The 129,344-nt window shown below is 41.7% G+C and overlaps 6 protein-coding genes across 6 annotated transcripts in view; 3 read left to right on the top strand and 3 right to left on the bottom strand.

The window, feature by feature from the left end:
* The window catches only part of LOC140935881 (zinc finger C3H1 domain-containing protein-like), a 33,891-nt gene extending 29,040 nt beyond the window's left edge, over positions 1-4,851 (top strand). Inside the window, exons 21-26 of the mRNA XM_073385457.1 lie at positions 243-534; positions 1,838-1,938; positions 2,473-2,574; positions 3,027-3,066; positions 3,288-3,350; positions 3,502-4,851. Of these exons, the coding sequence (XP_073241558.1) occupies positions 243-534; positions 1,838-1,938; positions 2,473-2,574; positions 3,027-3,066; positions 3,288-3,350; positions 3,502-3,621 (718 nt within the window). The 3' untranslated portion in view covers positions 3,622-4,851. The remainder of the gene's footprint in view (positions 1-242; positions 535-1,837; positions 1,939-2,472; positions 2,575-3,026; positions 3,067-3,287; positions 3,351-3,501) is intronic.
* A 5,017-nt stretch (positions 4,852-9,868) lies between these two features.
* Positions 9,869-12,934, top strand: LOC140935880 (QRFP-like peptide receptor). Its single transcript, XM_073385456.1, has one exon. It carries the CDS (start codon positions 11,158-11,160, stop codon positions 12,289-12,291), a length of 1,134 nt encoding a protein of 377 aa, XP_073241557.1. The 5' UTR covers positions 9,869-11,157; the 3' UTR covers positions 12,292-12,934.
* A 20,018-nt stretch (positions 12,935-32,952) lies between these two features.
* On the top strand, positions 32,953-54,539 carry LOC140935892 (actin-histidine N-methyltransferase-like). Its single transcript, XM_073385468.1, has 13 exons — positions 32,953-33,091; positions 34,721-34,816; positions 35,302-35,456; positions 44,150-44,222; positions 45,360-45,470; positions 47,379-47,459; positions 48,132-48,199; positions 49,158-49,216; positions 49,982-50,093; positions 51,335-51,576; positions 52,105-52,193; positions 52,911-53,077; positions 54,038-54,539. Exons 1-13 carry the CDS (start codon positions 32,971-32,973, stop codon positions 54,323-54,325), a joined length of 1,662 nt encoding a protein of 553 aa, XP_073241569.1. The 5' UTR covers positions 32,953-32,970; the 3' UTR covers positions 54,326-54,539.
* Positions 54,540-54,685: 146 nt separating this feature from the next.
* On the bottom strand, positions 54,686-63,351 carry LOC140935891 (uncharacterized). Its single transcript, XM_073385467.1, has 6 exons — positions 62,927-63,351; positions 60,596-61,057; positions 59,330-59,710; positions 58,533-58,955; positions 56,456-57,042; positions 54,686-55,576 (listed from the first exon to the last, which is right to left on the bottom strand). The coding sequence occupies exons 1-6, from the start codon at positions 63,256-63,258 to the stop codon at positions 55,248-55,250; spliced, it is 2,514 nt and encodes an 837-aa protein (XP_073241568.1). The 5' UTR covers positions 63,259-63,351; the 3' UTR covers positions 54,686-55,247.
* A 1,129-nt stretch (positions 63,352-64,480) lies between these two features.
* LOC140934195 (uncharacterized) lies at positions 64,481-91,070 on the bottom strand. The gene is made up of 18 exons (XM_073383865.1): positions 90,592-91,070; positions 88,075-88,593; positions 87,184-87,648; positions 85,516-85,974; positions 84,295-84,786; positions 82,620-83,159; positions 80,324-80,842; positions 79,139-79,618; positions 78,050-78,499; positions 76,778-77,422; positions 75,444-75,944; positions 74,167-74,715; positions 73,137-73,733; positions 71,946-72,503; positions 69,620-70,219; positions 67,398-67,931; positions 66,517-66,978; positions 64,481-64,958 (listed from the first exon to the last, which is right to left on the bottom strand). Exons 1-18 carry the CDS (start codon positions 90,900-90,902, stop codon positions 64,481-64,483), a joined length of 9,159 nt encoding a protein of 3,052 aa, XP_073239966.1. The 5' UTR covers positions 90,903-91,070.
* Positions 91,071-92,231: 1,161 nt separating this feature from the next.
* On the bottom strand, positions 92,232-125,189 carry LOC140934194 (uncharacterized). The gene is made up of 29 exons (XM_073383864.1): positions 124,692-125,189; positions 123,695-123,841; positions 122,511-122,993; positions 121,151-121,339; positions 120,390-120,875; positions 119,472-119,633; positions 118,526-119,026; positions 117,567-117,686; positions 116,609-116,921; positions 115,860-116,047; positions 113,712-113,882; positions 112,345-112,824; positions 110,800-111,129; positions 110,204-110,251; positions 109,438-109,941; positions 106,756-107,232; positions 105,321-105,437; positions 103,798-104,324; positions 102,756-102,863; positions 102,087-102,110; positions 100,658-100,690; positions 100,425-100,463; positions 99,729-99,732; positions 98,284-98,796; positions 97,027-97,056; positions 95,787-96,290; positions 94,532-94,766; positions 93,704-94,171; positions 92,232-92,748 (listed from the first exon to the last, which is right to left on the bottom strand). The coding sequence occupies exons 3-29, from the start codon at positions 122,545-122,547 to the stop codon at positions 92,232-92,234; spliced, it is 7,125 nt and encodes a 2,374-aa protein (XP_073239965.1). The 5' UTR covers positions 122,548-122,993; positions 123,695-123,841; positions 124,692-125,189.
* Between the last annotated feature and the right edge of the window lie 4,155 nt (positions 125,190-129,344).

The raw sequence follows: 129,344 nt of genomic DNA, 5'->3' as shown, positions 1-129,344 counted from the left end.
CCACTAAGCTCCTGAGTGTGGACCATCAAGCAAGAAGGGAGACCTAGACTTGGTCCTTGTCATTCTTCATTCATTTTCGTTTACTTGTTGTAAGTCAAACAGCTCTCAATGACAGCGGTTTCTTTCTTAAAGAGACTGGACGGTAGGTTTTTTTATTTTCCCAGATTGCTCCTGGGGTTATTGACACTTCTGGCCATTGCCATTCACAAATGTCCAAGCATGTTGTCTGATTTGTTTATTAGCTTGTTACTGGAGATTTCACCACCAACCTCATCTGAGTGGGACAATCTGACACCAGATGCAGCATTTGAGACAGCAGTGCACAGCCCTTTAGACAGACAAGATATCCAAATACTGTGGACAGAATATCTACTCTACCAGAGATCCAAAGTCCTGAAGAGAGACAAGTCATCATCAGTACCAAGACAATCCATGGATGAACTAGTAAACAGATGCTTGATGTCAGTGAGCACCAGTAGCTCTTTGCCTCATTCATCAAGTGCCGTATGGCAAGACTACAGGTTTCATAATCAGGTAAGCTATAACAAAATTGATTTAACAACTGCATCGATGAATAGAGGTTGGGTGCCTGTAGTATCCAGGGGCTACTACTCTTGGCAGCCAGCCCCTAGATTGAATAATGCCCCCATGGCTGGCACACCAGCCCAACACAGCCATGAGCCCTACTTAAAAGGAAACAAAACAGACACCCGTCATACTGAAAATATAATCAGTGGAGAAGAAATCCGCAACGGATCAACTTAGGTTTCTGGGAAACTACCCACCTACCCCTCCCCTAAGCCAACAGTTTGCCCTAAGTGGGAAGTAAGTGATAATGTTGACTTAGGGAAGGGGTGGGTGGTCAATTTCCCAGAAAGCTGAATTGATCCGGAACCACAAGTAGGGTACAAAAACTGGCTGACAGAAACCTTGTGGCAGGAACAACGCAGCTCGAAGGAAAACTCGTCACATCACTAAATCACGTGAAGGTTGTTGAGGACCACCAACCGACCGCGGACCATTGGCGCTTAAGACGCTCCTAGTTATTACCGGAAATCCTCCGTTAAGCCCTCCTTCTCCATTTCGTTACAGAAAATCACTATCTGTTATTAATGCGAGTCGTCACAGTTTCCAGTTTAATTTTTTATAAACTGGTTCAAGTTCCTAGGCTCGCTACATTAACAAAAGTCTTACTCACCCGGTTTGGTTTCTTATAACATACTGGGTCTTCAGACTTTGACATCTGTGCAGTGTCGCATATTCTCCTTCGCAGCTGCTCGGGCCGGAGTCACGCGATATTTTAGGAGCATTGCGTGACTCCGGGCCCAGCGGCTGTGAAGGAGAGTAAAGTGTCACATAATTTTGACACTGAAAACTGTTGATACTGTACTAAGGTTTAAAAACCCTTTGTTTTAGACCCTATCAGTGACCGTTATCTAATTCCTCCACCGTCCACATATTATATCAAGATAAATGTTTGGATCAAAAAACGTTATCCTGGTAATATCCTGGTGTGTTATAAGTGCCTGGAGGTAACATTCGTGGTGATTATAGGGTGCGTTAACCCTTCAAACGCTAACATCAAAATTCAAATTCTCATTTGTTATCTCTATACGTTTTCAATAAAAGTAGTGGGGAGAATTTGTTGAAGTATCAATTAGATTCATTTAGTGTGATCATGTTCTTAATTCTCATGACCACTCTGTTTCACAAAGCATTGATATTACAAGGAGAAATTTGATGCTGATCACTCTTGGGGCTTAAAGGGTTAAGGTGTGTGGCCTGCAGGGTTTACTTGGTTGTGATACTGTGTTTCATATGTCATTAATTCTTTCAGGTTATCAGCATCTCACTGAGCTGCAAATCCCAGTCTTCTTGGTCAACCTACTTCCAAAAATACTTGAGATTGTTCCCAGGGAACGTCAACTTAGCACTATGGTAAGTTTTTCAGTGTATACCGGGCTATCTCATAGTTGAGGAGACTGGTTATGAACGCTGAAGAACATCAAAGATGAAAACAACGGTGCTGGAGTTTATGTTTAGCCTTCACACAGTAGTTCTTTTGGCTCGTCACGCAATGCTCCACAACGTGAGGCAGAAACGCGTCACGAACCCCTAAGAACGTCCGCGCGGGAGGCTAGTTTATGTTTGGAGCTCCCCGACGGCGCAAAATCTTCTGCTTTTTGTTCATAAGTTGTGACTGTCAGTAAATTAATGTGACGTTTTTATTGGTTAACAAGATTAAAATGATAGGAATGCTACCTTCAAGTCCAGGAAAGCTAACAAGGACACATGACAAAGAAGTCAGATGGCTAACCATGGCTAGTCATGCATCTCAACTTTTCATTCAACTTGTTGACGCAACCATTATTTGCGGGGATGGTCTTAAAGCAGTGTTGTAGATAGTAGATTGTTGCACTCGATGTTGGCAAAACCATTTGATTTGGTATGTTGCTCAATTTACTTTTACAGGGCCTGCAAGCATGAAGTGGAGAAGAAAAATCTTGACCAAGCAAAGAGAATCAGTTCTTCATTTCTTTCAGAACATTTGCACTGTATTAGCATGTGGAAGGTGTACCATTCATATGCTTTATGCATTTTCCACAGACAACCTGTTTTAACAGTTCTTTTAAGATGGCTGTGTCACTAATTTTCACATTCCTATCTAAGGTTATAAAACGTTTTGGTAAGAAGAAACTTACAGCCGAGTTTTGTTTTAAATGACTACAAAAGTACAATGAGGCGATGCGCATCCTCAAAGTTTTTGACGCAAGCCTTTGAAGACTGTAGTTGATTGTCAAAATGTACTTGAAATCTATCTCTTCATAATTGAAGAAATGTTTGCACGTTTAAGTGTTAAGGACTCTCTCAAAAACTTTAGCAGAGTCTTAATCAGCCTGACATACTGGAGCGCCTTTCTGCTTTGTTTAAATAAGACCATTCTTATACTTTTTAGCTTTGAAAGCCCTGATTTGAATGACTGTCTTCCCTGTGTTGTGTGTTGTTTTCCTTTTTGTTCCTAACAGGGCTATTTCTGTTGAATTAAGGAGACATTGCATCAAGGAGGTAAAGATTTTTTTTTCATTTTTGCCGTGTCCATGTTCGTCAGGTTTAGGATGTGTGAAAATCTAGTCTTGAGAATAAAAAGTATTAACAGTCATTTAACAATAACTATCAGCCATTATTATTATTATTATTATTATTATTATTATTATTATTATTATTATTATTATTGTCATCATCATCATCATCATTGTATTAGTGGGTAAATCCTGTCTGTTTCCTAGGCCCGCAAGATGTATCAACAGGCCACTATGGTTTTACCACTTGGTGCAACGCTCTGGAAAGATGTAAAGTTCATCAACATTTATTTTTTATATCAGCTTTGCTCTTCCATCTTTTGCTGCTGTACCTTTGTTTTTCTGTTGAATTCTTTTGTCGTTCAAGTTTTTCCTTTCCTGTCCTGAACTTCAGGTTCATTGTCCTCTTTCATGTTCACAGTATTTGATGTTCGAGCTTGCCCAGAGTGGCGATGGCCCCGATGTCCAGGAGATTGTGGCGAAAGGTCGTGAAATAGGTGTTGATCTTGAGGAGTTCTTGAACACTCTTCTTGGTAAATGAGAGTGTTTGCATCGCTTGACAGTAAACGCTGCCAAACGGTTTACGGTAAACAAACGGACGGTTACAAAGAACTGAAATGGAAGGTGACTGAGTGCATGACATGTTACCTAACGCAGGTATATACTAACCTGCAAATTGACTACCACAATGCTTACAAAGGGACAGTTATTGTTTCTAATAGTACAGTATCTTACCAAAACTTCAGTAAGATACGATGGACTCTTTTTGTACAATACGCAGCAATCTTCAACAGGCATAAAGGAACACACTGTTGTAGGGAAATCATCTGTTTTAGGGACAACGTCCATTGTGCGACATTACCGGTTCAATGCACAAATCCCGTTGTAGTTATAAACTTCCGTCCACGTAACATGTCCCATGAAATTTTGCGTTCCGGAGTTAGGACGAAATGACTCCGATTTTCAACGAATCACATTCAGTGCAAACGAGGGGACGTGTTGTCCCCAAGTGTGCGCCGGTCTTTGTCGTTGTACGAAGGTGAAGAAGTTCGCGGTTTTGTTTCATTGATTACAACAAGACAATCTCTGTATTTAGGAAACTGGGAATTATTGTTCCAGTTTGTATAAATGTAGTTTTATTCAATTTTTTAGACAAAAAAATTTTTTCGACTATGTACATTTTTCTATACAGTATGTCAGTGAAATACTAAGACTCTATGCAGTCTTGTATGAAAAGTAATCTGAAAAATGGAAATGATTTGCTTATAAATCCAAAATTTGTACAGTTTTTGAGCGAACGAATGTCTTATTTTTGCAGTCGCTACAATTGTGTTTAATACGGTTAAATGTATTAAAGAAAATTAGGCTCAGATTGTTGTATATCTTCTGCAAATTATTATTTTTCAGACGTAGTTAGGTGTAAGATGATTTCAGTCTTTTGTTAGTTTAATGTAGTCTGTGTTTTTTCCTTTTATTGTGTTTTGATGTCGTTTTATTATTTTTTTTAACGTACATCTTCAAAGAGAGCTTTTCTTTATTTATTGTTATTTGTACAAGTATTTTGTGTTGTTGTTGTTGTTGTTGTTGTTGTTGTTGTAGAATAGCTGAGGTTAAGTTACGTGTGTGGAAAGCTGAGCTTTTATTTATATCATAGCTTCACCAAACCATCGAGGAATTCCGAGTCGAGCGTTTAGAAGGCTTTGTAGTTAGTCAGTTATTCTACGTAGAGGAGGCAGTCAGTTATTCAATCAATCTTCTAGTCAGTCAGTCCGTTTGTCAAAAAGTCAGTTGGCCTGTCTGTCAGTCACGCAGCCTGTTAGCCAGTCTGCCAGCAAGTCAGTCAGTCAGTCTGTCCAGTCAGCCGATCACTCAACCAGTCAGTCGTCCTTCAACAGATCAGTCAATTAGATCAGTCAATTCAGTCAGTCATTCTCTCTCAGTCCCCTTCCCCCCCTCCCCCCCCCCCCCCCGCAACCCCTGTAACCCCTTGTTGGTCGTGATGGACTCATCCACTTATGGGCGAGTAGCAATACTCTCTTAGGCTCATAAGCATCATTGTGTCCACGGGGTGGGTGTTGGTTGTTTGTTCTTTTGCTTATTTTCCCAGGTGTTGGCTTGAACAGATCAGGATAACGAATCAGATATATACAAGAAATAGCGTGTACACACAAGTGTCGCGCTATACTAAGATGGAAATTCTAAAAGAACAGTGATCTTATATGTTACGAGTCCTTTATATGGAGAAGGAAAGAAAGCAAGAACGTTTTAAGCCTTCTACGTAGCCTTTGGGTCGATATCAAACCTGAAGGATCACTGAAAGACCTCCTTGATCTGTGAGGCTGAACGAGATTGATTCAGACTCTGAATACTTGCCAATCGCATTCCAAGGGCACAGTAAAATGGCTTGTAAGTAGGACAGACGAATCTGCAGTGCCCGATAGCACTGAAAAAACTGGCTAGCTAATTAATCCATAACTATTTATTGTAATCTGTTGATAGAATAAGATTCAAGCTCAGTGGTCCAGACAGCCTTATTCAATAGTACGGCATAAAGACTATTCATTTTTGTAATGGCAAAAGCAAACTTATTGTAGACACATTCTTATTTCCAAAACAAATTTGAGCACTGGCTAATTCAGCGATGGTTCGTGGAATTCAAATTACGAGTTGTTTAGTGTTTGGCTGTTTTACAAGCAAATGGCAGAAGAGTCCAGTCTATTAGAGTAACTTGCGTTAGTCTCCATGCATTTCCGTTCTATTTTTTTTGTTTTCGTTTCTCTCACATTTGCTGTCCTTTTCCTTTTAAATAGTTCTCTCTTTGTCATAATTTCTTGATATATTGACGTATTAGATTCATCCTTCATCCATCCTGTTTTCTCCTGTCATACATTAAAAGATAAAAAATAATAATAATTAAACCAATCTTGACGTAGCCAAGATCCGTTTTTTCGTGCATTTTGTTGACTGAACGTTTTTCATTTTGAATTGTTTTGATTTTACCCCATTTTGTGTACGTGATTAATCTGGTTTTATGACAGCAACTTCAAGACGGGCCTACATAGAAAGAAATCAGTGGAGATGCTTTCCATTTGTACGTTTATACTCATTAAGGTGTACATAAGTTTTGCCATCTTGTTTCCTTCGAAAAAATCTGTTATTTATTAATTAAAAAGTACTTTTTAAAGTGGAGATATTGATTCTTTGTACTCTTCCTTTTTCATTTCGTGCACATGAGATATTGTTCGTCACAATTCACATTAGCATGCGACAAACACCTTTCAGTTGAATAAAGTAAGGTCAGAAGCTGTCGGATATGTTGTCATTAACGTCTTAGTCACAGGCGTCTTTTTGTCATTCCACCCAATTGTTTTCAATTTCGAATTTAGGTTTCATCCGCCATCCGTGCTCGTCATAGAATTTAATTATGATTCAACGGTACTCGAGTTTCAAGATCGTTTTTCAACTGTAGTCACTCAACTCATCTAAGATATTGTAATAAGGGGAAGTTTTTCTTGCATTGTTTTGATGTCAAATATGTTTTGAATGAATGTATATACAAGCATGTCATTTCTTGACCAAAACGTGCAGATTCCCACCTTTCGCTATTCTGGGTTAAGTCTTTTTCACCAAAACTTTTTCATTTAATACAATTCTACTCATTAAAATGTTCAAATTGCCCTTGCAAACATTTTATTTCAGACAAGAAGTCTTATTTTGAGGGCCCTGCACTTTAAGCGTGAAAGCGAGGCGGCTAAGGGCCATCAGATTTCCCGCAAACTTTCAAAAAATAAAATAGAGCTGCGAAAACAGGGACGATTTGTTATTTAGAGATTAGAAATTAACCCCAAAAGATATTCCTGGAGCGTTTGTAGTAAATTAACGTGCGTTGGAAAGTGGACCTTGGCGAAACTAACCTTCGGCAAAGATCCTTCGGAAATACGTGAAACGTCAAGTCTTTCCTGTTATCGGAACCGGCGATAATTACAAAGCGGAGTATATTTGCGACAACTTTTTTTTTTTCTTAGTTCTAGAGTGCGCTTTTGCCACTTTATACAATTAAATTGCGGTTTGGCACTTAGGCCTCGCTTTCATGCTTACGTCGTTAGTGTGTATTTGAAGCGCACGGGTTTTCTAATTACGAGAGGAAAAGAATCCTTGGCCCAGAATGACCATGACTTACATAAGCAGTTTTAAGTCTGTAGCAACTATTTTCTTATTGTAACGGCTAAGTTGTAAGTTGCGTTTTATTAATTAAAGGTTCCTTCGGGAGATAGGAAGGTTTGTTCGTGTGTTGCTTTACTATTGCTTAAGTTAATACAGGACTTCAATGACAGCCCCGTTTGAATCTCGCCTTTTAGTGACTTTAGTTATGCCTTAAAAGGTGTCTTTGTTTCGCGCAAATGGTGCCAAAATAACTTGCAGTGGAATGTGATTATCTGGGTGAGGGTGGTGAATAGGACAATTGTTGACAGTGAATGATGTTTCGACAACCTGTACAATAATCATTTCTATCATCATGACTGATGGTTGATCTTCCCACGGTTCATCGACATGTGCATCGAAACGCCATTCACTGTCAACAATTGTCTACTCAATAAAGAGATTTTGAGTCACGTTTACGGGAAACGGAAAAGGTGGACTTGTACCACGTGGCCAAATCTTCCCTCAGTTTTGTTGTCTTTTACTATGAATTGCTTCTGCAAAACGTTTGGTAGCTTCACGTTAGCTTCATCCACAAGTACTGTTTTGGACTGTTTTTATCTTCTCATTTTCTATTTTAAGAATTTCCCAACTTGAATCTGACGTTTGCCTTAAGCGCGACTCGAAATCTCTCCCGGCCGAATGAACGTTTTCCATCTACTTATGACATGAGTCCTGGGCTCAATTAACCGTAACTGCGTGTGGTCCCTCTTTTTTTCCTTAGGGATAGAGAAGCAAGCGAAATCCCTGGGAAAATGAGGGACGACACCCAAACATACGAACCTAGCAAGATACGCAGGCACGTGACCCATTTGACTAAGAAAAAACCCCTTCCCCCCCTCCTCCTTCCACCAAAAAAAAACTGTTCGCGTAACCATTGTTTCTTATTTTTTGTGGGTGTTACTGTCGTCCCTTAAAATACTGAAGACAATGCTTATGAAGCATTTTGGGGTAAACAAGGTGAATCATGGGTAGGGGCGTTTGTACTAAGTTCTTGTTTTTGCAAAAACTTTATGCAGTTATGACCCGCCAGTCATCGCGCTTTTTTGAAGTCGCACTCCGAGCAAACTGCGCAAACACCAGTTTTTGCTGACTTTATTTTATAGTCTAGCTTTTTTCCTGCTCATCATTCCAAATAAAAACCTACTTAAGATGTGTGTTCGGGTTGTAGAATCTCTCTCCTAGGTGGGCATATCTACAAGCAAAGATGGTTTAAAGACAGGCCCGGAAACTTTTCAGGTCCGAAGGCAAATTTTAAAATCCAAACCCGTTAAATAGTGGTTCCTAGCCCATAAACCAGTCAATTTTAGTTCGTGAACTGTCAGTTTCATATTATTATTTTCGAAATTATTGAAACTTTGATGTTGAATGCAAACACAACAAACACAAAGCCCGAAAAGTTCCCGGGACTTTAGAGAAGATGCCCTCCCTTGGGCCTAGTTGTTCATAGGCCGATTAGCGCTAACTCGAGGTTAAATTTTGATCCGAATTTCTTGTTCTTTCGTTTAAAAGCATTTTCTCAGAAATTTTCCCTATTCTTTTTAGAGTATTCGATCATCAAATTGTAGACAAAAAGAAATAAACTGAATTTGCCTTTTAAGCTGTCAAATCTTAATTTGAAATTTTTAATTCAGCGCTTTGTTGCTCGGGCGTAAAGCATTTTCAGCGAGAAGAACTGGGGCTCATTATTTCTGGAAATTACTTTGAGTTTAAAGAAAGAAAGAAACATGGTCGCTGTGTATTTTATAAATATTTTCCTGCGTTACCACAATAAAATTCTACCAAAGAGAACTGGGAAACTGCGAGGCAGCGTTAACAGGCTCGGTCACTCAGCAGTGAATGCCGGGGAATGGATATTGAACGAAAAAGCACCGATATTGAAAACCAGCACAGTTTCTTGAAGCGCGTAATAAGAGAGAGTTAATTGCAGGTTACTTTAAGGTAAAAACTCGATCTTCACAATAGCTCGTAATTAAATTCCGAATTAATAACTTTATGCAAAGTGGTAAAGTCAGACATTAAAACTACAAATAAATTACCTTGTTCATCAAAAGCTATTTTAATGTCTGCTCATGTCGTATTAGGAATTTAGAAATCAAACGCTTCAGGAGCCTATCACTTTCATTCACAAGTCGAGCTTCAAAAAATCGATACCCGTATAGTAAAACATGAGACGCCTCCGTGATTCGTGACGTCAATATTAAGCCTAAATAAACCCGTTCCGCAATCATCGTCACCGACTCAACTAACGTTTGCAAGTTTTTGTAAAGAAATGCTTATCTGAACTCAAATATCAAACCATTCCTCGTACAACATCATGGGTTTTTTGCAGGTGATATTAGGCGATAACAAGGGGAGGGAACATATCCGTAAATGCTTTTGGCTGACGAAAATGAATTATTGTTTTCTCAAGTTCCAACAACGTAAAACAATATTAAGAACACAAGGTTGTTTTGTGGTCAAGACATTTAATCTACGTACTTATCAACGGGTTTTAAGACAAATCACGGCTCAAAAGAGAATGTTTTCTAAGTCAATATTTTTTCTTGTTTCCGAGGTATTCCAAAACTCATAAAGTTTGTTTTTTGTGACTCTGTTGACTAAAGTGAACTCATTCGTCACAAGCAGATCAATAGAATACTATCCCGTTTCTCTTGGCGACTTCAAGAAAGAAACAATTCTAGCTGTAAATATGAAAAATCCATAGGTGCGAGTGGGGAGTTATGATATTGAACCTTTTTGGTGCTTTAATTGTGCCTTAATCTTTCCGATGTTGAAGATGCAAATTGAATTGCACTGAATTCTACCAAGAAGCTAAAACGGTCGCACGTACATTCGTTGTTCATTTTTCCTAGATACCGGAGGGATTTGTCAGATTAGTCAGTGATCGATCATCTTGTTTGGATTTGTGGAAGGATTTGTCAGCCGGATTGCCTCTGTCAAAGAATCCAAGAATTTGTCAGCTGACTTTTGTTGTCGCGCGTTGTGGTAATTTGAAAGATCGAGTAACCGGTGTTCTGACAGATGAAAAGATACTTTGCGCAGCGCATAAGAAAAGCAACAAAGATGAAATGTCTGTCTAGAGGCTAAAAGGTCGAAACGTGCAATTATTGTAATCGTGTTATGACGATACCATGCCGCCACGTATTTGAAACTGCTTGATAAACAGCCTTCTCGCGTCTGTCATTCAAGTGCTCAAGGAATTTTTATATCGCCGGAAAACTTTTAGTCTAGAATTTACCTTCTTCAGTCAAAAACAACTCGAGTGGTCTTTAAATTAAATTATTTGATCTAGTCACCTCAAAGATCTCGAACTTGACCATCACACACTAACATTTAGTGAGGGACACAAAAAGACTTTCAAGATCTCTTTGATCTGACCATTGGCTTGCGCAACAGATATATATACTTCAGTGGATTAAGTTTCTTAAATGTCTTTGTTGTTCCAGTTGGCTTTCCACAGAACGCTCAAGGAATTTGCTAATAGAGTGAACGGAAACCTGACGAAGTCAGCTTAATTATTGAAATGGAAATGAAGTTGGCTTGTCACACAGTATATGTGATCGATCGGCCCCTTTGACAATACCAATAATAACGTGCTGTCTCCGTGATCAGCTGCTAACTTGGATTGAAGCAGAGCTGGAGCCGAACTTCTAACCAGAGGGTACAGAAAAGTGAGCAAGCAGGACTGGAAAGCTCTTTGCAACTTTAATAATTGCCAAGAAAAGTTTACAGACTTCGATATTACGACGTCGTAATCCAGTTATCAACTACTTGCTAATTGAATTCAAAAAGCTTCGTTTTCATTCAACGAGTACTTAGCGCAAACTGAAGTTGAGGCTTGCGAGTCAGGCGAGTGTGGGAGTTCTCTCTCGGAATGGCCACAGACGTGAGTAACAATACGATAGCAAGCTCCAGTCCTGCACCGCAGTGTCCAGTTTTCTCCGAATCGTACACGGAGCAAGTTCTCAAGTGTCTTGCCTACTCAATCATAATGTTCTGTTCTCTCGTTGGAAATGTGCTTGTTATTTGCGTGGTTCTTCTATACAGGCATATGCGAACTGTTACAAATTACCTTATAGTCAATATGGCCGTAGCAGACTTACTCATCACGGCATTCAACATGCCTATATCCATTTCAGTGATTGCGGGCAGCCAAATCGAATGGTCTGAAAGCGTCGCTGCAGAAATGTTATGCAAGTTCATCTCCTTTAGCCAGTCTCTCTCCATTGCAAGCTCGGTGTTGAGCTTGACAGCGATCGCTGTTGACCGTTTTCTGGCGGTTATGTATCCTCTAAAACGCTACATCAGTTTCCATGCAGCCTATGTCCTCATTGTGGTCGTCTGGATTGTAGGGATTGCTGTCAACTCTCCGTTTCTTTACGCACAAAAAATTATCGTATCAGAAGAAGTTTCATCCTGCGAAGAAATTTGGACCCCAGTTTTCGGAGAAAATGCGGCTAAAGACTTCACCATTGTTTTATTTGTGTTGTTTTATGCAGTTCCACTTCTGACAATGTCTATTCTATACAGTTTTGTGGTTTACAAACTTTGGGTTAGAAAGGTGCCTGGGAATCAAACGACCGAGAACCAACTCCGCGCCGAAAAATCCAGAAAGAAAGTTCTCAAGATGCTACTAGTAGTGGTGACTCTTTTTGCTTTGTGCTGGCTCCCAGTGTATATTACCCAGTTTATTTGGTTTTTTGGGTCCGAGAGGTTCCCCTGTGGACCCCCGGCTGTTTTAGCATTTCTGGCCTTCTTCCTGGGTCATACAAACAGCGCTTTAAATCCCGCTATTTACGTGATATTCAACAGCAACTTTAGAAAGGGTTTTAGAGACGTTCTCCTTTGTCGCTGTCGTCGTAGGAATAGAGTTAATGTTGTCCCACAAAATTTGCCCGGTACGCATGGTACCGCCTTCGGTGCAGACAACACTTCCCTGAACACCTCGCCTATCGCTCTCTCTCGCTTTCGCGGGTCCTCGAGAACTTCAACGACCTTGAGAAGATAAAGCGCGAGCGATGCAGCCTCGCTTGCGAACAGCAAAACACATTTGCCGTGTACTCCCCGCAAAATTTTAATAGCAGGGAAAATAGAGCGTAAAAGATCCAAATGAAAAGCGGCGAGACTCGTGAAAGACATACTTACTAGACATAAGATAAATTCTTTGATCACAAAATGATATATCACTGCTGTTTTGCGAGTTTAATTGTATCAAAACTCGTGCTTTTTTTACAGTTGTTTTCTTTCAAACATACGTTTTAATGACAGCCGGAATTAAGTTACCGTTCGCGACAGTTAAATAATTAGCTGCTAGAGCAACACATGGATATAGTCAGAGAACCATTAGCACATATAACAAGCTTCAAAATGTGCCATATGAGCCAGCGAATACATACGGAGGCAGGAACGGTGTTGAAGGACATTTCATCAACTTCAAGCAAAAATCTCAGAAACTTGACAAAATACATTTTCAAAAAAATATGTTTATTTACCCCCTTCGCCATTGAAATAAAATTAATTCCTTTTAAATTTCCGTTTATACACACTGTAAGCCCTCAGGCAGTTTAGAATAGGGTTCAATTTTACTTTATCTTTTAAGTCTATAGACGGTAGGTAAGAAATACTGTTTAATTAAAGTACTTTGTAAGTAATGTTCATGCTTTCTTTCAATCTCTGATCGCTATCACTTTTTACGTTCAGAAGGGAAACCAAGGATGAAACTGATGTAGCATACGTTTGAAGTGCTACTTCGCGGTTTCTCAAAAAAGCATATTTATTTTGACATTCCCCCGGCAGCAAAAAGTTCGAGGTTTTTTAATTATTATCGACATTTATTCAGAGAATGATCGAGACCCTAAGGCAACTATTTCCCCGTAGAATTCAGCGCAAAATTGTTGCCATTTGAGTAAGATTACTCCCCAGTTTTCTGTCAGCACCATCAAACTTCTGTAATGAAATTCATACTTAGCTATTCATTTCATATCATGCTCTAAACGAAGTTGATAATATCTACAACCACAAAGGATCGTTACAAAAATCAAAATTAAAGGTATATTACTTTTCTCGAGTTAATAGTGAGAATGCTCACCGCAGATGAAGAACCGCAGAAACTGTTGTTTTACAGGGTATTAGCAGGACCCATGGACTCACGTTCTTCAAAACCACTGAAAAAATTTCGGTTTCGAACGGTGTTTCCTGAAGCGCGATAAACTGTAGCGGAGGCGTCGTTCTGTGACGATCCTAGCGGACCACCGACAAATGTTCCTATTTTATTTTAGCGATCGCCATGCAATGTTTGTTTGACTCGATATTTTGGCCCATGCGAAAAAATTGGCCAAGCGCATGTCTGAACGAACGGTCACCTATAGTGTTCCTGGTCATATGGTAACTAGGCCTAAACTGATTCGTTTATCATCCAGGCGAAGTATCCCTTCAGCTAAAAAAGCTAGTGGAGGGGGTCCCATGACGTCCGACAAGAGTTCTCCCCGCTGCCCGAGCTAAGCTACAATGAGCGGCTCGAACTACTGGATCTACCTCCGTTGGCTCACCGAAGAGACATCAGAGACCTTGTAACTTTTTACAATCTCAAGTGTGGTCATGACTATAATAACTGCTCGTTTGACTCCGGCCTATATTAAGTCCTGCTCTGATAAGAGACTAAGGCCATTCTAAAGTAATAAACTTAGATTAAGGTTAGTTAAAACTGAACTCTTCAAGGGAACGTTTTTTAATAGAATTCCTTATTTATGGAATAACTTACACGACAACCTTGGAACTGAAGACCTGAGCCTGTCATGCTTCAATAAACATTGCAGAGATTTTTATAAGAATAGGATAAGCGGCTTTGATCCTGATCGCCCACATGTAATTTGGGCATGAAACTATAGCAATTAACAATTTATATGATAAGGTTACTTTTTCTGACAATTTCTTTTTTTTTTTCTTAGTGAGGACTCATTGTCATTGCCGTTGTCATTGTCGTTGTCGTTACCGAGGTCATTGTAATCGTCATCATCATCATCATCATCATCATTATTATTATTATTATTATTATTATTATTGTTATTATTATTATTATCTCTATATTATCTCTACTTTTCACAGGTGCTAACTGTCCTGGAAACAAACAAAAAAATACCTTTAGCTTGGTCCCGTCCCGAGACCTTGGACTTCATGGACCTTTAATTCTCAAAATGGTGTCTTTTCGGAGAGTTCAGTGTAGAATTTTGCAAAGTTCTGACCCTCAGTTTTTGGAATTCCTATTTCCTTCCAACTGCGGTTTAAGTTGTTATGTATCACTCCTAGAGTCGTCATATACTACTTTTGTCTTCGCTCTCCAAAGGCTAGATATTTCCCCTTGCAAGGTCTTGATATTTTTCTTATTTTCCTTTTTTTTCTCTCTTTTATTTCAACGTTCGTCAGGTACCACAACGTCTGTGAGTTATTATTATGGCAGTAAAAACTTCTGAATGCCCTAGTGTGAAAAAATAGTCACACCGATTGCATGGCATAGCATAGCCTATGGGCCATATCTAAAATCTGGAAAACTCCTACAAATACGAGTTTCTTTACCTGCAGTATATATGGTTATGCTATACATTTGTCAAAAGATACCGAAAATGTCCGTTTAAAATTACCTAAAAGGTACTTTAAAAACAATAACATTTGTATTCCTTAGCAAGTACTTATTGTTATTATTATTATCATTATTATTCTTATTCTTAGTAGTAGCAGTAGTAGTAGTAGCAGTAGCAGTAGCAGTAGCAGTAGCAGTAGCAGTAGCAGTAGCAGTAGCAGTAGCAGTAGCAGTAGCAGTAGCAGTAGTAGTAGTAGTAGTAGTAGTAGTAGTAGTAGTAGTAGTAGTAGTAGTAGTAGTAGTAATAGTAGTAGCACTAGCACTAGCAGTAGCAGTAGCAGTAGCAGTAGCAGTGCCAGTAGCGGTAGCGGTGGCGGTGGCGGTAGCGGTAGCGGTAGTGGTAGTGGTAGTGGTAGTGGTAGTGGTAGTGGTAGTGGTAGTGGTAGTGGTAGTGGTAGTGGTAGTGGTAGTGGTAGTGGTAGTGGTAGTGGTAGTGGTAGTGGTAGTAGTAGTAGTAGTAGTAGTAGTAGTAGTAGTAGCAGTAGCAGTAGCAGTAGCAGTAGCAGTAGCGGCAGCGGTGGCGGTGGCGGTGGCGGTGGCGGTGGCGGTAGTGGTAGCGGTGGCGGTAGCGGTAGCGGTAGTAGTAGTAGTAGCAGTAGTAGTAGCAGTAGCAGTAGCAGTAGCAGTAGCAGTAGCAGTAGCGGCGGCGGTGGCGGCGGCGGTGGCGGTGGCGGTGGCGGTGGCGGTGGCGGTAGCGGTAGTAGTAGTAGTAGCAGCAGCAGCAGCAGCAATCCTTGGCTTGCTTGTTCAATCCTTGAAGCACCGGGTCCAACCACGGACCTTAAGTAGCAAAGAGTATTAATTATTTTTTTTGTCGTCATCATCATCATCATCATCATCACCACCATCATCGTTATCATCATCATTATCATTATTATTATTATTATTATTATTATTATTATTTTTATTGATAGGCTCCTGCATTACAAACGTTTTTTCATCCGGAAAACATGTGAAACTGGCGGGTACGCTGTTGATTTTAACCGGTTTGGTGAAAATAACTGTACAAACAAATGCACCCAGCTTTTTCCAGAGAATGTATAACTAATAGTTATCCTGTATCTTCACAGTGGCAAAAACTTTATTTTACTCAATGGGAGAACGGCTCTCTCCTTACTGCAAAGCGATTGTACTGAAAACGCGAGAAGCCGCACGTGATTTCGAAGAGTCCCTCCCACGTTGCTCGTTCCTCGCACGCCTAATCTGTTCCCTCGTGCCATATTTTCCCTTTTCTAACTCATTTCATGCAGGCTACTCCTGATGAACTCGCACGTTCGAGTGAGCACGTAGGTTGGAATTAAGATTGTAAACGCAGTGACACTGTAAGGAAGAGAGAAATATGAAGGGTGACGTCATCGGCGAGCCTCTAAGCCAGTTTTTCCTTGGTACACAATATTTTCCTTTTCGAGTACATGACAATCCAGAAGAACGATTGTGACGTGTGTAGGAAGCGTAACTCAGGTAAACAAAATACTTGAACTTAGGAAGCTGTAAGCTTGACCTTTGTAGCTCAATGCTTTCATTAAGCTTCTCGTCACCTGATTCTATCATAGCGTGCCGTCAACACAATTCACTTGGACCCGTTAATCACTTCTGTAAGAATTAATTTATTTGTGTAAACAAGATATCACGGGTGTGGGGTGACACGGCTTGCTGGGTCAGCACTGCCCTTGGCAGATCAGACATTTAGATTTAGAATGATCGGGTCATTTCTTGTCTCTGGCCAATTTAGTCCCCCGGAGGTACTCCCTTTAGGGCGCTCCTCACTCTTGTTTTGATGAGTCGCTTTTTATCAGAAGCCGAAAGGCTACTGAGTTTATAGAATAGAAGAGGTATATCTAAAATTGTTGTTCTTGTCAGTTGCTAAACTTGAAATATTTCGACTCTACCTTATAATACAATCAACTTTCCTATAAATGGACACCTCCATAATAGAGATTACCACCCCGCTCCCCCTCTCAAAAAAAAAAAAAGAAAAAAAACGAATAGACTGGGTACCTGCCACTCTCCCCCTCGAGTTCTTTCAATGACACCTATCTCAGCTGTATGGATACTGTATAGTGTAAGCAACCCTTTCACTCTTACTGCCTGCTGTTTACATGGACGGAGGAGAATCCTAGCACCTGGAAGATGTTAGTAGGCGGATCATCCTAGCGCCAAATGTTTCCTGTATTCAGTTTACATGCAGAGGGTTGCACTTGTGATTAGTGCTAGAGTCTTCCTAGCTGAGTGGCATGAAGATCCTAGAACTAGGGATAAACCAGACAAAAATGGCAGCGGGTCGTCCGGTGGATAACCACGGCACTAGAGCCGACAATTTGCGTTTGGCGCCACCAGTGGTAAAGAACTGCCATCTGCTACTGAAAGGTAGTTCATAAAACGCTAGTGAAGATAGCTGGTAAAGAATTAGCCTCATTAAAGAAGGGTTGTCCGCATTGCATATATGATGTTGTCGTCCACCTTCTTTAATTCAATTCCATCTCTACTTGTTATTCACACAGACTAAAATTTCTGCATGTAGACTCAACGAAATGTTGCGCCTTCTAGGATCCTCTTCCCTCCATGTTAACAGCCCCTTAGGACTCTTCCACACCAATCTCGTTCCCAGGGTTCTCTCCCACCCGTCCCTACGGAGCGACGGGTAGGAGAGGGAAACTAGGAAAGAGATTGCTTCCACACCTATCCGGACAGTTTTGAAAGCGGAGGATTTTTACTCCGTTTTCGAAAAAATACGCGTCCACACGTAGCGTATTCGAATCCTTCTCGCTCGTCAACACAAAAACGCAAAACGAATGGCGGGGAAACACGGTAGCATTCGTTACAATCGGAGCGCCTTATGACCTAGGGCTTTATCGTATTTCAAAACCTCCTTTTTCGTTTGTCCACACGAAAACGATATGCTGGCGATTTTAAAAAACCAAAATATCCCGAAAACGCTGTTTACGTGTAGACGGAAGGCTACAGTGGAGGGAAAAAATCTCTGTTTCCAAAAATATCCGTATTCGTGTGGAGGGGGGCTTATGAAGCCTCAGAAAAATCAGTCTGCAAAGCAGCTCATTCGTGTACCTTAAATGTCTTGTCTTTAACTGGAGATTTCTCGTGCAAGTATTGGGAACCGTAAATTTTCTATGATCTATTTTGTTGTTAGCTCGCTGCTGTCATTAAACATGTTAAAGTTCATTATGATTTGTGTGTCACATTATGTAAGGAAATCAAAGACAGTCTTGGATTCTGGATTCTACGCCGCGGATTCAAGATTCCAGGTATTGAATTTTCGATTCCTTGTCAGTGGAACTTGGATTTCGGATTTCAATCGTTAGCGGGATTCCGGATTTCTTGAGCTGAATTCCGGATTCCCAAGTCCAGGATTTCCAATTCTACAAAAACAAATACTACGGTTAAATTTGGATTCCACAAGCAAAATTTCCCAGGTTCCTGAATTTCACATTACCTTACATGGAGTGATGTGTACCTTAAATGTCTTGTCTTTACTTGGAGAATTTTCATGCCAGTATCACGCACTGAAAGGTTTAGAACATAAAATTTGGCTTAAGTTCACAAGTTTTTCGACAAAATTCATGTTGGAAGAGTTCTTGATGTGCTCTTTCGTGCGTTGAGGTTTTCTAAAGCGTCTTTAAATGCCCCGCCCTGACATCTTCATTCATGACATTTTTTAATTTTCTTCGCCATCTTGGCACCACCGGGACGTACGGAACGTTGCCATGGCAAATTATGTAATTTCACGAGTGAAATTTTAAATTAACGCTGAAATTTCGTCCTGCTGCGTAAGCTCCCTATTATCATTGTGACGATACGTGTTGGTCCCCGCTCACTGGGTTGTCATGGTTACCTCCTGTGCTGCCTTGCGGCTCCCTCCTTTTGACCAGGTACCTTCCCCAAACCCATCTGCTGGCGAGGGGTTTAATCAAGGACTAGCTACGTCATATTTGCTTCCTCTTAAAGATTTTTGCTAAAATTTTCAAGTTTGTCTTTCCCATCCCCACTTATATTCTCAACCATCCTTTATTATTATACTGCCTAAAAACTCTGTGCATGAATTTTTTTGTTTTCCTTGCAAGTCCGTTTGCAAGATTTCTTTTTTCAAATGAATTTATATACATATAAATAAAGTTATTATAAATTGTACTCACTACATGCCTTCTCATTGGCTAAGATCCTACAGTTAATGTTATTTGAAAATCAGCGCAACCTACAGATTAGTTAATTCTCTGCTAGCAGATAACTGACCTGTCTGCAGTTTGCGCGCAATGCATGATTTCCAAGAGCAATGTCAAACTATGTTGCGTGCGACGGTGTGCTGTTATTTTCTTCAAAACAATGTGTGATTAGTTTAGCTTTTTGTGATATCTGGAATAATCAAGGTCTCGGTAAGCGTTATCAGCCTTAACCTTCGGCTCTGTTGGTAACACCCCGACCTTTGATTATTCCGGATATCACAAAATCCCATTTAAAAGGTGTTCAATATATGTAGTTTATCCAACTCGTAAACATGACCATATTTGGAAATATGATTAAAACTTGCATGAGTGCATGCTTTACGATTGACCAGGTGTGTACTTAAACTTGACTTTGCCCATGCCTGGAGAGGAAAATCTACGAATGTCTACATTATGCCGAATAGCTTGTATGTCCACGTGAAAAGCTATCCGTTTATCCGTTATAGAAGGAACAAAAAGAACGGGAACAAGTCGTCCACACGGAGGAGTTGAAGGCTCGTACCCAGTCGCTATTTATGTGTTTTTGGGGTGAGAGAAGATTGCAGATTGGGGAGAAGGTTGAGGCGCGCGGGGACAAATAAATAGTGACTGGGTACTAGTCTGGGGCAGTTGGCGAAGAGGGTTTGGCGACTAAATCCCAATCCTCACTTCCGCTTATATTTACTTCCGTCTTTCTGGGTTCCAGTCCTCCCTCCTACTCTTTTATTTTCGCCACGGTTCGAATACCCGTTACCCGTTCACACTGCGACGAAGAGTTGCACAGAAACCAATCCGATATGATACGATTCACTTTCTAGATTGGTGTGATGAATTTGGAGAAAAGTTTCCTTTGCTGTTTCAAAGGCACATTCCTGAATGGGGAAAATTGGTTTTGAACGCTTTTTCTTTCACTAAGTCTTTTGGCTTGCCGGAGACCCATGACACGGTTGTGACGTCATCCAAAAATCACCGCCATATTGGCCACTACTTTGACACTTTTTGGAATAGAATTAAACGAGTTTTTGGTGCTTTTATGCTTCTCATGACATTTGACGAAACGATGTCAAATGATTTCTCCTGGAATATGTAAAAGGAAACCCCAGTTACCTAGGGAGAGAGTCTGATGAAAGATTAAAAAATGTCCTGGAATCAAAAATTTTCAGCGCCCTGGGAGAAGTGGTTTGTTAATCAAATATTGACTTTCCCAAGGTTCGAGGAGAAGATGTTTTAGGATGGTTGAGGCATCGGAGAGATCAGCAATCACATTAAACAGCTCGTTTTCCTCAGGTTTAATACAACATAAGTCATTACAAATCTGAAGGTTACACCAGAAACTAAACATTGTATCGCACAGCGCGCTGGGATCAAGTAGAAGCAGTTAGTTTCAACAAGCCTACTTAGTGACGTATAACGGATGGACCATTAGGAAAGCAGAGGGGATGGGTGGGATTTTTGGGAGGTCTATGAAGGTGTTCTCTCTACCCTTGGGGTGGAAATCTGTTTGTCCTGCTCGAACAGCTTTTTTGATCATGGTGCGAGGGGATATTTTTTTTCTTAATAATTTACTTGGGAGTTTTGTTTTTTTCTTTTGGCGTTTGCCTCCCCCCAACCTCCAATCTTTTTTTTCTAATGGTGACATCCCTTAATTAAAGCAGCTTCTTTAAATAACTGAGGGATGGCTAAAAAATAGGTCATATTCTCGATAGACTCATGATAGCTTGAAAGATTGCTGTGGTTTCCTAACGCCAAACCTCAGAACGTTGCTGTATATGTGTTTCTGGAACTGATCTATTCGATTAAAAGCCCAACTTTTACAACCTAGCACAATTACAACAGAACATCATTAAGTTATTGGAGCGCCCAAAATCTTAATCTAATCTGATCCACTGTTTGGATATTTAAGTTAACATCAATTATTGCTGTTAGATCGCTAACGCAATAGTACACGAAAGGTTATTAACGAGAACTGATCTGTTTCATTAAAAGCCTTACTTTTACAAGCACTACATTACAGAAAAACATTAAGTTATTGGGGCTTCCAAATCTGATCTGATCCACTGTTTGGATTTAAAGTTGACATGGATTTGAAGCTGTGGGCCATTAACGCAGTAATAAGGAACAAGATTAAGAGTTAACCCTAGTTTAGTGGCAGAACAAATAGTCTACGAGTGCAGAGATAGAGGCGGATTCAGCTCTACAAGGAAGTGGTGGTGAGAAAATAGAGAAGGAAAATAAATCTTGTTTTCGGTTGAAAATTAGATTTCGGGCTCTTCGTCCCGTTAGTGTAGCCGTGGCTGATTTAAAAACGCTTTTTTTAACGAGTATTAATTAGAGAGATTTAGAATTATGTTAACGGCAAAGCGTGGATTTGTACCACGTGACCAAGTGTTCCCTTTACTTCTCGTTTGCTGTTAATTAAATCTACAAAAAATTGTAAGTTAAAATTGATAAGTGTAGCCGTGGCTAATATAAAGCTCCACAGTATACAGTATTCCCTTTGATTTACAACGTTTTTTGGATGTTATTAATTAGAGAGATTTAGAGTTACGTTTACGGCAAACCATGGATTTGTACCACGTGACTAAGTGTTCCCTTTACTTCTCGAACTTTCTCGTTTGCTGTTTAATAAATCTACAAAAAATTGTGAGTTTCACGTTAGTTTTATCCATAAGAATTGCTTTGAGCTGTTTTCATTTTATCTGCATATTTTCTATTCTGAGAAATTCTCAACTTGAATCTGTAGACGTTTGCCTTTTGCTGTTAGCGTGACTATAAATCTCTCTATTTAATATCTTCTGACAAAAAATGGCTAAAACGAAAACACGCTTTTTTACCAAACGCCTCATTGAGGACAGCTATTAAATAACGCACTTCTTTCTTTGGGGAAATCCAGATATATATACATGCTGCTTCAGCAGTTGTGTTGACATCAAACTTTCAGCGCATCCCTTTAAAGAAAGTAACAATTAATACATTAATTAATCTTTCATTTCAAAACAAAATAAAGGTCAAAGCGTTAAATGTTAGGATGCCATGGATGATGATCATCTAACATGTTAGACATATTTGTTCGTTTTGAAGCTATGAACTTCTCTAGTGCTAGTCCTGTAGAAAACCGAAGGAAACTTATTCCCTATGTATATCTTTTATCCACACCTGACCTAAACTATTTAACAATTGAGAACATTAAGCAAGGCCTAGTGTTCAACTGATTTTTGAAATGTGCTGGTAGCCCGTTAGGAATATAGCATTTACTGAGTGAATCCATAATAATTTAACACTTACCACCCAACCCATCCTTACTTTGTACATATTTTTATTCTTTTTATTATCAAGTCTGTCATTTTCCTCCTATCTGAATTTGACAAGAATGGTTCTGGCTTTTCTTTTTAAGCCTTCTGTTACTAGAACAGCAAGAAAAAAAATCTCCACTTACGACTTGCTCAATGACTCTTTTTCCAATTCAATCTTAACGTCATCGCCTATCAGAACAAAAGGAGCCCAGTACTTTGGAGCAGAATAATCCTGGGAGTCTCGAAGACATTTCATGGCCCTCTGAAGAGCAACACTTGCACTTTCTCCACTTCCAAGTTGTTGGTAGAAAGATTTCATAAACATCATTGTGGCTTCGTCATCAATTGCCCAGAGTGATGCCAGCACGGAACGAGCACCAGCAAACAAGAAAGCACGTGCCATACCGACCACACCCTCAGAAGAGACCTCTCCTTGACCACTGTGGCAGCAACTTAGCACAACGAGTCTCGCTCTCAGCTTTACAGCTTGTATGTCAGACATTTTCATAATGCAGTCCTCCTCCGTAGGAGTGTCGGATTCCCGTCGGGGGTCTGGAGCCAAAACAATTTCTCCGGTTTCCGGCCTTCCGTGGGCTGCAATGTGAACCAAAGACACTGACTTGATTCTCTGAAGCACGGCTTCTTTGGTTGCGTCTTCACCTGTTAATGGTTTACTCTTTAGAATTTCTCCAATCATCTCCACTTCCTTTTTTGCCCACTCCAGCTGAACATAAATGGGCTGGCCACATTTATACGCAAGTTTCTTCAAACATGGATCTCCGACAAGAAGGGCTCCACTTTTACTGTGGTATTCACGTGGAGAATTTGTGATGAGTTTCAAACTTGTCAGTGAGGGAACGATACGGATCCTTAACGATTCTTTTAAGGCTGCCCAGGGAACTAAGCACAAAGCACCATCGGGGACTACAATTAGTTCGTTACCATCAAGCAAGTCTTCAATGTGACCAATAACTGCATCGTATAATGGCCGTAAAAAGTCGGCGGTCTCCTGTGATGATTCCGATGTTTGATCGTCGTCTCGAGTGCTTGAAGTTGAGTCATCACTCAGCTTATCCATTGACCGATTTTCGCACCTAATACCGACGCCAGCCCTAATGTTTTTCAAAACAGTGTCTAAAAGGAGAGTAAAGGAATCTTCGTGTTCATGTCCGATTTCTATTTCCGCTTGCCTAAAAATAGAGTTGCTCTCTTTTCCCAACACCCACATATTGATTGTTTTCTCTTGCAGGGCAAGAAAAACTGTTAAAACAGTTGTCTCCCTTGAAATATTTCTGACTTCTTCTTCAGATTCATTTGAACTGGGAGAAAGTGATGTAAGGCCATAAGTCACTTTTAAGGCATCGAGCAAAGCCTGTGCCCGTCCCCACTCAGCAGCGTATAAAGCCTCATCATTCCTTCGAAGCAGTATTAAAACGTGCCATAAATGAGAAAAGACACATTGATGTTTCGTACAGAAACTTACTTTCAATTGATCTTCCGAGATAGAATTGGCTCTAATAGTGTCATAGATGTTAACACAGCATCTAAAATGTTCTAAAGCCTCATTTAAAGAATGTGATGCCCAAAAGGAGTGACCCAGACCTGCATGTGCACAGGCTTCTGCTATCCTGTCACCGATTTCCTCGGCAATGCTCAGGTGTTGCTTGTAACACTCCATTGCTTCCTTCAAGTCGTTGAGATCTCTGTAACAACTTCCGAGGCTGCAATAGGCACTTCCTTGTCCATCCCTGTCACCGATTTTCTTGGCATTGCTCAGGCATTGCTTGTAGAACTCCATTGCTCGTGGCACGTCGCCGAGGGAATAATGAACGTCGCCGATGTTTAAATAGGCGTGTTCTTTTCCTTTTCTGTCACCGACTTCCTTGGCAATGCTCAGTTGTTTCTCGTGGCACTCCATTGCTCGTCTGAATTCATCAAGGCTGTGATAAGTAGCGCCGAGAGTGCCATAGGCGTTGCCTTCCCCTGCCCTGTTACCAACTTCCCTGGCAATGATGAGGTATTTATTAGTGTACTCTATTGCTCGTTGGTATTCGCCGAGAACTAAATAAATATTGCCGAGAATGCCATAGCCTTGCCCTTGCCGTGCCCTGTCACCAACTTCCTTGGCAATGATGAGGTATTTTGTATTGTACTCAATCGCTTTTTGGAATTCATTAAGGCTGAAATAAGCAAGACCGAGATTGGCATAGGCTTCTCCTTGCCCTGCCCTGTCACCAACTTCCTTGGCAAAGCTGAGGTATTTATTGTTGTACTCTATTACTCTTTGGAATTCATTAAGGCTGTCATAAGCAAGGCCGAGATTGGCATAGGCTTCGCCTTCACCTGCCCTGTCACCAACTTCCTTGGCAATGCTGAGGTGTTGATTGTGGTACTCTATTGCTTGTGGGAATTCTTCAAGGCTGTGATAAGCAAGGCCGAGATAGGCAGAGGCACATCCTTCACCTTCCCTGTCACCAACTTCCTTTGCAATGATGAGGTATTTATTTTTGTACTCTATTGCTCTTTGGAATTCATTAAGGCTGTCATAAGCAAGGCCGAGATTGGCATAGGCTCTGCCTTCACATGCCCTGTTACCAATTTCCTTGGAAATGCTGAGGTGTTGATTGTGGTACTCTATTGCTCTTTGGAATTCACTAAGGCTGTCATAAGCAAGGCCAAGATTGGCATAGGCTTTGCCTTGCCCTGCCCTGTCACCAACGTCCTTGGCAATGCTGAGGTATTTATTGTTGTACTCTATTACTCTTTGGAATTCTTCAAGGCTGTAATAAGCATGGCTGAGATTGGAATAGGCTTTGCCTTCACATTCCCTGTCACCAACTTCCTTGGCAATCCCTAGGTGTTGATTGTGGTACTCTATTGCTCTTTGGGAGTCACCGAGGGATTTGTAAGCACAGCCGAGATTGCCATAAGCACATCCTTCACCTGCCCTGTCACCAACTTCCTTGGCAATGCTGACGTCTTGATTGTCGTACTCTATTGCTCTCTGGAATTCTTCAAGGCTGTAATAAGCAAGGCCGAGTTTGGAATAGGCTTTGCGTTCACATGCCCTGTCACCAACTTCCTTGGCAATCCTGAGGTGTTGATTGTGGTACTCTATTGCTCTATGGGAGTCACCGAGGGATTGGTAAGCACAGCCGAGATTGCCATAGGCACATCCTGCTGATCCTGCTCTGTTCCCGACTTCCTCAACAATGCTCAGGTATTGCTCGAGGTATTCTATTGCTCGATGGAAGTCCTCGAGGAAGTAATAAGCTCTGCCTAGATTGTAGTAGGCTTCTGCTTTCTCTTCCGTGTTTTTATTGATTTGCGCTATTGTAAGACGCTTGTTTTGTTCAGCTATATCTTGTAGTATTTTTTCTGCCATTTCCAAGTTTTAGTCTTCAAAGAGGAACTGTTTCTTGGCAGTAAGGTCTCTTTGAGGAGCATCGAGGTGGAGAAAAAAAAAATTTTCATTAATACATTTGAAGTCTTAGAATTCACTGTATGTTCCCATTAGACAGATAAGACATGACAGAACTTTCCACTCCTTTCTCTCTAGATTTACTCCAACTGACGCTTCTCTGGAATTTTTTGACAATTTCTGAATATTGGTGTAATAAGATAATATTTCTGGACTCCCCGCGCACAATTACTTCGAAGTAAACATATAATTCCTGTCACAAACATCGCCGAGCTTGTATAGTATGTGCTACCCCCACACAGCAATGACATTACCAAGGCTCGTGCGCTGAATACGTTTCTAGATGGACTTGCAGAGTTAAGAGTCGATAAAGGTTTAATCAAGAACAAAAAGTTGCTAAGCGATTTAATAGAAAAAGAAAAAGGCTACGCTAAATGCAAACAATACTTCTGATAACGAGTGTGATAATAACTAGTAATAGTTGACACTACAGCTGCCCCCGTTCTGTATATTGTCGGTCAATAGTATTCTTCCTGGTTGTGTAGCTCTTTGAAATATACCGATATCATAATGAAGATTTTCACACATATTCCATACAATAGGTGAGATAAATACAGGAAACGGAAGGTACCATGCACAGTTTCAGCTCGATTAACACAGCTTTGATGAAAACATTCTCAGTTTCGAGAATAGTTTATTCTAAACCATAAGAAAAGATTTAATTAGAAGTTGAATTTTTCGCTATTTCTCTTTCGCTTTTTACATTCAGTTCATTTTATTTGCCGGAAAGTAAGCCTTAGAAATTAAAAGGACGTTTGATCGATTCACGCTCGCGCATTCTAGTCTTATTTGAAACTTCATAACGGAAGGACATCTTTGAGCAGGGAAAAAGTCAGCACAGAATTTGATTGACGGCGAATTTCTGTAATTGTCCATCAATCTGCTAGTTATCAGCTAGCCGTTGTTCACTCGTCTTGCTTGTTTGGGGCTGAGTCTTATTCCGGTCAAAGAGAGAAAGAGTGTCTGGCAAGGTTTTCAATATAAATCAAAGATTTGTGAACTCGTGTTTGGCAAACTCTCCAAGTGTTTATATATACACAGTTAAACGCACCTTATAACCTCATCTGCGTTTAACGAGAGTCTTTTGGTCCATAACTTTCAAGACAACTGCTCCACAGAATGTCACTGCGTAACGCAAAAGAGTATCGAAGAATGACTGCACAATAAATGTCACAAAATCTACTTGAGCGTCCTTTCGGGATTTTCTGTCTTTACGTCATCCTAACCATTTCGTACTTGCTGGCGCAAACAATAGAAACGTCATCATTACCTACCGATTCCTCGCGGCCCCTGTTCGAGCAAATCGAGATTTTTTCTAGTATACCGACTGTATATTTGAACTGAAAGTACTGTCCTTAACATACGCGCGAGTTACTAGGGTGCCTCCTCGGGATTTCGCCCTGCGGGGGCAATAAGAGTTCATTGGATATTTAAAATTAGGAGGGGAAGGATGAGAAGGAGGAGGAGGAGGAAGTGGCTTCTGAGAATGGTGTTGAAGTTGACTCCCAAGAGAGCTACACTGAAAACGACCACAATCAGGAAACAGAAAGTAGTAGCCTTGAAACGTCTACCACCTTTCACCCTGAAAATCCCTGTGAACTTTGTGACAATTCTAAAGTGTACGGAAATTGATCATGAAATGTCCTAACTGCTTTTAGCACGATTACGACAAGATTTGTCCGATATGATTGTGGAGAAATTACACACAAAAAAGTGAAGACGTTGGAAACCAATTTTTATCTTCCATCTAAAGAGGAGAACGAAGAAGAGGATTAATTTTTCATTCTTTCAAACCGCTGTGTATTTGACTCTTTTTGTCATTGGTTTTTAATAAAGTTATTAAAACGGTATCTCGTGTCTGGTTTTATTGTGAGCGTTTATTAGTCGCGTGTTTTAATTGATCCTTCTTACGTTTTTTATTGTTTTGTGTTTTTTAAATAATAAGTCAAAGTTCAAAAAATGAGTCCGCTGCCCGGCGACAATAAAATTACATGCAAATTTCAGAGAGACCACAAACTAGCAAACCACAACAAATTTTAAATTGTTTACCTTACATAGAGCAGAAATAAAAGCGATTTAATTTATAAATAATAATTTCCTGAAAACCTTTCTGCATGGCAGTACAGTTCACATAGTCCCAACGAACATTGAAAAATTTAAAAGGTAGCTGTTTGAGGAAAGATGTCTTGACTAGATAAGTTCGTGACCTCAATTTCTTATTAATCGATGCAAGACTTAGTTCCACAAATTTACGCACAAAGCAGGTCTTTCTTCGTTAGCTATTGCAATAACAATGAAAATTATTATAAATATGTGACGTCTACAACATGAGAGATCCACATTTAACACAAATTATCCTGAGTATTCGGCGTTGCTTGTGTGAGGAGGGGTAGGGTTGGGGGTTTGGAGGTGGGGGAAGGGTGGAAAGGAAGTGGAAGAGAGTAGCGGATAAGGGAGACAACGAAGGGAGAGAAACACAAATCGGTCAAAACGATATTCTAGTCGGACGCTTTTCTCGACATGGAATAAACATACTTTGCTTCGCGGTCACAAACCGGCCTAAACTTATTATTAATTATTTCTAAGTAAAAAAGAGAGGGAAAAAACCTTCAGCAGGAAATCAAAATAAACTTTGCACAAATATCTGTATAGAAAAATTCCAAATTAAAGGATATTATTTCTTACCTGAACGATTTGATATCTGTGAATTTCAACAGAGTTTTGAAGTGTTCTCCAGTGGTTGGATTTAAATGCAGAGGACTATCAAATATATAGGGTGGCCGATAGAAACAAAAAAAACCACAAGAAAACAACAAAAACAACAAACGTAGGAGAGAACAAACCCAAAATAGAAACACATAGGACAAAATTGGAAACCCAAAACAGAAAAACGCTACCAGAAAACAGAAACACAAAAACCAAACGGAAATAAGCATCCCAAAGCGGAAACACACATAAAAATACAAAATTAAACCGCAAAACTGAAACAGAATTTAAAAATACAAACCATAGCCACAAAAGACAAAAACAGAAACAAGTAAATAGCGTAAAACTATAGTTTCTCATGTGTCATCGTCTTTTTTTAAAACAGGCGTTTTTTAAGGAGAGCATGATCGCAGGCTATTATTATCTGAGAACATCAAACTGTAAATCAAAGCTGGCGTTAAAATACAGAGATTGACTCGACTGAACATCAGTTGCTCAAGATTTAATACGCCCGACATTAAAGAAGCGTATCTTAAGGGCTACCCTCCCAGCTCTAATAATGCAGCAGTTCAGAATAAACTGGGCCACGGGGCCTAATTGGCTATTCACGCGATGACTTGTTTTTGCTACTAAAGAAATTCATTTCATTTTTTCTTTCATATTTGAATTTGGTAATCCCACTGAGGTTTAAACAACAAAAGCCCTAACTTGCACAAGAAAGCAATACCCTGAAGGAATCTGGTATAGTAAAGTGACGCTATCGTGCAAACGACCCTTTTTAGAATCCTTCAGAGTTTGGCTTTCTCATGCATATTAAGGCTTCTGAATTTACCGAATTAAATGTGAAAGAAATGAAAAAATGAAATGATTCTGGTCATATTTGTAAATTGACACTATCGTGAAAAGCCCCGTCCACACAAACCCAGATATTTTTGAGTGTTGAAACCGCATTTATATACACCTTTCACATGAATCGGCATTCCGTTTGGTATTCCGTCCACGCGCGAAACCAGTGAATCCTCTCACCGAAACATTAGGCTGATTTATCAACAGAACGGGAACATCAGTTGACGACGGGAAAGCGCTCGGAAAGGACTGAACGCGACTTCCGGTGCTCAATTTGCTGCTGTGCCAATGGTCAAGCCAGCCAGCTGTTTGACTTGCGCGCGTCATCGTCAACTGACGTTGCCGTTCTATTGCTAAATCAGCCTACTATCTTTTTGAAACCGCTCTCCGGAGTGGTTTAAGGCCCCGTCTATACGAATCCAGGTAGAAAGTTATGCAGTAAAAATTAGTCTGGATTGGCGTGTGCTCGTGGCCTAAAACAGTTCAAGGTAGCTTTTGCTGAATCCAGTCTAGAATGTCCTTGTAAACCACGCTCGCAGTTTCTTCCACCTCATTCAAAAGTTCTTGGTGTCCATTTTCGTACATCTGCAAAGCTAGCCTGCGCGCAGACGAAATTAAACTCTGGTACTAATCAGAGTTTAGTTATCGTCTGCACGCAGGCTACTGCAAAGCAAGTTGTGTTAATAATGAAATAATAATAGGTCGATTTAGAAATGATAACGCGACAAAAAATCGACTAAAGTGGGAAAACAACAACAATAGTGGTCGCCATATCATTCTTTAGACTCCCGTTTGGAGACAAGAATATGATGTAGGATAAAAGCATTTCCTTTTTCGTGATCATTTTATAAATTCTCTGAACCTTTTCTCTTAAAAATATGTTGAAATTGTTACGAGAAAATTGATATTGGTCACTCTTGTGCCTAAAAGGGTTAACACAAATCACAACTGTTGTTGGGATAAGTTCATAATGATTAGAACATCCTCGGAGACCCAGGGGCAGCTAGTCGGGACGATAGAATCATCCCGACTACAATACTCGTCACAAATCGTTGAAACAGACACCGTTTCTCTTGAGTTTTCTGGAAAATTCTTTACCGTACTGATTTTTACTCCTCACACTTTTGTTCTCACTGAAATGTGCCCTCTCCCTCCCCAATGTTGAGCCACGCGTATTTTGAAGCACTGAGACCACTGTAATACCCAAATCAACATTGGGGAAGTTAAGTGTTTCAAGATTTTTGACGAGGATTGTAGCGGCCCCTGGGTCTCCGAGGATGCGCTTAGAACGAAGCGGCCAAAACTCCTACCCAACTTCGTTTACAGGTTCTCTCTACTTGTAGGAAAGAACCCTGGGAACCAGGTTGACTCCTACCCTCACCGTGAAGCCTTAGCCAAATCTAACCTGTTTCCCTAAGCCAATTTCCTAACACCCCAGCCAAATCCCAGATAGCCTGTGCTAGGCTCTTAGATAGTATAGTGGGGACGTATTAAACGAGCAAAGCGAAAATAAGACGCGCGCGACTTGGGAAAGGGAGCGATGGCGGTGGTGGCGGTGGCGGTGGCGGTGGCGGTGTCTCTCCCCAGCTCCCGCGCGTTTTTCTCATTTCTTTTTTCTTTCTGCTGAACGACTTTTCACCACTATCTCGGAGCCTGGAACAGGCTAAATCCCAGACAGAGTGGGATATCTGTGGTACAATAAACTTTATCCCAGTCTCTCTCCCCCATTGGAATATCAAGATGGCGGCTGTCAGCCGGCGAACAGCGGATTAGTTTGCCATAATATAAGCAAAGGTGGGATTTGGATTAATAGTTTTGTTAAACCTAAAGGTTTATGAAGAACATCAATGTTGGATCTACAGAGAGATCATAACTGCATGTGTCTCTCAGGCCATAAGCTACAATGATCCAGACCTTGTTACAGCTGTCAGCCCATTGCCGTTAGCTGAGATGGCGAGATTCATCTGAGTCACAATTTGTTGAGCTAACCGTCAGTGGAGGCAAACGTTGCAAGTACAGTGAAGAGGGGAAGGGTCTATAAGACAATCGCCCTCAAAAATGGGATTTCCTTACCCTGTGAGCAGAGTTTTCTCTCTTGCATGGCTTTCAGCGTTTACGAAGTCGTTCGCGTAGCTTGTCAGTGGCGTGGATGGTTTGTTTACGCCCCGTTTCTCCTGGGGCGTATAAAACAAACCAACTACGCGACTGGCAAGCCACGCGAACGACTTCATCAAGGGTAAAAGCCATCCAAGAGAGAAATCTCTGCTCACAGGGTAGGATTTTTATACCTGCCAACTTTTTTACATTTATAGGCGTGACCTTTTTTATCTTAAGAGTGCCAAGATTATTCGTAGGGTCCGAAGTTGTCCGAAGACGTTCCGAAGACGTTACGAAGAGTTCTGTCTAACACGAACACGGGAACACAAAGGAAATTGACTTCCCTACTAAAAAAAGAGAATTCGCAGAAAGTCGATCATCCACATGGACTTTTCTTTTCTCTCTTTGGTTCTGGTGTCTTTAAATAACTAATACATTTTTCAAAATGTGTCAGTTAATGCTGTAGTGGCTCAAACTTTTCCACCAGGCGTGACGAGTCGTAACACGGGCGTGAGTAGGCTTGAGATCCAAGTTTTCGATTCGCAGGCGTGACAATCACGCCTTAGGCGTGACACTTGGCAGGTATAGATTTTCTAGGAAATCTGGGGGCATTTTTTGTGTACTTGGGGGGTCCATCGTCTCTCCACCCCCCAGCTATTAAACGAGATTTGTCAGGAGAAGAGAAGAAAAATCAAATGGAAGTAGTTTTTTAAGTCGAAAGACTGATAATAAGAACTTATAGAGGGGATGGAGTGGAAACTTTCTCTAAATTACTGGACATGATATTTTTGGAGGGCAGATATAGTAACAATACTAGCCTTGGGAGGAGATGGGTAGTGTAGACGGTTTTTAGATCTGAGCCTTTGTATGGGAATTTCTGACCAAATTGAAGTTGTGACGATTGCATTGCCATTCCAATCAAGTTTTACATTAGTGATGTAATGACTAATGAATCTGCCAAAAGGTGTGCGGCACATTCAAAATTGTTGTTTTGCTCATTAAACCTGTTGCTTTTTTTATTTTCTCATTTCCATTGTTGTTGTGGTCATTGCACTGAACTTGCCAGTAGTGTTACCTTGGAAAACAATTCTTGATATGAGATTTTGCCTGAAAAACTGATGATTTGATGAAAAACCGACAATTTGATTAAAATGCACGGCAAAATCACTGTTTGCAGGTACCCATAATGAGGCTCAGTTCTCTAGAGGTTGACATCTCTGCTGCAGGCCAGCATTCTAACAACTGAACAAATGCTAATTATGCGAAAAAGAAATAATAGAAACTGTAAAAGAGTGAATCTATCTAATAAGAACAATAATGTTCTGGTCAAACCGGTAAGGTAATGTGATGTGATCACTGGTAACCATATTTGCTGTTACTTTGCAAAATGTAGGACTTTATTCAGTGTGATATGGGGAAGAAAAGTAAAAGAAGAGGGCAGCAGAGTTATGCTGGTCCATGCTGTTCTGAAGCTTGCGGTGATTGTGGTGTTGACAAGGATGTGCTTGTTGCTTGTCAGAAGATATTTGAATGTAAGTATGGATATTCCCAAAATACGGTAAAGTTCACATTTAACAGCCTTTTCCTATCGCTACTTTTGGAGGGTTGCTACTTTAATTTCAAGAGGTTGCTACTTTTGGGTAACTAAGATGTGTACCACACATGGGCCGTATGAAGTTACAGTAATAATAGCACAACAAAAAAAATTAATGTGAAAACATCCACAATTTTTATGTGGAGAAACTTACAGTATTTCATGTTATTGCTTTTAAAAAAAAATTCAAAAGAACTATTTGATTACGGTATGGGTATTCACAGATGAAACTTAACAAAGGAAGAGTTTTTGACAAAAAAAGTGTAATGTACTTTTAGAGTTACATAAAGGAATGTCAAAGATCATTATAACCATTAAAATATACCTCGAATCAGTTTGATAAACCTTGTATCGAATATATTATAATTTCTGTTATTTATAGCAAATAAATTATAAACATATAGGGAAATTACCTTTGAAGTCACTTCTTTAGGAGAGTTGTTCACCACTTTTGGCATTTGCTAACACCTGTGAAATTTTATCACTACTTTTGGAGGGTCACTACTTTCAGGAAGTTGTGACTTTTGGAACATTTACAGTAATTCAGATGTTCACATACTTTATGGGAGGGGATTCAAAATAGGCATGTGCTACACCCTTTTTATGGGAAACTGAAAATGCAAAATTTTGTGAATACGTTGACACCTTGTTTTTACAAGTTGCAGTTCAGGGTTGAAACCTCGTAAAATTATTTTGTTGCTAAGTTTCATCAATGGGCCTTTCAAGGTTTAAAGATCCCATGCTTTTAGTTACCTTTATTTTTAATCCTTTCACTCCCTGTGAGTGAATAAGAAGTCTTGTAAGGTTGTTCTAATGTTTGAATCTGTGGACAAAATACTGCAGTGTGACCATTCAAATGGAACCTCTCTGCCAGTATGTCACAAAGTTTTATCTTTTTGATGCAAAGAAGGTTGTGTCTGATAGCCCGGGCCTAGTGGATTTTGCTATCAGGCTAGTGATTTTTGTTCTTAACTTGCCCGGTGGGCGATTAAGTGCTGTTTTTGGGGGAAATTCAAATTACAGAAGGATTGTAATCAATCCTGCTAATCAAAAGGGGTTTTGGGTCTGGTTGAAATTACTTATGGGCTAGTACATGCTAGGTATAGCTTGCCCAAATGGCAGGCTGTAAAACTGACTTTCTTTGCACCCTGTCTTTTAAAATCTTTTTGCAAAGTGAAAGTTGGAAATTTTGTTGAATTATGACCTAAGTCATCAGGGCTTGAAAAAAAAAACCTCTAATTCCGGCTTTTCCTTTGGGCAAGCAGCTCTCAAATTCTTTAGTTGGAGGATGTCTTGCTTGGACCTTTGCTCATTGGACAAGTACATTGTAAGCTTTAAAAGTTACTTACCCCGCAAGAAAATCTACTTATCCTGGACCACCGAATGGGGCTTTTGTCAAGCCCATGGGAGTGAAATTTTAAGGACTAAGTAGCATGAAAGCCATACTCTATCCTGCAGCACGTTCCTGTATATGTATGGCTTAGATATAGGAGTATACCCTCCCTCCCCTCCTCACAGGATTTCAGATCATGTGTCCAATTTTTTTTAATTGTCATCTTTTTTTTAGTGGTGTCTTTAGATACCCCTGTGTTGCCAACCAAGCAGTGGGAAGAACATCTAAAGCTCCGCACATTAGTAGAAAAGATCAGAGAAAAACAAACTGGTATGATCAGTGTTGATGTTGTGCAATTTTGTTGCACTATTTTATAGTGATGTTTGGTGAAACTCATATACATTTGTATTAAGAGGATCCCATATTAAGTGGACAGCCTGTATTAAGTGTACGTAGTGTCAATGAGTCTTTAAAGTTTATTACCTCTGAAGTGAACATCTCAGAATTAAGTGAACACTAACAAGGGCTCTGCAGTTTTCACTGCTACATTATACTTTAGTATAAAAGGTTGTTTAAACAAACATGTGTCAAATGAGAAATTTTGAGACTCAACCTTTGTGCAAAAATGTTGTTTGGAAATCATAGACCATGTGGAAAAAATGTCTTGAACTACGGGACATCCAAAATCAACAACCTAGTTCCCAGGGTCGTCTTCTACTCATGCCCTACTTATCCCTGGAGCACTGGGGACAAGTTTTAGAGTAATGATTGTATTTACCAGGTTTATTAAGGATTCACTTTGTTTTGCATTTCAGATCTATCACTGTTTGGGGCATCTGATCATTCCAGGCAAGACAATATTGCTGGTTTTATCAAATGGTTTAATGAGAATGGTGGCAAGGCAGATTCAGTGGAAATTGGTCACTATGGACAACAAGGATTAGGCTTGAAGGCCATTGCTGATATTAAGGTACTATAAAGTATTTGCTGTACAATTAACTACGCTGAAGCACACATATCAACTCCATGGTATGGCCATTACCTTACACATGCACACAACCATATCACCCGGGCAGTGGCAGCCATGTCTCGCTCTTGTTGGAGCTCATCAGCATGGCATAACCGTCGGGTCAATGAACTGTTTTGCAGTTCTAAACCAACAGCTAACACTTGTTTACAGTGGAGCTGGCGCTTAAAGGAGTGCTTTGCACTCATTTTGGCAGTGAAGTGTCTTTGATATGCGGGTTTTATCCTCACTCATTGACTGGACTGCTATGCCATGCTGATGAGCCCCAGTAAAGGCGAAACAGCTGTCCATGGCTGCCACTGCACAGGTGATATGGTTGTGCACATGTGTAAGGTACTGGGCATACCGCGGAGTTGGTACGTGTGCCTCAGTGCATAATTTGGTTGTCACAATGTTTTTGACTGGCATACTGTCAAAAAATCCCTCAAATAACCGGATAAGGTATCAGGTTTTTAAAAGAATTTTTGCTCGGATGACTATGATGACTAGGATGACTGGGATAACTCTGGTGACTGGGGTGACAAGGGTGACTACATGTAGGATGACAAGGATGACTATGGTGATTAGGATGACTAGGATGACTGGAATGATTAGGCTGATTGTTACTATGATGACTGGGATTACTGGAACGATTGGGGTGACTGGGATGACTAGGGTCACCTGGATGACTAGGATGACCTGGATGACTGGCATGACTAGGGTGACTGGTATTGCTGGGATAATAGTTGACTGGGGTATCTAGGATGACAGGGATGACTGGAATGACAACAACAACAACAACAACAACATCCGCTTTATTTGCATGACTATAATTATTTAGTTACAGTGTTGCAAAAGCTTTAACATAAAGTTACAATTTATAACAATGGTAATGCAATGCAATGATTGCTACAATCAATCAAGTGTCATCAGCATGATTTGATAACAAATTTAGTACGTAAATCATTACATAATGAAATAAATTTCAACAAATGTGAATTTACGGAAAAATTCTGTTAATTCATCAATTTAATTATTAAATCTGTGTAAGATAGCTGATTAAAGTCGACAAGGAAGACTGGGATGACTAGGAAGACTGAAATGACTAAAATGACTGGAATAAATGGGATGACTAAGGTGACTGGAATGAATGGGATGTCTAAGGGACTTGGATGAATGGGATGACTAAGGTGACTGGAATGAATGGGATGTCTAAGGGAGTGGGATGACCAGGGTGACTTGGATGACTGTCATGACTAAGATGAGTAGGATGACTAAGGTATGGGTAACTGGGATGACTAGGGTAACTGGGATGACTAGGATGACCAAGGTGACTGAGATGACGAGGAAAGGTGGGTTGGCTGGGATAATTAGGATAAAGGAGTGGCTAGGATGACTAAGGTGACTGGTATGACTAGGGTTGGATGTAGGACCCCTGGTTGTGAGATCCCTTGGTTGAAAGACCCCTGGTTGTAAGAACCACTGGATGTAAAGCCCCTGGTTGTTAGAACCCCTGGTTGTAAGACCCCTGGATGTAAGACCCCTGGTTGTCAGAACCCCTGGATGTAAGACTCCTGGTTGTCAGAACCCCTGGTGGTAAGACCCCTGGTTGTAAGAACCCCTAATTCAAAGACCCCTCGATGTAAGACCCCTGGTTGTAAACTTTAGCAAATTAAAACCTCCTCTTGCTTGCAAAATATTTGAAACGATGATTTCCCCAATATTATCATATAATAGCGAAATTTGGGGTGTATATGTAAAACATGATTTTAAGGCTTGGGACAATACCCCAATTGAAAAAACCCACTTGAAATTTTGCAAGCGTTACCTAGAAATAAGCAATAAAGCTTCAAATGTTGCAAGTAGAAGTGAATTAGGACGGTTCCCATTAATTATTAATATTTATAAAAACATCCTTTATTACATATTGTATCTTCTGCGTAAAAACGAGGATACTATTGTTAAACAAGCCTTTCGTACTTCCCTAGAACTTCACTGTAATGGTAAAAATAGCTTTTACCATAATCTTATGAAAATATCTGAATATTATGACCTCCCTGATTTTGATCGTAATAATTTTAAGTGAAGCTAAGATCAAACACTATATAGATATAATAAAACAAAAATATGTTGCATATTGGCAACATACAATCCATCATTCTAAGAAACTACAATTTTACAGCTTATTTAAACATGATTATAAAATTTCAAGTTATCTACACTTAATTAGAAATTCTGCTAATAGGAAAGATTTAGTGAAAATTCGTATAAGTAACCACAAACTCATGATTGAAACTGGAAGATATAATCAAACTTCCCGCCACAATAGATTCTGGCCTATTTGTAACTCTGGTATAATTGAAGACGAATTTCATTTTCTCTTCCATTGTCCAAAATACTCAATCCCAAGGGAGAAATTCTACAATCAAATCCAACAAAATTTTGTTGACTTTAATCAGCTATCTTACACAGAATTAGTAATTAAATTGATGAATTCACAGAATTTTTCTGTAAATTCACATTTGATGAAATTTGTCTCATTATGTAATGATTTACATAATAATTTGTTATCAAATCATGCTGATGACACTTGATTGACTATAGTAATCATTGCATTGCATTATCATTGTTATGATTTGTTTGTTTGTTTGTTTGTCTTTGTTTTTTTTTAAGGTTAAAGCTTTTGCAATACTGTAACTACATAATTATAGTCATGCAAATAAAGCTTATGTTGTTGTTGTTGTTGTTGTTGTTGTTGGTTGTAAGATCCCCTGGTTGAAAGACTTCTGGTTGTAAGAACCCCTGGATGTAAGAACCCTCGTAAACAGGAAGTAACAGGGGTAACAGGGGTAATAGGGGTAACAAGGAATAACAAGGGGTAAAAGGGGGTAATAGGGGAAACAAAGAATAACAAGGGGTAAAAGGGGGTAACAGGGGTAACAAGGGGTAACAAGTTGTAACAAAGGTAAGAAGGGGTAACAGGGGCAACAAGGGAAATAAGGGATAACAGGGGTAAAAAGGGGAACAAGTGGTAACAGGGGTAACGAGGAGTAACAGGGGTAACAGGGGGTAACAAGAGGTAACAAGGGGTAACAAAGGGTAACAGCTGGAACAAAGGGTAACAGGGGTAACAAGGGTAACAAGGGGTAACAGGGGTAACAAGGGGTAACAGGGGTCAACAAGGGGTAAAAGGGGTAACAAGGGTAACAAGGGGTAACAGGGGTAACAAGGGGTAACAGGGGTAACAAGGGGTAACAGGGGTAACAAGGTAACAAGGGGTAACAGGGGTAACAAGGAGTAACAGGGGTATCAGAGGTAACAAGGGGTAACAGGGGTAACTAGGGTAACAAGGAGTAACAGGGATAACAAGGGGTAACAGGGGTAACAAGGGGCAACAGGGGGAACAAGAAGTAACAGGGGTAACAGGGGTAACAAGGGGTAGAAGGGGTAACAAGGGGTAACAGGGGTAACAAGGGGTAACAGGGGTAACAAGAACTACCTGGGGTAACAGGGGTAACAAGGGGTAACAGGGGTAAGAAGGGGTAACAGGAGTAACAAGAAGTAACAGGGGTAACAAGGGGTAACAGGGGTAACTAGGGGTAGAAGGGGTAACAGGGGTAACAAGGGGTAACATGGGTAACAAGGGGTAACAGGGGTAACAAGGGTAACAAGGGGTAACAGGGGTAACAAGAACTAACTGGGGTAACAGGGGTAACAAGGGGTAACAGGGGTAACAGAGGTAATAAGGGGTAAAAGGGGTAACAAGGGTAACAAGGGGTAACAGGGGTAACAGAGGTAACAAGGGGTAACAAGGGGTAACAAGGGTAACAAGGGGTAACAGGGGTAACATGGGGTAACAAAGGGTAACAGAAGTAACAGAGCTAACAAGGGGTAACAAGGGGTAACAAGGGTAACAAGGGTAACAAGGGGTAACAGGGGTAACAAGGGGTAACAAGGGTAACAAGGGGTAACAGGGGTAACAAGAAGTAACAGGGGTAACAGGGGTAACAGAGGTAATAAGGGGTAACAGGGGTAACAAGGGTAACAAGGGGTAACAAGGGGTAACAGAGGTAACAAGGGGTAACAGGGGTAACAAGGGTAACAAGGAGTAACAGGGGTAACAAGGGGTAACAGGGGTAACAAGGGTAACAAGGGGTAACAGGGGTAACAAAGGGGGAACAGGGGTAACAAGGGGTAACAGGGGTAACATGGGGTAACAGGGGTAATAAGGGGTAACAAGGGGTAACAGGGGTAACAAGGGTGACAAGGGGTAACAGGGGTCAACAAGGGGTAACAGGGGTAACAAGGGTAACAAGGGGTAATAAAGGGGTAACAGGGGTAAAAGAGGTAACAAGGGGTAACAGGGGTAACAAGGGTAAAAAGGGGTAATAGGAGTAACAAGGGTAACAAGGGGTAACTGGGGTATCAAGGGGTAACAAGAGGTAACGGGGGTAACAGGGGTAACAAGGGGTAACAGGGGCAACAAGGGTAACAAGGGGTAACAAGGGGTAACATGGGTAACAGAGGTAACAAGGGGTAACAGGGGTAACCAGGGTAACAAGGGGTAACAAGGGGTAACGGGGGTAACAAGGGGTAACAGCGGTAACAAGAAGTAACAGGGGTAACAGGGGTTACAAGGGGTAACAGGGGTAACATGGGGTAACAGGGGTAACAAAGGGTAGAAGGGGTAACAAGGGGTAACAGGGGTAACAAGGGTTAACAGGGGTAAAAAGGGTAACAAGGCGTAACAGGGGTAACAAGGGGAAACAGGGGTAACAAGAGGTAACAGGGGTAACAAGGGGTAACATGGGTAACAGAGGTAACAAGGGGTAACAAGAAGTAACAGGGGTAACAGGGGGTAACAGAGGTAACAAGGGGTAACAGGAGTAACAAGGTAACAAGGGGTAACAGGGATAACAAGAGGTAACAGAGGTTACAAGGGGTAACAGGGGTAAGAAGAGTAACAAGGGGTAACAGGGGAAGAAGGGGTAACAAGGGGTAACAGTGGTAACAAGGGGTAACATGGGGTAACAGGGGTAACAGGGGTAAGAAGGGGTAACAAGGGTAACAAGGGGTAACAGGGGTCAACAAGGGGTAACAGGGGTAACAAGGGTAACAAGGGGTAACAGGGGTAATAAAGGGGTAACAGGGGTAAAAGAGGTAACAAGGGGTAACAGGGGTAACAAGGGTAAAAAGGGGTAATAGGAGTAACAAGGGTAACAAGGGGTAACTGGGGTATCAAGGGGTAACAAGAGGTAACGGGGGTAACAGGGGTAACAAGGGGCAACAAGGGTAACAAGGGGTAACAAGGGGTAACAGGGGTAACAGAGGTAACAAGGGGTAACAGGGGTAACTAGGGTAACAAGGGGTAACAAGGGTAACAAGGGCTAACAAGGGTAACAAGGGGTAACGGGGGTAACAAGAAGTAACAGGGGTAACAGGGGTAACATGGGGTAACAGGGGTAACAAAGGGTAGTAGGGGTAACAAGGGGTAACAGGGGTAACAAGGGGTAACATGGGTAACAGAGGTAACAAGGGGTAACAGGGGTAACATGGAGTAACAGGGGTAATAAGGGGTAACAGGGGTAACAAGGGTAACAAGGGGTAACAGGGTAATAAAGGGGTAACAGGGGTAAAAGAGGTAACAAGGGGTAACAGGGGTAACAAGGGTAAAAAGGGGTAATAGGAGTAACAAGGGTAACAAGGGGTAACTGGGGTATCAAGGGGTAACAAGAGGTAACGGGGGTAACAGGGGTAACAAGGGGCAACAAGGGTAACAAGGGGTAAGAGGGGTAACAGAGGTAACAAGGGGTAACAGGGGTAACTAGGCTAACAAGGGGTAACAAGGGTAACAAGGGGTAACGGGGGTAACAAGGGGTAACAGGGGTAACAAGAAGTAACAGGGGTAACAGGGGTAACATGGGGTAACAGGGGTAACAAAGGGTAGTAGGGGTAACAAGGGGTAACATGGGTAACAGAGGTAACAAGGGGTAACAGGGGTAACAAGGGTAACAAGGCGTAACAGGGGTAACAAGGGGAAACAGGGGTAACAAGAGTTAACAGGGGTAACAGGGGTAACAAGGGGTAACAGGGGTAACAAGGGTAACAAGGCGTAACAGGGGTAACAAGGGGTAACAGGGGTAACAAGGGGTAACAAGAGTTAACAGGGGTAACAGGGGTAACAAGGGTAACAAGGGGTAACAGAGGTAACAAGGGGTAACAGCGGTAACAAGGGGGAACAGGGATAACAAGGGTAACAAGTGGTAACAGGGGTAACAAGGGGTAACGGGGGTAACAATGGGTAACAGGGGTAACAAGGGGTAACAGGGGTAACAAGAAGGAACAGGGGTAACAAGAGGTAACATGGGTAACAAGGGGTAGAAGGGGTAACAGGGTAACATGGGTAACAGAAGTAACAAGGGGTAACAAGGGTAACAAGGGGTAACAGGGGTAACAAGGGGTAACAGGGGTAACAAGAGGTAACAGGGGGAACAAGGGGTAACAAGAAGTAACAGGGGTAACAGGGGTAACAAGAGGTAACAGGGGTAACAAGGGGTAACAGGGGTAACGCGTGTAACAAGGGGTAGTAGGGGTAACAAGGGGTAGAAGGGGTAACAAGGGGTAACAGGGGTAACAAGGGGTAACATGGGTAACAGAGGTAACAAGGGGTAAGAGGGGTAACAAGGGTAACAAGGGGTAACAGGGGAAAAAAGGGTAACAAGGGGTAAAAGGGGTAACAAGGGGTAACAGCGGTAACAAGGGGTAACAGGGTAACAGGGGTAGCAAGAGGTAACAGGGGTAACAAGGGGTAACAAGGGCTAACCGGGGTAACAAGGGTAACAAGGGGTAACTGGGGTAACTAGAAGTAACAGGGGTAACAGGGGTAACATGGGGTAACAGGGGTAACAAAGGTAACAAGGGGTAACAGGGGTAACTAGGGTAACAAGGGGTAACAGGGGTAACTGGGGTAACATAAGGTAACAAGGGGAAACAAGGAGTATCATGGGTAACTAGGGGTAACACTGGTAACAAGGGGTAACAGGGGTAACAAGGGTAACAAGGGGTAAAAGGGGTAACTAGAAGTAACAGGGGTAACATGGGGTAACAGGGGTAACAAAGGTAACAAGGGGTAACAGGGGTAACAAGGGTAACAAGGGGTAACAGGGGTAACGAGAAGTAACAGGGGTAACAGGGGTAAGAAGGGGTAACAGGGGTAAGAAAGGTAACAAGGGGTAACAGGGGTAGCATGGGGTAACAAGGGGTAACAGGGGTAACAAGGGTAACAAGGGGTAAGAGGGGTAACAATGGGTAACAGGGGTAACAAGGGGTAAAAGGGTTAACATGGGTAACAAGGGGTAACAGGGGTAACAAGGGGTAACAAGAGGTAACAGGGGTAACAAGGGGTAACAGGGGTAACAAGGGTAACAAGGGGTAACAGGGGGTAACAAGGGGAAACAGGGGTAACATATGGGTAATTGAGGTAACAAGGGGTAACAGGGGTAACAAGGGGTAACAAGTGGTAACAGGGGTAACAAAGGGTAACAGGGGTAACAAGGGGTAACAGAGGGTAACAGGGGTAACAAGGGGAAACATTTGTAACAAGGGGTAACAGGGGTAACAAGGTGTTACAGGGGTAACAGGGTATTAGGGTTAACAAGGGGTAACAATTGTAACAAGAGATAACAGGGGTAATAGGGGTAACAGGGGGTGACAGGGGTAACAAAGGGTAACAGCGGTAACAAGGGATCGCAGGGGTAAGAAGGGGTAGCAGAGGGTAACAGGGATGATAAGGGTAACAAGGGGTAACAGGGGTAACGAGGGGCAAGAAGGGGTAACAGGGGTAAAGAGTGGTAACAGGGGGTAACAGAGGTAACATGGTGTAAAAAGGGTAACGTGGCATTAGGGTTAACAAGGGGGAAGAAGTTGGAAGAAGGGGTAACAGGGGCAACAGGGAGTAAGAGGACTGGCATGACTGGGTTAACTAGGGTAGCCAGGATGATGGGGATGACTGGGATAACTTGGGGGCTGGAATTACTAGGGTCCCTGAGATGATTGGGATGACTTGGGTGATTAGGCTTACTGGGATAACTGGTATGACTAGGACGACTGGGATTACTGGGATGACATGGATGACTGATGACTGGGATGTCAAGGGTGTCTGGAATGACTAGGATATTTTTTAACTGAGATGACTAGGTTGAGAATGCACCCAAAATTGATTGGTGGAAGGAGAAGGGGGCAGAAGGGTTTGGAAAATTGTGCATAGCATAGTTCTTGCTACTTTACTGTGCATGACAGCTGACCAGGTATTTCATTGGTTGAAACAAAGAAATACATTTATTGTCAGTTCTACAAAGCAGGAGGAAAAAGGCTAGAGGTGACTAGAAAAGTACATAGATAAAAAAAAATGTGAGTCAGAGTTTTCCATGAGCATTAAAATTGATGATGTCACAATGGGTGTGGTTTCACATACGTGCATAAAAAAAAGCTGTAAAACCCTGTTATTGCAGAAACCAGAAGCAGAGGTGTATAGAGGCCTTATGTGCCATGAGGCACAAAGAGGATAGGTGAAGGTGTGAAGGTGATGTGCTCAAAGTATATTTGTAACTGCATCATCTGCAGTAAAGTATTTTTCTGAATGGTTGCCTTACTTTCAGAGTGGAGAGCTTTTTGCCTCAATACCAAGAAAACTGATGATGTCAGCAGAGACAGCACGAAATTCAGAATTAGGTACGGTCATGTGGTGTAACACTTGTAGTCTAATTCGGACAGGGCACCAGGCCTCAGTCATTGAAAAGGTGGATAATACTATCCACTGGGTACATGTAAATCTCTATTCAGTGTATAATGCTATCTGTTTCCCTAATGCTTATACTAGGGGTTTTTTGAGTGGATGTTGCTATCCACTGGGGCCAGGGTAGATAGTAAGTAAGTAAGTAAGTAACTTTTATTAATGTGTGGTTTATCGGATGTGGTTTTGCTGCAGAAATGCCACACATCAGAACAGTAGTCAAAATGGGGGGCAATAAATGAATGGTAAATGTTTTTCCTTATATCAAGGGGTAGAATGTTTCTCAAACATTTCAATACTGCAAGCTGTTGGGATACCTTTCTTGTCGCATTGGCGATCTGTGTATCGAATTTCAGCTCGTTGTCAATAATGACACCAAAGAGAGTGAGGTCTTCACGAACTGATATCGTTGTGTTATCACAATGGAACTTTGGTTTCGGAGTTTGTAAGTCGCCCACGACCATCGCTTGATATTTTGAATGGTCCCATTGAAGAACAAAATCAAACTGTCAGTCAGTATTAACCCTTTTAATCCCCGATATCCAGATACAAATTCTCCAAACCGGTCTCTACACATTTTCATAAAGAATAAGTTATGAGAATTTGATAAAAGATCAGAGCATTTTCCCTAAGGTGATCAATTTCTTAACTCTCACAACCTTTCCTCTTGATTTTGTTTCGATATTGTTTGGAGAAAATTGATGTTTGTCACTCTTGGGGGCTTTTTCTCCACAAGCCAGAAAATTAGAATTTCACAATACAAACGTATTGACAAATGATTATTCTAAGTATGTTCGCCAATTACTCGTAACACAGGTATATCCTTCTTATAATCTTTAAAATAAATAATTGTAGTAAACTTGTTCAGGGGCTCTCTCCGTAAAGCCCAAAAGGATTTGCTGAGAGCTCCTGCTCAGGGATAACATTATGTTATATTACCCTGTAATTAGTATTTGAAAGGGCAAATAAAGATTGATTGATTGATTGATTGATTGATTGATTGATTGTTATTCAGTATTTTCGTGATTTAAAAAGGTTTATTAATTGTTGTTGTTTTATTTTCTATTCTGTTGCAGCCCCCCTTATTGAAAAAGACAATATTCTAAGAGTGATGCAGAATGCCTGTCTGGTTCTTCATGTTTATTGTGAAAAACTCAAGAAGAATTCCTTCTGGAAGCCTTATCTCGGTATCCTTTACACAGATTGAGAACGGACAAATGTCTTATGTTTTATATTATTGTTACATTGCAGTTTTACTGTAGTGAGCATAGAATCTATCATTTGGCTATCAGCTTTAATTGAGCAGAAAACAAAATGTGATAAATGATGTGTGGTTTGCATGTTGTTGTGATAAAATGGTTTCTCTTGGCATTACTTGTTAACATGTACAGAAATGCACTATCACAGCAATCAATACCCCTCTTATTACATCCCCAAATTATTTTAAGGCCATAAAAAGTCCAACTTATAATTATCGCTTTGGTTAAGTCTTAGGTGTGTTCAGTTGGCCACTTTGTAAATAAGAATATACCTGGAATTAACACCCGGGGGAGGGGTACTCCCTATGATGGCCTATACGGGGAGGCTCCGTCTGAAAGCGGTACCTTTTTCAGGCTTCAGGCGTTCGAAAGGGTAGGATTTCACTCGTTGAAGTATATGAGATGGTTCATTTCATTTCGGTCTGTAAAAAGGCACAAGAGGGCTATCAGATGTATTTTATGGTTGTGAAAAAGTCAAGAAAACGTTCTGGTTTTGTAATTTTTTCATGCTTGAAAGACAGCGCATTTACAGCATTTAAAAGGGATTGAAAGGTCTAAACAAGGTATGTGAAAGGGGTACCATTTTTCAGTAGAAGGTATACGAAAAGGGTACCTTTTCTGTCAAAAATTTAATATAAAAGGGTTTGGGGTCAGATCTTGGGGTGGAGCCTCCCTGTATAAAACTTTGTTGAGTACCCCCACTGGGAATTGACACTATTCTACGTGTGTATCCAAAGGAAAACCTACCTGTCCTAGGTGATCAGACGGGGCCTTTTTGAGGGTTGACTGGGGAAGCAATGGATGGCGCAGTGGTGAGAGTGCTCGCCTCCCACCAATGTGGCCTGGGTTCAAATCCCATCGTCGACGCCTTATGTGGGTTGAGTTTGTTGTTGGTTCTCTCCTTTGCACCGAGATGTTTTTCTCCGGGTACTCCGGGTTTCCCCTCTCCTCAAAAACCAACATTTCCAAATTCCAATTCGATCAGGAATAGGGTAGACGAAGAACCACTTTGTGGATGTGCTACCTCCAAATCATTATTATTTATTTATTATTATGTCGCAGTATGAAACTTTGGAATGCTGTCCACCTTATGAGTAGTATAGGGCGCATAGCGTAACCTACACCACTTGAGAAGCTATACTTAGAAGTAAAAAAAGGTGGATACGAAACCTAATACGATCCTAAAATACATAGTGATATGAATCTCTCTACTTAAAAAGCCAATTTAGTATATTATTAAATTCTGATACTCTGTAAAACCTTCGCTATCTCTACTTAAAGCTTATTTATAATAATATCAAACTCTAATGTTCTAAAAAATCTAAGTAAAAACGTCAGCAAGCTTGTGTTTCTAGATTTCTCGAGAGAAAACAAAAACCTAAAAACTGAAGTCCTTAGCGCCCTAACTAAGTATTTATCTTAAATGTTCTGGCAATGTTTAAAGTGTTTGAGATGACCGACTTCTGCATCCGCTCAAGTACGCTCCGTGCTCTCGCTCCAGTTAGCTTCCTCACCGACTTCTCTAGGTGTTTAGAGTAACCACCCAGTATGTCAATTATTACGTTGTACTGTTCAACCCTGTAACCATCGTATCTCTGCTTCAGCTCCCACATCATGGGCCCATACTTGAGTGTCTTTTCCTCATCTTTCTTAGCTCTACTCTCAATCCATGGGCAGCTCATTTCAATTGTGCAGACTTCTTTCTTATTTATTATTATTATTATTATTATTATTATTATTATTATTATTATTTTTGTTATTATTATTATCATTATAATGTATAAACTGTACTAGCTTTAATTTATTGTAACCTCCTTGATCAGGATTGTATTTTAGATATTCTTCCAACTTCATATTCAACCACATTGTACTTTAGTATTGATGAGATGCAGGACCTAAAAGGCTCCCCAGCATTTAGTAAGAAATTCAAATTCATGTGATATTATCTGTTCATATAGTACATAGTACATAGTACATAGTACATATCTTTGACGTCCACTGCACGACTGCGACGTGAAACCTCTTAATGCCTCGTTTTATGGAGGACGTGAACATACGAGGACGAATTTTCCTTCTCTTTTTGAACCTGGATAAAGTCCTTAAGAATTCAACTCCATGAAAAATCGCCTACATTAGACAAATAAGGCGGTCCAAGTAGACACGATAACGTTTGAAACGACGCAAATTCCTTTTTTTAGCGACGTTTTCACTGCCCTCGTCATCGTCGTTGCTTGTACTGACAACTTTGGCTGTAGCAACAAATTCATTCTTGTATACAGACCATTATTTTCAATTCTGCGAGTAGACGACTACAAGCCTGAATCTGACCAATACATGTAAACGGCGTCAGTCTATATAATACAGCTGTCAAATGCAGTGAAACCGATCAGATAAAACTGAGTCATTTCTCTGAGTGAATGCCCAAGCTGCAAACACTCCAGTTAACGTATATGGAACTTATTAGACTGAGCACAAGGTCATGTGACCTACAAAGTTGGGCCTGGGAGATAACAAAACAGGGCACCCAGCTGCTACGTTGTCCTCAACTGAACCTGGCATAGCAAATTCTCCTGCCATTGTATGTTTCAGGTGAGGCGCTGAAATTGTACAGAAATATTGCTCGTCAATATGCTTATCTCTATCAACGAATTCAGCAGGTTAGTGGTCTCAAGAATTTGTTTTTATCTCAAGCTTTTACAGTGTAACTTAAAATAGATAATAGATCCTTCCGCGTTTTTTTTTCCACTAGCGAGGAAGCAGTAAGTAGCAGTAAGCGAATATCCATCGACACTGTTGGAAAGGGGGCCTTAAATATATTTTTTACCAACTACTATAATTTGCAGTCTGTCCACTCTGAATTTATTTATTTATTTAATCCCTTTCACCATGGTTACAATGCTAGAATAAGACTAGGAAAAAAAACATAAAAACATTTGAACAAGTCACAAGAACGAGAGACGAAGGTACGGGACGCACAACAGAGCGAGGCTCCAATTTAAGTGTGCCCTTAAGAGAAATACACAAATACTAACTATGTAAACATTAAAACACTATAAGAAGTGTAATAATCCCATTTCCAAAAACGATAAGAACGAATCACTCGCGCAGCCGATAAAAAGTCTAAGTAGCAGCAGTTGCCATCTAGCACTAGCATCCTCAAAACCACGGATCAGAAATATCAGAGAAGCAATAGAGATTCGATACCAGACAACGAACGAGGTCATTCTATCACGTGATATTTTGTCATCATGTGTTACGTGACGAATTTCAGCGAACATAGACAGAAAAGGTTTCAAAAGCTTTTGTAGTCAAGATTTTCTATATCCTTATGAGTAACTAATGGATTGCAGCAGCGGATTAGCCCATGAAAGCAGCCTCTGCAGGGGACGTTTCGCGAAATGTCCTAGTGGCGGAGAGAAATTAGTCTGCTAAATAGCTGTTTTTAGGGTCGTCACGCAACGCTCCTCCTGTGGGGAGGAGTGTTGCGTGACGACACTAAAGAAGGCTGTGTAGCAGACTAAAGAGAAACGAGAGGCGCTTGTATTTTGCAGGCTAGAATAGGATCGGATGGCAATATTTTCACTGCTAATTACACCGTTGTTTCTTTGATTACAGTTTTCTCCAGAGACAGCAAAGCTTCCATTGAGAAACCATTTTACTTTTGACGACCATAGGCAAGTGATGTTTTAATAACAGCATTTCTGCAGCCTAAACAACGGGCACGTTTGTGATGTTCAAGTGTCCTAGGTTGAGCAATTAGCAAGACGTATGTGTTAATAACGCGAATGCGTTGTAAGGCATGGAAGTTCTTCTTCCTAATAACGAGGGTAACATATTAAAGTTTTCCTTTTCCCCCCAGTTTTTTCGGGTTTTTGTTAGTACTCAGACTACTGTCCAGGTAACTTGGTTGGAAGATTGCTCGTCTTCAGAGCGGAAGAATGACATACCGTTTTTTTTTCTTGAACGCGAGGACACACCTGTCCATGTTGAAAACGACTACAGTCAAACCTGTTTTGAGTGAGTTCACCTGTATTTAATAGTCAGCCACTAAAGATTGTTTTCACATGACATCATGGTGGCCGTATTGAAGTATAAATCAATGAAATCCTTGGGGAGCTGAACTCTTTTGAGTTTTCTTATGTAAAAAACTTTCTTTTGTTCCAAGAAATTTGTATAGCTGCTAACCACGTGACTGAAAACAATCTATTAAACGGTCACTTGCCAACATCCCGGAAATCATTTCCCTTAACTGCTGTTACACTGACCAGCGACCGTCGAGCTATCAAGCTTGCCGATTCCCGTTGAAGTTGAACATGATGCTGGGTTTTATTGCAAAACCGCAGCATAACTTGAACTACTTGCTTGGGGTGTCCTCAGTTTCAGTAGTAGTGACTGGGGTTAAAGTTATCGAATCTTCTTTCTCTTTTTGTACATCTCAGATGGGCAGTCTCAACTGTTATTACTCGTCAAAACAAGATTCCCAGCACCACAGGAGAACCAACACTGGCACTGATTCCAATGTGGGATATATGCAACCATAGCAACGGCACAGTAGGTGTACAGTGTATTCACAGTTGTGAACATCAGTCTTTTTTTCTGTGTGTCTAATCAAATGGTGACGAGTTAAATCAGGAAAAATCAAGAAATAGTTTCATGCGAGTTTTGTCAAATTATAAACTTCCACTAACTGCCACCTCTCTACAAGGGTCACTTTTTTTGTCCCCGTGGACAAATAATCGACATTGGCTCTTGTTTAAACCTCTCTACGATGGCCCCTATTTCAGTCCCCCAGGTGGCCGTTTTGGAGAGGTTTAACTGTTCTAGAATTTGACAAAACACAAGTGACGTTATTTCCTACTTTCACGCGTATACCATTTGGTTACCAATTAATATTACCGGTGACAAATTACTCTTACAATCGTACATTTTTCTCTTTTATTTTATCGAGAATTCCGAGACTTCCGAGCGTGCCGAATGTTCACAATTAATTTTCTCGGTTTTTGGACACAAATTTCGGAGGAAACAAATTAAGAAAAAAGGGAGTTTACTCTTGTACAAGCTACCAATAGGTAAAATTAAATTCAGATCAATAATATGAAGTTAAAGTTGTTATGAAAGAGGTATTATAGTGCAAAAGTCAAAATTTACCAGTTCACACATTCCATGGCTGCGATAGTGATTGACAGTAAAATTTAGTCAGTTTGAACTTATTTCAGTTTGCTCCAGATACTTGTAAATTTGAGTTAAAGTCAAGTTGTAGGTTAATTTAAAGGGGCCATGTCAAGACTGTCTTGTTGCCAACGAGCAGCTTCGCGAAGACGCGAGGCTGCGAGGCGGTAGCCTAAGAAAGCCGTGCGCAAAAGTTCCAAGGCAGAATGAATCTCGAAGCGATGCAACATAAGGCCGTGTAAGGTAATTTTTATGACGTAAAGCAGAACAGAGAATGCATTGTTTTCGAGCGAACACGTGCGCAAAAGTTCCAAGGTAGAGTGAATCTCGAAGCGATGTAACATACGGTAGTGTATAAGGTAACTTTTATGAGATGAGTGCGTTACATGACCGTAAATGACGGACGCATGACTAACCTTGAACAGCGCGCGCGTATAGGTAAAATCTTTGCTCATTGGCACGTGGGTGGTGACGCCACATCAGTATGGAATTTCTGCGCTCGTTTCTCAGACGTCATTTCGCGGGGAAGCCAGTGGCGGCGTCGCCAAATGTCGACTGTTTTCTCAGGCTAATAAATTTCTTGACTTTGTAACTAGTTTAAGTAACCGAACAATTTTCCTTAGATAACTACAGGTTATGTTGTGGCTGAAGACAGTTGTCAAAGCTTTTCCATGAAGGATTTCTCAGCTGGCGAACAAGTCTACATATTTTACGGCGAGCGATCAAATGCAGACCTGTTGGTTCATAATGGTTTTGTCTATGAGAGTAACAGTCATGACAGAGTCACCATACAGCTTGGAGTCAGCAAGAGTGATCCATTGTACTCTTTGAAGGAAACACTTTTAACTGCCCTAAGAATGACTGCGTAAGTTGTCATGTAGCTCAAAGTCGCTATGAAATCATTAGGCAGATTTAGAAAGACGACGTGACGAGATTGAAAACAAGTTCAACGTCCGCAGATCTATAAAGCAAAAAAAGCATAAGTTGAACCTCGTTTAACATTTACACGCGACCTTCCATGCATCGGCGCTGTTGTAAAATTTGCTTCCATGCGCACGTGAACAATATAGGCGAAAGTGAAATTCCACCGTTAGACGGTATTGCCAAGTCGATCCCGTTGTTCATGTAAAAGGAGGAAATTTGCAGCTGAATTCACTCTGAGGGGTTTTAATTAAATTTAAAGTCAACGGTTTTTTTTAAATCCCTCTGTAATAAGAGCTTTTGAAGTAATCTGTATTTAGCAGGGAAAGTAGCCTAGTTCTTTGAGCGAAGCAGCTGTCGCTTTTCGTCGTCCGTCGGTGTTTACTGGAAGCACTTCCCTCTTAATACCTTTGCTCAGTATTGTATTTACCAAGACACGAAAGTGTATTCAAAGTGATTTCTTTACTTGCAGTTCGTTTCATTCCTATACTGTTCTGTGTGACTGTGAGCCGTTTGGTCCCGAATTGGTCGCATTTCTTAGAGTCTTTTGTATGAAAGAAGGTGGGTCGTTTTTAGTTTAGTTGGAAACGGTTTTTTTATATGACTGCACAACAGCCCGTCCACGTAAAGAGGTGTGCCTGACCTGTTTACAAACTTAAAAATGGCGGCAATGGATGATAGCTTGGTTGTCACTATTAATCTACGTGCAAACGGACGCAACAACCCCCAACAATGTTGGTAGTTGTTGTTCCCTTTTGCACCTAGCTAAACGTTTGACCGGTTTGAAACTTTGCGCAACAACTCTCAACAACACGCAACAACAAGCAACCGGGTGTGCAAACGGACACAACATGTAACATTCAACAATGTTGCGTCCGTTTACTCGGGAATTTACAGCACATGAAAATAGGAGAGTGCAGACTGTGAGCAGACTCACTATTTGGGCCCATAGGCACAGGGGCGAGCAAAGCGAATAAAAAAGGTAAAGCAACAGTGCGTTCATTTTATCCCCCTCTCTCCATCAATGCTCTATTTAAAGGGTATTTAAAGCTAGTTCAATCTACAAAGAAAGGAGAGACGTCGAAACAAGAATGTGATGTCACCGGGGAATTCGGGACTTCGCAAACTGAAGGACACGCAGTAACCAGCTGTGCCACCCTGGCTTCTAAATCGCGAGGGAATTGCCTTCTCTTTCGCACTTGGAAGCCCAAATGGAGACCTTGCTAGCAGGCTAAAACGAGTGTAACGTTGTTTTGTTTCGTTTCATCAATTTTACAGATGAGTTAACAGGATGGCTTGAGAAGGCTAACGAAGCCAGCTGTGACTTGAGCAAGCTGTCAGATTTCCGGGCGTCCGTTTGCAAGGAGGAGACTGAGATCAAGTGTTGGCAATTTCTGGAGACTCGATTGTCTTTACTCTTGGGACAATATGGGACAACAGAACAGGTGAGTTAATTGTGTTAATCCATTATGCTGTAAAAGACCACGGGATACTTGACACGCAGCTCTGGCAAGAAAACAGCTTTCTACTCGCCACTTTAGAAACGAGAAGGGAACTGGAGCCGAAATGCGTCCCGCAATTGTTTCTGGGATCGTTTCTGGGGACGCGCTGGTCAGCTATTGGCCAATTTTTTTCCCAGTCCCTAGTAACAGTCCCAGAAGCCTTTGCGAGAGTCAACTCAGCCCAGTCTCCTTCTTGTTTCTAAAGTGGCGAATTGAGGAGGGTGTGAGGGGAAGAGTGAAAGCGCGATATGACGGGGGGGGGGGGGGGTAGGGGAGAAAGAAAAGGAGGGGAAGGAGGATTCCTCTTTACACCCAGGCTAAGGAATTCAAAACAATGATCCTACTGCTGAAAACAGTGAACCTGCAAGCTTCCTGAAGGGCGGATCGCGCAGTAAATGTGAAAATTCTTTTCTGTTTAGCGATAAATTCTGGACCAGCCCGTGATCAAATGAAGTATTCCATATGAAAGGAAATATTCTGTGAAAGTCTGTGGATACCAGATGAACGTTATATGCCACTCCTCGGCGATAATAGTGTGTCAATTCCAAAGCAGTTTCTATTACTTTTGAAAACCCTTCTGTTTTATGGATGTTGGGGGAGGGGGAGGGGGAACGAGGGCGGGGGAGTCCGGAGGACCCGACTTCCCCCCCCCCCCCTCCTGGGGCTCTCCCACTGTCCCTGATAATCTTGTTTAAGACAAGCTTTAAAGAGCTGCGAACTATATGACCTCTGAACTATTTCAGCTCCTTTCCCGTGCGTTTCTCTTCACTATCCATCGTTCTATTTTAAACAGAAAAGACCCTGTCCTCTTCGTTGAGGTCGTACAAAGCTAAACAAAAGCTGCTTTTTCTTGTTCCAAAGTAATGCCTGTTAATATGCTTGATTGTTTTGTTTGATCGTTAGGAGGACAGTGATTTACTGGCGAATGAGGAGCTTTCACATCACAAGAAACTATGCATTCAACTCAAGAGGGCTGAAAGACAGGTTCTACAAAATGCCCTGAAACGCGCCATTGAGCTGAAGAATAGTACAGAGTCTGAACTAGAAACTGGTCAATCCAACGATTTGAAAACTGACGAAACAAATTCATGTGCTGAGTTAAAAGATGCCAGCCCCCCAAACTCGAACGGAAACAGTGAAATAAATGAAACTTTAGCCGCTGTTAGTCAGCTCGAAATTCAAGGAGAATAACGGACGACGCCAAAACGACTGTCAACTTTACAGCATTTTTTATACAGTATTCGAGTCAGATGACACTAAATTTTTAGTTATCTACGTGTTAACAACATTTGATTTTCATATTAAGCTAAGACACCCGCCCGACATGATTGAATAAATAAATGAATGAGCCAATAAATAAGTACTTGGCTTTCTACTAATGTTATTTTATCGGTTAAAAGCCTTTTTTTTTTTAAGAACGGACTATTTTTGTATTTGGTAGTGGACTGGAACTAGTTTGCAGTCGAGGCTTATGCGGATTCGAATATTAGCCTGTTCTCGGCTTCCAGGTCACAGAGTCAATACAAATGGAAACAGTGTTACTTCAGCACGTTCCATAAAACCGCTGAAGAGGAAGTTACTCGCGGTTCTGTTATCAATTTTACGGAAGGTTCTCTCCTTTTTTTGCTCGCGCTTATGTTCTTGACGTCATTAAATGACATTGGGCGGGAAACTTGACCCCCTTGTTGCGTTCGTCAGGTTGGTAAGGAGAAGGACTGGGGACTAGGCTGCTGAGAACATTGAGAATTGCATGGAGTTTAGCGAGATCCCGGTGAATACAAAGAAAGACGTTACCGGAAATCACGAACATTTTTTTGTGTCATGCTTTTAATGGTTATTCAAGAGAACAGCTTACAAAAGTTAAATGAAGTTAGCATTGTTAGTAGGTTACGTTAAATATCGGCAGTTAAAACATGTAAGGCCAACCATATCAACACTATCAACAAGTAGTCGGACTTAATAACACTAAACATTTAATAACCTGTATACTTTTGTCCCCTCCCATCGCCTTCTGCCGCAAAAAAAAATGATTAAATAATATACGTTAGTGGGTTAGTGCAAATTAAAGCTGTTCTCCAGTGGTATTCCGTATTTTCATCTTCCGGTCACGTGTTCACAGATAGTCGTTAACATTAACCGTCGCCCCAGTCTCCTTACTCATCTCATTGGTTATCGACGATGGCGGTGATGCTTCCTGGTCAGCGGCTGTTGGCGGAGAATCGAACACTTGAGGTGTACCTGAGGTGTCCGTGAAAGAACTGGGATCAATAGAAGCTTCCTCGTTCTTGTCCGCCTGGTTTTCAGACGTTTGGGAGTTGGGATCGACGGTGGTTGGCGTGTTCTCGTCCGGTTGTTCAGAAGTTTTGAAGGAACCGGGGTCTGCTGAAGTTGGCACGTTCTTCTCATCTGTTTCCTGGTGGGCGTTCTGTACAACTGGTTGGTCTAAACAAACAAAAAGCCAAAAATGTACATAACCATAAATAAATAAGTCCAAATGATGATAGTCCTTATGCATGATTACGTCAGACAAGCAAAGTTCACCACCAAGCCTCGTTTTGAAGTTGTAATTCCGTGAAGATTTCCAAGGCAGCTGAGGCCTGTTTCAAATGTCGTGCTACTGCCGTTTTAAGCTGGCTCGACTTCAGCACGACTCTAACACGACTGTATCACGACTTGGTTTTAGAGGTCGAATTTAACTCAGTCGAATAAAATAGCTGTTGCGGAAACAAAACTAAAAAACAAAAAGCGTTTTAGTGAATTGTTAAAATGTATTCTAATGTATTTGTAATTTATGAATTGAGTTCGGCACGGCAGCAGCGCGACATTTGAAACCAAGTCGAGCTACTGCCGTGTGTAGCAAGGCAAAATTCGATCAATTTAGTTCGGCACGGCAGTAGCACGACGTTGGAAACGGGCCTTAGGTAAACTTAGATAAGGGCCATTACGTCCTAATCTGTAACCTCATTCAAAACGTTTAACACCCAGAAGTCCAAGAAATCTCAAACGAAACATTGACTCGTAGTAAATAACAACAAACGGCAAAATTCTAACTTTCTTTTAGCCAAAGAACTTGTAAATTGCTAAACTGAAGGATTTTCGCACAATTTCATGGAGACTAGAATCAAACTGTTAAAATCTGGCTCAACTGGAAAGCATTGCTGCGAAAACACTGTTTAACTAGGCTTTTTTCCTGTAAAAAGGTTACCATGGAAACAATCCTAGAGTCAAACACGCACCCTCAACAATTTGTAAATCATTTTTATAATTTTAAGTAACGAATGAGTCCATCCTTCGTAAATAATAATTAATACTAAAACTGACCTTTGATGCGCCTTAAGCGGAACCTGGATGTTTTCCTTCGAATTTTGCGCCAGCCATGTCTTCCTCGCATCCTCGCTCGTCCTCGACGCAGCCGGATTCTTCGGAGTCGTCCCCGTAACACAGCCCGCAGCTTGTTACAGCAGTTTCTCACGCGCCGCCAAATCTTTCCGTAGCGTATCTGCAAGGTGCCACCTCTGGAAGGCACATATCTCCAGCGACCTCTCAAGCGGACTCCAAATCGTCTACCTCGCAGTATGACCCTTCGTATCTTGCGCATATATCGGATGGTCCATCTACCGCGCCTTCTTTTGACATAATGCCATCCTCCTCCTAGCCTTAGTCGCAACTTCACTTGGCTCTTTCTTCGACCGAATTTGACCCATTTCTTTCGGTAGTAAAGCCTGGGTCGTCCTCTTAGGAAGCGGAGTACTCTACCTTTGCGTCTGTAATTTACCACGAGTCGTCCTTTTTTCGGGTAGATCCAGCGTGCTCTTCCGCGGATGATAATCTTCATACGACGGACTAAACGCCTTAGTCGTCGCCAACGTCCCTTTCGATAACGTACATACGTTCTTCCTCCTCGGATTCTGAGAAATAAGAAAAATAAATAAGTAAGACGTGGCTTTAAGGTTGGCAGAGTGTGGGAAAGCTGCATACTAGAAAGAAACACACGATAACCCTCGTCAAACTTTTCATTTGCAATAAACTATCGTAAACGCCCTTTTAAGGGCTCTCCCCACTAGCGCTCTAAATTTCTTTCATAGTACATTCTCCTTTAAGCCCTGCCTACCCCCAATCTTCGTCACCTTCTTGCAGAAGACAAAACAACAGAAATGACAGTGGTTTAAATTTCGACAGGTTAGAATCTTATCACACAGCCCAGCCTCCGCTATCGGCCACTGTCAAACAGCACCTGCTTCTACAAAAGGGACCCTAAATTTTGTAAGCAGGTTGTGTTTGATCGTCCGGGTGAACGTAGTCCTGAATAGGGCTGCTGTTGTTGACGGTGACTGACGTTTCGACAACCTGTGCGGTAGTCATCTTCAGAGTCAAACAGAGTTGTCTCACGTCAGTTGATGGTAACTTTGGTTATTGACCTGATTGGTCAATTAAGTCGCGATGTTATTGGTCGTCTGTCAGCTAGGCCGTGATGTTATTGGCTATGAAGACTCGTGATGTCATTGGTGTTTCTCGATCCGTCTACTGTCACAGTTAAACAGTCGTTTATTGTTAGTCAAATTGTCAGTTGTCCAGTCGTTCTCTTGTAGTTAGTTTTGCTTGATTCCATCAATAAGTCATTTCTACGTTGCCGGTAACTGTTGACTACGATTCAGTGGCGAAAACATGCCGACTGCTCTCACCACTAGAGCTTCAAATTATTACCATATCCTTGTCTCTTTTGAGGCCGACCTACCACAATCCCCTTCCTTTCCCACAGCACAGAAAAAAAAAAACAGAAATGACGTTTGAGACTGGGACGGTTTTTTGCCGAATATGGATCAGTTTTGGGTAACAAAGTGGGTCCCAGTTTCCCGCGCAACGTCGTCATAGCCAATTTAAAAAGTGATGACAGAGACCATTAGACTCGAGGACGAGGACCTCAGTTTTCGCTAAAATCCGTAGTAGAATGACGACGGCATCGAGTTTTCAAGCTAAAATGACGCCGGTTCACGCTCGCCCACTACTTAGTATTAAGAAAATCTCATTCTCGTAGCCGCCCTTGTCGCAGAATTTAAAGGTGTCTTACCTCCCTAAACTGGAATGTCCCATAATGCAATTCTACGCAACTCCGACCTAGTCTCACACTCTGCTTAAAAATGGCCGATTCATTTAAATCTTGCCTCGATTTCAGAAAGAAAAAATCGTGTCTTACTTTTTTGGAGTTGGTGAGTTTTTTTAATAACCTCTACCCTCTGCCAGGCCTGAAAGCTTAAAAAGAGCACAGGTGGTTGACTAGAACGTTCACGGCGGTTGATAATTGAGCGAATGCCCAAATCAGGAAACTTGTGGAATTTGTCTTGAGGTTTCCTGGTTTGCTTATGGCAAGTTTTTTTTCGTTATTGTCTTATAGCCTCACCTCAATCTATACTTCCTGCCCTTGACGCGGAACCAGAACCGTCTTCTTCGCCTGTACACTCGTCTGAACCTGTTACGGAATTTGATAGTCAGGCTGCCGTTTCGTCGCCCATATCGGCGGCGACGGCGGCGTCTTCGTCGTCCGAACCGTCTCCAGTACCGCCTTCGCCTCCTGCGTTTTCGCCTTCTCCTGATACGACGACCACGGCGCGTAGAAGGACGTCTCCACTTCCCTCGGTAAAGGAATCGAAGTCTGCCGTAGCTGAAGCGAAGTCTTGTTAGCTTTCTACGGTAGCGGAACCTCAGGGTTCTACCTACTCGTCTGACTCGGCGATACCGTCTCTTTACCCGAACGTTAAGCCTTCTTGATGGAACTCTGAACCACCTTCGTCTAAGGCGATAACGGATTAACCCCCTTCGGATTCTGTTTTAGAAAAAAGCAACTCGTGGTTAATGTTTGGACAAAATCTTAAAAGAGTTGTGTTTCCAAACTTATCGAAATGGCACAGGGCACTAATGACGTTAAAGTGACTTATTTGCAAACGTTAGTCGTATGTCAATTTTGTCATAGTCAGGAAAAACATGGCATTATAATGACCAAGACAAACAAAAGTGAGGAATTCGAAGAGCTAAATCCAAAAGGGCATCAGCGTTCTTTTTTTTTCTCTGTTGAACACGGATTTGTCAAAGTTCTTTTAAGGTTACAGAGGCCATTAGCTAAGTAATCATCTGATATAAACAGAAGGAAACCAAAGCAAGGATTTAAATCTGTCGTTGTCTCAAGAATGTTAATTGTACCTCAAGCTGCAACGTCTGCGTCCATAGCGGAAATAGAACGTCCCACGACTCTTGTAAACTGTCCTCCACCGTCTGGTAACATATACCCGCATTACACCGTACCTCCTTCGTCTTCTGAACCGTCTTCGTCGGCGCCTTCTAGTACGTCTGACAGGCTTTCGCCGTCTTACACGTACCCATCGCTTGCCTTTACGATAAGATACGGTTGTGCGAGTTATACGAATAACCTTGTATCTTCTACCGACGCGAATAACGGATCTTCTACCACGTCTTATGATTCTTCTCCATTTTCGTCCTACACGGGTGTAGAGGCGATATTTCTTGTTGGCAATGCGTCGCCAGGCTCTTCTGAAGCGGTAGTATAATTTTCCATATTTAAACCTATCGTGAGAAGCGGAAAAAAGAGAAAAACAAGCGACGAAATTAGAAAATTCAAGATATCAGATATTAATTGAAGATATTACTTACAGCATGTTCGATTGACTCTATTCCAGAATAAGAATAAATGGAAGAAACTCTGGAAATCACTTAATGTTTTGGCATTCATTGTATTGCAAAATCTAGGAATCTGCTTGAAATAAAATATTCCAATAAATGTAGCGTTCAAGTGGTCCAAAAATCAGTCACGCTAAAAGAGATTGGTCTTCAAAACTTTTGCGTATTCTTATTCTGGAATACAATCAATCCAACGCACATTTAGGTTTCTGGGAAACTGCCCACCTACCCCTCCCTGAGTCAACATTTACCCTAAGTGAGAGGTAACTGTTAAAGTTGGCTTAGAAGAAGGGTGGGTGGACAGTTTCCTAGAAACCTAAATTGATCCAGTTATTTTTCGGAGGGTCAGTATATTGCAACGGACAAGGAGACAGATGACAACAGCGTTAAGAGGCAGAATATTAAAGTAAGTCACTTCATGTAGATTTTTGACGGATCGATCAATCACGGGGTAAAAATTGTGTGATAGCTGTTGGGAAGCGTTTTTGGTAGTGTTCAAACTAGTCTAACTATTTGGCATTACGGATGTGGCAACGCATTCTAAAATAAAATGGGACCCACAACACTTGCAAAGGAAACTTGAAAACCTTGGACATAATGCCCAATGTAATGCCCGGGAAGAAATCTTTTGGGCTACACTTCAACGATAGAAAAATTCTGCAACTTGAGGGCCTTGACAGCTAGTAGTTTAACATGTTGCGTTTGCGTTTTATGCCGCTTTAAAACTTTTTCGAGATAACCAACAAAACCAAACCTCAGTTTTTTTATTACCTGATTATTCGTCGCCGACCTCCCAGGCGTAAAGTTAACCTTCTCTTCCACCGGTAGATTACCCTAGTCTTCTTGCCGTAATAAACTTTAAGCGGGCTTGTACTTCTCCTGTAACGCCTTGTTCGTCTTTGACGTCGCCGTTTTCGCCGTTGGAGCCGTCTAATCCTTCGCAGCTTTCGCCTGTAGCGGCGAAGCTTGCGTCTATGCCGACGGCGCCGACGTTGTCGTAGGCGGCGTCCTCTCCTTGGTCTGTATGAAAGACGCCTCCACTTCCGATTTCGACGGAAGAGGAACCGTCCGCGCCTTAACCTAATTCGACGGTATCTGTTGCCGAGACGAACGCTAGTACGGCCCTTGTATCTCCTTGTAGTTCGCCATCGTCTGAAGACTAAGACTTGGGGCAGACGGATAACCCGATTCCATTTTCGTCTGTAATAGAACAATACCCTACCAGAGCGATATCTGCAAGTCCAACACACACAAAAAGACACGCATTAAGCATCAGCGTTTTTAGTTGGTGAAACAAGCGACTCAGAAGAAACAATCCGAGAACTCCCAAGAGGAGTCGAAACGGATGAATTTAGGTTTCTGGTAAACTGCGCACCAGCCCCTCCCCTAAGCCAACATTAACACTTACTTCTCGTTTAGAGCAAAATGTTGGCATAGGGGAGGGGTAGGTGGGAAGTTTCCCAGAACCTTCTGGTTACTTGTCCAGATGTTCTACCGCTGAGGTACTGGAGACTTATGGGAGCAAAGGCCACTCAACTAGGTTCATGTAACAAACATCTTACATACTTCTAGGACTGGAATGTCAATATGTGCTTTATAAGCAATTTCCAAGATTGTAATCTTGGGTACATCTTCTTGATATTATCTGTAGGCAACATGCTGCACCATGCCAAAAATGCACGGGCACACTAGTTTACAAAAAACTGTCAACTGACCATCAGAGAGTAAAGTACAGGTCCCAGTTGTTCAGAAGGTGGATTGCGCTATCCACTGGATAAAGCACTATCCATTGGATAACGCAATTGGTTTCCCTAATACTTATCCCATGGATAGCGCTTTCCATCTTTTGAACAACCAGGGCCAGGTCCCAGTTGTTCAAAATGGTGGATAGCGCTATCCACCGGATAAATCTCTATCCACTGGATAGCGCATTTGGTTTCCCTAATATTTATTCACTGGATAGTGATTTATCTGGTTCCAGTTGCTCAAAAGTTGGATAGCGCTATCCACCGGATAAATCACTATCCAGCGAATAACGCAATCGTTTCCCGTAATACTTATCCGCTGGATAGTGATTTATCCGGTGGATAGCGCTATCCAGCTTTAGGGAAACAAATTGCACTATCCAATCCACCTATTGAACAAATGAGGCCAGGCTCCTTTCGTTCAAACGTTGGATAGCGCTATTCACCGGATAAATCACTATCCAGCGGATAAGCATTAGGGAAATCAATTGCGTTATCCACCGGATAGAGATTTATCCGGTGGATAGTGCTATCCACCTATTGAACAAATGAGGCCAGGCTCCTTTCGTTCAAACGTTGGATAGCGCTATTCACCGGATAAATCACTATCCAGCGGATAAGCATTAGGGAAATCAATTGCGTTATCCACCGGATAGAGATTTATCCGGTGGATAGTGCTATCCACCTATTGAACAAATGAGGCCAGGCTCCTTTCGTTCAAACGTTGGATAGCGCTATTCACCGGATAAATCACTATCCAGCGGATAAGCATTAGGGAAATCAATTGCGTTATCCATTGGATAGAGATCGATGGATAGCGTTATCCACTTTTCGAACAACTCGGCCCAGAAGTATAAAGTCAGCATCACTTAATGAAAACAAGCAGTTAACAGCTCAAGCGTCGCGATCAATAGGCGAATCGTTGATTACGTTTTTTCCTTCACTAGCAAATGCCTTTCATTGTCTGATCAAGCTATCAAAATAAAATCTCTGAATATCAAAAGAGAAGAACAATTTCAGTTACCTGTGAAAATTTGAGCAAGATATACGGAAAAAATTAGTTTTCGATCGCTGCTATTTCCTTTGCTATTGCCTGCAATGAGCTGAAAATTACACAAATTTTTCAAATTAACCAACTCTTTCAACTTTTGGATTTAATTTGTGCAGACGGTGACGCCTTCTGGGCTAACTCGAATGCTAATGAGCCGAAAAATGTACACCATGACGTCAGCAAAGATTGGCCTATAACAAAGTGACAATCCGTATCGTGAGAAGCTACCCTGAGCATAAGAATATTTTCGTCCTACTTTCCTGAACTCTTATTACACCAGAATTACAAGAGGGTATATTTTTTTACCTGACTAGTCTATAACCACGTTTGAAGCGAAGGAAGAGTCGCCTTCTTCGTCTATAGATATTTCTATAGCGTCTCCTGAAGTACACGCGCATGACGCAACCGCGTCTGCGACGTCCTCCTCGTCGTCTTCGGCGACGCCGTCGTCGTCTACGCCTCTTTCTTCGACGTAATCTTCTGCGTGTTCGTCTTCGTCTTCTCCTGCGGGTCGTCCTTCGGGACCTTGGTCTCACCCACGTTTTTCGGTAGAAAATTCTGAGTCTTCCGCCTATGAATCGGAACTGTCTCCTCTTCTTCCTAAACCGGATACGGGGCTTGCCACGATAGTAACGCATGGTTCTAAAGCGCCGTCCAAATCGGAATTGGACAGGCCGTCTCCTCAACCACCGGTAGCGCCTTCCAAACCGGATGCCAATCTTGCCTCGTGTGTACCTAAAAGAATGCGTTGAGACACAGTTGAGTAGCTGAGCACAATAGACGTAACCGCTTTGTGAGTGTTTCAAAGTATTACGCGGACTTTGACAACTGAAAATCGCAACTTTAGAAATATGGAATGATTTTAATTTCTTCGAAATGTTGAGACAGAAATATCCTGCCCCAGCGTTTCAAAGGAAAAGGGCGGCTCAAATGGGAGAAAGGAGCAGACGACATATCTCCGTCACTCCTGGTAATAAGAAACTGGATTAAGAGCCTCCTCGCACAAATTTGCCACCTTAATACCCAAAAATACAAGAACCAGTTTAGCCAAGCAAGATCAAGGAGGTTCATATATGTGTGTTAGAGGTAAATTATGATAAACAATTTAACAAAAGAAGTGTAACTTTGAGTTGTAAATTTAAGTGTAATAAGAACATACTGTACTAAACTATACATGTATAAAATTTTGTAATCAGTTAATAATATAATTGTGAATGAATAAAAAGTTCATTTACTTTTCTGGTAATCAACAATCCATAAGCTCCTTCATAAAAATTAAGAAGCCTGAGAAGCTCCACAGTAACGAAGGAAAAGAAAAGGAGAAAAAGAAAGAGCGAGGAGAAGGAAAGGAGGAGAAGAAAAAAAAAAAGCAATGGTTGCACTCTTAGTTTTATAATGGCTACTTTATTATTAGTATTAGAATGTTACACCTAGCTTACGGTTTGAGTGGAATCAAGTCTGGATGATAAAGATAGTTTTGCAAGTATCTAGAAACTATAATTAGTCATAAATGCGCTTAGTTGGCTTTCTAGAAACCGCTAAAAGCCGTTTAAATCATTTAGCACTACCGTAAAATTTCGAAAATAAGCCCCGAGGCTTATATTTTTCAAAGGCCCTTTATGAGGAGCTTATATTTGGAGGGGGTTATATTCGGAGGGGCTTATGTACGGAAGGAAATTTGCGTTTCACAAGGAATTGGGCTAGCCTTATTCTTGGAAGAAAATTTACCGTTTCTCTTTGTTTTACTTTGTATTTGAGGGCAATTTCCAATTATAAGCCCCCGGGGGGCTTATATTTGGAGGGGCAATTTAACGGCGGGTTTTTGCGTAACGAGTTTGGGGGGCTTATATTTCGAGGGGCTTATTTTCGGAATTTTACGGTATCTTTACTGACATACCTTATTCGTCTCCATCTTCGCTTGATTCGACATCTTAGATATCTTCCTCGTCGGTAAACGGAGATCCATTTTCTACCATACTTAAATCGAAGAATATTTAGTCGTCTTCGCCTACGCACGCGTCTTCGGTATCTTCGACGTCGCCGTCTAATTCGCCGCCTTCGTCTGCGACGCCTTCTTCGTCTCCATCTTCGTCGGCCTCGTCGCCCTCGCGGTTTTCTCCAGACAATTCTCCAGCCTTTACGGTATCGTACCCTGATGCGTCTTCCTATCCTAAAACGTCTGTAACGTCCTCTGCAACGCACCACAAGCCTGCCGCGACGTCTTCTGACGAACGTCCAGCGTTTGTAACCTATGCGAACTTTGAAACGCCTTGTGATTCGTCGTATTATGCGCTGCTTCCCATTGTACGTTATCCTGATGTTTCTGCCTCTTCGATATCTGTTTGAAATAATTAAAAAACCTTGAATCAGAACAACGGTTGCTTGAAGAAGTATAATCGTGTAACACACATTCAATAAATGTATTTTTCACCTAGAATCACTGGAAATGACCAAATCCTCCGAAAACTAGACTAGGCCCAGTTCAAACGACGAACGTTTTACGTACCGAACCTAATCCCTTCAATTAAGTACAGGAGAAGATCGACGTTTGAATCAATTAAGTCCGACATATCTAATTTGGGTTCGACCCATGAATTAATTTCGAGTGGCCCACATGGGAATTTCCACCATAGAGCCACTTGTACACCCTGGCTCAAGCCTTGCCATCACGTTGATTTTCTCCATACACATCTCTGTCCACCCATGCCTCAGGTTTTCAATGATTGGGAATTTTCGATGCTAATGAATTTTTTTCTGTTAACATTTCTCTTGCATGACTTTTTTCGTCAAAATGTCGTGTGCGAAGACTAAACAACTATTGAATGAGGTTTTTGTGGAATCCGGAATAATCAGGGTTGGGCTCGGCTGATAACACTTACCGAGACCTTAATTATTTAGGGCATCGCAAAAACCGAATCTAATAATTGCTTTATTAGACATTGTTTTGAAGAAAATAACGACAAACACACCATCGCAAGGAACCTGAATTCATATTGTTATTGGGAGTCATGCATTGGGCGCACAACCTACAGATTAGTCAATTATCTACTAGCAGATTACTAACTAATCTGTAAATTGCGCTGATTTCCAAAATCGGCTTTAGGCTCCTAGCCAATGAGAAGACAGATAATGAGTTTATCAAAGTATAATAATATGTAGTATTTTCTCTTGCATGTCCTCTTTAATGTCCTTTACCTCCCCAAAAAAATGTTTTAGTGGGCCGTCACCTTATTACTTGCCTTGCACTTATCTTCTGGATGACAATTTATCTGGTCGATTGCGCTGTCAGCTATATAAATGGGTACTACCGGTTGACTTACTACTCCGGATAACCCTGCGATAAACTAGCATCATTTCCCAAGGGAATATTGATTACTCCAGTCCCCAGCGCTTCTTGCTACTTAGCCTGCGTCGCAGAAGTACTCAAACCCCTGCAAGTAACGTCTGCAAAGTGACGCAGAGTTCCTTGTTCTGAACCCCCAACGGACTCAACGAATCACCGGAAGTGCGTTTCGAATTTTCCTTCATTATGACTGGCAAATCAACAATGGCTTTTTAATGGGCCAATCATGGCACGTACTCAAATCGTGGCCCCCATCGGGCACCCAGAACAAGGATCGCGGCGCTGGCTGCCAGAAGGACGTGACCAGAGGTTTAGTTTCGTTTTTGCTAGTGAAACGGATACGCTGTTGCTGTATGGACTATTGTGTCCCTAACAACTTTGAGTTTCATAACTGGCTTTTTCAGGAAAACGCTTATTACAGTATCAGTTTTGCATCTCGTGCTTTTACAGAAAAGCAAATAGCCGCAAAGAGATCTTTCAAAAATAAATTTAGTTTCATTAAAAAAATTGCTTTTGAAAATTAAACTTCTTAATTTCACGATATGCAACTTACCGGAACTTTATCCATCGTTTTTTGTAACGCATTCGATATCTACCGCGCCATCGGATGATCGACCTCCAACGTCTGCCGAATCTGAAGCGAAGGACGGCACGCCTACGTCGGCGTCTGTAACGACGTCTACGCCTACGTCGACGGCGACGCAAACGTGTTCGCCAGCGCCTTCTCCTACGTCGACCTCTTCTGCCATAACGTCTTCTTCGTCTTCGTCTTCGTCTCCTAGCAGGTCTTCTCTTTGGTTTCTTTCGCAGAGATGTGTAATGTGCGGGAATAAGAAGTCTAACGCGACCGCCGCGGATTTTAAGCTGTTTCCTCGTGCCTCTAACAACAAAAATCAGCCTTTTCCCGTATCTTTTCACGGTTTTCCGAGTACCGCGGTAAAGTACTTGAATTCGAGTTCCGCGCATCTTGTACCATTTTCGTTTGTAATGCATTCTGAAAACTCCACGGCGACAGCTGCAATATAAACAGAAGCGAGTTAAAACGCATCATTCACTCATTGTTGGCTTTGAACAGAAGCCTTAGTTACATGGGTTTACAAAGCAGTCTTGTCAAAAAAAAAAACACAACAAAACTACTCAAAACTTTCTACGGCTTTCAAAAGGTTGGCGATAACAAAACTCTCAATGCAAAAGAAAGATCGAAAAAGCTCTGTATGCTGCCATGTTGAGCAACATGTTAATGATTGAAAAACGACTAATAACCCAGCAAAATTTAGGAGAGACCCCAGTATCAGTGAGAGCTTATGAATAAAGCACACTTAAAACACGGTAAACCGTAACACTGCGACGCTAGTGTCCCGGTATTCTCAAAGACTGAATTCTAAGATAGGTGTAAATAGGTTAAAAATAACGTAAAAGTGATCGATACAGTACCTTATTACTCTGATCCTTTTTCGGTATCGCATGACCAATTGACGTCCTATTCGATACGTTCTCCTCCATTTCCTCCTGTAATTCAACCAAAGCGAGCTTGGGCGTTTCCGCCGCCTGCCAATTCTTCGTCTTCTAAACCGTCTTCTACGTCTTCGCTTTCTCCTACGTCTCTTCAGCCTTCTGTACCTTCTTCTTCGTCTTCTTCTTTGTCTTCTCCGTCGCCGTCTTTTCCTTCGCTTTTGCCTCCTCTTTTGGCGTCGCATCCTCCTTCGTCTTCGTCGCCGTCTTCTGCGCCATGAAACCTTTCGTCGTCGGCGTCGCACTTGGTACCAACGTCGATTTCTGTATATTCTCACCATTCCCTTTCTAAAGCGTAACAAGCGTGTTCTGCGGCCATACCGAAGGCGGAATTGTCTTCCTGTTACAGTCACTCTTCGCCATTTGCTTCCATATCTTACCCGAAGACGTCTGTTCGGTCTTCGAAGAGTTATCCATCTTCGTCCTCGCTTTATCCTAATTCTTCCAAACGAACACCTAAGAATGTAAAACAAAAGATGGCAAACAGCTTTTTCTACGGGTCTTGTTAAGAAACAGGGGCACCCAACGACAATTTTAGGAAGAATATCTGTTCGGAAGACGATTTGAGATCTAGAATTTTCGAAACATTTGTTGTAAAATTTCTTGCTTGCCTGCCTCTCCTAGGATTTTCGAACATCTAAAAAATGGTATAATTGCCTATTTTAACGAATTTTTACCCTAAAAAGGTCACCTAGAATTTTCGGGAGCCTTTTTTCTGGCTGAAGTTTTCGAAAAGGTAAGTTTTGATCCCTATAATTTTCGGATCACTAGACTTTCAGCTAGGAAGTCCGAACAGATGAAAAATTTTTAGGGGATAAAAATATGCCAATATCTACCGTTTAAATACTAAAACACGTTTAACAATGCTATGTTTAAGTGGTTTTGAACTATATTCTCGTTGGGTGCCCCTGAGGAAAGTAAGTACTGAAAAATGACTATGAATTGTCTTTTTTTTTGGAACTGTATAACGATATCGCAGTGAAAGGCTCAATTTATACAGCTTCGAAAAGAAACATATGCAATCCACATAATCATTATTTCATCTTCATTTTTCCTGAGTATATTACGAACTAGGTAGCTGCTATTTGGCTTCCTAGCTCAATTGGTTAGAGCGCTCACACCGGTACCTCAGAGGACATGGTTCGACCCTGCCGGGAAGCCTAAATTTTATCAAGCACTCTTTTCGCTTCTGCATAAGTTGTATCTTTAACCGTGATGATCTTCTCCACATTTAACTAACGAAAGTACTTTTCGACAAATTAGCCATACAGCCACAAAAGAAAAATAATTTGCTTAAAGCTGCAGCCTCTCATGTCTTGGATTAGAGTCAAGTATTCTGAAATGTTATAAATAAACACAGAAACTGTGTGGTTCATTTCGGTCAACAATTATAGTCTTTCTATTCTTGGGAGGCGCTGACCTTAGGGGCAGAAATAAAACTAAACAGTTGTCTTTTATTCAAATCAAACGACAGATGACCGTCTTTCATTAAACCCCGTGGAGGCGTGTGTGGCCGTGCGGTCTAAAATACCGGGGTCCAAGCATCGCCCTAGACAAAGAACTTTACTCCACTTTGTCTCAACTCATCCAGGTGTGTAAATGAGTACCGGTGACATACTGCTGGGCGGTAACCCTGCGATGGCCATCATCCTGTCCAGGCGCGGATCCACACCGGTTTCCATCGTTTTACGGAAATCGGTTAGATTTTTCATAATAAACATATTTTTAATAATTAATAGAACTTTTCAAGTTGAAATCTGGAAAATGGTCTGGACAAACGTTTTCTTTTCCAATTTCCGGGCATTAGATGCCCCCTCAATGAATCAGAAACCCGGGAAAGAGAACTTTAGGGAGTTGGAATCCAAAAAACTTCCCAGGGCTGCATGACCCCGGGCTCCACTAGAAGCTTGCTCCCTCGGCCCCTTGTTTAGGAACTTGGTCAGTATTTATTCTAGATTCGCGCCTGCTGTTCAAGGGGGAGTAGCAATATTCCTAGGCACTCTTCATGCTAAGGAAGAAGGGATAAGCTCCGGTGCGTTTGGGCCTTTAACTTGTTTGTACCCCTACCTTTTACTTTACCTTTAAACTAAAAGATGGCAAGTTCCTCTTTCAAACAAACAGGCCTTAACTATTGCTTACTTTACCTTATTATACGAGGTTTTCGTCTGATTCGAATTGTTAACCTATTGCGCCGTCTTGTAACAAGCCTCCACCTTCTTCCGTAATAGACACGCATAACGCTTCGACGCAGTCTTCTCTTTAGCCTTCGAGTTCGTCGCCTTGTCCTTCTCCTCCTCCTTCTCCTCCTCCTTCTTCTTCGTCGCCGTCGCCTGTTTCTTCTCCTTTTTCGCCTTAGTTTACGACGTCGCTTTCTTCGCCTGTAACGCAGCCGTCGGCTTCTTCGTTGCAAACGTCTTCGTTTTCGGTTTAATCTTCTTCTCCTCCTCCTTCGTCTTACTCCATATCTACGTCGTCGTCTTCTTCCTCTCTTTCTCAATCCAAACCGCCTTCTTCGTTTTCTCCTTCTTCGACGCGTTCGCCTTCTGTATCGCAGCCTAAATCGCCCTCGGCGGATGGACACCTTTCTGTAACCCCGCTTGTATCGTACCACTAATTTTCGCCTCCTGTAGACAACACGCCTCCAGACTCTCTTGCGTCCGAATCTCACTCGCAGACGGACTCGACGTGTCTTCAACCCGAACCATCTTCGCTTGCGTCTGATACTCCAGCGACCACGGCGACATCTTTAAATCAACAAATACATTATATAAGCAGCATGACTCACACTTTAAGGCGTTGTTCACGTTTTACCTGTATCAGGTATACAGTCGACTCTCTCTTAATGAACACTTCTATAAGACGGACACCTCTGTAAAACGTACACTTAGAGTTGGTCCCTGCCTTTCTTTACTCCCTTTATTTGACTCTCTTTAAGACGGACACTTCTCTAAGACAGACACTTAGTGCCGGTCCCAAAGGTGTCCGTCTTAGAGATAGTTGACTGTACTCCTTTTATCTGACTCTCTATAAGACGGACACCTCTCTAAGACGGACACTCAGTGCCAATCCAAAAGGTGTCGGTATTAGAGAGAGTTGCAGAATGTAGTGCGAGCAGCAATGGCCCAGAACTGAAACAAGCCGTTTACATACATCGAACTTCGTGCGGTTGGCCGAGAGGCGCGGCGCAGCTGCTCTCCGTTACAGAAATCGCGCCGAAATCACCGATTTTATGTGTGAACAGAGACCCAATCAGATATGGTTTTTGTGCCGTCACAAGATACGGTATAATGTGAACAAAGCCTTATACCATAACATAAGCCACAGCAATCGTTTCAGTATTCCAACTAAATCTAGCAAAAGCAGCCAGCACATTAAGGTGGAGAATGGTGTAACTATATTTAAAAATCTTTCCTATTTATATTGCGGATTGTTATTGTCCCTGAATATATTAAATTGCTGACAAATCCGGCAAAGATGCAAGCTCTCTCTTTGGCAGTATTTTTCCTCCTTGAATAGCCATAACCATTCTCTCCGTAGAAACCCGCATGGTTAGTGTCACATGACCACGTTTCTCTTTACCTATAGCTTACTGTTTATATAACGTACTATATCTGCAAAACAATTAGTAGTTTTCACTCCAGTTTCATTAATGAGAACAAGTTGCACAGTTTTTATCTGCTTATTTCCTATTTTTAGAAATCGTCAACTTAAATTGCCGTTAACTGGATATTATGTCTCTCAAGTAAATCACAAACTAAAAAGAGCGCTCAGTTTGTGATAGAAATTACTTACTGCATTGATAATTTACCAGCACTGAGTTGGGTTTGGTGGCTGCTCTTCTTACTGCACATGGCGTAGGTTGGAGCAGTAAGAAGCTAAAACTTCTCGTTCATTATCATTCATTCATAGGATTTGATAGAGCCCAAGAAAACGACTAATGTGGAATTTCGTGCATTTTAGCCGTCCTAGTTTAGAACGGCAATGTGTTATATTTACAGAAGCAGCAGTCGTTTCGCCTTTCCATTCTACAGCTAAGGTGCACTAAATATTGCCTGTAAAATACTCATTTGAGTTTACATCCCTTAGAAAAATAGAGACCTTTAGGTTCGAGGACGAGAACGACCACGAGTATGAGATTTAACTTAAAGTTTTTTCGCGTATTCTAAAATTTAGACACCGAAAGCTTGATTGTACTTTTTTCATTAGAAAAGATAGCACTGTTATCTATGTTGACGGAGTTTAAACCCTGTCTCGATCGCAAAATGATAAAACTTCTAACATTTGATATCTTGTTTTTGCTACCACGACATTCGCGCTAAAACTCGTAGTAGAATGACGACGGCTACCGAGTTTTGCCGCCAAAATGACCCTGGTTCACGCGCGCGCACTACTTAGTATTTAGGAAATCTCGTCCTCGTAGTCGTACTCGTCTTAGAATCTGATAGGAAACTACAGGACAACCACACTTACCTTATTCTTCTGACTCTCCTCCTGAAGCGGATATTAAGGTATCCTCTTCGTCTCAAAACTCTCCTGTATTTTCCTCTGTATTTGAATCTTAACCGATATCGAGTTATTCTACGGCGCTGCAATCGTCGCCTGCTTGTCCTTCTTCGTCGTCGATATCTTCTGCGTCTTTTGACTCGCCGCCATTTTCGCCTTCGTCTTCGCTTTCGTCTTCTCATCCTCCTTCTTGTTCTTCGTCGCCGTCGTTTTCTTCGCCTGCGTACTCTTCGTGCTCTCCTGCGTCGCCGCCTTCGTCTTCGCCTAATTCGTCTTCTTCTTCTCCTGCGATATCCGCGCTTTCGCCTCACAACTCGCTTCCAACTTCGCTTATATCTTAATCTAATTCTTCCTCGACTTATCCTTATTCTACATCTTCTCCTGCCATAACGCACACGGAATACCCGCTTGTACCGAACCACTTTCGTCCATCTGTTACCTACTCGAAGTAGAATTCTCATGTTGGGTTTTCGTAATGACACCCATCTTCTGCGACGTCGTACATAAACTCTGCCTCTTGTACACCTGCAGGAATAAGAAGACACTGTTACTTTTCTGCCACGTGCCCAGCCGCTTCATGGGATTTCTGCGGTAATCGCAGCTTAAGGGGTAACCTTCCTTTATGCCTTTACGTTTTTTAAGCTTTCCCATTATCCTTGCGCCTTGACTACCGCAGAAAATCTCAAAAGGCGCCTTGGTACAATGAGGGTCACTTTTACTACTGTTACTTTTTCAGTCCACTTCTCGACATTTATGTCCACAATTTTCTGATTTTTCGAAAACACCTCGGGCCCGGGTAATCTTGTGCCAGCAAAAATGGCGCCGACCATAACACCAGTTTGACTTCAACTACTTTGATCTTTTTTCGTAAACTTATAAAAATTTAGTAAATTAACAGCGTATTAGTGTATGTCAACACTGAGAGTAACAAACTTTGAAGTACTTTCCAAATTTCTTTCGTTTGACACGCGATAGATGGGTACAAAGTAAAAACGTCCCCAACTCTTCAAGAATAGCAGTATGATAAGGGGAGGGTTGCTTTGTAACTGTAAGAAATTGACTGAGAGAACTTTATGAATTTCTTTTTACTCCGTTGGTGTTCTTGTAACCGCCTATTTGATTATCCTACAAAGGTCGTACATTAGTCATCCTCCATACCTTATTCGCCGAGTCTTCTTATTAAACCGGAAGAACAATCTGCGACGCCATCGGAACACCCTCTTCCATACTCTTCTGTATTTGATTTTCATAACACTGTAACGTTGTCGCCGTCGTATTCGGCGCCTTCGTCTTCGTGTTCTGCGTCTTCTCCTTCGTCGTCGTCTTCTCCTTCTTCTCCTTCTTCGCCGTCTTCTTCTGACCTTTCGTCTTTTTCTCCTTACCCTTCTGTACCTTCTTCGTCTGCGAACTCGTTTTCGCCTTCTTCGTGCCCGTCTTATTCTTCTGTATCGTCTTCTACGACGCCTCCTCGAAATTCGCCTTCTTCGTAGGTAACGTCGTCCTACTCGTCGCCCTCTTCTGCGTCTCCCGCGCGACCTTCGTCGTCTGAGAGTTTTCCATTTATTCCTGTAGCGAACGGAAACTCGGCGGCGTATTCGCACTCTCAAACGACGTCGACCGTAACGGATAGTCAGTCCCCTTCGAGTATATCGCGTGCGTCTCCATTTGTACCTCATGTAGAGCTTAATTCTGTTCTTTTGTTGCACTGTTCTCCATTTTCCTCTACGTCTGACTAAGACACGACTTCTGTAAATCCTGGTGAATATTGAAAGTAGGACAACTTAAAACATTGAAATTGCGTATTGGGTCACGTGCAGTTCAAGCTCACCGAAGGCTATTTTCACACTATACCAGATTGCCTTTCGTGTGCGCTTTAGAGATCGGCGCGGTGCAGCTTCGCTATGTTACAGAAATCGCACCGAAATCACCGTTCATGCGTGTGAATAGACGCCCTGATTTCCGTGCCGACACAGGGATACCACTCTATTAGGGACACTGCCCTTCGACCCAAAGCTATCACACTCAACTCCCATATTACAAACAGCCCTGTAATGCAGATGCATTGATGTATGATTATGTATAACCGTTCATTAATTTGTAAATTGTTATAATTAGGCGTGTCTTTTTTGTAAGTGTTATTTACAACGAAGCACTTGTCAAAGGTAATTGGGAATAGTACTAGGTTTACCTTAAGCGAATGTTCTTTCTTCCATAACGGAACCTGAAAGCTCCTCTTCTAGTGCGGTACACCTTTCGCCATCGTAGCATGTAACGGAACTTCATCACACATCGGCGTCTCTTGCGACCTCTTCCTCTTCGTCTTCTACGAGGCGGGTAGCGCCTTCGTCTTCTCCTTCGTCGCCTCCTTCGCCGTCTCCGTCTACGCCTTCTCCTACGTATTCTCTTTTTCCTTCGTCTCCTTTTCGATCTTCTTCTTCGTCTCCGTCGTCTTCTCCTTCTTCTCTTTCGCCTTCGCAGGCGCCTCCTCCTTCGTCTTCGTCGTCGAGTTCGCCTGGGCATCCTCTTGCGCCCAAATCGTAACCATCTTGCTCTAAACCGTACCTTAACGCTTCCAGTCCTGTATATCCTGATGGTCCTGTTTTTGCCCTTGTAACGAAGACGATACCCGCGACGCGTCACACGAACTGTTCGCCACATGCGACGTAACTTAGTTTGCACCCGGCGTATGGTAATCCTCTGTCGCCCACGATACAGCATTATTCGACGTCGCATGACCCTAAAACAAGTACATATGTGTAAAAGCAAATCAATAAGTTTCCTAGTACAAACTAAAATATTGTATTTTTAACTCCGGATTGTACAGTTAAAAAATGTTCAAAGACAGAGTCTCACTTGGCATGCTTGGTGTTGTTTTTGGATGACGGTTGGAAATACCTTACCAATAACATATAACAACTCAGGAATAATAGACACTGAGCCTATTCCAAACATCTTTTAACTTCCTTTTTTTTAATGATAAGATTTGACATGAAGCTATTTATGTATCAGCTTTTAGAACAAAATTTGTAAATTATCTGACCTATACGTTGAATTAAGAGCTATACGCAATACAGGCAACGCACATTGGTAATGCACTTTCCACCCATTTTTAAGTGCAACCTAAATCCCTGTGGAAACGGATGCAACATTGTTGGCCAACAACTCCCAACATTTTTGGATGTTACATGTTGCGTTCGTTTGCACACCCTGTTGCATATTGTTCCGTGTTGTTGGGAGTTGTTGCACAAAGTTTGAAACCAGTCAAGCTTTTGGCGACGGGCAAACGGACGCAACAACTCCCAACATTGTTAGCCCAATAATGTTGGGAGTTGTTGAGTCCGTTTGCAAGTAGGTTAAAGAAACAATACACTATCAAAAGTGAGAGACAATCCATATCCATTGCAAATTGCGTTATGGACACGAACAGCGACACACAATCAATACATCAAATATTACATTCCCAACCTGACTCTGTAAGATCGTCTCCTGATGCGAACTGCAAGTCGCCTTCTCCTCCTTGTCACATAACGCCACCTCTTGTAATAAATACGTATCCTGCAACGGCGTCGTCGTCTTCTCCGTCGCCGTCTCCTCCTTCGCCTTCGTCGTCGTCTACGCCTTCTTCTTCGTCGTCGCCGTCTTCGCTGTTTGCGTTTGTATCTTCGCCTTCGTATTATCCTTCGTCTCCTCCGCTTTCTACGACGACGTCTAACACCTCTGCGTCTGTATCTTCGTCCCCGGCGTGAACGTCTTCTCAATCGTTTCCATCTTCGTTTCCCCCATTTGAGGTAAACTCTTCCGCGTCGTAATCTGAGCCGACAACGTCTTCCTCTAAACCGTATCTTCCATCGCCTACCACCTATCGTTCGCCATGATTTATTCACCCTGATCTTTAACCGCCTAATTCCACGAGGCACATTTCGCCAAGTTCTCCTCCTCCTCATATACACTCTACCTTTGCGGAATCTGTAGGTACAAAGATACAATAACTGTTTTATCTACTACCTTATGTAGATAAAGAAGAGCAAAGAGTCGAGCAAACTTGATCCCAGAAATCTAGGTGATGGGTACATATGCAATGGATAAATTTAATTCCATTTTTTTAAAAGCTTAATATAATTATACAGCTATTTCTGTTAACATTGTCTTATTTTAAGGTCTCAGTCCTACGCGAAAAGTCCGCAGTAAGATAATTCATACCTTGCCTTTACCTTAGCTTCTATAAGAATGATATAAAACATGACAATCCTATACTTTAGTGCGACAGAGGCTTTATGGCTGATTCTTATAAATTTCTATACAATTATCCACTTCCGTCAGGTTTTCCGGCCAGATTATCGAAAAAAAATTGGTAAAAAAGCTGAAAGATTGTTATGTGGGTTCATGGCGCATAACGCACGCTTTTCTTGCATTAATGACTTCTTTCAAACCGGCGTCCATTTTATGAATACTACAGAGTTATTTTAACTTAAACATTAACTTATATTGAAAAACACAATTCCATTTATTTCTGCGCAGATTTTTCTTAAATGTGATTGCGTATCCCAAGCACTGCAACTTGAAGAACATGTCACGCTTTGATACGCTGTAGGTGGTTAAACTCAATCGTATGTGATTAAAACGAAAGTGTGTATATAAAGCCCTGGAAAATTGGTGTGTGGATATCTTGCGACAAAAACTAGTGAGCGCTACTTTGCCGAGTGGTTCCTTACTTCTTCTTTGAAGGACGTTTTCTATCTAATTGACCCATTATTGATCTAAGTGTAGGCTAAGTGAAAGCTCAAACGGTCAATTAGTACCTTATTCGTCGTGCCTTTCTCTTGTACAAGAAAAGATATTTGCGGCGGCGTGATATCACTCTACACCAGCGGCCTCTAAAACGGAATCGTATGCGACTGCGCCGTTGTCGACGACGTATGCGCCTAATCTTGCGTCGGTACCGTCTCTGCCTTCGGAGTCTCCTTCTTCTCCTTCTTCTTCTTCGTCTGATTACTCTCCGTTTTCTTCTCAATCGTCGTCTTCTTGTTCGCTTTCTATATCGCCTTCCTCGTCTTAGCCGCTGTCTGGTCCTTGTCCTTCGTCTGCGCCTTCGCGTACGACGCCTTATGATCCTTCTCCGTTTTCTGCGCCGCCGTCGTCTTCGTCTTCGTTGCCTTTGTCTTCTTCTCCTTGTCCTACGGCGTCTTCGTCTTCTGCGCCGTCTTCTGATTCGTTTTACCCTTCTCCTTCTTCGCCCATATCTCCTTCTCACTGTCCTCCACCGACCATAACGTCTGACTTTAATTCTTCCGTAGCGCAGTCTTATTCTTCTAAACTTTCGGCCAATACGGACAAATGTTTGTCGTCTGCGGAAACTTACTCGGCGCCACGTCTTAGCATATAAGACGCGGACTCTTGCACCTCTCAAGACTCGCCTACCAACTCTGAATTTTCCGCGGATAAATCTGTTAAAAGAGAGTATAGCTGCATTAGGATGTGGGGAGGAGGACAGGGGGCGAGAGCCCGGAAATGACAGGACAGGAAATCCCGAATTTTATTCGTATTGAGAGGGACCCATGGGCTCCTGGTAAAAGTTTGTTAGCTTTGCATTATCTGAATCATGGCTACTGCAAAGGTAGTTTTGCCTCTAAAATCTTTTAGTGCTTGCAGGTACAGTAGAACCTCTATCACAAAAATCTTACCAGTCAGATCCCTATTATTTTAACCTCTCATAAAAGACCACCTCTTGTAAGCGGCCACAACCACTACTAAAAACACGGTATGATCTTTATGTTCGCTGTTTATAACACGCAATTTGGAATATCCGGAAAACTTTTAAGGACCACATGGAACTTCACATATCGTAACTTAAAAATTGTATGCAATAATTCTTTTAAAAAACGTAGATGTGTCCGAACCCCTATTCGGAAGAGGCCCTCTGTGGTTTGAACCTTAAAGGCGACCACTAAATCCTGGCATTTTGGGTGATTGCTTACCCGAGGTTTCATTGTACTTGATAATTATGCCACCTTTGCCTATGCTGTATTTGATAATCATGCTGGACAGTGAAAAGCACACACAAATATCAATACCTCAGTTTGACATTTCTTCGCTTGTATCGGAATCGAAGGTATTTTCCTTTTCGGTACAGTGATCTCCAACGCCGCCCCCACCTGATTCGCATAACGCATCGACGACGACGTCGTCTTCGTCTTCGCATAATACGCCTCAAACGCCGCCTTCGCCTCCTCTTTCTTCGCCGTCTCTGTCTTCGCCTCCTTCTTAATTTTCCTCGTCGACCTCTATATCGTCGCCGCTTTCGTCTAATAATTCTCCTCCATTGTCGCTTCAAACGATAACGCAATCTTCCCCCTCTGAACGACAATCTACGGTTTTTACCTTTGACGCGCAGGTAGATACGTTTCTTGAACAATCTTAATCGACACCATCTTCTCTTCACGTACACTCGAACGTTCCTTTGCGGTTTTCGTATAGGGAACCACTTCCTTAATCCCTTGATGGACAGTCTGCCTCTTCTGTATCTATTGATTGCAAAAGTGAAAAAAAAAGCACCGTCACATCTTTGGTTACTACTACTCTGAAAACCTGCATTTTTCAAACCATTAATTCTTACTACAACTAGTTTTTCTTTCTCCAGCAAACACTGCAACTGACTTGAAATAGATCATTTTACAGTTATGGGCTTAGTACCCTAGTCTGCGAGTGAATGTGAGGCTGAGCTTACCCTTGCTTTGATACAAACCACCTTCGTTTTGTTACGAAAATTATGCTTGATATACGCCCGATAGGGTATGGTTTTTGAGAGTCTTCACCTTAAATAGAGTATTATTTTCCCCCTTGTTAGCACTGTGTTCCCGATTTGATCCTTAGATAGGGTGCCGTTATATATATCAGCTAAAATTCAAGTGCGCAAATGCCCAGCTACAGGAGAAAAAGTTATCTATTAAAACTGGAATTTACCTTAGTGTATAAGGAAAGCGATTTAAGAAAGATTTGCGTGCACCCATTCAATTCTTACTATTCGTTTTTCCCTTGTATTGGGTCATATTTTAAGGTTTTGGGCCTTAAATAGGGCCAGGGTTGGCGGCACAGACCTATCCAAAAGTTATGGGAGTAACCCCCCCCCCCCCCCCCCCCCGCCTCACGGAAGGTGTATCTACCTAACGTATCGTCGTTTTCGCTTGTATTTGAAGACAAAGCGGTTTCCTCTACGGTACACCCATCTCCAGCGTCGTCTGTATCGAACACGCATCACACAGCGACGTCTTCGGTTTCTGCGTCTGCGCCGTATCACGCGCCTTCTTCTTATTCGTCTCCTCCTTCTTCTTGTTCTCCTTCTTCTTCGTTTTCGTCGGCGCCTTCGTCGGCGTCTTCGTCGCTGCCTCCTTCGTTTTCGCCGTAATCGTCCTCGCCTATAGCGTCGACTTCGAGTTCTCAATCTTCTTATCCTCCGGCCAGATTTTCGATAGAATCGACCACGTCGGATAACCAGCCGAGTTCGTCTTCGCTTGAAAATTATAGTTAGCCTACCACGATATTTACGCACGTTTCTCCACATACGACCAACTTTAACCTTTATTCTAGGACGGCGAATAATTCGTCTTCTTCTTCCGAAAATCCTTATTCCTCTTCTACCGCAACTGTAAAGAAAACAAAAGAAATGTAAAATGCCAATGACAAACGACAAAAGGAAAGACAGAAGTTTTTGCTGGCCAGCATTTCTACGTTTTTGTTTTTGTACATCCACCCTTCCATTTAAATGGAATCTGATCTGTGTACGTTTGAGTAACCACAGAATACGGAGAAATATTTTCGAAGAGCTACCAAATTGTGTGATCTTTGCGTTTTCCTTGTTTGGCTCTCAAGAGCGCTGTATGCATAAAAAGACTACAGCGGCTAGCTAAGCAGGAGCCTTGCCCAGGTTTTATCTCCATAATCTGTCTTCAACTCATACGAAAGCCGAATCCAACAATTACCAATTATTGGCGAAGGATATGTTTACTTGTCTAGAAGACAATTAGTGAAGAAAATTACTCATTTTTGGGAATTTTCACTCGTTTTCGACGGTTAGCGCTTCGGCTTTGAAGCTTCAGTAATAAGAATTAAGTCACACCATGCATTCTCCAGATAATTTGAATTCAAAATGTACGTATACGTTGATCCTGTTGGCTGAGATTACGTTAACCAAGTGTAGACAGATGCAACTCTCACAGGTACAGTATGCTTAATAAATGTCTTCTAAGATAACAGCCTTCCTCACACAGGGTTCATGGCACCCAGGGAGCAAAACTGATCCCTAAACAAATAACTGTAAAAAAAGACAATCGTTGTAATTATTTTCTCACCTGATTCTTATAAACCGCTTTCTCCCCCGGATGACGAGTCTGCGCCTGATGCGATACACTTTCCTCCATCTACGACGGTAACGGAATCGCATTACACATCGACGGCGTCTTCTTCTTCGTCGTCTTCGCCTTCTTCGTCTACGTCTTCTCCTTTGCCTTCTTCGTCGCCTTCTTCTCTTCTTACGGCGCCTCTGCCTCCTTCTTCGTCGCCGTCGTCTCCTTCTTCTGAGTCTCTTATACCTTCTTCGTAGCCTTCTTCTCCTTCGCCGTCGGTTAAGTCGCTTTCCGCGTCGGCGGCGTCCGGGTAGACTTCTCCAGCGTTTTCTCCAAAGCCACCTTATTCTTCCGCCTATGAGGCGCAGCGGTCGGTTTCGCTTTTGGTAGCGGATAGTAAGTTTTCCGTAGCGCGGTCTGAGCTTTCTCCAGCGACCTAGGACTTTGACGCTAACCTGCCTCTTTGTGTTACGAACGGTTTTGACTCGTCCCCCTACTCTGACACGTACCGTGCGTCTACCCAAGCTAAAATGAACAATGGAAATTGTCAGGAGAATCTGGAGAATCGAACATACCCTTACTTGGACAACCCCTTACCAGGACATACGACTCCTTTAAAGCGAAGATATGACTTCTGTGAGTCACACATGACTCAAAGGTGCTATACCTCTACAGGAAAAGGTACTGGAACTGGGCATACTCGTTTGTAAGAGTTTGTATAGGTAACATATAGTATGATTTGTACTGACATTTGGCATAAATGCCACGAGTGATATTTAAAATTGTTAGACGTAATTCGAGGGGTATTTATATCAAATATCACGTACAAATCATGCTATTATTTGTTTATCCTACTACCCGCAAAAGGTTTGTAATTTTCACATGCAGGTATTTCAAATTAAGCTGAAATACCACTGCTCTAAGCCGATCAAGTTGCAGAAATTTCTCATGTAGTAGTTTAAAAGACGGAATCCACCAGGAAATTGAGTAATTTTAATTTTCAGTGGACAAAAACCTTGTACCAGAATAATTTAAACAATATTGCATTCTTTTATACATATTTCAAGGGTTATAGGCCTTGTGGGACTATGCTAGGTTTGTATGGTTTATAGGAAGTATTATCGAGTGTTTGTAAATTTAGTAGTCATAATAATTAGTTGTTTAAGTATTGTAAATTAGTTGTTAAGTAATGTATTTCAGTTGTAAGTTTTCTGACTGTCTTTTTCTTTCTTTTGATTTAATAGTATTGTAATTATTTTAGTTAAAGCCTTCTTTTATTCATGTAAATTCTTCAAGTTTTTTTGCTGACCTTAGGCCATTTAAGCACCCGCCTTTCTTTATTCTCGTGTATTTTTCTGTAATAACACCAAAGAAAATTTCTTATGAAAGCCCGAGAAAATAAACGTCAAACTTCACAAAAAGACATCTTGGACATGAAATTTTCAAAATTTGACCTGTGTATTCACAATTCTTGCAAAACTTGACATTCACTTGCTCGGGCTCCCATAAGAAATTTTCTTTGGTGTTATTACGGATAACTAACTACATCTATAGCCCTTGAAAAATGTAAAAAAGAATGCAATATTCTTTAAATTGTTCTGGTACAAGGTTTTTGTCCACTGAAAATTAGACTTACTCAATTTCCTGGTGGATTCTGTCTTAAATTCTTTCTTAAACGATCATACCTTTACCATGAAGTTAATAGCCTTAGCAGAATGTCTAATAAAGTCAAATAGAATAATAGCGAGCGATTAACACCACACCCCTTTGCCGCATGCGATGCGCTTAGGAAAAGACTACGACCTTGTAGAGGGTATGATTTTCGCAATGCGATTTTTGTCCCACAAGACAACGGTTCACAGCACTTTCTTAAGAATCAACAAAGGACGCTTGGATATGCGTTTTACAGTTAAAAAATGCTTGGTTAAATAATTATGAAACCGCTTCACTATAGCAACAATACCTGATATTGATATCTAACATGCAGATTATATTCCAGCCCACAGAACCCCTTTTCTAGTAGCAAGGAAGCGCTTGAAGATAACTTTTTGGGTGCTTTAAAGAACTGTACCGTAGGCATGTCAACTGATTTTGTGAAAAGAATATTCGAAACTTGCTTTATAACCGTTGGGGCTTTTGGTACCCATGCTGAGGTACTGACACCCTGTTCCAGGCGTTCAGGTAGTAGAGTGCGGCGGTCAGTGGGGAGCGAGTTAAATTGTACACCGGGAAAACGGGGGTGGGGGGGGGAACTGAAAAAGCTTCGTGGGGGGAGGGGGTACCTTTAAGTTTAAAAACTTACTAGAAACGACCCCATGTCCGTTTACCAGCTCGGAATCGGAGAACTCGTCCTCTACGGTACACTCTACGCCACCTGTTTCTGTAACGGAAACGTATTCCGCAGCGTCGGCGCCTAACTCTCTTTCTCCTTCTTCTTCGACGTCGTCGCCTTCTTCGTCGTCGCCTTCGTCTTCTTCGCCGTCTCTTTATCGTTCTTCGTCTCATCCTGGTCCTTCTACGCCGATATCGTCTTCGCCGTCTTCTTCGAACTTTTCGCAGTTTTCTTCTTCTTCTCCTTCTTCGCCTTCGTCTTAATCGTATTCGTCGTCTTCTAGAGATTCTTCGCCTGATCTTTCGCCATCTCCTTCGGAGGAAGTACCTAAGCGATCCTCTTCTAATCATAACGCGCCTTGTTCGTCTCCTGTACCGCAATCCCCATGTTTTTCCATATCGTTTAAGTGTACGCCATACCTTGTACACCCGAACCTGGAATCGGCGTCTTGTTCGTCTTAGAGTACGGCGTCTTCTGTTGTAAGTCACTACTACTCTGCGCCCGTAGAATCTGTAAGAAAAAAACAGAAATAAAGAAGTCATTTAATTATAGGTTGAATTTTATATATGTTCTGAGGACTGTTTGTAACACATTAGTAGCAGCAGAAGCTCGCCACTTTAATCGCGCCAATCATTCTGGCCAAAACATGGCAATTTCCAGTGTCCCTCTTTACCAAAGCAACATGGAGAACCACAAAACTCTAAAGACAACCTTTTCTTTCAAGGCCGCGCTGTTAACTCCAACAGAATGTGCGAACGCGTTTCATTCAACTAATTTGTTGTTGTTTTTTCACGTTCCACCAACTACTACATGCGCTATGTAAACATCACCCACTCGCACAACCTTCTGATTCACTCTGGGGAAGCGGTAGCAATCCAAACGTCAGCTACTCTATTCCAGTGCTAGCTAGTGTACTTTAATAATTCATTTGATAAAACCAAATCGTTGTATTTCACTCCCCCAACGACGCAACACAACAGTTTCTGTACAAACTAACGCGTTGCATAGTTGTAATCGATCGAAATGTAATACGAATACATCCTGGATTATTCCGGCATACCATTTATCAAATTAGACTGATATGAGCAGAATGTTCAGAACATATTCAATTTATACCGGAAATGAAGAAGCAGGTCAATATGAGGAGTATTACTATTCCAGAATGCGGTCAATCGAACGCACCCTAAACCCTTTAACACAATTTACCGATTTACACGATCTCCCGTTCCTTATTATAAGCTTTTAACTGTGGGGTACCGCATGTAATCAAAATTGTAAAATTGTCACTTCTCAAATGCGGCGCTTATTTGATGGCCGCACTTATTTGAGTTGGACAATTTCACTGACATGCCCCGAGGGGAATATACAATAAACTTCATTCGTTCATTCATTATATCATGGCCGCAGCGCTCATAAAGGGGCGGAGCTTATTTGAGTAAATACGGTCCTTAATGTTATGACGGACTGCCGTTTTACGCAACACGGAACAACTAAACACACAATTTTTCAACTGGTCGAAAATTCGACTGGTGTGGTCTGAGCTAACCTTAGTAAGTGTAAGGTAGTGGTCATAGTATTTGTAATGTGGTTTCCTGATTTAATCATCAATCAATCGATCAATCGATAAAAAAAAAACTCCTCTAACCTAACTCGTCCGGATCCTCTTCTGCCGCGGAAAACAAGTTTCCGTCCTCTGCGAATAAGATTCCTCCACCGACGACGGAACTTAAACCGCATAACGCATCTTCGACGCCCTCGTCTTTGTCTTCTTCGTATCGCTCGTCTTTGTTTCCTTCTTCGTCTTCGCTGTACTCTTCTTCTTTTTCTCCTTCTTTGTCGTCGCCGGCGTCTCCTACGCCTTCTTCTCCTCCTCTTTCGGCGAGATCGTCTTCGGCGTCGTCTTCCTCTTTTGCCTGCATATCGTCTTCTTCTTATAACCTTTACAACTCTACCTACGCGGAACCTCGGCCGACCGCGATAGAAGCTCAAGGATCGTCTTTTTCGTCCGTAACGAAGCACAAACCGTCGACCGAACCGTCCAACCTTTCGCCATGTATTTTTAACTCGAACGTTGATTCGATAACTTCTGGTAATCCAGCGAACTCCGTACTGGATTCGGATTGTACCTCTGGTGATTCTGAAAAAAAAGACGTAGGGAAAATGATTAACCAAGCACCTTGCAGAATTGTGCCCTCTTCACCCAGTAACAAACCGAGATTTATTTTCAGAGAGTGGTGAGTTGATAACATTGAGAGTTTATGACGACGTCCATAGTGTAAACGTCACTAAAATATGGAATTCGCGTTCCTTTAACAATGATCACGATACTTTGTCTCGCCTGATGTTTCAAATAAAGGCGATTTTACGGAGGAAAAACTTAGGGAGCATACCCAAGCTCATTACGAGAGGAAAAACCTCGTTGCGTGTTCACGATGTTCATAAGACTTCACGTCTTAGTTGTGCAGAGGACGCCAAAAATGGACCAATAAGTGTGACGGACCTGCAGAGGTGCTATACAATGTGGACCAAAGAGCAAAGACGTTTTTGAGCGACGCTTGTCAACCGGAAAGGGGACATTTTGAAGTACTGGGTAATGGTTTTGCCCACATTTTTGCACAGATCTTCTCTTGAAGAGGAAATAAAACTACACTATACAAATTTGGTAGCTTCAAGGCATATTAAAAGAGAAAAGGCTTCACTCTCGGTTGACGTGCCTTGCTCAACTGAAAGCGCCCTGTGCTTTAGCTCCTTATTGTTGCTATGGCTTATCTTTGCCGATCACCGTCGTTTCAGAAAGTTCCCTTTTTACCTCTGGCGCGCATCGAAGACGTAAAAGATTAATTAATCGGTATTATCAATACGTTACCTGATACGTCGCACCGTTTTTCCAAAACGTATCCTTAGACCTCTTCGCCTTCTGAAGACAGGATACCATCTGCGTCCTCGGCGAATTCGTATCACACATCTTCGAAGTTGCCGTCTTTTCCTGTGCCTCAATCGACGTTTTCTCCTCTTATACCTTCGTAATCGTCTCCTTCGTCTTCTTCGCTTTCTTCTCCTTCTCCTCCTTCTTCGTCGCCTTACTATGACCCTTCTACTTATTCTTCGTCTGATTCGTTTCCATCTTAACCTTAGTTTGACATTCACCCGTCCTTTGTAGAGTCGGACTTTTCGGAAGCGACGACGGTATTTTAATAACCATTTTCTACCACGTTTTATGACTCTTCTCCAACGACGTCCAACGCGAATTCGGATACGGTATGTTGGTTTACGGTATTGTATCCACCTTCCACCCCATCGGACACGGAGAACGCCAAAGCGGTATCTAAAAAATGGTAAATTGAAATACAATGAAAGCACAAAAACGTAAATACGGGTATTGATGTTTTAATAAGTGACCTCCTTTGAGCAAAAGATTCTAACGCCTATTAGGCATAGTATATTCTAAAACGATGGTATATTGCATTATTTACTAATACGCAGGAAAAGCGACCTCAAATCCATCAAAACAAGGGCGCTTGTTTCTTGTTTTTACTAGTTCCGACAACTAAAAGAACCTAACGGAAACCTATACGACACGAAAGCTAGTTTTTGTATCTGCCGTGTTTGCTATAAGGCGTACATCTTTCCTTCAGCTCCGTTTACACGGCAGATGTTAGGTAGGTTAAGCATCGCGTTTACGTCAAACAGCAAACGCAAATTTGTACCGCTTCACCAAGTTTCCCCTTCACTTGTCCTTTGCTGTTCATTACATCTATACATAAATTAGTGGTTTAACGCAATTTTTTTGTCGATAAGAATTGTTTTCAGCTGTTTTAATCTGCTCATTTTCTATTTGAGAAATTCTCAACTTGAATCTGACGTTTGCCGTTTGCCGTATACGTGAAGTTTAAACTCTCTGTTAGAGAGATTAAGAGTCACGTTTACACAAAACGGCAGACGTGAATTTGTACCACGTGACCAAGTTTCCCCCTTATTTTCCGTTTACTCTTTATTGCTTCTACACAAAAATAAGTAGTTTTATTCCAGTTTTAACCATAGGAATCGTTCGGGACTGTTTTTATCTGATTATTTTCTACTCTGAGAAATTCTCAACTTGAATCTTAATCTCTCTATTATCGCGTTCCACCGCGAGAAGAGGTGGGATTTGCCGCAAGTCAAAAATGACCTCTAAACAGCCTCCTTTTCCCCAATGACTCCGCGGACGTAACCTGTTGCAAATAAGTCGAAGAAAATTCGCTCACGATATAAATTTGGTGCAAATTTGTTGCAATTTACGCAAGATACCGTGAGTACTCCGGGGAGTTTATTGTAATACTCGTGTTCAATTTTCTAAAACATTACAACCTCAAAGCCGAAAAATTCATTTTAGAAATTAAAAACGAAGAAGAACTCGTTACGAATGAATGGTGGCCGTATTTATAATTTCAAATTTGGATCTTACGCCAGGAAAAGCATTCGTTGTCTTTCTTTGATGCACTATTGTTTAATTTTTGAAACGTACGTGCCAAAAATTACAGTAATCCTCTAATACCTCAGAGTCTTTAGTTTCCTCCTATAACTGAACACGAGTCTCTTACGTCTCCTGAACACTGGTCGCCACTTTCGTCGGAATCGGAAACGTAACACGCAGCGACGTCTCCTTCTACGGCGTCTTCTCTGTCGCCGTCGTCTTCGTCGTCGTCTTCGTCGTCGTCTTCGTCGACGTCTTCTTAACTTTCTTTTGTATCTTCTTCTCTTTCGTCTGATTCTCTTCCTCAGTCGCCTCCTTCTTCTACGTCTTCCTCCATACCTGATTTTCCTCCAGCGGCCTCTAATGCGCCATCTGATTTTTCTCCTTCCTATTATAAGCCTTCGGTTGACACCTCTGTATCTTACACGCAGGCTTTTGCCCACACGTTTGACGTATCTATAAATTCTTCCCTTGACACGTATTCGAATCCTTCTTGTTATTTTGCGCACGTATTTTCGTCCAATTCTCACTCCTCGTCGGAAGTACCTGGACAGAAACAAAGGCATCATAAAACCTGTCGCTCATTAATAACAACTAAGGCCTCCCGAGAGTGAAGTGTTCCTGCAAAAGGTAGCCTGCAACACGGGCGTTGTTTTTTTCGCGTTTTTAGGCAAGTGAAAGAAAGCGCGAAGCACGCGAGGAGCGCCAGACACGCGCGAAGAAGGAAGGAGAACAAAGACTAAAATTCTTTTTTTCTGCACCTTCCCCTGTCGTGCATATCTGGTCCTCTTTGCTCACCTAAAAAACACGAAAAATAACGCCTTTTCTGAAGGCTAGGTAAAGGAAAAAACTAAGCGATGTTAAAAAGAACGGGGATATCCATCTATAAAATGACATAATTCTACGTTGCCACGCAAAGTTCTCCTATATACAGGAGTTTTGTTCCTATTTTAAATAAAAAAAGGTGCAAACCTAAATCCTCGCCATCGGCCCTTAAATTTTATTTTAAGTCCACGACGCGTTCTGTAAACCTTTCTCCACACACGGCGATACCGGAACCGTAACACGCAAACTCCACGCCGTCTTCTACGTCGTCGTCGTCTTCTTTTACGTCGCCTTCGCCGCCTCCTCCTTAGCCTTCGTCGTCGTCTTCTTCTCACTCTCCTCCTCTTTCGTCGTCTCCGCTTACGGATTCTTCTTCTCCTTCGTTTTCTAAGTACTCGTCTTAAACGTCTCCTATACTTTCGCGATCGCCTTCGCCTTCCGTACACAAGAGATTTCCACCTCCTTCTTTTGTATACCCGCACTCCTCTTCGCCCTATTTTAATGGGTCGTCTTCTGCGGCCTTTTCTGACATAGTACAGCTTTCTTCTATACACCTTTACCCCACACCAGCGACGGCCTACTAGTACACGAAGTCGCCTTTTTACTCCAGTCAATCGAGCCCATCGACGCCCTGGTTTCCTAATAAAGAGTCGTCTTCTTGTGTATCTAAATGGGGAAAACAATGTAAGTAAAGTGGAAATCACTTTATAGCCGTAAGTAATATTTTAAAAGGAAAACCACTTAACATAATGTGACTGCGTGACGCGGTAGTCATGTCAGCCCACAATTGACCTGCTCACTACTGAGTTCTCAGCAGCTCAGTGGTTGGAGCATCCGACTAGTGTACGGAAGGTCGTGGGTTCAATTCCTTCCTAATTAGCCAAAGTCACAACTCAAAAAACTTTTAAATTTCACTTTGTAAAATATTGAAAAACAAATAGTTCCTGGTGATAGGTCTGTCGAAGAGGTTGTATTTGAATGGTCACACGATAGAATTTTGTCCCCAAACTCAAAAGTTACAGCCTTCCTGATAGGGAAGGTTCTAACCCAGAGATGATCCCCGGTGTTGCTTCAGTCATTCTCCATGGCTCCCCACAAGGAGGGTTTTTTTTAAGGCTCCTTTTTACTACAGACGGAGGTAGAGTAGGGGTCGTGAGAACGCCTATGAAACAGTGAAAACTATTACTCGGAGTCATAGTAATCGACGGAATCGGAGGGGCAAGAATCATAACGTGTCATTGTTTACGATGGCGTCGGTTACTATTTAAAAGGGACATCCAACGACGCAAAGACAACGGGAACGTCGCTTAAAAAGTCAATTTGCGCTGTTTTAGTCTTTATCGCGGTTTTTCCTACCCACTTACTTTGTCAAATGTAGGTGAACCAAACTGGAGTTGAATTCCAATGGAACATATCCAAGTTTGAAAAGAGAACTAAGATTTCGCTGTTGCTTGTTTACGTTACCCATAAAACGCGAAATTGAGCATTTACGCGTCGTATGTAGTCGTGCAAAAGCGGCAGAGAAATGTTACAAAAAAAGCGTGATGCACGTGCAAAGTTGTTGTTTTGCTTATAAAACCTATTGTTATTTTGACGTTCTCGTTGCCATCGTGTCGTTGGATCTTAAATTCCCTAATGAAAACCAGATTGTCGGAGTTGCAAGCAGAAGAGGACGAATATCAGCCAATCACAAAGCCCGTTTTCCCACGTCTTGATTGGTCTGGTACTTCCGCTTTTGCTTGCAATGAGCTACGTCAGTCTACTTTTGACCTGGAGTCGTAAGCGTAATCAGACTTCTCTTTCACTACATCATTAAGCACCGAGAATACGACTGCAATTCCGACTTTGTCGCTAGTATAAACCAGCTTAAAGTCGGCCTCATTTATGGTTTCTCGTTTAGTTAGAATAGACTCTGTTTATGCAATTAGAAAGTATTACAAAAGTCAGTACCATTAACAGATATCACTTGTTCATACAAAGGTAATTTGTATAAACCTTGAGAGCAACAGGTTTCAAACCGTTTTTGGACAAAAAATTCAAGGACTTTTAAAGGACACATTTCCCATTTTTCAAGGACTCTATTCAGTGCAAAAACATGAGCACTTTTATCCCAAAAGTCTTTCTGCGTTTGCTCCTTTCCCTTTGCAGTTCTCCTTAAACTACAAAGTTAGCTTTGTAATTCAACGACTTTTCAGCACCGACTGCAATTTTCAAGGACTTTCAAGGCCTTGAATTTTTTTTAAAAGTTCAAGGACTTTCAAGGTGTGTGCGAAGCCTAGAGCTAAACAATTTGAGTTGTCAACATCTACGCCAATATAACATATAATTCGCACGAATAAAAAGGTCCTGCTTTACTCTTACAACCACAACTTTCTTCCAAAACAAAAGAAGATTTCATTCATATAGACCTCTAAGCAGAATTTCTCATTCCGGATACCATATGGGGAATGGGTACAAGACGTTGGCGCTATGATTTCTGGGATCATTTAGTCGGACAAGTGCTACTTATGATGATTAATGGTTGCACTCAGCACCATCGACCAATCATATAATCAGAAATCTCTGCACTCAAAGTTTATACTCATTCTCCCTGGAGTTTTTGAAGGGGGAAATTCAACAGCATTCAGATAAGCGCGGCTTGTCTTTCACCCAAAGTAAACGTACCTTAACCGTACGTTCTTTCGCCGTAAACGGAACACCAGGCGTCTTCTCCTTTGATACACCTTTCTCCACCGGCTACCATAACGGACACGCAGCACGCACCGACCACGACGTCTTCGTCTTCGCCTCCTGCGACGTGCCTTTCTTCTTAGTCTCCTCCGCCTACGTCGCCGTCGCCTAATCTTGCGCCTTTTTCGTCTTCTCAATCTCCTTCTTCGTTTTCTCTTTCTTCTTCTCCTCAACTTACGCCTTCTGTTTCTTCTACCATATCTACGCCGTCTTATCACCTTCTTCCAAGATCGCTTATATCGCATACGTATACCCCTCCGTGAGATTCTAAGTAGCCTCAACTTTCGTCTGTATTTGATTCTCCATTTTCCAAGATACAGCTTTGGTCTTCTAAACCTTAAGCCAACTCTCACTTTCAGGCGTCTGCCAGCTGGTCGATAGCGCCCACGTCCAATCTTAACCCGTCCTTTGCGCAAGCTAGAAACACGTAAAATTGCATGGATTAGAAAATTACACAGGCTGTAACTGTTGTTTTCCACACCCTTTTCCTTTCTTTAACCCTCCTGCTTTGTATAAAAATAGACCTCTCATAGCACTGCGGTGAAAACACAAAACACAGTTCAATGTTTAACGCACCACGCTAATTCATGGCATTAAGTTGAGAAATCAAAATGAATTTTAATTTATTTCTGTATAAAACGTTCCGCCATTACCTGACTAGATTCCCTCTTAGTCAAGTTGTAATGATGAAAGCGATGTTACTTATACAGGAAGTAGACTTGAAGTGCGGAAAAGCAGTTAATCTCGTACCTATATACGTACGATGTAGGACCAAATTTTAATTTTAGACTAATATAGTTATTAAAAAAGCTTTGTCTTGCACTGAGATCCTCTTTTTTGCATCCATTTATCCCTCCTGGAAACGTGCCAGCAACCTATTCCAAACCATATCTCTCGCAGAGTAGAAACCAAAAGTTTAAATCCACAATTTAATCTTAAATATAAAGGAAAAATAGACAAACAAACAAACAAGCAAAGTTCCTCTTGCAAGAAAAAGTAATCTACCTAAATGGATTCTTTTGTTTGATACTTTCCAAAATTCAGACCGAAAAATCCAGCAAAATGGTGCGGTTACACATACCGGCCAAGGTAAAAGGCATTTCCTACCGTAGAAAAGCCGCGGTATAAATTTAACGTGAATTTAGTTTACCGTGGTAATACATAAATTAATTTTCGAGGTAAATAAGGCACTCTTACGGCTTCATTCGAGTTACTGCGGTAATAATCACTGTCGATCATGGCAGGATTTCATGTTATGTTGGAAATTCAGGTGTGATTTGAGGAATATTTCATTTGGTGTTTTATTCCTGAAGGTATACACCGTTCTTTACATCTAGGCCTTAGATTTCCATTTCCATTTCACTTAACGTGAAAATTGTCCATGTCAACATCGATCTTTCCGGGAAAAGCCGCAAGAAACCCCCTAAATTAAACAATAAATAATCACGGTAAAAGTGCCTCTTACAACTGCACGTAATTTCGGCACAAGGCGGTAATTTCGGATTTTCTTTGGATCGCAATGTACCTGTAAGTTACAAAAAACATTAAGAAGGAAAAGAAAGTTACTTTTATGACTACCTGAATCGCTTCAATTTCCTTCCTATTTTGATCCTAAAACCACCAGGTCTGCGATAGACTCTTCTCCAAACGCGGCGATATTGGTAACGCATCACGCAGCGACGCCTCCTTCGTTTCACTCTCCTCATTCGTTTCCTTCGCCTTCTTCTTCTGCGTAGCCGACGCCGTCTTCTTCTCCTCCGCCGTCTTTGCCTGCGTCTACGCCTTTTTCGTCTCCGCCTCCGCCTTCTCAATACCCTTCTAGTATTTCTTCGTCGCCTTCTTCTCCTTCCCCTTCGTCGGGTAATTCTTCTCCACCGTCGTCTTCCTCTTCGTCCGTACCGGATGCGCACAGTTCCTCTTCTGGTAATTTTTATCCTCCTATATCGCCGTCCTCGTCGCACGCACAACCTTCCGCGCCTAACTCTTGCCTTTCTCCACTTAATTCCAACTCTAAACTTCAACCTGTTTCGTATTCCACGGATTCGGCGCCAGCCACGACGACGTTTTATATACAACAAGCGTCTACGGTATCTATGAACGCCAAAAAGATACAAACATAGTGCACTAAGCTTTACTCCGCCAAGCCAAAAAATGAAATATATTGTCGGTGAGACAAACTGAAATTATTTAAGCAATATCGTGGGATAGTTGGTTATGCTCCGTCGGTCGTAAGACTTGTCTTATTTCAAGGAACTTCTTCGTGAGAAGTAATATATTAATTAAAAGAACCTTTTGATCCCCCACTACCCTGGGGAGCAAATCGGGACTAGACAAGCGAAATCGTCGCAGAGAACGTTTAGACTTCGATCACGTGGGGCGCTCATATCCGAATCCTCTTAAGGAAAGTACAGGAGACTCACATCCAGTAAATGATAATAATAATAATAATTGAATACAGATAGCTTGCTTCATGTTTTGTCTTTTGCAGCAATTTTGAAATACGCGGTCAGCTGGTCCGAGGTCTGAAAGCGAGCAATACTGGGAAGCCGCTCGAGTTTCAGTTAGCGATTGGATCCTCCGAGAATTCTCGGACTTTCAGACTGTCTCAGACCCCTAAGAAATTCTCACTTCCAGACCTATCTCATATATTTCCAGCTGACAGTATATTTCAAAATGACCAAGGAAAAATGTTTGTTACTATAGGATGCGAGATCTCTTTTATACTTTGCTAACCACGATCCTGCCAAAACGAAAAGAACAGAACGTATACCGAAGTGAACTTTTGACATTTACAAGATCTAAGCCATCGATCCAACAGAAAAAAATAGTGTAATGAAACAAAATAGAATAAAATTAAGACGGCGAAGTATTTTTGCGGGGTTCAAAAACTGAATATCACAAAACCTTGAGCAGTTTCTTTTTAGTTAATAGAAAAATTGTTCAGATAAAATCTCAATAATATTCTGATATCGAATTTACTGAAATATGTCCCCTTAGCGTCAATGAAAACTTGGCTAAAGGAATCATTTTTGGTGAAAATTCTTACGTTATTCTTGTCAAACGTTTCCCCCGACGGAAAAAGAGCTTTCCTCTTCTTCTGATTACTCTTCTCCATCTTCGTCTATAGCGGAAACGTATTCCGCAACAACGTCGCGTCCTTCGTCGCCTTCGTCGTCGTCGCCGTTGTCGTCTTCTCCTCCTCCTTCGTCTTCGTCTCCTTCGTCGACGCCTTCGTTTTCTTCGTCTTCGCCTCCTGCGTCTGCGTCGGCGTTTGGTTCTTCTATACCCCCTGCGTTTCCTTCGTCGGCGAATCGTCATCCATTTCCGTTTGTATCTGAGCATAACACTGACTCTTCCCAGTTTGACTGTTCTGTATTTTTTCAAATATCGTATTTTGGTTACCCGACGGATGAATCGCAGGCGTCTCCATCTTTTCGCATAGAAGACCTTGATTTTCCTTTTGATGCTAAACCATCGCCCTCTTCTACCAACTCTAGCTCTGCCATTTCGATATCTGCAACGGAGAAATTTTTAAATTTTAAGCGATAAATATAGCTGAAGCCGAATTTTTGGAGATGGATTTTTCCCTTAAGAAACACTAACAGCCAAGTCACGTCAGGAGAAAACAATTTGGCGCTTGAAGGTCAAATTATGTCAATAGCACACCGTCATAACAGGAGATAGAAAGTCCTGATTTGAGATCTGCCTGAACGCTGGGAGCCAATTGCTCTCTATCTGAGGTCAATATATTCACATGTTTAATTAGGAACATGATCTGTTTATGACTCTGTGTATTGATTTGAGGGGTTTTCAAGCGCCAGGCAGTCGTACCATTTTTGTTCGCGCGTAGGCACCACCGACAATCTTTACTTACCTCAATACTTTCCATCTACGCCCGCAAAGGACTCTCATTGTTCCTTTCCTTCTAAGGGCAGGTCTCCACGCCCCACGGGCAAAGACACGTATCACAGAACGTCTCAAGGCCCTTCGTTTTCGCCTTAGCCTTCGCCTGCGTCGTCTATGCCGTCTTCGCCTCCTCTTTCGCCGTCTACGCCTTCTTTGACGTTGCCTTCGAACAATTCGCCTTCTCCTTCGCCTTCGACGGCGTCCTGGAAAAGAAACACCATCTATGAACAGTCCAACAAAGTTTATTTGCTAAATAGATGTTGCCAGTGACTGTTGTTTGAGTGCGATAATTCAGGTTTTATGTTAGGTTTAACCCTTTTAAAAGATGGCGACCAAAGTAAACTTAAAATCTATTTAAAGAAAATGGCACAGGGTTCAATATTACATTGTAATCATAAAAGGCTAAGCATGGAACTCGGTAAAAAAATAAATGGCACACTCACAGTACCTCAGTGGTAAGAGCGCATAATTGAGACTACGAATCACAATCACGGCAAACAGCAAAGATCAATTTGTACCACGTGACGAATTTTTCCCTTTACCTGTTGTTTATATTTCCACAAAACTGAGTAAGTTTCATATCAGTTCATCTAAAATAACTAATTTTTGTGATTTTTATTTGCTTATTACCATAATTTCAGAAATGGTCAACTTGATTCTGAGGTTTGCCATTTGCCATAAACGTAATTCTAAATCTCTCTATTTTCTTTGTCAAACTGATGTGAAGACCAGTTAATCTTTCTCAAGAAAAATTCATATCAAGATACAATCGTTCAAGCCTTTACATCATTAAAAACTGCTAAGCGGCCTACCGTAAATCTTCTATTACGCCTCCGGGGGCTGATTCATTTCAAGCAAGTTTGATGAGGTAGCTTTTGCGGGAGGGTTGGTATTTAATTTAGCAAAGATGATGGTATCAATTCTTCATAAAAACTAGAACGCAAAAGGGAAAAGCTCAGGCACATGCAGGTGGAGGTAATGTAGCCGAAGATCAAAAACAAATCTGAACTCCGAGAACTTGGATAAATCATACCGGATTAGTCCACGTAACGCGTTTAAGTCGTAACTGATTAATACAGTATATCATAAGAATAAAGGGGGAAGATCTTAAAATAGATGGGGAACTTATTAGAGTGAGCGGGGGGGGGGGCTTAATAGAGGATTTACGGTATTTCAGGTTCGTCACAGAGTGATACACAGAGAAAAAAAATACCACCTCGTACCTCTTCGACGCCTTATGAATCGAAGTCTTCTTCCCCGATACAATTTTCCGCGAAAACGAACAAAGCCAAGTCTTCCTTTTCTCTTTACCGTAAGTTTTCGTCCCTTGTATTTTGCGAACCATGTAAACTTGCGCCTAAGAACTCGATATCGCCGACCGAATTTTACGAAATATCGCCTTCCACGGACCATCACTGGTCTGTAACGTCTGTGGAGACGAATTTGTAGCGTGCTGGGTTTTCGAGGAAGGCGAATTAAACGCCTTTTGTTACGCACATACCACCGACGACCTTTCCTTAAGATACCTCGCCACGTGCCTATCTTCACCTTCCACCTATTTCGGCGGAATTTTAAGCGACGCCAACGGCCAAGGCACTTAATCCTCATTCGTCGCCCGATTTTTCGATAAATCCGCGTTCGTCCGCCAATTCTCACACGGAATACAGGCCTTCCTCGTCTTAGTTTGAGAAGTTTACGCTTGAACAGCAATCTTGGTCGTCTTCGTCCTGATAAATGGTAATATTCAAAAGAAGTCAAATTGTCTAAAGGGCGTTCCTCTGAAATTACACTAAATAATATGACAAAACGACTCGATTAGCACCGCAACAGTAAACATCATTTTCTTCTCCATCATAAAATTGACCGAGAATTCAACGAAAAAAGCGTACATTTGTGCAATACAAGTCCTGCTTGTTTTAGAAAAGGACACCTTTTTTAAAGTGGTTCTTAGCTGTCCTTGCATACATTCAAGTCGTCTTACGCCTCCTCTCATTGCAGGTTAACACCTCGTCAGACCCGCAATATTGCTTGTAGAAACTAGGATGCTTTGTTGATGGGGGGAAGGGGGTAGGGGGATATTATGCGGGTTGTTGTCAGAAGCTATATCAGCTATATATGATCGTTGCCTCTCATTACAGTTCATCTGGCAAAGAGGGGTAATTGCTTCCGTCTAGTTGAGCTCCTTAACCACTTCACTCCTAAAGGTGGCCAACAGAAAAATTCACCAAAAAACTCTGTTTTGTAAAATCCTAAAAAAAAATAATAGCAGTACGAAAAGGTTCTGCCTAAGTGGTTTCATTTTAATGGTAACACCATAGGATTTCATCTTAATTATTCAAAGTTAGTAGGTGAGTGAAGGGATAATTAGACTACCAACTGCGGGACTCTTCGAGACCAATAGCCTTTGTTTCGATGGAAAATAAAGTTTCTCATATATATCTTGCAAACTGAAAAAGGACTTACTTCGTCTCCTAGCGTAGGTTCTTCTACGGACTGCAAACAATAATAATAAACTCCACTTAGTTATCAAAATCGCAGATAATATAATATAAAACCAACATGTGTTATACAAATAATAATTATAATAGGTGAAAAAGAAATTGCCACATCTGGGCCTGTTTCTGACTCCACAATGCAAATATCAATAACCATGATCCCTCAAATAGAAGCGAGCAAATGTTCTGACCCGAATGCAAGTTCGAGGTATTTGCTTCTGACATACCAGAGACTTCTTTAAACGTAGACTTGATATAGAAAAAAATCTTGCAAATCGGCCATTGCACGTGCACTTCGTGCAAAGAACAAATGGTAAAGTGAAAGTCAGATTTACTTGAAGCTTAGCCTGAGAAAACAGCCGACATTTGGCTACGCTACCACTGGTTTTCCCGCCAAATGACGTCTGAGAAAAGAGCGCAGAAATTCCATACTGATGACGCGTCACTACCCAGAGCAGGGTGGTGCTTCTGATTGGTTGAATCAAATTTCCTACGCGGTACGACCAATCAGAAGCACTACCCAAATCTGGGTAGTGACGTGTCATCAGTATGGAATTTCTACGCTCGTTTCTCAGACGTCATTTGGCGGGAAAACTAGTGGTAGCGTCGCCAAATGTCGGCTGTTTTCTCAGGCTACTTGAAGCTCGACCAAAACGGTAATTTGAGGATATTATGGTATTTTTTCGCAGAGGCCTATTAAGCTCAGGATGGCAAATCCAGTGGACGGACCTGGGTGACCCCAGTCCAGCACCCACATTATCTTCAATCCAAATTGAAGCCCCAAAGCCAAGAAAAATTATTTTCGAGGCCGGGCGCACCATCGTATCTTAGGGTCTGGATGACTGCCCCCCGCCCCACTCACTTAAAAAGAGAGAGATTTAGCAACCACGACGGCAACAGCAATGAGAACGTCAAAAAAGCGACAGGTTTAACTGTGCACCTGCAGCAACCTTTCTTGTACATTTCGTTGCCGTCACTGTACGACCACGACGTGAAATTAACCTCAAGCGACGTTTTATTGAGGACATAAACACAAGACGACAAATTTTTTTCTCCCTCTTGACCTGGGAACGTCACCTACATTTGAGACTTTACACGAGGCGGAATAATCGCGACAGGTTTGGAAAAGAAGCGAAGTCTTTATAATAATGACGTTTTCGCTGCTTTCGCCGTCGTTGTTGCTCCCAAATAATCTGAATCCGCCACCGTAAGAGAGTGCACTTACATCTAATTCGCCTTCGTCTTCGGAAGCGTCTTCTTCGACTGATCAAAACACCCTTCACTTTGAACTTGTAGTACCTCCTTCGACCAATTCGCTTTGATCGTCTTATAAAGATGCGCCTTCCTTTGAATTTAAAGAATCGACGGCGGTAGAACCTAAACTTTACAGTACGACGCTTGAACCGCATAGAATAGAAACGTCCGCGTCGGGTGACAGTCCTGTATGTACGTCCGACACGGAACTGGAACTTCCTGGTAATAATCCATCCTTTTCCATACCTCACTCGCCATGACCTTCCGCGCCTTATGACGCGACAAGTTCGTCTACCAACGCGTATTCTCCAACGGCGTCCGAAGCGCTTGGGACGGTACCATCTTCTTCGGAAGAAGATTTTTACCCTGGATGTTATTCTACCAAAGCGGAAGGTGCGACGTCCTATTCTGAATTTAATGCCACGGCGCCCGCGTCGTATTGGCCGGATACGCCTCCTGTAGAGAATCTTTGGTCTTCGGTTACCTAAAAGGAAATTCGAAAAAATCTAAGGTATTTTCATTTACTTGGCTTATCGTCGTTTAAGGGGTTATGTCACGAGGATACTGTTGTATTAGGTCAATTCTAAGTCACTACTTTATACCCTTTCACTGTCAAGAGTGGTCAAAGTCAACCATCATTCATTCTGGCAGTGAAAGGCTTATTACTTTTCCCCATACACAAACTACTCCTCCTGTAGAGTTATGAGACGATATCAAACAAACCTCATTAGCGAGTACTGGCCATAATAATTTTTTGGTGATTTTTGGTGCAAGCATAACATTAAAAAACTCCATGTGCATCCTTGCCATTCATTGCAACAGACGACAGGAACAGTTAAAATGCCGAAATATAGTCTAAAGTAACAAAACTGGGGTATGATTTTTGGAATTTAATTGATGCGAACAAAGCCTCAGCCAAGGATAGAAAATCGCGTGACGAAGCCTCTTTTTAAAAAAACTAAAGCTCCATTGACAATTTCTTGACCTTTTCAGCAGAGAGAGAATAGTGATTGTATTAAAGGTGGCAAGTTTTCAAGAGCCTTGATAAAATTAGCAAGAGATCACGATCATGAGATTATGAGCCTGAGACAACAGAAAGGGAGGTTGCTGATTGACTAGTCAATCTTGTTTACTCTCGTCGTACTGGTTTTTAGGAGCGCGAGCATCAGTTTATTGATAAACCGATGGTCATAACCGAGCCTGCTGTACCAGGCGCACGGCTATAAGGCCTGGGTTTGAGACTATATCCTAGCAACATGCCGAACATGCTCAAAAAAGGCCTTACTCAATTCACGCAGAGTCTTTCTCGAGTACGCCAAAATCAAGCAAGCAAATGAAAGGATCTGCTGGCAAGGTGACCCGATCATAGCATCAGTGATGAGATTTCTACCTTTTTTAGTTTTACAGGTTTATTACCTTCCTTCCAAGTAATAAAAATTGTTCAAAATCACTACATGTTAATGTGAATTGTATTTACCAATAAATTTGCAGATGACTTTTTGTGCTTTGACCCCTACATATCGCTTCCACTTGCTGAGAAAAGGTTCCAATGAAATAATACGGTAGCTAATTACAAGGGCCTCTTCACATGAGCCCTGTTGACCGGGATTGCCCCGTTACCGGGACCAATTTAAGCTTGGGTTCATATGAGAAATTTCAGCCCGGTTCCCGAGATGAAAAAAGGTCGGAACGAGTTCTGGCGCGAAATTCGTGAAACAAAGCAACTAGGGCGAAACACAAAGTTATAACTTTTGCACCTATCGTAGCTTTGGCAACTCATATAGCTGTATCACTGCGGTTAAATGGGATGCTTATGATGTGGAAAATACAGTGGGCAAAGCAACACGATGCCATCTGGGCCGTCGAATTCTTGCCGCTTTCATCCCGGTAACCGGGGTGAAGTGTTCATATGGCAAAATTTTCTGGCCCGCTTAACGAGATCCCGGTTTTTCTCGGGGACCGAGCCAGCCCGCCCTCTCATATGAACTCATCAAACATTTTACAAAAGATTTAAAGGCAAGGCGAAATCTCTGAAACCGGGCCAGCCCGGTCAATCCGGCTCATGTGAAGAGGCCCTAAGAAATGAAGTAACGAAGTAAAGGAATAACTTACGCCCCCGTCGTCGCCTTCGACGTCTTCTTCGTCTACGGCCTGAGAATAAGAACAGAAATTTAAAAAATGGATGTGGAATGGATGATGGCAAAAAATGGGAATGAGGCGGAAAAGGAAGGAGTGAATCAGTCGTGCATCCATGGAGATTAAATGTCAGAGGCATTGGACTTCCTTTAGAAAAGAGTAGTCGGATATTAAGCCCGTTCTAAATATTGCAAGAAGATAATACTTACGCCTTCCCCTACGTCCTCTTCGGCCGTATCGTCCTACCATTAAAAAAACAAGCATTTGTTACTTTTTTTATGACTAAACGTTTTCTAACTTTTTCATTCAATGAAATAAACCGCTTCCTTCCTCTTGAAGGCTAGGAAACAAACATTGCCTCAAAGGGCGAACAAAAAATAATTGTAACAGTTAATGCGTATCAATAATTCGTTTCGCAAATTAGTAGTACAACTGCACTTTGAGAATTTCTTCAGGGTGGCTCAAGAGCTTTTACAGGCGCAGTGATGACAAACTTTGTTTTATGATTTTTTTCTGATGAAACCGGCAGCTATCATCCAGTAATAATATGAAAATATTCAATTTCACTTGCATATTGATTAAAATATTTTGCAAAATTAAAGCTCTTCAAGAAACTTGCTTTAAGCTCCTTCTCGGGAAAAATGCTGTTATTTTTGGCGGAAAAAATATAGCATTTCATTGTCCTCTCTTAGGGTTAAGTTACATTAATTCCCCGCAAATTATCGATGAAATCTCTTAGGTTTTGTTTTCTTTTTAAAAAATTTAAATTGAACCATCTGTTGATGTTCATCTGTATCCTTCAGTTAATTTCGGCACAGATTTTTGCTTTAGCTTTTTCAAGAGATTATTAATTTTGCCTCGTTTCCGGGACGGGACATTTGTTCTTTTTTGTTAAGCCCCACTGTGGGATGTTTGGAAGGATCTTATTGGTCCGACAAATGGCCCGAAAAATGTCCGAGTAGGGAGGATGGGTAAGATCAGAGTTGACTGAGCTTTTATGACGTCACAAAACAAGCCAACAATCATCGGATTAATTGGGCTTTCTAGGTAACTAACCACCTACCCCTCCCCTAAGTCACAATTTTGCCCTAAGTGAGAAGTAAGTGTTAAGTGCTGACTTCAGGGAAGGGATAGGTGGTTAGCTACTCACAAACCTCAGTTAAATCATCATTATCAACTCACGTCTCCAGAGGATCCTTCTTGCTTTACCATAGCGACCTTTTCTGAAGATCTTCGCACCTCTTCTACCTATCAGCTTGACTTTAACGCGTTTTCCACGGACACGTATGCTGCAGCGAATTCGGCGTCTCACGCGCCTCCAACGTTTTCCTTTCCTCAAGTACCACATCTTTTTTCGTCTCCTGACCCGTAGGAGCCGTTTTCGGAGTCTTAAAACCAGCCTGACACGTTTGATACGCTTCCACGTTCGTCGCCTTCGGTAAGACCAATAGCGTCCACGCCGTCTTAGCCTGCGCCATCTTCTTCTCATACGGACGCGCCAGCGTCTTCCCCAGCGTTTGATCCTCCTGTAGCGCTTACCGATCCTAATCCTAAGTCTTCTCCTAAATTTACGGATAGGTCTTTTTCTGCGAAGTCCAAAGAAGTACCTTCTTCTTATTTTCACGATTCGTTTTTTACCTCGATACCTGATACATCGTCTACCTGTATAAGTCAAAAGACACTTTTTAACTACAGTAATTCGCAGTTCTTCCCCTTTTCTTTTCGTTTACATAAAGAACTTAAAATTTTTAACAATCTTCACATCAAATGTTGCAAATTTATAGTTTTTTCTCTTGCCTTTCAAAAATGCAAAGTAAGGACTAAAACTGCGATGTATTCATTACCTAAGTCCAGCAGCAAACTTTCTTAAAATTACAGTTGCTGGCTTTTTTGCTTAGCGTCTTAAACAAGATTTTTTACTTAGTTCTAAGGGAAATGTAGCTAATTTAGATGCCATTTCCGGCACTCTTGCTCGAGTCAAAAAGGTAAATGCTGTTTAAATATTGGGAATAACAGTTTGTCATAATTCTAAAACTTTGCAAACATTAAGGTGGCATCTTTATATATCCAGGTACCACGAGGGTCCTTCCTGCGTCAAAATGGTGCCGCGAAGACACCTTTTTGGCTGAACAACATGCGGGACCTTCGTTAATTCCCTTTTGGTGACTCAGATCAGCAGTATTACTGGAATAACAGAAAGCTAACAAATAATTACTTATGATGTAAAGGTTAACTGAAAAGTATCCTTGGACGATTGGACAAGCCTAAGAATAGTTTCGTTATTGCGGTATTGGTGAGAAAACTTACGCCTTCGCGTTCTTCCTCTGCCTCTTCTCCTACGTCGCTTTCGTCTTCTTCTTCGCCTTCGCCTTCGTCTCCTCCTCCGTCTTCTTCTTCGTCTCCTACCTCGCCGGCCTTGCAGAATTTCAGGAGAAAATAGCATTAATTTCCGTTTCATTTTCTTAATTTTTGCTCTGACTTAAGGAATTTTCTATACTAAATGTCTTCACCAGAGCAGGTGAAAAACCTTTTTGGTAACATATAACGATGTTATCTCGAGAGGACTGTGAATTTTGTCAGTGGAAGAACAGTAGGGTGAAACGCCGTGATTCACATGAGCCTAATATGATACTAATGAGCAAGAACAATAGCTTTAGCTAATGAAGTAAGGCGTTTGACCTGGGCGTTACAGGAGACGTCATGCCTGTCCATACTCTGTAGTTTATTGCCAGTTAGCCAATTAATTGCCAATTACTTGGAAACAGCCGTCAATGAGCATGGGTGCGTCTTGAATCTTGTTGTCTACGTTTGTAATGCGACGACTTTTCACCTAACACTCGCCGAAGGAAAATTAGATAAAAATAAGGCAAAACGAAAAAACGATCAGGATTTTAAATTAGTTTGCCGAATTAAGCAGGCTTCCAAACGTTGGTACAAGCATCAAGGTGTATCCACCCACTGTTGCCACACCGGCAGTCACGACAGTTGAGACTGTCTTTCTTTTCCTCGTTCTATTTTTCGATGCATCCATATAAGGTATATTTTCAACGTCAAACAAAAAAAGGAGAAGATATCTTAATCATTCTAGCACTCGAGTCGTCGCCGCTACAACCTTAAACTTAAAACAAACAGCCAAGACAACGCAGATCACTCTGTTTCTTGCAACAAGTTTCATGGTACTGAATTTTATCACTCTTTAAACCAAACAAGTTCTACCATTTTGTAACGAAAGTTCCCTCAGACTATCCACTACTATGCAAATAATTTTGAATGTATTGAATGCAGATGATCATTACGTATGAAAAAATTTCTCTTTCTAGAACTAAGTGTTACGGCTTGTTCTACAAACAAATTGTTCGTTACTACCTCGCACGCGACGCCTTCCGTAGCGCGCGCGCCTCCCTCCTAGCCATCGTCTCTTCCATCTAAGTTGGAATTTTCCTCTTCTTCTCCTCACTGCAAGTCTTCGTCCTTTAAATCGCATAAAATAACGTCTTCGTCGATTTACCCGAACCCATTTTCTCCTGATCCGAATGTAACGACTCCTACCACGACGTTTAATATACCTCCACTTTCGACGGAATCGCACTTGGTATTTGGATTTTCCACGGAAAATGAGATATCTTTTACCGCGGTAAATGACCCGGTATCTTCTGCCGTATCGTCTTATGCGGAGCCATGAGCGACCGTATTTCAAATATCGAACGCCACGCCGGCGAACAATGATTCTCCAGCCTCTCATAAAGTATACCCTTGACTTCTTTCCTCTTCGTTTGATGACGTAACGACGTCTACCGTATCGCACAGTCCATCGTCTTCTGCCTTTTCTCACGCGTCGTCGTCTACCGCGGAAAACGATTCTTCGACCACCCCATCCTGAGCGAGAAAGAAGGTGTGAGTGAAACAGTGAATGTTGTAGTTTAGGGTACGTTTACACTATACCGGTAGCTCTTTGTGGTGCCACCAAAAGCTATCTGCTATAGTGTGAACAGCTATCGGATATGTGACTATCTGCTTTAGAGATCGGCGGGGCGCTCCGCTACAACCGTTTTTGTGTGTGAACAGAAACCCTATCGGGTAAAGGGCGACGCAAAAGCTATTTAATTACGACCTTTGATACAGACAAGTTTAATATATGCGACAGCTTACGAACTACTACGTTGATCTGTGATTTGCAAGACTTACACTTGTGCCAATTAAAGATAAATTGCAAATTTAAGACAGTTTCAATTCTCGTTGGAATGTGCGATAAGATTATCTGATGCGAAAATTTTCATTGCTTGGCTTTAACATTTCCTGCGCGCGCGTGAAATCACTGGGTTATTGGCATTGCTGCATACAAAAGACATCGTTTTTCTGTGGCGCTTTCACGTGCTGGGTTTTGTATTATGACCAGTCTAAGTGCCCCACTTCACTTAACCGTATCAGGTTCTTTTGAGGGGGATGCACATCTTTTGTTTCTGCGTACAACACTGCGCATCAAGCAAAGTGTACCTGATGGAACACAAGCAAAAGCGTTTAGTATTCACGGCTTACGACAATGCAAAAAGCCGGCTTGACGATGGTACAGTCAAGAAAATCCAACGACAAAAATAAAGGTAACTTAATAGTTTTGGTGGACAAAATCATTGAAAAATAATTGCTTGAAAAAGCCTCTGTCCCATTCATGGAAAGCTTCAAAAACCAGTCTAAAAAGTAAAGCCTGGCATCGTGCGACACCTTTTATCAAGAGTATTCCTCACCAGGGGCTAATGAATCGAAAAAAGAGTATTTTGAATAAGACACCTGTCTGCTTTTCATTGCCTTTGAAATGCGCACAATTCGTTCTAAAAAGTTCATCAACTATCCGCCAAGCAAGGACACCTTACGTACTTCGCTTTTTTTGCCGACGCCTTCTTCGACGACGTCGGCGACTTCTTCGTCGCCTACGGCGTCTTCGCCGCCTTCGACGTCGTCTTCTTTTCCTCAAGCGCCAACCTCTTCTTCTTCCTAAACGGAGAGAAAAGAATAAAGAGATGTTTCTCCAATCAAACTGGAATTGAGATTCAGAAATGCTATCTCCTAAGTGAGAAGATAAAGAATTCGACCGTAAGAAGTAAGCCGTGTAATGAAAATCCGTTGTAGAGGTTCTTAGGATGATTAAATTATATATTCGCTGTGATGTAATTATGCGGAAGTGACATAATCGATTTCTTTTGACAAGTTAACAAAGCATTTTAACGCATACGTTAAGATAATTAGATTTTGCGAACTAACAAGTAATAAGAACAAAGTAAGAACAGTTCTGTTATCAGCTATTAACATGGAAGCAACAATATCCAGGGGAACAAACGCAAAAGTTTAGAACCACAGTGCTGTAAATGCCGATATCAATAACCACAAAGAGAAAAACTCCAGCACATAAAGAAGGACCATGGGACTGGTAAAACATGTTTCTTGGGAAAAATTGATCAGAGTAGATTCAATCCATCAACCCTCACTGGGATGAAACCTTATTCATACCACCGGGGTTTTTATTTCATGGTTATTAACATCGGGTTGTGTGTGTCTCCTTTTAAGTTACCGAAGCCTTGAACACTGACCACATAATATTAGTACAGGTAATAGCACGATTTGCAGTGATATTTCAAAATTGTTATACGTAATTTCACGAGCCGTTTGGCGAGTGAAATTTGGGACAATTTTGAAATATCACGAGTGGTATTTATGCCAAATATCACGCACAAATCATGCTATTATTTTTTTCATACTACTACGTATTTCAAATTAAGCTGAAATAGCACTGCTCTAAGCCAATCAAATTGCAGAAATTTCTCATGCAGTAGTATAAATAGGTAAAATAGGATCGTTCAGGTGAGTGTTGTGTTGATGACAGTGACTGAAGTTTTCTTTTCTTTTTTTTTTTTTTTTTTTTTAATTTTTATTGTTTTTACAAACATAATGCTGACTTACTTACATAGTGCTTACTTAGTTACATAAAGCTTTAATACCTACTTACATATAACTTGCTAAGTTAAATACTACTTACTTACATAATATTTCAGGATAATGCTTTGCACAAGTGTGCGGTAGTTATCTTCAGCGTCAAAGTAAATGGTATCACGTTCGTTGATAGTATTTAATTTATTTTGACTCTGAAGATGACTTCTCCACAGGTTGTCAAAACGTCAGTCACTGTCAATAACAGTCCTATTCAGGACTACGATCACCCGGACGATCATACTCCACGTACTTATGAAATGACTCCTGGGTTCAAACCTTTTACTACTACTACATAATGCAATAGATAATATTCTTATCAACTTACTCTTAAAACGGATCTTCCTTAGTTTACCATAGCGGCCCTTCCTAAAGATCCTCACGCCTCGCTTACCAGCCAGCTTCACTCTCACCCGTCTACCACGGACCCGTATGCTGCAACGAACGCGGCGTCTCACACGAATCCATTTCTTGCGTCGCCGTAAGAGCCATGTCCTACCTCGCCTCTTGACCCGTGCGTATCTCTTTCCGTATCGTAATGCCAGCCTGACACGTCGGATACGCTTCCATTTTCGTCTCCTTCTAAGATACCATTTGCGGCCAAATCTTCTAAGCCCGCACCATCTTCTGCGGATACGCACTCTCCAGCGTTTCCTCGTGCCCCTGATTCGCCTGTATTTGCGCTTGAGGTAAATCCTCAACTTTCTCCTAAATCTACGAATGCGTTTCTTTCGTCGTCCGAAGAAGTACTTTCTTCTCACTGTAACGCGACGTCTTCTTCCTCCATACCTCACATATCGTCGGCCTGTAAAAGCCAAAAAAATGTTTTAAGGCTAAAATGATCTATTAGTGCGTAACAACAGAATGAAAACATGGGTATCTCTCTAGAACTCATCGATCTTAATCTGATGTATTAATTTTTTTGTGGTGAAAGAGCACAAAATCCTTTTTGACAATGAAAACTTTAAACGGAGAATAAACAAAACTTCAGTCTCAAGCGATTAGCTCATTATAACGACACTCGCAAGGTATTCATGTATTAATTTTACACGATTACTCCTTTTGATAAGGCCAAAGAAAACATATCCAAATGCAATGGCATCTAAGCAGCAATGCCTTCATCAAATTGTCTAATAGACCTTTCCACGGCTTTTGAAACTTTTGTTATGGCCAAGTTAGGGAAAATCCGTCGAAACCACTGGAAAGTGCACCTTGAAATGAATTAATTTGCCAAGTTTCAAAGTGATACCTCTTAAGCGAGCGAAGACGTAGCTCCGTTAAGTTTTCAAAATTTATAGACGTTTGTGTGTGTGTGTGGGGGGGGGGGGGGGAGGGGTTCAGTAAAACGTCTGTAAAATTTCGCAACTTTGAGGAGTCATATCCTCGTTAGTTTTCAACAAATCACTTTCAAACTTGGCAGTTTTACTAATTTAAGGGCGCTCTTTTCATTGAAGTCGATGGATTTTTCGTAAGTTGTCCATGTCAAAAGTTGAAAAACCGTGGAAAGCTCTGTTTGCGCACGATATGAATGCGGATGAGTGTGTTCAGAGGTATTCCCTGACTGGCTGCTACCTTTAAAAAGTAGTTTACGGTATACGTTGACTACGATGTCCACTTACGTCGGCTAAGCCCTCGCCTTCTTCGTCGTCGCATCTTACGCCCTGAAATAAACAACTTAATATTATTCTTCTTCCTAAACGGTTTATGCCATGTGTGAAGTTGACTACAATATCGACATTGTACCGACCGGCCGGAAAATATCAGAAATTGCAATAAGTTTGGATTGGAAGAGAAGACTCGGAACGCAGATGGAGTAAATGCTCACAAAATCATAGAATAATACAGCGTTTTCACTCACGTGGCCTCATGCTGTGTAAATGTAAATGTAAATATCATATTATCCACTCCCCTCAGAGCCTTTCAGGGATAATTTACAACACTGGTTGGGGGACTTTGCCAGACTGCTTAAGTTGCAGTTTACAAGTAATGAAGAAATGAGTAATGATGCCCCCATACATGAGTGTGAAAGTGAGATAAACCACTACACCGGGCACTACGTGCCCTACTCTTTACGAAGAGTGTGTGGGCGCTTTAACGTCCTACAGATTTTTTATTACATGTGCAAGGGCTTGTGAGACAGGGCCTACGGTTTATCGTCCTTATCCGAGACGACTAGAAAGTCAAACCGTTTGTAGATGTTATTACAAAGGCAGCACTTTGTCCTCAGTTATTTAAAGACCCTGAGTGTTGGTCTGGCCGGGGTTTGAACCTACGGCCTCCCGCCAAAATGACGCTGGTTCACGCGCGCGCACTACTTAGTATTGAGAAAATCTCGTCCTCCTTGTCGTCTAGAATCTAAAGAACTCTATTGTTTCGTTTTGGAACACCGATATAGCAGTTGTGCAAATTATCAGGTGAATGGCTTAAGCCCTCATGGCACAAGCAAATGAGTCGAGATACATACATCTACGTCTCCTCCTTCGCCGCCTTCGCCTTCTTCTGCGGCGTCGCCTGGCTCGTCTTCGTCTTCTCTTTCGACGTCTCCTCCTGCTTCTTCTCGCTAGAGTAAAAAGTGAGTGGAAAACTTTGTTTAAAAATACAGAATATTCTAAAATTGATTAAGGGCTCTTTGGAGTAATAACTTTGCGTTGTTAGATTGTTGCGCATAAGTCACCAGTGATGTCAAAAAATAGTCGCGAGTAAAAATTGTGAGGCAAAATGTCCTTTATCTGAAAGGGCTGGGAATGAGGTGCAGTATCGATAACCTTAGACTTCAATTCGTCACTTTAGAAACGAGAAGAGGACTGGAGCAGAAATTCGAACCGTAATTGCTTCTGGGATAGTTCCTTACACACGCAGTTCAGCTATTGGCCAATTTCTCTGACTAAAGGCAGAACAACAAAATAAGCACCGGATCGTGTTTTCGCTTGACGCTGCGCTGTCTTTGCTAGATCTGCCTACTATCCAATCGTAGTTACAAACTCCTGATTAAAATATCAGTCATACTTACAGGTTCGCCGTGGTCTCCTGGTGAGTATTCTCCTCCTCCTACACCACCTTCCATGATACCTAACTGAAGCTGCTCTACCTCTTCTCTTCACACGCAGACGTCGACCATGGTATCTTATATGATATGTACGTCGACGAACAACAGGCTTCCATTTGCGTCCGAGCATCATGTACAGCCGTCTTCTCATCATCATCATGCGCGCCCACGTACGTCTGAACAGTATCATAAGCATTTTAGCTTTCCGCTGAAGCCGCATCAGCCTTCGGCGATAATTTAGATACCAGCGACCTCGGCGCCTCACAATAGGTTTCCACCTCCTGCCCATTAAAATGTACCATTTTCCGCGTTGTTTCTTACATCGTCGCCATCTTTTCTGGAAGTAGATTTTTACACGTCGTCCGGTTCTTCGTAGTCTGTACCGTTTTGTACCAATTTTCACGGACCATTTTCTACCTCCACGTTTCAAGCGCCTGTAACGCCCTCGGAAGTACACTCTACGGCGACCTGTTTGCGAGTACGATAAGTAAGAATCTCTATATATAAGGAGTAGCGAACGTATAAAAGCAGGATAAAACATAGTATATAAAGGTGTGGTTAAATACAAATTCCTTGTGATCTGTCAGGTTAATGACCTTTCAAGATTTCAAACATGTCCCATGTAAACATATAAGCCATTTAAAAACAAATGAAAAAGAAGAAAATTGTAAATTGTCATGATAAGTGTGAACTGCACGGTTCAGTAACAAGAAATCAATAAACCACTTACGCTTTCTTCGACGGCCATATCTTCTTCGCCTTCGCCTTACACGTCGAGCTACAGTTTTGGAAAAAATCATAATCATTAAAGAGAAAGAGGAATGCCTTTATGGTGAAGGTTATTTGTTGTCCTTCTTAAAGATCCAGAATTATAAACTAGACACTCAACGTATCAGTCCCTAAAAAGGACTTGATATGGATTTATTTTTGAAGACCTTCGATTCTCATTTAACTGTGGCAAAAAATATTCTTGATTATAAAAGGACGCGCTAGCATATGCGGAAGGAACAAAGGCGAGTAGCCTGTACACAGATGTTGTTTTCTTTTTCTTTTCGAAAATCGAGGGGCACGAGAGCGAAGAAAGCGTGGAGCGCGAGAATGAGGGCACCCCCTTGCGCTAGGGGTCAATAAATTTCCGGCGATTTTTATTTTCCTACGCGCGCCCGACGATCGTTAAAGAGAAAATAGAGCCGGTCTGCGAATGGGCTAAAAGGTGAGATAAAAGCTTGTATTCGTGGTGCTTAGTTGTGAAATAAAAAGATTGATCTAATAACGGAAGAAATTGTTGCGATCAATACTACGTCATGAATAAGGTACACTACGTACTTCTTCGTCTCCTTAACCCGTATCTTCTTCTTCTTCGTCTTCTCCTTCGTCGTCCACGATATCGTCTTCTCCCCCGTGGTCTTCGTCTTTTACCGCGGCGTCTTCTTAATCTCCACCGTCCTCTTCGTCGTCGGCGGCGTCGTCCTTTTCTTCTTAATCTATACTTTCTTCGCCGTCTTCTTCGTAACCCAAACCTTCTTCGCCTTCTTCTTCCTCTCAAACCGTACCTTCTTCGAAGTCTTCTCCTCCTTCCTCTCCTCAACCTATAACGTCTTCTTCGGCCTCTGCCTTTCCTGCCCAATCGTCGCCTTCTTCTTCTCCTTCTCCTAGCTGTCATTTGAACAAAAAATTCAATAAATCGAAACGACAACGATAAGGTGCAGTTTTTCCACTTTGTAATTCCTCCCCTAACTAAACACTGCTACAAATGAGAAGTCAGTGTTAAAGTTGGTTCAGGGAAGGAGAGTATCCCAGAATCTGGTACTCATCCGTGTTTTTAATCGGAATAACATGACACGCAAAGAACAGATAAAATTCAAGGTAATGCTCAAAAGTCGTAAAACAAATTCAGCAAGCAGCTGTCTTTTCTTTACACCTTTCACTCCCAAAGTGAATTATGGAGTCTCAAAAGGTGGTTTTAACTTTTGATTGTGTGGATAAAATTCGCTGGTGCACAGGACCATTCAAATAAAATCTCTTTGGCATTACTTCCACATGGTACCATTTGTTTTTCAGGATTTTTTCAAAAACTATTTAATTTTTTGACATCGGCCACTTTTGAGAGTAGAATACCCTGCGAGCAGAAGTTTCGTTCTGGTATTGCTTTTAGCATTCGTAAAGTCGTTGGCGTGAATTGTCAGTCGCGTAGACGGTTAGTTTTCACGTAAACAAACCAACTATTCGACTAACAGCGATGCGAACGACTTTGTAAAAGCTAAAAGCCACGCCGGAAAGAAACCTCTGCTCGCATGGTAGAGTAAACGGGTTAATCAAAGCGAAATTGAAGACTGTTGAGGACTAACAAGTTACTGATAAAAGGATCATTTACTTTTGCTGCTAATCAGAGACTGATGGGTATACAGGTATAGTCAACGACTGTAAATAATGAATCCTCCAATATCTGAAGCATATAAACATTTTTATAGTGCTTATCAATGGAGTGCCCCAAAAATGAAATAACTGTCCCTCTTCCTAAAAACACGCCATTTAGGAGAGCAAGGTCGGGTGTCGTAGCGGTGGGAACAATCGCCTCCCACCAATGTGGCCCGGGTTCAAATCCCGGCGCTGAAGCCACCTGTGGATTGAGCCTGTGAGTTGAGTTTGTTGTTGGTTCTTTCTTTTGCTCCGAGAGGCTTTTTTCGGGTACTCCAGGCTTGCCTTCTCATCAGAAAACACCACTTCCAAATACCAATTCGACCAAGAATGGTAGACGAAGAAACGCTCTGTGATGTTTTACCTCTAAATCGTTATTTTGTTTTATTTATTCTATACCAAAAGTTGTCAATTTACTACCGCTACTGACCGCGCGATTTGACCACGCCTTACCTTTTCTCGCTCTTCCGTACCGCCCGCGATACCGCACTCGATAACGTCCTCGTATTCTTTTCACCCTCAATTTTTTGCCGCGGTAAGTAATGCTATACCGCACAGGTCTCCTTATTAGGCGCCATCGTCGTTTGAACTGCATGTAATAACGTCTTCCAGTACACTTAACAGGCCTCCATTTCCTTAGCAAACGGATTCTGAATGTGCGCGAGTTTCTTGGAAGGCGGACGTATCTGTTGTTTCTTCGTATTGTCCACCAACCTCGTCTCATGTAGATTCGCTGCCATGTCACAATATTTATGTACCAGATTCCACGCATTAATTTAACCCATCGCCATCTTCCAAATGCTTTCAGTTGTGTCCTTCTGCCACTTCGGCGGATTCTGTACTTGATTCCCTTAACTTTTATGTTCCATCGACGCCTCCATTTTCTCAAAATGCGTAGACGTCGCTTGAAGTAGATCTTACGTCGCCTCCAGACTAAAAAGAAAGCAAAAAAAAGCTCGAAATGACAAAATATATAGTTTGTTTCAACAACAAGCTACAAACCTAATAAGATAGGCTACAGACGATCAGCCTTATGGCCAGAAACGCACATTAAATTTATCTGGAATTGAAACAATACTTGATGTGAGTGAGCTTGTCGAATTATTAGTGGGAGTAGGGACCTTCGATCCGAAAACGGCGAAGCCAATGAAAACGTCGCAGAAAAATAGACTTTGCATCATTTCAAACGTTTTCGCAATTATTGCAAGTCAGTTACTAAAGAGATGGGACCACTTTGGAATTAAGACAGAGATGGTAAAGTCTATCGGCTTGGCCTTCCCGTACTCAAGAAAACCTAAAATTTAGTCACTTCACGTCGTAGATATACAATGACGTCAAAGAAATTTACAAGAAGCTTGTTGTATAAACATAACATTTTTTTGCTTCCTAAAGGTTTTGTGCTTTCATGGTTCATACAGAATATATATATATATATATATATATATTTTTTTTTTTTTTTTTGGGGGGGGGGTGGGGGGACTCAAGGACTTTTCAACGACTACTCAAGGACTAAAATAATTATTTCAAGGACTTCCTTTCCCTGTAATTTGATATAGAATGACATGAAGTAACGACCTTTCAGCCGTCCTGTTGCGAAAACTCACTAATGTCCCTAACTGTTTCTGTACGCAAAACGGCTACCTCCAGTAGACGGCTATCTGAGGTACGCGGAAATGCATATACAAACTCTTGAGCCAACACTTGTTTTAAAAAGGCACTTTCTGGTCCCAGGGGTGTTCGCTTACAAGTTCGGTTACAGGAAATGACAACAAGTGACTCGTGATCACTCCCCATAACAATGTATATGCAATCGTCATTACCTCCTCGACGTCTTTTTCGGAAGACTCGTCTTCGCCTTCGCCTCCTACGTCGTCGTCTTCGTCTTCGATTCCTTCTTCGTCGTCTACGTACTCTGCGTCTACGCCTTCGTCTTCTTCGTCTTCGTCGCCTCCTTCGAATTATTCGTTTGTACCAGCGAGGTCGTCGTGAGACTGCAAGTGCAAAATCAATTGAAGTAAGGCAGCCTGTTAACCTCCAGTCAGAAAGTCCTAAATCAGTCCTATAAGCTCTTACTCTCTTTCATGAATAGTCTACTCGTAAGGGAAATGCGAGAGACACTACGGTTCTGTAAAATGTTTTTGGTGTATACTGGCAATATGCCTCCTTTATTTTTGAGACGTCGCAGTGAACCTTTTTTTTGCAAAATCTGTTGAACTGAAACAACCTATTAATGAAGTCAAGATGGCTTCCAAAACCGTGACAAGGTCTATTGAAATACGTGATAATGTTATTAGTCAAGTCTATTCGACTAGATGTCACGGTTTCGAATTGGACTGTAAACTTAACTGAATATTCATGTTACCTAGCTGATAAAGTCATTCACGAGAAAATGATACTTTTTACCTAACACAGTCAGAGCTGATTTTTATTTTAAAACCGTTTTGCCTCCTGCTATCTACGCTTGAGTCCTGTTGGGTTTTCAAAAGAAAAAGCTTCTTTAAGGAGCTAGATAAGATTCATGTACGTGCTGCAAAGATCTGTACCTTCGAAAGATTGGTACACTCCCAGCTACAAGGTGCTAGATCATACGAATTAGTTCTCGATAAATAATCTGTACGATCCAAAGTTATTACTATTAGCCCATAAATGGTCTTACCAAACTGCGCACGAAACTATCCAATATTTTTTTTCAAAAGTACGACTGCAGTTACAGTATAAGAAGAAAGCTTATAAGTTTTAGACACCTTTTCCCAATTAAAGACAGAGCTACTTCGCGCAAGTTCATTGTGAAGTTCTTTGGAGAGTCAGAACTTTTTATTCCCTTTAACGAAGACGCCTTTTGTTAACATCGACAAGCAGTCTCGGTCCCTCTGCCCCGCTTATTTTGGTGTGAGAAATCTATGGACATTAACGTGACTGGGGGAGTAATCAACAAATATTTCGCATACAGGGAGGCACCGCCCCGATGTTCAACCCCTTACCCTTTTATATACCATTTTTGACAAAACATGGTACCCATTTCGTACACCTTCTATAGACAAATGGTACCGCTTCCACATACCTTGTCTACAACTTTGCATCGCTTTTAACTGCTGCAAATGCATTGTCTTTTAAGTAGGAATCAGTCACAGAAATAGAACGTTTTCTCGACTTTTTAAAGCCATAAAATTCATCTGTTAGCCCTAATGGGCCCTTTTACAGACCAAAATGACAGATTTCCCTACCCTATTATATACTCCAACTAGTGAAATCCCTACCCTTACATGAACCTGAAGACTGAAAAAGATACTCCTTTCGGGCGGAGCCTTCCGTATAACCCATTATAGGGAGTACCTCTGGGGATTAGAGACCTCACAAAATACTCATTTGTACCCACCGCCGGGGGATTGAGAAGCTGGCGTTTCGAGTGCTACCATGAGAAAACAGCGCACAGCCGACACTTCCGGACGCCACCACTTGATTCGCCACGAAATGACTTTCACACTGATAACGTGTCACTACCCAGATGTGGTCAGTGCTTCTGATTGGTCGCGCTGCGAGTAAAGTTTGCTTTGACCAATCAGAGGCACCACCCATATCTGAGTAGTGATACGTCATCAGTATGGAATTTCTAGGCTTTTTGCTGCGCTCGATGTCATTTCGCGATGAAAAGAGTGGTGGTTCGCGAAATGTCAGCTGTTTTCTCAGGCTATTCGAGCGCTCGCTCTTCAACAGAGCGAATCAGGGAACTGTGGATTCTGTGTGGTTTATATACTGGATGTTATGCTATTGGTGGAAACGTGGTACTGCGAATGAAAACCGTTCGCTGATTCAGTGGGGATTAAGAGGGCCAATTTGCAAGAAGTAAAATGCTCGAGTAGACACTGTTATCACACATCGACCAAATATGAATGATAAATTGAAGGCCCTCTAGCCGAGGTTTCTCCTCATTTGTACGTGACGTCAGGGGACAATATACTCGTGCTTACCCTTTCTTCGTGTTCTTTTAACTCTTCTCGCTTTCTTCCAAGTGCGTCCTATTCTTATTCGGTAGCTTCCTCGCCTTCCTCGTCTAACTCGGAATTTACGGCGACCCACTTTTATGTATCGCCTTCGTTTTCTCCTTATTCTCCTCCATTTTCGTCCTACGCGCATGCTCCATCTTCGTCCACGACATCTACACAATAAGACAGCAATTTTAAGTTGTGATTAACTGGCCAATCGTAATTAAGGCAGTAGGTGGACGATTCAGTACGGAATTCAATATGCCTCAACTATGACGAGGCAACGAGGAGGACAAGTTTGTTGTGCCCTCTTTAATTTGCCTTAATACACCGGGAATATTCTTAAAACTTGTTTTGCAATATAAGTGCTAAAGTGTAACTTACTAGGAATAGGAATAAATATGTCTGGAAATATTTTTGTTGCCGCAACTGTTGCACTCAGAAGAAGTAAGTGTTAATTTTGTGGCTAATATTAGTCACGTGGTACTCAATGTCAAACGCTGATTAGCTATTCGTTCAAGTGAACCCCTTAACTTCTAACGACTACTGCTGAAAAGTAAACGTTGCAAGATACATTCACTTCAGGTGGTGTATTACTAGGCACCGTGTCATGTAGGATGTCAAGAAACAGCGCGCCAACATAGCGAGAAACGTTGCAAGAAACATTCTTTACTGTAAAAAGGAGTAAAATAAAACGGTGCTCATGTTATAACCAAATATTAAACCTTTCTTACCTGACAATTCTTTTGCGGCCTTTGAACCGGTAGGTAAATCTCCATCGTAAGCGCACTGTTCTTTTTCGCCACCTAATGTAACGGCGGCCGCCGCGCCTAAACACTCGCACATTCCTTCGTCCAACGCGCACAATCCATCTTCTGCCGCGCCGGTAGATGCGTCTTGTCCTTCCCAATACTTTGATTGTGAGCTTACGTTTAAATCGCCGCAAACTAATTCTTCGTCTCTTGTATCGGCAGACATATCGACGACGAGTAATCACGCGACGATAGCGACGACGGAAGCGGATACGGGTTCCTTTCCTTCTACGTCCTGAAACAAGGTGAAAAAAAAAACATAACAACCGAGCATTAACTGAGACTTCTTACTATCGGGAATCTACTATTTTTGGATGCATAAAAATAGCATAATCTTTGGTCCTAGCGACGACCATTTATTCATTAATTTTCATTTCATTCTAGCAGTTCACATACATTATTCCTCAGGTATTTATTCTCATGCGATGTAATGGAATTCACACGTGATCCAACCCAACATGTAAGTCGTTAAGTGGTCAAGCCGAGTTGGCTAGAGTGCCCATCAGCAGCTAGCGTGAGGGTCACGAATTTGGATTCCGTCCAAAAATTTATCTATTCAGGATTAATTGTGTTTAGTTTTAATTAACCAACATAAGGCGAGGACCGTTCTCCATACTCGCCGATACATAAAATAGAAGTAAATACTTCTTGACCTTCTCAACGTTCACACGGACGGATGTAACTTGCAAGCTACCTTTCGATGGAAAATGCACCCTAGGTAGAGTAAGTCTAAAACCAACAATTATCTATTCCAAACAACAGGAAGGTTGCAGTTTTGTTAGATGGAAAAACATTGCCAAAGATCTCCTAACACTTGTGACAGTGTTAGTTTATAGCAAGCCATTGCATTCAAAATAGTAATGTCGTTTAGATGACGTACTTCTGTATCTCCTTCGTTTCCTTCTGATTATTCGTCTCCTCCTCCTTCTTCGTCGTCTTCTTCGTTTTCTTCTTCGTCTTCGCCTTCGCCTTCGTCTTCGTAACTTGTATCGTCGACCACCTAAAAACAACCAACCAATAAACAGTGCAAATCGTTGAAACATGTGGGTTAAACAAGTGACTTATGCGAATTTATTGAACGTAGAAACTAAATAGTTATGAAACATATCTTGCTTTCTTTTTCTGCTATATGTAGCATTCTTCTACTATCAAAAAAATCTAACAAAGCTGTGGTGAGCCTTATTTAAAGGGCCTGTTGCAGTCTTTGCCACCAAAAATCCTCTTATATAATTTTCCTGAGAACAATTTTTCTGCTTATTTAGTTTTGTATTCTTGTGAAGAAGGAAGAGATGAGGGGGGGGGGGGGGGGGGTGCAAAACGACTCAGAAAGAAATACGCTTTTTTGAGTGATATCATAGGTACTTAAGCTCAGAATGTGACCAAAAGGAATTGCGTCAGTGGTTCACCCTTAGTACAGACGTTGTGTAAAAGGCGTTTTTGATAAATTGCGTTGTCTTTCCTGTGCCATGTCTTCTTCATTGATCATTATACTGCTTGTTTAACAGGTCGGCGCAAGCTGGCTACTAAAAGTTAGTTAAGGGATTAAAGTCGATCAGAAAAGCGAAAAATCTTGAACGAGTAATAAGGAAGATTAAAAACTCGCTAGATCACCCTAAACCACCCTTCTATACGACGTACAAGGGAGATGAACCACGAATGTTTACTGAGACATCCTTAATTAATTTTCGTACTAATAATTCCTTTTCAAACTCTTGCAATTACCTTGCCGGGAAAAATGCCATGGCGCTTTATAATAAGGACGACACTTATCACATCAAAACAAGGCTTATATTCTGAGCTTAGAGTAGCGGTTAGAAGATTTCAAAATTCGTGACTTACGTCTGCGGCGTCTTCGCCGTCGCTTTCTAACTCGCAGTCTTCGCCAACGTTTATTCCTTCTCATCATATACCTGCCGCGCCGTTTAATGACTGAGTATCTTCTACGACCTAACTTTATGTAGCGGGTCCTTCGTCTCCTGATCGACCTCCATTTACCTCTGGTTTTAATTCTCCATCTTCCCCTACGACATATCACAGACCGACGACGACTCTTGAATCTTATCGTGAACCTCCACTTTAGATAGATATTCTTCCTTCCGCGTCTGATATAGCGCCTGCTACCGCGTCTGCGCACGCGGTATTGTCGTCTTCCAAAACGTATAAACCATTTTCCGCGCTTTCGTAGGACAGGACGAGGTCTTCTATTGACCTTGATTGAACATCGGCCTCTGGTTAAGCCTCGGATTTGATATTTTCGCTTTCCCAATCTTACGACAAAACGTCGGCGCAACCTGATTCGCCGGAATTTACCTCTGAAACGAGCCCTCACACCACGTCTTACTGCAAAATAAGAATAATGATAAAAAAGAATTGGAATGTTAGTGCAGAAAACACGGTGCTTTTAGGAACGGCCAGGGTTGTGAGATCTGAGGGACGTAAAATTTCAAGACCCAAATACAACCCTCCACAAACATAGTCCCACGGGTGCAGCGCTCTTGCGCTTTCAGGTCAAGAATTAGGGAGCTTAGGCAAAGAGAACGTCTTTAGAACTTAACTTCACAAAAATTGACCAACGTTTGACAAGTTGAACGACATAGAAAAAGGGCAATGAATTTTGAAACAGCGTGAATTCACTTTTAAGAGACGTTTTTGCCACCGAAATCGCCGTCGTCGTTACTTAAGCTCCCATTAGTTCACTCTGCACTGGATAGCTTTCATAATTTCCTATAAACCACACCACATTAACCTTTCGTCCCCATTAAGACGTCATTTTTACCGTATTTACCTCGTCGTCGCTTCCTTCGTCTATATCGACGTCGTCGTATTCTTCTTCTTCTCCTTCTCCTCCTGCGTCGTCGGCGTTTTCTTCGTCTTTTTCTCTTTAATCTCCTTCGCCGTCTTCTTCGGCGTCTGCGCCGTCTTTTGCGGTATCGCCTTCTATTGAATCCTTTGGTAAAAGCAAACAAAAGGCAAAGCCTAAGATACCGTTGTTCAAGTAAAGAATCACGTTGGTGTGATTACGTAAACTGAGTAAATAGAGAGATAAGGAATCACGTTTACGGCAAACGGCAAACGGCAAACGTGAAATTGTACCAAGTGACCAAGTTTTCTGTTTACTTGTCGATTTCCATTCATTATTTCTGCACAAGGATACGTTTTTTCCAGTTATGTTCATTTATCATATTTATTTTGGACAGTTTTTAGCCTTAAGTTGCCTTATTTGAGAAATTCTCAACCTACATCTCACGTTTGCCTTTTGCCGTAAGCGTGACTCTAAATCTTTCTAATGATCCATCGCGTTCAAAGTCATTTTAAATTTGGTCAATCCTAGGATCTAAACATTGTTTAATATGATCTGCTTCGAGGAGATATATAGTCTTTGTCTTCTTCTGCGAATACGGCATTTGCGACCTCGGTAACGAACATAAGGTATTCCTGCAGGAGATAATATTACAGTGATTTGTATGAAACTGTCCACCCGAGTCTCGACCTCATTTCTTTATGTTTGCTCACCGGAGCAGAATGCGGGAAAGGTCTATTATCTTTAGATCCACCGTTACAGGTACATTGCAAAAAATAAATAAGTTGTAAGTTCTTAAGAAAACAGTGGCGGCCAAATTACTCCATAAACTCAATTCATAAAAAAAGATGATTTTGTGTGACAAATAAGGGAAAGCAATAAGCAAGCCCTTAAAATTCTTACTTCTTCGCCGGATGACCCGCCGTCTCTTGATCCTGTAACTTTTACGTCCAATTTTGATTCTTCTTCCTTTTATTATCCTCACAACTCTTCGGCGTCCTTTATACCGGAAAGAACCAAATGTTTTGCGCTTGATACCTCGCCATGTCTTTTTGACTTTACAGAACCAATGTCCTCTACGCCGTCTGACGCGGTACCTCCTGCGTTTTATACGTATCGTTACCCTTAAGCGTTTTATTCGGCGCAACTTTTTGCGATACTTAAAACGCCACGTACGACGTTTTTTATACAGCCTGCACCAACGTCTCCTGAAGCGTATTCTCCACCGTTTTCTTGTTCGCTTTATTCGGCACCATCTACGTCCAATGCGTATTCTTAGTTTCTTTCGGAACCGTTTGATACGTCGCCGTGCACGCCCTATTCTCAGAGTGTATCGTCTTCTTCTGCGTATACGGCATTTGCGACCTCGGTAACGAACATAAGATATTCCTGCGGGAGATAAAATTACTATTAGGAAAGAAGCCTATTAAGATGATGATCATGATGATAATGATGACAGTGATGGTGATGATGATGATGATGATGATGATGTTGATAATGGCGATAATGGAGGTGATAATGATGACGACGACGACGACGATGATGATGATGATGATAATGACGACGATGTTGATACAAATGGATCATTACTAGAGAGTTAGGTAGATCAGTAAAGAACTGAAAAGCAGAATTCGTTCCCTTTATCGACCATTATATCTACTCACGTCTTCTTCGCGATCTTCGTCTTCGAATTGGTCTTCTCCTTCGGCGGCGACGACGACGGCGGCGGCGTCGTCTTCGACGTCTTCGTCTTCTTCGCCTTCGCCTTCGTTTTCTTCTTACTCTTCGTCTACGCCGTCTTCTTCGTCGTCGTCTCACTCGTTTGGCGCGGCGACCATATCGCCTGAAGACACCTTAAACAGGATGAAAAGCGGATATAATTACAAACCTCAAGAAGGATCTCATATTCGAAATCATATTCGAAATCAGTAGTGGCAATAAAACAGGGCTACGACTGATTTCAGTGAATGCAATTACAGTTTGCACTGTGCACGATTCATATGTACACGAGCTCCTGTAGTCCTATTATCAACATAAATACAGCATTGCAACCAACTTGGTCATCGCCAATGTTGGCATCAATAGGAATAGCGCTATTACCACCGCCAGCGTCATCAACTTCATCAAGATCCATGTGCACTTGACCCAGCAGGAGCATTACCAACACGGTCATCGCCAATGTTGGCACCAATAGAAATAGCACTATTAACACCGAGCAGGAGCATTACCAACACGGTCAACACCAATGTTGGCACCAATAGGAATAGCGCTATTACCACCGACATCGTCATCAACTTCATGAAGATCCATGTACACCAGACCCAGCAGGAACATTACCAACATAGCTATCGTATCTACGTCCAACATCAAAAACCTACATAGGGATATTTCGGGGGAGTAGTGGTGCAATGAAGGCAATAAAAAAGTGTGTACAGAGTTGAAGTCTTGTGTAAATACCTTATACTTTTTTGGCGTCATCGTCACAATAACTCACAAAAAAATTATTTTCAGCACCAGCGTTACCACCACACCACCATCATCAACAACAACTGCATGAATTGGACAGGGAAGAGGTAGTAGTAGGAGAGTCATCCTAATGTAGATTTAGTCAAGCCTTAAAGCGGAGCTCTCTTTACATTCTTAACCATTGACAAGGATCAATATACTTTAAATAAGTATGGCTTAATCAATCACTAAACGTGCCTACCCTCCTCCTGACCACAGAGGCATTTAAACTCGTCATTGATAAAAGTAGACTGGGAATGAATAGATTTCCTTTTGGCTTGATTATAACACAAGAGGATTGCACCATGAGCCATAAGGATGTTTGCATAAGAGACTTAAGGATGGGGCATATAACATTGTTGAATTACATATCCTTATTTCATCACAATAAATCTTTAGCAGCAATATCATAAACTCATACTCTGATCTTCCGCACAACAATCATCACATAATTACCCTCGCATAATTACCCCATAATACACAAACATAAAGCTTCAACCAAATTCTGAATATACTTACGTCTTCGCCGAATGATCCTCTTCTTAATCCTATACATTTTCCTTCCAACTCTGATTCTTCTTCCCTTTCTTATCCTCACAATTCTACGACGTCCTTTATACCGGTAAGAGCCAAATGTTCTGCGCTTGATGCGTTTCCACCTCTTCTTTACTCTACAGAACCATAGTCCTCTTCGCCGTCTTACGCGGATTCTTCTACGTCGTATACGGATGGTAATCTTCACTCGCCTTATCGTCCGCACCCTTCCACGGTACTTGTAGCGCCAGGTACGACCGCTTTTGTACAACCTGCACCAACGTCTCTTGACGCGTATTCTCCATCGTCTTCTTGTTCGCTTTATTCTGCACCATCTACGTTTAATGCGTATTCTGAGTCTCCTTCGGAACCGTTTAATTCGTCGCTTTACACGTCCTATTCTCAGCGTGTATCGCCTTCGTCTACGTATACGGCATCTACGACCTCGGATACGGACAAACAACACACCTATAGAAAGTAAGATAACATGAAAGGCTGTCAACTCTGATCGGACAACACTTAACATAACAGTTTTTCAAAAATCCACTATCAGCAACTCACTCCAGAAAGCTGGTTTACTTACTTAGAACAAACACCACTGAATCGCAGTCAACAATTACCAAAACCGTAAAAACGACCTATTGACGGACTCAAACAAAACTGACAACGAACAATAAACGACTGTGACAAAAGACGGATCGAAACGCACCAATGACGAGTATAGAGTCTTCGCAGCCAAAAACATCACGGCTCAACTAAAAGACGACCAATAACATCGCGACTTGATTGACCAATCAGCTCAACAACCAAGAGTTAAATACCATCAACTGACGTGATACAACTCATTTTGACTCTGAAGATGAATGACTACCGCACAGGTTGTTGAAATGCTAGTCACTGTCAACAACAGTCGTATTCAGGACTAAACTCAACCAGACGATCATGTTCAACCTACTTATGAAGTTTAAAATCCAATTACAACCTCCGCAAACTGGGGCCTTTTAACAGTTTATGAGTGAATTTAGTACTGCCTTAGCACAAAAAAAAACAATTCAGACATATTAGAAATTGCCCCGATGAATAGCCTGGCAAAAATTTTGCCTTAAATTTGTAACTTTACACAATTTTAGTTGTATACTTGTGCCTCTAACAGAAACAAAAGTACTAACGTCTTTTTCCTCGTCGGCGTCTTCTCTTTCGGCGGCGCCGAGTTCTTCTTCGGCGGCGTCTTCTTCGTCTTGTTCTTCGTCGCCTTCGTCGCCGCCTTCGCCGTTTCCTTCTGATCCTACGTCTTCTTCGACGTCTCCTCGACACGCCTTTAGAGAATTTTTTTTTGGAATAAAAAAGGTTGTTTGAAACATTTTCAAAAAAAAGATATTCTTCATTAGAGTCGTCAAGTTTTAGGTGTCTTTGCTGTGTATCAGATTCCACAATGTGGTATTAGGTAGTTTACGCAACCACGATGACGAAACAAAGAAAACGTCACTAATAACGTGTTTCCGCGTTCTTTCAAACTTCATCGGCATTAACACATGTTAGGTGTAGGCGATTTTTTGGAGTTTAATTATTGGAGACTGCTTTCAAGATAAATAAAAGAAATGTAATTTCTAAAGACTGCATTTCTTTGGAATTCCACCAAAATTCGGATTCTTGTATCCAGCACGGATTTCGTGTTACGTAAGCTCCAATCCGTATCGTAAGCTAGCCCTTGTATCCTGATCTGTATCGTAGCGTGGAAAAATACAGCCCCATGTTCTTTGTTTTCATTCAAGCATTAATTAGGTAAAAAATACATTTGCAAGAGATCTCCTATCGAAATATGAAGTTCGTCATGTTATCGCCTTTTGGTGCCAAATCCAACGAACCTGGGTGAAGAATCCAATCATAGATTCTCCCAAAGGATCGCACACTGTGACTCCTCAGGGATCATTGCTTGAATTAAAGTCCCCTTGGATAGACCCCCTCCCCCTCCCAATTGCTCCAAGCATTCTTGGCATGTTGGTATTGATGGTGTGTCCACGATGAAAAAGCAACTTCTCAGCAGGGACTAATGTTGCTTATCTTTCAACTTGAAGAAAACATTTAACAATTTTGGAGTACGTGAAAAGCCCTGTCCAGCATCATTGCCCTTTTGTCATATTTTACAAGGTGTGTCTTGATACTTACGTTTTCCACGCCGGCGGCGGTACCTCTTGACCTTGTATCTTCTAACTTTACCGTATCCTTTTCTTCCTCGAACACGGTAACCTCTTCTTGTTCTCCTTACAATTCTCACTTTCCTGCGGTAGCGGATGTAGCTAACAGTACGGCGCTTGATCTTCCTCCAAGCACGGCGTCTACGGATCAGCCACCTTCGCCGTCTGTACCTGACTCTATAACGTTTTCGTCCGATACGGCACGTTAGCCTGACGCGCTTTATAATACGCCAACGGCGCCTTCTCTTATAATACCATCGATTCTTTCGTCTACGTAGTCCACACCAGCGTCTCTTGATACGCACACGCCAGTATCTACCCCTGCGTTTAATTCTCCGGTATCCGCCGAGTAGGCGTATCCTTATACGACGCTTGAACCGACGAACAACCACCTTCTTCCTCCTAATTCGTATGATGTACCGTCTCCTTCTTCTTATAACGCAGCTTCTGCCACGGTAACGTATTACTCGTCGACCTTAAAAGGAAAAACGAACAGGGAAAGTGTGAAAAAGGGAGCGCGAGGCAAGAACATGAAAAACGAAAGATGCACTTTTGGATTTATCGTTTCTTTCGACGTAACAATTGGATTTTTCCAAAAACGACACCCTATGACTCCTTAGTACCGGACTAGTGATGGAATCAGAGTATTCACGGCCTAAAAGCATTTTTGGATTAAGTGAGGCAAATGATGTCTAATTCGCTGCTAGTTTTACTGTTTTGTTCTCCTAAGGCCGCTCGTAGTGCGTATATATGTCCAAAGGAAGGCGGTGAGGTCGATTGAGGTGTAGTAGTGCGATGGTGTCCAGATAGCGAGGTTTAGCAGCGACAACACTTATGTCTGGGACGGAAAGAATAGCAACCAGAAGTTCTATCGTTCGCTTCATGTTTTTGCTTGTGGAAAAGGGATCACCGGAAGAAAAACGAGACAAACGAGAATTAATATTTTTGTGTCTAACATTTAGTAAAACACGGGACTTTCGAGACAATAGTGAGTTTACGCAACAGGACGGCAGAATAAGAGAACGGCAAAACGCTTGTGTGTGACAGACGTGACAGGGCTATTACTTGTGATCCTCACTTAACATTAACGTTTTCTGGTCTTTGCAAAAACATCTGTTTAAAGGAAAGTGAAGTATGGCGTAAAGTTATTTCAAACAAAAGTATTGTCACGCTTGTCACACAAGGTTTGCTGTCTTCTTTCCTCTCCCGTACTGTTGCGTAAGTTTGCTACTAATCCAGTTAGTGTTGATAGTGCGCGCGCATACCACTCGGTCAAGTTGCTGTCGTTTTTAAAATGATTTCAATTAAGTAGTCTTCATATCAATTCGAAAGGGGACAGACTGCAAATTTTGCTGGAAATGATGTTGCTGAAAATATCTAACTGCCAAAACTGTTCACTGGACAGTTACGACATTCATCAATTAAATAGGATGCATTATTTAATATGTGAAATTCCACAACTGGTTTCGGCGTAATTAAATCCCATACCAGTAGCCCAAGTTCGATATATTAAAATTCTAACATGACTCTGAGGCTTTCTGGTGATTTTCCTACATTTGGATTGTTTTCTTTGTGCTCAAGTCTCTTCTGGGAATTGCAAGACAATGGAGTTGTGAAAAATTTGCAATTTTGACCCTAAAGCCTCGGAGTCATGTTAGAATTTTAATATAACGAACGTGGTTATTGCAGAACACTTAAATAGGAGCCTAAAATTTAAGTCATCAATTTATGATAAATTATTGTTATTGACGTACGCCTTCCTCGCCCTCTTCGTCTTCGCCTTCTTCGTCTTCCTCGTCCTCCTCTTCTTCGTCTTCTTCGTCTCCTTCGTCTTCGGATTCTCCGCCTTCGTCTATTTCGTCTTTTTCTTCTGAATCGTCTTATTAAACGGCGAGTACGACGCCTTATCCTTCGCAATCTCCTTTTTCTTCTTCGTAGCACCAGTCGGCGACTGTAGCGACCTGCAATATATGGAATAATATTTTCTTGTTTCTTTTTCCTGGTAAATGTTCAAAATCAGCCTTGTCCCCAGGACCTTGAGCGAACGGTCCTGGGAACTGAGTAGTTAAAGTTGTTCAAATTTTAATTTTAACATTTTGAACTATGGCTGCTCTGTGTACTTGACTGGGTCTGAAAATGAGCCTTTCGTTGGGGCCTTCTCACAAGCAAAACTACTTTTAGTATCCTTTAATTTTCTAGAAAAGAGGTAAAATATCTGCCCTATCATAGACGGTGCGTGATTTATGGAAAAGAGCATAATCAAATCAAACTTTCAAACATTCCCTTTATTGCGCCGCCAGAGTAGCGAGAACGACAAAGTTTGTAAAAACTGCTGCAGTTAGTTCAAACCAAAGTTTGCAAAGTCTCGTTGTGGTCTCACTATGGGTTTTATTGCTTTACGATCGTGAGTAAATTTTGCATTGAAACCACTCGCTTGCGGCTCATGGCTCCACTTGAGTCTTGAACATTTTGACGTCATTTCCTATGCTTGATAAGGGTAGAGACCATGGAAAACTGTTGTCGATTTGTTAAATACAAAACGATCAAATACCGTCACACCGTCATGGTCTCTTTTAGGGCCGGCCGGGGTTTAACTCTAATTCTTCGACTACCAACCACGTCTATTTCATATGGGGGTCCTTCCCGAGCGGTTGTGTGCCACTCATGCGTGGTGAAGCTTCTCTATTAACTTCTTTCTTCCATAAGGAACTCAAATTCCAAATTCATGACAACGAATATTGTACCCTTCTCAACGAGCCCACCTACCCCTTCCCTAGGCGGGGTTCGATTCCCCGGCGAAGTTGGCTGGCTGACTGGCTCCGTATGGAGGTGCCCCCTCCCATTTTGGTGGTCTTTTTACCGTGTAGATTACCCTAGTTTTTTTGTTTTTCTTTTTGTCGGATCGTTTTGTTCCCTTTGTTTTCATGGCCTTGGGGCACCGCACCACGCCCCTTGCACCGCCAAAATACAAAAAAACTACCCCTCCCCTAAGCTAACATTAACACTTACTTTTAACTTAGGGCAAAAAGATGCCTTAGGGGAGGGGTAGGTGGACAGTTTTCCAGAAACCTAAATTGACCCTGGAAGAGATAATAAACAAAACAGAAGTCTACTCACGGAAGCGCTTTATTATCCTCAGGCCACGCCATCTCTTTCCTCTCCGTATGATATATATTCTACCTCTCCTCTTTACTGGGACACGCCTTCTTCCAACTCTTATGTAACGCACGAAACGTGGCTTGACAAGTCTAAGGCGGCGTCCAATTCGCGCGTACAATTTTCGGCGACGCAGCCGTAGACGGTAAGTCCTTCGCGCAATGCGTGCAGTAAGGCGAAGGTGGCCAATTCTAAACATGCGTCTTCTGTAGTAGTAGTACCAGTGTTTTCCTGGCAGTACTCTACACCACTGTCGATATATCTTCACCTTCCACATGTTGCCCACCCTTCTCATCAACCTGTATCTACCCTTGATGTAGGCCTTTGTGAAGCGGAGACGTCTAATTTTTCTTCTCCATCTGATCGTAAATCTTAGGGTCCTGTTGATGCGATAACGTTTCCTTCGGAAGCTAACGATTGTCCTTCCTGTGTGAGAAAAGGGTAGAGAATTTAATCAAAAGACCACTTTTTCTGTTTGGAATGTAATTGGCGATTATGTTGGTGTGACAAAGGTTTATCAAGTGTCACCCTTTGTAATTAGAGTAAGTTTAGTTATGAACTTAGAACTACCGAGAAATAATTCCAGTGAGTAGCCACAAGCTCACGTTTCTTCCCAGCTTCAAAAAGTCGCTTAAAAGCGGTCTGGCTATATATTAAAATGTTGTTGTTATTAACGTACGTCGCCTTCGTCGACGTCTTCTTCGCCTTCTTCGTCTTCTTTGTCTTCGGATCCTTCGCCTTCGTCGCGTTCTTCTTTTTGTCCTTCGTCGAATTCGCCGTATTCTTCGTCGTCTTCTGATCACTCTTCGTCTTCGAGAACCTGAAATATATTCAAACCTTTAATGAAAATGTCTCGAAAGTATTTTAAAAAACACCTGCAAAGATCAATTGATTAATCGTTTCACTCTTAAAGTGTGAAAAAGGAGGGCTGTAGACCAAAAAATTTTACTAGTGTAATAACTAAATATTTATAAAAATCAAAGGTAACCGTTTTAGTTGTTCTCACACGCAACTAAAACAAGGGAGAAAGGGGGTCGGGTGCAGTACTGTGAGCAATCTCGTCCCACAAATGTGGGAAGGAAAGTAGGGTGGGAGCCTAGGTGACTAGTGGTCGGGTGGGGAACGGAAGGCGGCAGAGGAATAACCCGGAGTTAGGAGTTCTAAAAGGGCTGCAGGAAGTGGGAGAAATGGAGAGAAATTATGCAACAATGCTTAATACTAGGCAATAAAAAACGGGTTAAAAGGAGGAAGACAAGAAAAAACGGGTAGGAGCTGGGAACACATGATGCGGGAGGCGGGAGGGTTCTTGTGCGGAAGGTGAGACAGGAAATGGCGGGAGGTGTTTGTTCTAGAAGGGCGAGAAGAGAGAGAAAAAGAGGGAAATTGCACAACAATGCTTAATCCTTTGCAATCGAAAATGGACTAAAGGGAGGAAGCCAAGAAAAGGGGGGCAAGAGCCGGGAATTCA

Source organism: Porites lutea, chromosome 4, assembly GCF_958299795.1.
Source record: "Porites lutea chromosome 4, jaPorLute2.1, whole genome shotgun sequence".
Classification (NCBI taxonomy): Eukaryota; Metazoa; Cnidaria; class Anthozoa; order Scleractinia; family Poritidae; genus Porites; species Porites lutea.
Note: the sequence above shows the minus strand (reverse complement) of the source record. Positions and strands in the feature narration are given on the sequence as shown.

Coding starts and splice junctions, on each gene's coding strand:
- LOC140935880 (XM_073385456.1), top strand. CDS start 11,158: ATGGCCACAGACGTGAGTAACAATACGATAGCAAGCTCCAGTCCTGCA.
- LOC140935892 (XM_073385468.1), top strand. CDS start 32,971: ATGGGGAAGAAAAGTAAAAGAAGAGGGCAGCAGAGTTATGCTGGTCCA. Junction 44,223..45,359: donor AGCACGAAATTCAGAATTAG/GTACGGTCATGT, acceptor ATTCTGTTGCAG/CCCCCCTTATTGAAAAAGAC. Junction 47,460..48,131: donor AAAAGGCTCCCCAGCATTTA/GTAAGAAATTCA, acceptor TGTATGTTTCAG/GTGAGGCGCTGAAATTGTAC.
- LOC140935891 (XM_073385467.1), bottom strand. CDS start 63,258: ATGCGTTACTATCGTGGCAAGCCCCGTATCCGGTTTAGGAAGAAGAGG. Junction 61,058..62,926: donor CGTGGTTATAGACTAGTCAG/GTAAAAAAATAT, acceptor TTGGACTTGCAG/ATATCGCTCTGGTAGGGTAT. Junction 55,577..56,455: donor CCGCTTAAGGCGCATCAAAG/GTCAGTTTTAGT, acceptor TTGTTTGTTTAG/ACCAACCAGTTGTACAGAAC.
- LOC140934195 (XM_073383865.1), bottom strand. CDS start 90,902: ATGCGATATAAGCGATCTTGGAAGAAGGTGATAAGACGGCGTAGATAT. Junction 70,220..71,945: donor AGGAGAGTCAGAAGAATAAG/GTAAGTGTGGTT, acceptor GTTGATTTAAAG/ATGTCGCCGTGGTCGCTGGA. Junction 64,959..66,516: donor AAACGATGGATAAAGTTCCG/GTAAGTTGCATA, acceptor TATTTCAAACAG/ATATCGAAGAGGCAGAAACA.
- LOC140934194 (XM_073383864.1), bottom strand. CDS start 122,547: ATGTATAGGATTAAGAAGAGGATCATTCGGCGAAGAC. Junction 121,340..122,510: donor GAGGATCATTCGGCGAAGAC/GTAAGTATATTC, acceptor ATCCTGTTTAAG/GTGTCTTCAGGCGATATGGT. Junction 119,027..119,471: donor ACGAAGGAAGCGACGACGAG/GTAAATACGGTA, acceptor CTTATTTTGCAG/TAAGACGTGGTGTGAGGGCT.